Source organism: Canis lupus, chromosome 17 (assembly GCF_011100685.1).
Source record: "Canis lupus familiaris isolate Mischka breed German Shepherd chromosome 17, alternate assembly UU_Cfam_GSD_1.0, whole genome shotgun sequence".
Taxonomy (NCBI): Eukaryota; Metazoa; Chordata; class Mammalia; order Carnivora; family Canidae; genus Canis; species Canis lupus.
Window position 1 is genome coordinate 30,299,789 of NC_049238.1, and position 127,582 is coordinate 30,427,370.

Consider the following 127,582-nt stretch of genomic DNA (forward strand, 5'->3'; position numbering starts at 1 on the left):
ATTTGTTTGCGAAGGAGGGCCGTGTTTTAAAAACTGTGCACATACTGGAAACAGAAAAACTTGCATATATGTACAATTATTTGAACTTAACTGTAGATGAACATATTCTTGTACATCCTAACAACCAAACAGAATAGTGTTTTGGGAGGAAGAAAAAATAGTGTTCTATGATAAGAAATGTCTATTAACTCCTCAAAAAATGATAAAAGTTTATCTGTCTTCTATCTTGGGTAGCACAAAATAACTCAGCAAATGTTCATGGTTATGCTAACATTTACTTTAGCAAAGAGATAATTACAAAGGTTGAAAAGCCTATTGAACCCATCAGATTGTCCACACATCAGCTGGTTTCCATCCAGACCAGTTTATAATCTAAAACAGGGAAGTCTTTACATTAGATGTAACCAAGGTCATGACCTTTTGTTTTTTGTTCTTGTGAAGGTTCCATGGCCTGAGCGACCCCAACCAAGTTTCACTTGTCTCTGAACTTCTGAATGTGGCTCTACTGCTAATGTCAGCACGGCGAAGGTAAGAGGGGACCACTGGTCCTCGCTGCAATTTCCACCCATGGAAAATGTTTCTGGCCTCTAGTGGGTTACAGCCCAGATGAGTTGTAAACTACATTTTTATAACCAGTTAATAGGGTCCTGAAAGAGGAGTCTCCATTTTTGTATACTTTGTTTGAAAGTCCAAGTAACTCACAAAATAACCATTTTCTCGGAGATCTTAGTTGCAATTTGTTATTTGACATTGAAAATATAGATACATTGGATTGTTTGAAACTTCTTGCTGACTTCTGTGAAAAAGCAATAAATACCACTCAGATGCACTTCACTGTACACAAACATGTAAATAGCTGTGCGTCTAGTAATGACTTTTTCTCACTGGCACTCGGCTCTGGGGTGCTTTGTCTTCATTGCAGATACAACCTCACTGGGCAGTGGTCGCTACCACTGAGGTTTTGCCCTGCCCACACTTGGAATTATTAAATAAATAATTACCTATGGCAACTGGATGACTTCCTCTTAAAGAAGACATGGTGTTGTTGCTTTTTTAATTTAAATATTTTATTTATTTATTCATGAGAGACAAAGAGAGAGAGGCAAAGACATAGGCCTGATAGAAGCAGGATCCCACAAGGACTCGATCCCAGGACCCTGGGATCAAACCCTGAGATGAAGGCAGACGCTCAACCACTGAGTCACCCAGGTATCCCAAGAAAACATGGTTTTAAAACAATTCTTTTATGTGCCTAAAAATCCTTCATACTCACTCATTATGTAACTTTCAACTTCCTTCAAGCCTACCTAGAACACCTATATAGATTTGCTATGCAACCACGTGAAGTTTCAGGTTTGAACTTTCATGCTTTCGGCCAAATCTTACTTTCCAGAAAGGGCAGGAGGCGGTTCCAATCTTCTCCTTTTCATCATTGCTTCATTCATCTGTTAGCCTGACATTTATCAAGAGGCTTCTGTTTGCTGGATGCCACTTTGGGCTTTATCAACCTCAAAATGGAAAAGACTCTCCACAGAGAAAGTGACTTTGTAAGCAAGTCATTGCAACAGAATCACATCAGGTGCTCGAAGTAGGAACTGACCACCTTGCTTAAAGGATCAAAGAAGGTTCCACAAGGAGGTAATATTTGAGCTTGATTCTACAATAGTCTTCCAGGCAAAAGAGAAGAAGGGAAGGACTTTGAAGTCGAAAAAATATCAGCATAAAATCCAGGGGTATTATGGAGAGTATCTGGTGGTACAAGGTGGGGAGTGACACATACACACACATGTAATTCAATGCCTGCTATATACCAAGCACTGAGCCAATCTCATTTATATGCATTATCTCCTTTAATTACATGACAATGCTATGAGTTAGGAATTCTTAAATCACCATTTTACCAGTGAAGAAGGTTAGTTACTGTTGCTACATTACAGATGAGGCTCCACTTACCCAAGGTCCAAGAGCTCCTCAGATATCACTAGCACCAAAGGCTTTGCAGGTTCAGACAAGGTGATAAGGGTCCTTCTAAGCCATGTAAGGACTTTGGTCTTTATCCCGTTAGCAACAGGACATCATCAATGTATTTTGAATAGGTCAATGAAGTCCTGTGGTTAAGTTTCAGAATGATAATGACAAAGCAGCAATGTGGATGAGAAAGATGGAGAGGAAAGAGGCCAGAGACAAGGAAACCAATTAGGAAGGCATGAAAATGGTCTAGGTAAAGAATAGTGGAAACTGTAACTAAGGCAGGAGTGATAGAGCAGCAAAGGTGGAGCTGAGAGATAATCCAGAGACAAAAAGAAAGGACAAATGTAGAGTGATGGGTGGCCAGAGTTACCAGATTCTTTGTTGAAAGCCATGAAACTTATGTATTTGATCTGGTTTAAGAAGAAAATGAATTTGTTAAATGATAGAAGAATGATTATGAAGTTTTTAGGGGAGCCAGAGAATCAGATTTGCAAGTTTTACAGTAAGAGGAGCACTTGAATTGCATCGAACTGCTTTCATGTAACCCCCACTACCACCATAACTGGGCTGAAGACTTAGGCATCTAGGTATTGGCTTCCTATTGCTGCCATAACAAATTGCCATAAATTTAGTAGTTGAAGACACACAAATTTATTCTCTTATAGTTCTGAAAGTCAGAAGTCAGCTTTTGTCATCACATTGCTTTCCCTGACTCTGACCCTCCTGCCTCCCCCTTAGGACGACTCTACAGAGTACATCAGTCCACCCAAATAATCCAGGATAACTCCCATGTCATGGTCCTGAGCTTGATCACATCTGCCACATGAGTCTCATATTCATATTCAGGTTATAAAGATTTGGACATGGGCATCCAATATGGTAGCCATGTCTGTCTACCATAGTAGTTCATCATTGAATTTCTGGGCTCTACCAAAGGACCTCATAAGCCCTGTCTGTGAAATGTTGGATGTCACTACATCCAGTCTTACCAGAATGGCTTCAGTGCAGTCCTTCTTCACATTTGTAGTTCGAGAATCACAGTCTCATGTGATTATATGTAAACAGAGGGGTCTGGATCACATGGCCAAACCTTAGCTGCAGGGGAGGCTTACAAAGCAAGTTCTGACTACTTCGTTAGGGATAACCAGGCTCCTAAGAGAGGGATGTTCAAAACTGGCTGGGTGATCAAAAATATGTCAGATAGATACTAAGCCCAGTCAGACCTCAGGCTGTGGCATGGGTTTGGTTGCCAGTATTACACTGAAGAGGAGCATTTGCAAACTGGAACCAGGCAGTAGGGCTGGTGAGGGAACCTGACACCATGACTCAGGAGTATTTGTATATTTGGGGTCATACAGATAGTCTTGAAAGGCATGTGACTAGGGTTTCCTAATGGTGCAGGAAGGGATTGCACAGGAAAGAGAGATTGGACTTGTGTGTCCCCAAAAGGCAATGTCAGGACCACGGGGTGATACGGTAGCAGGGTGTTTTGCCTCTCAACTGGCACGCTCCAGAGACAGATAAGTTACCCCAACAGGCAATGGGTTTGCTGTCACTTAAAGTTTTGAGGCAGAAACAAGATGACAAGATGTTGGGGCACCAAGAGGGGATTCAAATATCAGATGAGAATTGCACTTGAGGACCTCTAAGTTTTCATCATTTTGTTCTTAACCAATAATGCATTTATTGGGGGTTCACAATGTTACATAGAAGTTGTATATTTTAAGAAGAAAATGCTTGATTTTTAAAATCTTGCCCTTAGGTTTAATTTTTCTGATTCCTGATTCCTTACTTTTTTTTTTTTTAACAGTAAGTAACATTTTAAAACGGTATAGCTTGTTTCCACTCTGACTCCAAAGTCTGGTTTTTATCTCAGGCCTGCTGCTGTGTTGGAGGACTTGACGTGCCTTTTGTGTTCTGTAATGTCTTCATCTGAACAACAGGCCTGGAAAGGTTGACTCCCCCCGGGCTGATGCCAAATGTTGACTGGATAGAAGTTGATGAATGTACATAGGAACCGAGTGATTCCAATCTGTTTTCTTTTTCTACGTATGCAATTCCCTGTCTGCATTCCAGCCTTGGTAGAGAAGCCCTGGTCCGCTGCCCCAGTTTATCGCCTCCATGGAGAGATGGTAGTGGCAGACATGGTTGAGAGTGAAGGCCATGCTTCTTTCCAAACTGCTCACAGGGCTATGCATGTACGCACACACCCACAAATTGTGTTTTGGAAAGTTACTTCACAAAACTGAATCTAAAGGAAGGAGCTGCACACGTTTCTAAGTTACAAGTCAAGATGCTTTGGCTTGGATTTAACTTAACCTTTTGTCCTAACCCAAATCCCAAATTGTTTAATATGTCACAGATTTCCTGAGTGGCCTAGGCACTATTAGTAGCAGGCACTTTTTTCTAAAATGGTAAAAGCAACTTCTGTCCATCTGCAAAACACCATAATGGAGAGGTTTGCAGATTACATGCTTCAGTTTCTGAATCTGTCATGGACCTAGTGTGCAAAGAGTGGGGTGTGTGTGTGTGTGTGTGTGTGTGTGATGGTGATGAGAATAAAGAATGGGGATATAGGAAGCTGAAAAAATAAAAACAAAATTCTTAGTGCTTTGTTGATCCTCTTCTACCAGCCATCACCCAAAATAATAAAAATTACGTGGTATATTTACAAGCATTTCCCCCCTATATTCTTAGAAAGCATTCCTTCTGGGTTGCTTTGTTTCAGTCCTGAGCAGGCAGCTATGCTGCACCAGAACAGAGGGAATCTTCACGAGCAGGTGTTGCAATCAAATAAAATTTACAACAAAAGACACCCTGGCAGATATTCACGATATAGATAATACTTGCCTGCACAGTGATTAGCTAGAAATGCTAAGCAGCGAGTCTCATAAATGACTGTAATTAGGAATCTTTTAACACAACTAAGCCAGCGCTCACTGTCTCTTCTTAGCAGGTCCCTAGAATCTATAAATAGAATATAGGAAGCGTTCCTTCGACATTCTGTGCAGCCAGATTCTCCCTCAGAGAGCCCCCTTCCTTGCCTCTTTCTCCCCTCCCCGCTTCTTTTCTTTCTCCTTCCTCCACGCATCCCTCTCTTGCAGACAGTCCAGCCCAGACACTATTTTCACTATCATTTTCTCTCCTTCTAGTTAAAAAAGAAAAATTTTGCATCTCATCCTCCCCTCCCCACCATGCTGGAGTTTCATATGTCAGTGTCTTTGTCAGGGAAAAAACTATTTTCCTCCTTCTATGTAGGGAAAAACCCAGTTCTTCCCTACTAGTGTTTCTTCCCTGTGTGTCTCCTTGACTTTAACACAGAGAACACTTCATTTCTGGTCACCAAATGTGTGAAGGTTTTCCCCCCACACCAAGCAATTTGCAGCATCAGCTGGGTGTCCTACAATGTAACTCAGTTCTGATACTTTCTACCTAGAAATGTGGTTTCTAGCCACATCAGGCCAGACTGGCTTGTTTTTGTTATAGGAACTAGGGGAGAAGTTACAGGCCAGAAGAGGGGGCCAGGAGCATCCACCACCCAAAAGAGGAATGGTAACAACTAGACTGTTTAATCTTTATGATTGAGAATGCTTTTAATAGAGTATCTGATATTCAGTCTATGCACATTCTTGGAAGGCCACCTCTGTGCAGTCACTGTTCTGGACTCTGGGGATATAGAGAGGAAGGGACGGAGTCCCTGACCTAGTGAGCCTTCTATTCTAGCAGAGGAGATAGGCAATAGACAAATATACATATAGTAGAAAACCAGATAATGCAATAGGTATTTGTCATCCTTTTTTGGCCACTCAGAATCTGAAACTCCATCTTATTTCTAGTGATTCTGTACCTTGTGGAATATTGGGATGCAGAGCCCATGGTCCACTACATAGAAAGAGAAATCTCCAGATAGTAGCTTGATTGCTTGCAGAATAAGCCAAGACCTATGGTCAAGGCTTGGTAAATCAAACACATGAGCCCATACTTTGGGTCAGGAGCCAGTGATTCAAGGGCATAGGGCCTGCAGAAAATCCTCGCTTGTGGTGGCAGCATCTGCAGGAGGATGAAGAGTGCAGTGGGTACAGCAGAGCTAGTGTCTGGAACAGTGGTACTGGTGACACACTTTTAGGCAGCAGGGCAACAGAGTTCTCACCAACTGGTGTGATTTACGCATTGCTCTTGGTCACGAACTCCTGAGCCTTCCTAACCATTCCTTGAGCTTCTTTCTATTAACAAACTCCTCTTCTACTTCAACTAGCCTTCACCTAAGGACAGGTAACTCCTAACACAGAGAGTCATAATACAGTGACAAAAAAGAAGGCAGATGAGGGCCTGGAGGGTGATGGGAAGCTATTTCACTTACATGATCAAATAAGCCTCTTTGTGTACTTTTAAGAGCAAAGCCATGCAAAGAACTGGGGAGAGGAAACCCCAGAGAGAGAACATGAGTGCAAATGTGAGACAGTAACAAGCCTGTGAGTCTGAGGAATACCAAGAAGGCCAGTGTGGCTAGAGCAGAGATATGAGCTGAAATCAGAAGGCCACACAGGGGCCAGAGCCAGCAAAGCTGGCTAGACAATTGCACAGGGTTTGAATTTTATTCCATGTGTGAGGGAAGCCCCTGATAGTTTCAAGCAGGAGGGGGGACATGTTCTGATAGTTAAAAAGTTCAGTCTGCCTGCCATATGGAGAATTGCCTATAGCACGACGAGAGTAGAAGTAAAAGAGAGAGACTGTGGAGGTGGTCCAGGAGCGAGGTGGTGTGGCTTGGTCTCCATCAAGCCTAGGGTGTTCGAGAGTGGTGGGAAGAGGTCAGATAAGGGATGCATTTTGAAGGTGGAGCTGACAGGCCTGTGGATTAGATGCAGACTATGAAGGAAAGAGCGGAGTCAAGGATGACTGCAAGGTTTTGGGACTGAGCCACTGACTGAGGTGGGGAAGATTAAGAGAAAGGCCAGCTGGAGCGTGGGGAGGGTGGGAACAAGAGTTCAGCTTTATGTTCCATAATGTCATGTGTAAGGCTGCATAGTCTCTTTAATTTTGGATGAACTGTAGTTCATTTCACCAGTCCCTTGTTCATCAATTGGGTTGTTCCCAGAATTTCCCCCATATCAAAAATCTCTGCAGCAAAGCTTTTTATAATGAGTATGGTTATATTTCTAGAAGTGAAATCTCTAGGTCAAAGGATGCCTTAAGGCTTTTGATACATATTGTCAAATTGTCCTCAAGAAAAGCACAGCTAGTTATATCCTACCAGCAACATATAATTATGCCAGTTTCTTCACATCTTATCAATGCTGACAATATTTTAGAAAAAGGTTATAATTTGACCAGGCATAAATAACATTTTACTGTTTTAATTTGTATATCTTTGATGGCTAACAAGGCCAAACTTTTTTCATAGATTTATTGATATTTCTTCTTTTGTGAATCCTTTGACCTTTGCAATTTTTTTAAAAGATTTTATTCATTTATTCATGAGAGACACAGAAAGAGAGAGAGGCAGAGACATGGGCAAAGGGAGAAGCAGGCCCCATGCAAGGAGCCTGACACAGGATCTGATCCCAGGAACCCAGGATCACACCCTGGGCCGAAGGCAGGTGCCAAACTGCTGACCCACCCAGGGATCCCCAACCTTTGCAATTCTTAACTGAAATTCTTCTTTTTTGTTCTTTATTTGTAAGAGTTACATATTAGGGATAGGGAAATTTGATTTGTCATTTACTTGGAAGTTGTTTTCCTGATTTGTCATTTGCTTTTAAATGTAGTTTAATTTTCAAAATGTACATGTTACACCTCTTTGAGAAGTTCATTCTGAGGTATTTTATTTTTAAAAAAATTATGCCATATATGGCACCTCTTTCATTATATTTTGAATTTGTTAGAACTAGTGCAAGGTATTAATATATGCACATTTATTTTCTAATTAACTCTTACTTGATGTGTCTTTTCATATTATTTTCTTTTAGATTCTCTTTGGTTTGCGGTTTTGAAATCATATCATCTACAAAGAATAATTTTCATCCTCCTTTCTTCTACCCTCTCCCCTCATTTTATTTAACTGGCTAGAGCCTCCTCATTATTGTTAAAATAGCATAAGATGGCTACCTCCTTCCATTCTTTCTGACCTGTAACATGAAGGCCCCTAATTTTTCACTATGGCTCATAGTATCAATTATTGGGTCTACATTAATGCTCTGTTACTCATTATAAGTGGTCTTCTAAAAAGAGAGAGAGAGAGTTCAGCTTTAGATCCAGTTCATGTGAAACACCTAGTAGACATCCCAGTGGAATGCAGAGTCAGCAAGTAGCTATAAGACTCTGGGGTCCAGGGACAAAGCAAGAGCTGGAATAAAACATGACAGATTCCTCAGGACACAGAATTTATGGCCATGATATTCAGTGTGCTCATCCCAAGGTGAGTGTGGGTGGAGAAGAGTCCTCAGGACAGGTCTGGGGGACCCGTGTGGAAGAGATTACAAAGAGGAAGTGGATCCAGCAAGGGGACTTTGAGAAAACAGGAAGAAATCCCAGCCTGCTGTATTCTGGAAGCTGAGAAAAGAAAAAGATTCACAACGACTTTAGGGGATCCGGGGGCAGGGAGGCTCATAACCAGCAGGTAAAGGGACCACGGTTCAGATAGCCTGGGCCACTCTGTTTTGGGGTTCGTTTCAGAGGCCCTGACTCCAGAATGTGCTTGCATCTGTACAGGGCAGGCAGCACTGTGGCCACACACCATGCCCGCCCCCTTTCCCTCTGAAAAGAGCCCTTTGTAACTTCTTTAAGAAGGAAACACCTCCATCAGGGGAGGAACATTATTTGCTTCCTGTTAGAACAGACTCTTACTTAGGATCAAGTTCCATGCCAACCCCGTGCCCACAGGGAGCAATGAAGGAAAGAGGAGGAAGGGGCCCTCTGGGGGGTGGGCGGTTTAGCAGGAAAGGTTCTGGAGAGCTCAGAGCATGGGGGGGTTGGAGGCCTGAAAACCCAGCCTCTCTCAACCAGAAGTTCTCCCCACTCTGTCGTCTTGAAAAGCCTGAGAAGTGCCATAAAGGCTGCCAGTCTGGGCACTTGGTGGGTTAGTTTGACCCTCAGATGCCTGCTAGCTGTTTCCAGGGAAGCTTAAAGCTCATCAGTCTTTGACTCATTCAGCAGCTCTTCATTGAGCACCTATTTTGTGCTGGGCCCTGTGGCAGGCATGAGGACACAGCAGGACAAAAGACAGATTTGCCTCATCATATCCCCCAGGAACTTCAAGTCTAGTGGGAGGAAATAAACAACCATAGAAACAGCTGTCTAATCACAAATGCTGGAATATTCCCCAGGGCCGGGAGCAAGACGGGAGCCAGGCAGGGAGTCCTGTCTGAGGGAGTGATGGAATCTGTAAAAGAGAGAAGAATTTGCCCCCTGTGCTTTTAGAAGCCAGCCAGACCCTGGCCTTGGTCAGGATGCTTTATGTCCCCAAAGCCCAGATCAAATCATAGAGGATGGAGACAGGGCACTTATTCCTGACAAGAATTGAGAAGCTGAATCTAGCTGCCTAGAGTTCCTGGTGTGGAAGATGTTTCTCTCTAGGGAGAGCAGCTTGAGGCCCAGGAACCAGTGCCATGAGATGCCCAGGGCTGCTGAAGCAGAAATGACAATACATCATCACAAATATTTGTGAACCTTTTGTTAAAAGAAGTACGGGGGGGGGGGGCAGGGGCAGGTGCCTGTTCGTGTGAAGCATCTGACTCTTGAGCATCTCTGACTCTTGATTTTGGCTCAGGTCATGATCTCAGGGTCATGAGATGGAGGCCCCCATCGTATGCACTCTCTTTCTTTCTCAAATAAATAAATATTAAAAAAAGAACAGAGGGCACTATGGTAATTTTATTTTTAACGTTTTGAGGAAACTCCATACTATTTTCCATAATGGCTACACTAATTTACATCCCTAACAGCTGTGCACGTGGGTTCCCTTTACTCCACATCCTTGACAACACTTGCTATCTTTTCTCTTTTTGATAATAGCTACCCTGACAGGTGTGAGGTGATATTTCCTTGTGGTTTTTATTTGCATTTCTCTGATGCTTAAAGATGCTGAGAACCTGTTAGCTATTTGATATTTCTTCTTTTGAGAAGTGTCTATTTTTTATATGTCAAAGATATTTCAATAAACTATTTTAAAAAAGAAGAAGAAGAAGAAGAGCAGAGGAAATGTCTATGCCTCTTGTGAAAGTCAGGGGAGAAATCCCACAGAGGCTTCTGTAGGGCTATGATCTTCTCTTGGAGCTAAAGTACACCCCTGCTGAGCTGTACCTCACAATCGTGGATCCAACAGACACACACACCCACTGCCTTCACACATGGGCACACGCACTCCTGCAGAGGAAAAGACAGTGAAAATGGAGAGGAAAGTACAGGCTACCTCAATGAACAGATATTCTTTGGATTCAGGGTTCTTTTATTTAATTTTCTGGATAGCTGAATATTAACCTAAACATTCTGCTTGTGGTTGAAAATACCTTAGTCCCCGGTTTTCCATGAATCTGATACATTAAAGGTTACTAAGTAGTTCATGGACCAATGAGAAAATTGACCATTCAAGTCTTTTATTCTGGATTTTAGTGTCACCATGTGAAGACTGGGCCCGTAGGAGATTGGGTTGAATGCGTGGAAAAGATCAATGAAAGCTTATTTGGATATAAGACATGATCATTCTCAAGGCGTTTGTTTACACTGGCTTCCATCCAGGCAACTGTCCTGTGACTTAGACAAGTTTTCAAGATGAGGAAACTTGTGTCCCAAGATGTTAACTTGCCCGAGGGTCATATAATTAAATTGTCTTGTTTTGTTGCTCATCGTGACCACTGTATTCCTCTGTACTCCTCTGTTCTGTCTTCAGTACTCTGCAAGTCATGTAAATACATGTATTTTTTAACTACAATGGTAGTTGTCTTAATATTCATCTCTTCCTAAAATTATGATGCAGAAAATAAAATCTGACAAGTAACTCTAAGTTTATTGTTTGCCTGGATAATTAAATTTTACTATATCTTGTTTTAATACCGTTAATGAAATTTTGCAAGTAGCTGTGGAGATTTCCCCTAGAGTCCCAAATTAAACACACATGGATCATATATACATCCAGCTCAGTTGCATGGCAGTTCCAAATTCTTAATTTCAACCTTTTTTCTTTTTACATATGTCTTTCAGTTTTTTGTTTGTTGTTTGTTTTGTTTTAATGGCTAAGGAAGGGAATGGGGGTGGGGGAAGAACGGCAGCATCTTGGTCTCTTTTGACAATCATCAGCGCCATCTACTGTCAAGAAATAAAATCACACACACACCACACCCTCACACGAAATAAAATCACAAAGCGTTGCAACAGCTTGCCCAGGAAAGACCATTTTGTACCCCTAGGGACTTAGCTAATATAAATTTGGGTACACACACTTTTATTTTAGATGGAATTCCTTAAGAAACTTACATAAATAACCAGATGAAATTAAAATATAATTATTTATGTGATGCTTAAGAGGACTAACTTTGGAAGAGGAAAAAACGGGCTCTCAGTTGAACCGTGTAGGAGATATGAATAATTATAAGGGCCTTCTGTTGATTAAATGATGTATGTAAAACTTGCCCCAGAGCTAGCAGAAGAAGGTAGCTTTGTTCTTTGACATTTACTAAGCACATGCTAAGTATCAGATTGTGCTAGGAAATCTTTACAGCAATTCTGTGAAAGGGAGAGTTTCTGAGATAGCAGGCACCACACCCAGTATTATCCAACTAAGTGAGAGCCAGGTTTAAACCCAATTTTTCATCTGGTTCCCAAGCTGTTCTCATCTTGTCAACTCACAAAACATGGCTCTGAATTCCCTTCTGATATATTTCTGTGGATGTTCACTTTGGAGGCCATCATGTACTGATACGGGCCCCATCCTTTGTGGTCTGACACATGTATCTCATATTGTGTAGATGTGCCAAGTTTGCCTGACCATGCTATACATACATATATTTAAGAAAGTAATTTTAGGAAGACTCTTAGAGAGTTTGACATGTAACCTTGACCATAACCAAGGAAGAAAAGAATGATAAGTGTGCAGGTCCACATGTCCTCTCAGCATTTTACACAGACCTCTCTGTTACTTTTATCTCACTGTGTTATCAAAGTTTTTTTTTTTTTTTTTTTTACAAAGCTTCTTTCTTCCTGGAATAGAATTCTTCAAGGACAGAACTCATGCTTATTAAATGAATGGATGGATGGATAAAAAATGGTTACATATTATTTCTCCCAGGACAAAGAGATGATGCCTCCATAAGGTCTTTGAGGACAAGGACTTTACATTCTATCCCCTCCAGCAACAGTGATCATTTAAGATTTATTGGCTTGAATTGAATCATCACTTACTGACAAACCACTGTAAAGTGCCATCCTTCCCCCTTTTGAGAACTAAGTCCAGAGAGAATTTCTTTTCATTCAAATGTCTTCTGTAGGGAACGTGAGAGGATTTTACCGAGATTCAAAAATACCAACAATTAGAAACTGATAAAATGCATATATGAATCATAAAATTGCATTACTAAAGTTGCTTTGAAACCTAAGGGTGTTCCACCACTCACGTGTTAGAAAAGAAGAAACTTAACCACCTGGAAATGCTTTGAGTACAGAGTGAGATAACACGTACAGAGCATCTGGGACAGTGCTCCCTCACTTCATCCTTTCGTCTCCAAGTACATTTCCTGAGCTCCTACTCTGTGCTGGGGAAACAGTGTTTGGGGTACTGATGGTAGACAGTAAACAAAACAGATAAAATCCTCCCCTCCTGAAGCTGACATGGGAGTTGGGGGAAAGGGGGTGGGGACGATGGCAAGCAGGGACTCTGACAAATAAACAAATAAATGGTGCTATGGAGCAAAGCAAAGTGCGGGGGTGGTGGGGAGAAATTAGTGTGCAGGGAAGTGCTGGTTCAGATAGGACAGTCATTGAGGGCCTCTGGGAGCTGTGACACTTGAGCAAAAAGCTGATGAAGTGAGAGAGTGTTCCATGACAATATCTGGGGAAAAGCATTTCAGAAAGTGCAGGAAAGATAAAAGCCCCCTTATGATGGAAGGATGCCTGGCTCAATGAATGCCAGGAGGTATTCCTTCACACCTTTGCTTCCACACCTGAGCCCTTTGGTTTTCCTGATGGGGCTCCCATGATCACATTGATTTAAGGTGTGTGAGTATTGGTCATGTCTGTGTAAGGCCACCATCAGCAAAGACCTGGCCCTTGCGGTGAGCCTCAAAGGCTTAAAAGAAAAGTAGCCAAGGCGAAGTTCTCTGTGGCAAGACCATTCCTGCTTTATGACTATGTGACGTTGTAAAGGATGACTGGGTTTCCAGGCTAGACCACAGGACCCCACTTAACGTCTAAAGTAGATGGAATGTGGGGCATTTGTAATAGGATACAGTGGAAAACAACTCTGTTAGCAGCATATAACACGATGTTCTAAATTCCATTTTAGCTCTGACATTCTGTAATTCTATGATATATATAAAAAGAGCAAAGGGAAAATTCATTACCTGTACTAGGGGTTGAATGAGTCTCTGTGGGTTGACCTGGATATCCACAAACATTTAAAACACCCTCTCTACAGAAAAATGAGTTCTGGGTTTCAAAGGCTATGGGCTTACAGACATTCCAAACACAGACCATTCATGACTTGGAGACTTCCTGGGGTGGGTGAGAGTGTCCCTGGTGACAATGGGCAGGAAGAGCTTCAAGAACAAAGCCCACTGAGGGGGGCACTTGATAGGATGAGCACTGGGTGTTATGCTATATGTTGGCAAATTGAACTCCAAAAACAAAACAAAAAAAAGAACAAAGAACAAAGCCCAGAAATCACCATAGCTATAGTGTTATGGGGAAACACTCTTTATGACAGAGAACCCAGATAGAGAGGCCTCGGAGAGCTGCCAGCTGCAGCATCACGTGGCCACTGGTGTCACAATGTAAGGCCAGCCAAACGAGCTCTGTAGGGTATACTGCAAAGCCTCTGTGGCCAGCTGACCAAGTCCTGTAAAGAAGTCTAAAAATGTCAATGTGCTTTTCTCTCTACATCTTGGGGGCATGTGTCCTTTTCCCTGGGCAGCCTGATGTATCTTCCATCTCCAGGATTAAGATTGTTATAGGAGGAATGCAAAGTGAGGGGAAAAATTGATATTTTGAATAACAGCTTTAGTTATTCAAAATAGGATTTTTGTAGCAACACACCTAAGCTTAAAACCTAGGCTTAATTCAGAGAGAGAGAAAGTTGTTCCACATGCTTTTATTTCTTTCTTTGACAGATAAAAACCATATAGCCATAAAAATCCACATAGGAAATAGAAAAGAGGTGATGGGAAAGTCTTTGTCTCTAGACCTAGGCATGAGTAGGAAAGGGAAAGTTGACAAGTTAGGTTAGACAAGCTTCTTCATACTTGCTTGGTACCAAGAAGCTTGCACCAGTGACTGTGAATCAGTCACCCCTTTATTTATCTAGAAAATCTTATTAAAAATCCCTGGTGGCTCAGTCGGTTAAGCGTCTGCCTTCAGCCCAGGTCAGGCTTCCTGCTCAGTGAGGCGTCTGCTTTTCCCTCTCTCCCTGCCCCTCCCTCCAGCTCATGCTCTCTCTCTCTTGAATAAATAAATAAAATCTTAAGAAAAAATAAAAATAATGAAAATTAAAATTCTTAAAAATTTGGCTGAACTACTTGATGTGTTTATTGGTATAATAAAAATGGAATCACATTGAGGTCGATATGTTCAGCCCAAATCATTCTCTTTATTATGTGCTAATATGGACACTGATCCATAACAAAAACAATTGTTTCTTGGTGAGGCATGATGGTTATCGAGGGAAAAAGTTCTATCGACTCCCGAATGTTTGAACTGTGACAAGAGCTCATAGTGTTTCTGCAAAGTAAAACCACCTTCACCCCAGCTTCTATGGATATGAACTAGATGGCCAGACTCACCTACTTATTTGATGTCTTCAATATGTCTATCAGTCATTGTACTTCCATGTAAAAATAAGGAAGGCAGCAAGTTCTTCAATGTTAGATAAGATCAAAGGGTACACACATGAGTTACAAGCTTAGAATCACAGTTTCTACATACTGTGGTGACAACAACTATAAGTGAGGTAGATAATGATCCTAATACGCCCACCGAAGAAAGGTGAGTGCACTTTATGTGTTTGGTAGAATGTTTTGAATTTTTCCACTGAAAAGAGGTTCACACATAGGAAATCCATGGACACTAAATCCATTTCTCTCATCAAAGAGCATTTAAATATTCCATAGTTACAAAGAAAGAAAATACTAGAATTTTTTTCATTTTTAATAAACGTATTCATATTTAATATTCAAAGTATCAGTAGACAGTACCCATAATTCATAAATAAACATACATATACTGGGGATATGGGCTCCAACAGTTTTTTCTAATTGAGATACACAATCCATAATATTTGAAGTCCACTGAATAACAAGATAGGAATATCAGGATATTTTAGCTGGATGCAATTAAAGATTTGATTTCTTTAGTTCCCCCTTGTACTGGTTTCTTCTGGTTATGTCCTGCCACGGATGCATGTCTATATGGAGGGAGAATGCCAAAGATCCAGACTGAATATGTCTAGACCAGTGACCATGATTGCTTATGCTGGGGTAGGTAGTAAAGTGCTTTCTGATTATGATTTAGTCTGCCACGTAGTTTAACGACAGGAAGAATATGTAAAGAGTCCAGTCCACTGAAAATCCAGTTGCTGACATCTTGCTGTTTATTCTAGTCTTCCAAAGTTAGTCTCCGATCCATGTTAATCTCTCAGGGTCGGGGGAATCTGAGGCCTTCCTTGTGGGGACGCTGGAATGAGGTGACCAGTGCACGAGCTATCCTCCTGTAAGATCTGCCAGCCACTAAGGGCCTTCTTTTAAACCAATGGTTTCCAAACTGTGCTCTGGGAGGCCTGCCCCTCCCTGGTGTTCTCCATCTGACCCCACCCCCACCTCACAGGTCTGCTTTAATCTCTTGTATATTTTCAGCTTTAGCATAAGATTTGCTCCCAAGAAAAGTTGGAGAACTACTGCCTAACCCATCTGCCACCATTTGTATCTGTTCTCAGTGCTTAGTTCCCTGTTTCGCCTCATTCCACCTATAAATCTACAGACGTGCCTTTTTTTCAATGAGTGCATCTTTACCAGACTCCATTTGCCTGTCTCCATTTCAGGCTGGGGCTCCCTGCTATGGGGCTCCTGACTGAACACTCCTCCCCCTCTCCGCTCAGCTCATTAGGAGTTCCTGGCCTCCCTCAGACAACACCTCTGTCTGCTTCTCCCTGCAGTCTCCTTAAAGCCAGAGGCTCTCTGGCCCTCTGAAGCTCCTGGACAATCTAGCCCATTCTACACAGTGGCTACTTAATAAAGTTGTGTTGATGTGAATTCCTGACGAAGGAACAGGAGGAAGCATTAGGAAATCAAATCAAAGGCACCAGTAACAAGACTTTAATTGATTAAATAAAGGGATGTCCCAGCATGGCATCTGTTTTCTGGTTGCCATGGCAACCAGGCACTCTGCAGTCCTCATGTTTTGAAGCCCAGAAGATTGAGGACAAATGGATGGAAAGAATGTAGCAAAGAGACCATTGCTGGAAAAGTGACCTGGCCCAGTTACTCACCTTGCTCATGGGTGAAGCCAAGGGGACAGACTAGATGGTGTCTCAATCTCTGGGCTGGTATTCAGTCTGTGTGTCCCTGTAAGAGTGTTCCAGGTCTTAATATTAAAACACTTTCCTCCTGGTGGGTAGATGGCTGCTGGCACACTTTCCTTAAGGGCTGCTCTGCAACCTCCCTACCCTCACTATCCAAACCATTCTGTACTTTCTCATTGCCCCGGCATCTCTCATGATCCAGCAACAAAGAGCTAAAGCCTGACTCAGCAGGGGGCTTCCAGACCCAAACCAGTCCTGTAGACTTGGTAAGTCACTGCCATGCCCACCCTAGTCAGGTCCCTGCCATATCCGGCAATCCAGCCTCCTTGAGTCCACAATAGAATATGAGGGTGGCCCTCCCAGAGGGTTTGGCTGGGTGGGGAGATGGAGATTTGCTCAGGCCCAAAATCACCCAGCCCGGCTGTCCGGATGGTGTCTCCGTCTCTGCACTGGTACACTGCTCAGGCAAGGCCCGGGAAAGCAGAAAAAGGCATGATCCACAGAGACAGGCTTGGAATCCACAGCTGTGGAAAGGCAAACACATCCACCCTGGGCAATTCATGGCTCAGTGGGACGTTCCTCTGTGAGGGCTGAGTGAAGCTGCTTGCTCAGATGTACTTAGCTGACCCAGGCTGAGGCCAATCCATTGCAAACTCAAGACTACTGTTGGAGATAAAGAAAAGGTTTGCATCAAAATTCAAGCTGCAGAAAAGGATTTGAAGCTCCAGTCCATAAAAATGTACCTGCAGACTCAGAGAATTAACTGCATCCACTTTTCCTTCCCTTTACCTCCTTTTTGGATATATGGCTTGTATTAATGGTGAGACCCTGGCTTAAGATCTCAATATTGTACAATGCTTTGCAGTCTGCACAGGACTTTCACAGGCACACTTGTATTCACTTCTCATGACAACCCCATGCTGGGCAGTGATGATTATTACTCACTTTACAAACAAGGAAACCAAAGAAACTCCCAGAGTTGCCATAACCTGCCTGCACTCCTTTTGAAGCCAGGTCCTCAGACTTTAAATCCAATGTTTCCTTTTGCATTATGTTGTTTCCTAAAGTCCTTTGAATAAAGATAGGGCCCTCTTTTGTCTGCCTTAGTGGGAAGCAGCCCCATCAAGCTTAGTGATGTCTGTTCATTTCTCAGGCAGCCAGAGGAGGGAGGCGGAGTTTACAAGGAAATGTAAGCCGGTATCAGGCACTTTCTGCCTTGTCGGTAAAAGGATACGTAGATGCATGAAACTCCTAATGAAAAATACAAAAACCTGTTCTTCTTTTATTGTAAGAACTTAACTGATTTCTTTGCTGATAAATACAGTTTGTCGCAACGTTCCGTTTTGACAAGTGAAAGAAACACAAAACCTAGCACTAGAAAGTTCTGGATGTGTACCCATAAGCAAGAAGAAAGAATAGGATGACAGATATAGTTCATGGCAAAGAAGATTTCCCAGGATTTGGAAAGAATGTTTAAGAAACAAAACAGAGGGTCATAGGGGAAGGGAGGGAAAAATAAAACAAGATGAAATCAGAGAGGGAGACAAACCATAGAAGACTCTTAACCATGGGAAACAAGCTGAGGGTCGCTGGAGGGAAGGTGGGTGGGGGGACAGGGTACTGGGTAATGAGCGTTAAGGGGGGCACGTGATGTAATGAGCACCAGGTATTACACTAGACTGATGAATCACTGATCTCTACCTCTGAAACTAACAATACGTTATATGTTCATTAATTGAATTTAAATTTTAAAAGAATAAGAAAAAAAACACAGAAGAAAGAACAGCGTATTCTGATTGAAGCTTTGGGAGAGGCAAAGATTCAGGTAACGCAAGTTTGCTAAGCCTACTAAGGGTAGGATTCAGAGCAGCTTCAGACATTCTCACTTCTGTCCTTGACTGTCTGGGCTTTCTGTGTGGAAGTTCTTCTGTGGAGAAAGAGACTGAATAACTTTTCATGTAGTTCCCTGGTTTTATGATCATTTTGCTTGCCATATGTGTAAAGAGGTGAAGACATTTCTGTTCTTTCAGTGGCTGGTAGGTGAACTTCTCTTCACAGGAAGCCCATCGTTGTTGGGGAAACACTCACCAGGGCCACTCATTGCAGATTAGTCCAGGCCAGGTTGGGAGGACTGGTGCCGAAGCCACACCTCCGTGGGAGGTGGAATTAGGAAAAGAGGAGGAGGAAGAGGAGGAGGGAAGATGTGAGGTGTGGCATCCCATGACCCCTTTGACATCTCTCTGATGCCATTAACTTCTAGAGATGATTGAGTGGAAGTACCAGTTACAGAAACTTCCAAGGGTCTGAGTTTCCAGGTTGAGGGGGAGACAAAACAGAAAAACATTGATGCATGCAGGAGCACAGCCTAAATCTCTAAAGGGTAGGTGATCCTAGCTGACATCTGGGTTCCATAGTTAATCCCTTTAAGACATTTTTAAAAATATATTTGTACCAGTACAAGTTGTGTGCTTTGCTAGTTTTCAAACTTGGGGTGAGCTTGTACCAGGTATCTTTTTGGTTCTCCTCAACTCAAGGCACCATGATTCTTTTTATGCTCTAAATTGTAGTTTCTGAAACTTGGTCTTTGAAGGCCCTCCAGGTGGTCTGTGGTAGCCCAAATGCAATGAGTAGGTTTTGTTCAAAGAGTACTTTCTGCAAGAGAGTTGAATTCTCCATAAAAAGTGTACAGAAATAGATATTTGATGATTATAACCACAATGAAGGTCACATGCTAAGTAGACACTTCAAATGGTGTGGTTGTGGTGGTGGTGGGGTGTGTATGTGTCTCTGTGTGTGTGTGTTCCGTGGTTGCAAGAAAACGTTTTGAGGTAGGTGGTCCAGGGGATTCTTTCAATGTGGCTCATAGTCTAAAATCTCACTTGGATTGAAGTGAAACCAAATACTTATAAGACACCAAGAAATCAAACCACTTTGTTTGAGAATCTTTAAAATAGGTATTTGAAACTGATACTTCAACTGAGAAAATATCATGACCCTAAACCTTTGCAAATTCATTTCTGACCATAATGGAGGGATATCTTGGCCACATAACCCTCATATCCAATTTTATTTCTAGTAGCATAAGTAGCTACTCAGCTTTGAAGTTTAGTGCTGAGCCATATTTAGGGGGATGGACTGAGAAGAGATTGGCTAAGAAATCCATCCTCAGAAAAGGTCTTTTCAAAACCTTCATTAATGTTTATTATCATACCCATCTTCTAACTTCACTTAAAAAAAATAGTAGTCTACACATGGGTTCAAAACCAATGCAAGAGTGCAGACCATTCAGGCAGCAAGAACTGGTGGCAGTAGAGTTTTATTTAATCCCTCAGATCATAAAAAACAGACATAGCTACAAGGATGATGAAAGAAAAATACAGAGGACACCTTCAACAAAACAAGGTAAAAAGGAATTCCCACATCTTCGGGATATGGCTGGGTATGTTAAAAAGTGGGATAGCAGCAAGGCTTGGAGAAGAAAGAAAGACTGGAAAGATCTATGAGCCAGAAGATCTATAAATTACCAGTCTAACTCATCCCTGAAAGAAGAGAGCCAGACTCTGTGGGAGAACCTAGGTGAGCAAATTGAAAATCATCCAGTAAAAAAGGCTCCAGTCGGTAAGAAGGCAGCTGAGCTGTGCTGCTGCGATGATCTGGATCACACACCCATGTTCTATTCCCTGGAACCTGTGAATGTGTTTCCTTATGTGGCAAGAGGGACTTAGTAGACATGATTAAGTTAAGGATCTTGAGATGGGGGTGGTTATCCCAGCTATCCAGGTGGGCACAATATAATCACAAGGGTCCTTACAGGAGGAAGGCAGGAGGATCACAGTCAGAAAGGAGATATGACAACAGAAACAGAGGTTGGAGTGGCACATTTTGAAGACGGAGGAAGGGACCGCAAACCAAGAATGCAGGTAGCCTCTGGAGGCTAGAAAAGATGAGGAAGTGGACTCTCCCTCAGAGTCTCCAGAGGGAGTGAGGCACCGTCAATACCTTGATTTTAACCAGGTGGAACATATTTTGGATTTCTGACCTCAGCAATTGTAAGCTACTAAGTTTGCATTTTTAGCTACCGAGTTTCTGGTGACCTGTTACAGCAGTAATAGGAAACGAATACAGTGGAAACCACATTTCCCAGAATCCCTTTGCCTATATGTCCCAGTTAGAGTTGGCCAAAAGCCAAACTTGGACAAGATTTGGGAAATGGGAGGAATTGAAGCAAAAGCCATTTCTCTCAACAGTCTTCATGATAAGGTGCCCTGGAGGGTCCATCAGATGCTTGTACGCTCCTCTCCTGTGTTACATGTCTAGCTCTTCCAGACTACAGGCCCTGCTGAGCCATGGCAGCCTGGGCCTCTCATCAGATGCTTGGCTGTGAACCCACAGAGGCCTTAGCTACACCAAGGCAAGAGCTTCCTAGAGATCCCCCCTACGAGTTCCCCTTCATAGCCCCACTTCAGCACTGGGCACCTGGCTTTTCAGATTCCACTGCATTCTCCAACCTGTGTTGTAAGACCACAGTCTTGAGAGGATTAGTTCAATAAGGGTATTTCTCCAAGTGATTATACCATTTACTCTGCAATGAGTGGATTTTTCTATTGTCCCATAACCTCAACAACACTTAATACGGGTTGATTCATTTTGAACAATCCATAAGCTATGTGCTGATATCTTCTTGTGGCTTTACTTTGCAATTTTCTGATAACTAATGAGGTCGGGCATCTTCTAGTATTTTTAGTGGCCCTCTGGATTTCCTTGTTTCTGAAGCACATATGACTATTGCCCATTTTTCTACCGGGTTGTCTCCCCTTTACTTACTGATTCGTGATTCTTTGTATACTCTGGATATTAGTGCTCTATCGGTATTTTGTATTGTTAACATCTTATCTCAGGATGTGGCTTGCCTTTCCATGATCTTTAAAGATTTATCAGGGTTTTTTTTTATTTTTTATGATTAATGCTTACTATGCATACTAAAACCCAGCAATTCTACTTCTGGATGTATATCCTAGAAAAACCCTTGCAAAATTCTCCAGGTACAGGAATATTCACAGAAATGTAAAGGGAGAAACCTAGATGCTCCATAATGTCTGTTGAGAGAGGAGATGGGAGCACCTGGCTGGCTCAGTCAGTAGGTCATGTGACTCTTGATTTGGGGGGTCATGAGTTTGAGCCCCACGCTAGGGGTAGAGTTTACTTGAAAATATTAAGAGAGAGAGAGAGAGAGAGAGAGAGAGAGGAGAGAAATCCAGCGGGGCATGTCCATACATGGTAATGAAATACAAACACATGTGTCTATATGGATTTGTCTCAAAAGCCTACTGTTAACTGAAAAAAATAATTCCTTTTACTAAAAATTCAGAATCAGCCCAAGTTAAATAATATGTAATTTAGGGATTAAAAAAATACCAAAAACCCAGAGGTGTTAAGCTCTAAAGAGAAGGAAGGGGGTGATTCTTCAAACCTCAGGATTATGGTTACCTCTGGAGGGAGGGAGAGGATGTGAGGTGAGACAGGCACACAGGAGCCTCTAAGGTGCTGCTGACATTCTACTTCTCAACTTAACAGGTGTTTGCACAGCTTTTCGTTCATTATTCTTCTTTGAAATGAGCATATGTTTTAGATATTCATTGTTATGTGATCTATTTTCTCAATAAAACATTTTAACAGGTATTATTCTCTGAACAATCGTCCTGGGTTAAGGGAGCTGAATAGAAGATTCAGAACACTTTAAAATGCCAGCTGTAGATTTGTCACATCAGAGTCGTAGTTTGTCACTACAGACTGCCAGCCACCCCTCACCTTCCCCAGCCCCCCCCCCCGCCCCCATCAGGCTACTGAATCAGAACGTCTAAGATGCAGCCTAGGAATCTGTGTCACTTTGCCCAAGGTTGAGAGCACCCAGTCCCCCACAGTACACAGCCTCAGGGATGGCTCCCTACTGCCCTCTCGTGGCCAGTTTTTTCATCCAAACGGAACAGAGTAAACCAGACAACATGAGCCAGGGTGCAGACTCTGCCTTGGGATCAGTGGTCTGTACAGGCTTGGTGCCAGCTCTGAGGACTTGTACAATTGAACTAGATGCCAAAACACAGTACCTAGGGCCCACTAGCTTGTCTACTTTTTCTCTTTGAAGTCCTAAGTGCTCTAGCCTGGCTTACTTGCTTATAACTTAAACCGAGCTCCTCCTGACAGGAGGACCCAAAAACCTCATGGACCCAAAAACCTCTCCTACCTGCTCCAGACCCTCTTGATGCTTGGTCCTCCCTGCCCACAGAGAGGGCTTGATTCTGTATCCTGCTTACCCACCTGGATGCACCATCTGCACACCCCTGCCCAAATTACCTGGTCTCCTTTTCTGCCTGAACAAGCATCTGGTCTAACTAGACCCTCCCTGGTCCTGGGCCCTCCTGCACTATTCTATCCTGCTCTTTGGCTTCCACAAGACCAGAGCTATTAAGAGGCTGAGAATCGAAAGCCACAGAGAAATGCAGCCCTGAGGCAGATGAATGCCCTGAGGCTGCGTTGAACACACTCGGTGCCTGCTGCTTCTTCACCCCCATCCTCCATCCTCCTCCCTTTCTCTTTCTTTTCCCCAATCAGTCAGGGTTTCTGATTCCTGACAGAGCTTGGAATGGGTGGGTTCATGCAGAAAAGTCATAGAATTGGTATAACTCAAAGGAAGAGCCTGGAACCAACCCCAGGGACAGAATCCAAGTGTGTAGGGTCCTTGCTCAGTTCGCCCAATCTCTGTCCCCAGATTAGACCCTGTCAGAATCCTGAGTTTGCTGTACGTGGTCATTGACCCCTCTTGAGTGAATAAATTCTTACTTTGCTCCCAGGAGCCAATAACTTGCCCAATGGAAGATAGTATAATGTAATGATGGAAAATAATTTTTTTATTTTTAAGATTTTATTTATTTATTCATGAAAGACACAGAGAGAGGAATAGAGACACAGGCAGAGAAAGAAGCAGGCTCACTGTGGGGAGCCCCATACCGGACTCAATCCCAGGACCCCTGATCATGACCTGAGTGGAAGGCAGACACTCAACCACTGAACCACCCAGGCATCCCCCAAAAGAATTTAGAATAAGAATTGGATTGGAATCTCTGCCTGCTTATATGCTTGATAGTCTTGGGACACTGTTTGAACATCTCTAAACCTCAGTCTCCTCCCCTGTATAACAAGGATAATAATATTTAACTTTTAAAGCTTGTTGTGATTATTGAATGAGACAGAGCATGAAAAAATGCTTACCACATTTCATACACATGGAAGTACTTAGCAAATATACTTATTATTTACTATGAAATCCAGGCCTATTAGGACTCCAAGGGCTGTATCTTCAGGGCAGAGTTGTTTGGAGACCTTAGAAGTATCTGTTGCCCAAAGGCTCCTTTTGGAACAACCTGGAAAATGCTCCAGTGTGACTCCATCCTGTCCGTTTCCTCCAAACTCCATCAGGGCCCCGGGCCAGCAGCTGGAACCTCAAGCCCAGGGATCACCAGCCCTTCCTGTCCATCAGATGGGCCACAACCCTGCTCCATCAGGAGAGGGGAGCCCCCTTTCTGTCTGCTCTCTGCTGGCTCCCTCCCTCCCCTTCCCACCGCTTTCTCCTCACTAACACTTTCAGCAGATAGTTTTCCATATATCCACACATCCTCTGTTGTCCCACAGAGTCTGGGGACTGAGGCTTCCATGTGCAGCTATCACTATGCTTCTGAATCCAGTGTCACTTCGGGGACATGCTTCAGATCTAACAGTTGAATCCCTCAAAGCAACTCTTCAAAGCAGCCCAGGAAAGCAAAACAAAACAAACAAGAAAGCAAAAAAAAAAAAAAAAAAGTGATGTTCTTGATAGGCTCAGGTGTGACACCCTCAGGGCCCACATTCAACACTCCTCCCCCCACCCCCCACCCCCCCAGGCCTCTGCTCCTACCCTCCCCCCTGCCTTGCTTACTCAGTTCTTTCTTCCTCCTGCCCTCCCAAGCCAAATCTCCGGGGTGAGGAGCAGGGAGCACTTAGGGTGAGGAGCCCGTGAAGGTGGCAGCGCCAGGCCTGTGAGATGGCCCATCCCTAGGGATGACAGCATTGATGGAACGCACCCCTGGAAGCAGCCTCTGCCTGGCTCACTGGGGATGCTTCCTCAAGTCATCCCTCTGATCTCTAGGACACAGAGCCTGGCGGGTTATTGAGAACACCGTGAGCACTCACGCCGTTTCTAGCATAAACTCTTGATTCATCATTAGACACAGAGGACACCGGGATCCTCACGGCAACCATGAGACCTGAGTTAGGGGTCCTGCTCCGCACTTCTCATCTCTGTGACCCTCCTAAGTTATTTTAACCTCTCTGGGTTCCTCATCTGTTAGGGGTGGGGTGGGGCTGGATGGCCGTAGAGGCCTCTTGCAGCTCTGATAGGTCACCATCAGGTTCATCAAGAAGGCACAAGATAGTCACACCTGCTCTTTCTGTAGCACCGCCCGCCCTTCGGAGAAGCTCCAGGCATTCGGACTAATGAGTCTGTCGGCTTTGGTCCTCCATTACAAGTTCAAGCCTAGGTCCTTGACTCATCTGTGACTGTCTTTTAAGGTGACTCGCTTGAAGTCACCAAGGAAATGGATTTCAGAAGCTGGAATAGCCACTCAGCTCTCCCTCCCAGCTTTGTTCCATCAAGCCAGCTCCCAAGACTATAAACAACCCCTGCCACCACCATCCCCATAAAAATTCCTCGGAGTTCAACACCAAAGCAAACCTGCTTTCTAACCTAAGTTTCAACCTTCCACATGGTGTATATTTAACATAGAGGGTCATCATTCAAAACCCTTTAGCCTGTAGGAAAGAACATTTGGAAACTGAAACTATCCATCAGCTTTTTCTTTCCATGCTTTATTTTTTAAAACACAAGAACTTCAGTTTCAGTACACAGCCCCACGTCACTGAGGTCCTGGCAACGTTGATTCCATGTGGAGGTACTTAGTATTCATTTAAGAAGCTGAATGCTTTAAATGCACAGATCACTGGCACCAAAACCCACAGTGATTCAGCGGAGTAGTGAGTCCCTGCAGACCAGTCAGGCTCCCAGGAGGAAAATCACTGAAAGCAAACATTTTTTCCCCCAAGGCAACATTATCTTATCTCTGACTTTGTTCCCTTATCTAAGAAGAGAGGATCAAATTCTTCCTACTTTCCCAGAGCAATGCTTGTGCTGTTGGAAACGAGGCTGATTTCTTGTTTTCCCTCAAGGATAACCACAACTGGCACACCAGTGTGTTAACGGAAGGTAGGGATTTGGAAAATCTGGTGTGGTCAGGAAGTCTCTCTTTAGATATCTGTGCTCTATTGTGTCACTATTATTTTTATGAGTAGACTGGTTTGTCTCAGAAAGTTCTGCTACCCCACCCAGGTAGGAAAGTGGGCAAGAGTTTCTAGAACCCCTAGGGATGAAGTGAGGAGGTAGGGAGCATAGTGCTGGGAAGGACAGAGAGCAGAAAAGCTTATGATTGGGACACAAAAGAAACCAAATGCTAGACCTTGAAACCAAAGGCCGGGGCACCAGCCGCTGCATCCAGAGCCTGAACCCAAGGCCAGGGTTCAGGGGCAGAAAACAAGCTCTCTGGCATGAGAAGTGAATGGGAATGGAGCATGGCTCCATTGGCCAGGTGCCAGGATGATACATGAGCCTCCCCAAGAGCCTCCCCTTAGCTCAGCCTCAGGGACAGAGAGAGAAGGTGCATCAGAGTGGAAGATTCCCAGACTCAAAATCTAGAAGTAACTGAATTACCTTGAATAATAGGCGATTTTGATCCCTCCCATTTCATTGCCAGCCAAGATGAAAAGATCCACAGTTGAGTTCAGTGACAGATGAAGAATGCAAGTGACATTTCTGCATATTTGAATCTTATGACTGCAAGTCTTATCTGCTGTACTAGCAGTATTTTGTTTGACTGAAGGATGTTGTAGTAGACCTGTCGAAGGATGCACTAATGCCCTAACTCCTACACTGTTGAAAGTGAAAGCCAGAATCTCTTTTTCTTTTTTTAAAGTGTCATTAGACATAGAGCACCTCCACAAATGTTTCATGTCCAATGGGAAATTTGTTTATATGTGTACAAAGGAAAAAACAGTAAAAGCTCTTTTTGTATGAATACAAATGTGATTTATACAAAACAAAACTCCTTCTTGACCTCCTCTATTATTAGACCTCTGCTAATTATGTTTCTGGCAACATGATATATTGGAACACATTCTCCTTTTTCATAACAGGCATTGCTCCTTCAAGTGCAAAAGCACATTAGCAGGAGAGCTAGCTCATGATCAGCACCCCGTTCTCTAAAGTCAGTTAATCAGAGAGAATTACTCTCAGGAGACAGGAAATATCTGGGCCTGAGCTATTATAATATAAAGTCAGGTTTAGAAATCTGACTCACTTGTATTGAAACATCTAAGGAGAGGCACCAGATCTGTTCATGAAGCAGTTTTGTTTGCTCACCCACAAGTTTCTTTGCACGGATAGCCTTCCTATTCTGGCTGTTTGACAGAGTTCATCTCCTACAACAGACATGCAAATGACACTTGTTTTTCTAAAACAGCTCCCTTTCAATGATAACATAGGTATGAGCAGTTATGGCCTTGAGACAAAATTTTCCTTAATCATAAAAAGAAAGAGATGCAGGAGGATAGCCTCTTCCCTCCTGCTTTTTGAAGCAGTTGTGAGATGCATGATTCCCGGAGCTGTGGCAGCCCTCTTGCAGCCATGAGCATGCAGGCCTAGGATGAAAGTCAGTGTGCCGTGAGTTGCAGCCTGGAAATATGGAAAATATCTGGCTTCTAATGATACTGTTGAGATGCTGAATCAATCAGATCTCCAGATTTTTTGAGACTTGAGAAAGAAAAACCCTAGATGTTTAAGGCATGTCAAGTTGGTTTTCTATTACTTGCAGCCAAGCAATACATTAAAAGTCATAAGAAAGATATCTAATTTCCATAAACTGTGAAAATGGAATAAAAATATTTTAATTTGTGTTCTAATTTTCCTGCTGTGATTCTCTAGAATTAGTGTTAGACACCTCTTCCTTTTCCCCTCCATCCCATTCTCCAGAGGTAAATGCTTCATTCTTTCTTGGGGTCCACACGCCTGACTCCCAGCTCCCTGTTCCACATCTCTCAGCGCCTTTCTTCCCATTCTGGATCTGTTCCTAATAGAGGTTTCTCTGGAACTCTGTTTGCAGTGCATTTAGATGGCTCTTGCATTGTACCACGACAGACCAAATAAATGACTTCCTTATTATCCTGGATATTTGGATGTTGCAAACTTACATGAGCACAAGGTGGTGAGCTTCTGTACTATTGTTTGTCACCCCGTTTCCACCTAGATTTTCATTCTTTATGGTTTTCTTCTTTCTTCCACAACTCTTAAGGATTGCCTGTGTATTACTTTCAATGATCTAATTGATGATCTCAAAAAGTTGAGTCTAATAAGTTCCTTAAACCGTATGGACAGGATAAACAAAAAGTACCAAGAGGCATATTCTCTTTGAGTTGGAATCTTGAGAATGGTTCCTCAGTGATTCCTGTAGCAAATGTGGTCCTTTTTTATCCTTCCTTATCTTTGTGCCCTCTCTCCCTCTCACTCACTCGCAGGAGAAATTGCAAGAAGAACCTCCTAATGAGGTGTTCAACTTCCCAAATCTGAATTTCATTTGGTTTCTTTCAATATTGTCTTTGAATTTCTTTTTGCATAAAACACCAAAAATGAATAAAGAACAGATTTAACAGTGTATCCTCCAGTATAAGGCTGCCTGACCTCATTTTTACTTTAGAAATTCAGCAGTAACTCATCATCCCTATTGCTACATGCAATGTTTCTCAAAGGGTGGTCCATGCAACATCAAGTCAGAATAATATTTTGAAATGCAAATTCCTGGGCTCCATCTCAGAGCTAAGAATCTGAAGGTTTGGTGGTCAGAGAATCTATAAAATAAGCAAGCAACCCAGCTGATGTACATGCACATAAATATCCCAATCTTTCAGTTTACCATTTTAATTACAAATGCTACCTAAAAGATTTAGTGGGCCTTGTAAAGCAGAAACCAGTAACACTAAATCTTGTTGAACTATACACATATTTAGAAAGAATTCCAAACACTGGATAGTATAATTCTGATGAGAAAAGTAGTTTGATAAACAGAGTTAGCTTTAGGCAAAATTTAGGTTTTTGAGGTGAAGCAAAAAATTCCCATTTAATTTTGGGAACTTGAGTTCTCCTTTCTTAGCCTTCCAACAGTTCCATAATCCATGACCAATGGGCCTTTCTCTTCTGTAACCCACTTTACCTGGGATTAACCAATTAAAAACAACAACAACAAAATTTAAAGCAATCGGTAGGCCAGTTACATATGTGTAAACTTGTCAAAACTTCAGGTTGAAAAGTAAGGAATTCAGATGCAGAAGCATTTTAATTTATCCATCCATCTATTTCATTCAAGGTGTATATTACTGAATGTCAAGAATTGAAGGTAGAAAATGAATAAGACATGGCTGATGTTTTTAAGAAAAAATGACCTAAACTTAGAAATTAAGAACTCACATCACATTCTTTCCATGTCAGGGCATTGCTTAACAAGACTGCCCACGGAGTATTTAATTCTTTAGGAAAATGTACCTGTGTTTGACTGGGTTACTCATTGTAGATCCACCAGCACCCGCTGGGTGAAGGCCATGAATATGCTAAACAACCTACAACACATAATTCTCAAGTGCCAAAAGTCTATACCACTGAGGTTGAAAGTCCTGTTTCAAAGAGTCAAAAGCCACTAATTTGGGAAATCAGGAAAACTTTGTCTTGTCCCCTTTGTAAGAGCAGTTTTTGTGGTTTCTGCACTGGGCTGATAAATGGTAGGGGAATCAGGAAGACAAGTCTGTGAATGGAAAGTTTTCTTTTACAGTCTTTGGTAGTGCCAGGTGTGAGATAGAGTAGAAACACCAGAGGGGAGGCAGGGTTAAGAAGATTTTTAAGGAAGGATAATTGGTGGTACTAAAGTATTTAGATCAACTATAATTTTCATTTTTCCTTTAGATGTTTGATGCTGCTGAAGCCCTAACCTAAGCTATAGTGGCAATTATATTGTCTTGCTGAAAGATCTTTACAGTGTTTACACCTTAAAAAGGGGAGAAAAGGGATCCCTGGGTGGCGCAGCGGTTTGGCGCCTGCCTTTGGCCCAGGGCGCGATCCTGGAGACCCGGGATCGAATCCCACGTCGGGCTCCTGGTGCATGGAGCCTGCTTCTCCCTCTGCCTGTGTCTCTGCCTCTCTCTCTTTCTCTCTGTGTGACTATCATAAATAAATAAAAATTTAAAAAAAAAAGGGGAGAAAATAATGCTACTTATTTTTGGTCATGTCTTCATAATCGTAAATATTGGGGCATCTGGGTGGTTCAGTGGTTGAGCGTCTGCCTTTGGCTCAGGTGGTGATCCCGGGGTCTTGGGATCGCGTCCCACATGGGGCTTCCCACAGGGAGCCTGCTTCTCCCTCTGCTTATGTCTGCCTCTCTCTCTGTGTCTCTCATGAATAAATAAATGAAATCTTTAAGAAAAAATAATAATTGTAGATACTTAGTAAAGGAAAAGCATAAAAATGCCTTTATGTTGAAAGTTGGCATCTCGCAATTATTTTTTTTGAAATTACTGTCACTCTATAAAGTTGTATTACATTTTTCTATGTGAATATCTAAATGATTAAAATTAGTTTAACAGTCTTTCATTTATTAAATACAGACACCCCTTGGGGTGTCTTCCTAGACCATGAGTGACTAACCTGTCATTATGTCTAGAAGAAAAGTTTCTCCCAGTGCCCTTCTGTTTGAGAAATGGGAGGTTCCCATTACAGAGAGAGAGAGTAAATGTCACTACTATTGGAATTGTCTTTTATTTATTTATTTATTTATTTTTTTTTTTAAAGGAGCAGGGAAGAATTGTTTTGCCACAGGTGATAAATCAAAGAGCCCTGTGGCTGGATGGATAGTACACCCAGCGATCCCAGTTCTTTTCTTGCTAGAAAACTCATCAAAGGCTGTGGTTGGAGGTAGGAAGGTGTTTTTTTTTTTTTTTAAGTAGCTGCTAAGCAGATGCCATACCTGGAAGATGGGGGTCTCTTTTTTCATTGGAAAGTTATTAGCTACTGCAGCTGGCAGGGATAAGCCCCCCTTTTTTTTCCTAAGTGGAAACAGCTAAGGCCATGGCTACAGATTGGTGATATCCTGTCATCAACAGTTCTAAGTGAGAATTCAGCTAAAACTGTATAGTATGTTTTCATATAGATTATGAAGGATTTTGTGGGGTTACTTGGAAAACAAACCACAATTTATAGCGTGGTTTTCATAAGATATGTTCCAAGCTCCAAACTAACTACAATTATTTTGGGTCATAATAACTATGGATTAGTCACTTGCCTTTATAAGGCAAGCTTTCTTCTAAAATCATAACAGTGGTGAATTTCAATTTTCATCTTTTCCTAGATTCACTTTTTTCACTTTTCTATGTGTCTTAATTATAATGATGGAATTACAATCTTTATAAAATGGATAAACTTTTAACAATGGTTGATGAATTAATGTCTCTATTGTGGGGGATCCCTGGGTGGCTCAGCAGTTTGGCACCTGCCTTTGGCCCAGGGCGCAATCCTGGAGTCCTGGGATCGAGTCCTGCGTCAGGTTCCCAGCATGGAGCCTGCTTCTCCTGTTGTCTCTGCCTCTCTCTCTATGTCTAACATAAATAAATAAATCATTTTTTAAAAAGGTCTCTATTGAGCCATAAGAGTGAACTCTTGTATAGATTTATTTGCATACCAAGAAGCTGCCTCTCCTGAACAATTTTTTGAGAGAGATTTGCTTCTAAGGAGAAAATAACTTGTCTTTATATAGTCTGAGAACAGTGGGTCTGGGAAACTGCTAACCTAAATTTTCTCCAGCAGAACCTTGAACAAAATTGACTTACCACCCAAATTCTAAATGGAATCTTTTTTCTACTTATGTATAATTAAAACTATCCAGTTATTTTAACTAATTTTTATATATATATGTATATATATATAGTAACAATATTTTGCCTAACTGATGAACATTTGACTTTATTTTGAACCTGCCCTGAGGAAACTGACCTTGGCTTCTGAAGTTGACACACAAATCATCAAGAATGTCCCTGAACATTATCTCTCAAGATGAAGAAAAAATGCAGAAGGGAGGGGCAAGACTCCTCTTTGCTCTGAATCTGTTGAGTTCCATTTTCAAGTGTATGCAAGACCGTGCTTTGAACAGGCTGACTACAGGAAATTGGTGTAAGAATGTGACTTAGAAAGCTTTCTGCAATTTCTGAAGAAATTTCATTCTTATCTTCAAGTGCCCCAGGAAAACTGCTGATCATTGAGCAAGGTTGGTATCAATCAGGCAAAGTATACACCTTTCTGAAAATGTTCCTTCATTGAACAAAAACTTAATTTTTCTAGCCAAATCAACAGTTTCTAATAAGAATTCCATATTTCAATGAGGTCATCATATTTTTAATAAATGGTTTCAACACTGGATTGCTAAGTAGTGTTACATAAATATTGTTGCTAATTTTTCTTTTGTACATATTTTTCTTAAATACCATTTAAGTTTTATTCAGCACAGGAATATTGGGCCAACTATTTTATTATATTTAAATGATTAATAGTTTATCACACTCATTACTTAGTCTTGTGGAAACAGTTAATAAACTTACTTTTGTGCCTTTTTCTTATTTATTTATTTATTTATTTATTTATTTAAGATTTTATTTATTCATGAGAAACACAGAGAGAGAGAGAGGCAGAGACACAGGCAGAGAGAGAAGCAGGCTCCATGCAGGGAGCCTGATGTGGGACTCCATCCTGGGTCTCCAGGATCAGGCCCTGGGCCGAAGGCGGTGCTAAACCACTGAGCCACCTGGGCTGCCCTTTTTATTTATTTATTTATTTTCTTTTTAAGATTTTATTTAACTTTTGTGCCTTTTTCAAAGACAGCATTTTTCCCTTGGAAGTTTCAAGTTGGCCATAGTAATCTCATACTACTTTTATAATTGGGGGGGGGGGTAATTTTCTTGTATTTTAGGTGTCCTCTAAAAGGAAAAATGCCCTCCAAAACACTCCCACTTGCATTAGACACGGTATTATTTTTCCTCTTGTCCCCAAGTCTATTCCTACACCAACCTGAACATCTAGACCCACCATAATTCTGTATGTACCCTGTGGCTTAGAGATAATGGTTAACCCCTACTGAGAAGCTCCCATGGGTAAGATGCTCTGATCTGGAGATTCAGGCCCTCCTGTAAATGGAGCAGTGAAGGCTCCATTGATAACTGATATGGAAGATGCAGACAGGACAATATCATGTGCGAATTTCTGTGCTGTGTTTATGAAAGGTGGACAATATCATGTGCGAATTTCTGTGCTGTGTTTATGAAAGGTGTTCTCATGAACCTCCTTCGAATGTTCTTCAGGCATCGAGGCCAGCCATCCAGTCTGGACTCACAGGATGTGGTTGAGAGGAAAGGCTCTCAGACAATGCTAAGTTGGGTTATTGCCTCTAAAAATGACTGTGACTGGGGCCAAGTTTCTTCACCTCTGCAAGCCTCTGTTTCCTTACCTGTAATGTTATTGATCTCACTGGATTGCTGAGGAGATGGAGTAAGACAATCCATATGAAGAAGGAAGCAGGAACTGGATGTAAGACCCAATCACTATTTATGCTGTGGTTGTTGCTGTTATTGGTTCTCCTCTGGTCTCCAGATCTGATTTGGGAAACTTGGAGTTTGAGTTGTGTCTGGCTGGCTTCTCCACTGCTGCTCTTTGCACAGCCAGCCATAGATCTCTGCATGCATGCTCTCTCTCTCTCTTCGTGGTTAGTGTGTTCTTAATTTTAAAATAATTTCTTCAATTATTTAGCAACAAAATACTTCTCTGACCCAAGCCTGGAGAAGAAGGTAGATTTTGCTCTTTTGAGATAGGAGTTGAGGGTGACAGTAGTACTTAACGTTTATAGCTCAATCTGCAGTTCACAGAAATTCAGGTGGTAAATTAACTTGAAGAGCAACAATATAATGTATTGGAATGTAAATGGTAATACCTGACCATCACCAGTTCCTGAGCCTTAAAATAAAATCTAGATCAAATTTCTAGAACAAAAGGAGAGTATATCTTCTCAAGGAAATGCAAGCAAAACCCTTGATTGCCTTCCAACTAAATAGTTCCTTTGCCCTTAATGGTCCGTTCCCTGAGTAAGCTGATAGGTGATACAAAAAAAAAAAAAAAAAAAAAAAAAAGGAAATGATTACATAAGGAAATATAAGAATAATTAACTACAGACTAGATTAATTATTGTTATAGGGCTAAGATCAACTTGGTCATTCAATTGCTCCAGGAATAAAAACACAGATAAAACCCGAGAAGTAAAAATAAAACAAAAAAACCTGATAAACCCATAACACACCCTTTACTACAGGAAGGACTACACATTTCTTAATGCTTTTCTTTTCACTATACATATTACTTTAAAAATTTTTTTTCAAAATATTTATTTAACATTGGGTATGTGCACTGTGCCAGGCACTGGGGTATCAAGATAGATGCATCCTTGCCTTGAAAAGATTCTCAATCTCAAGGACCCAACAGTCACTGACCAAGCAGTAATAATTCAGTGTATGAGAGAGACGTGTATGAAAGGAGGCAGAGAAGGGTTTCGGGTTTGTTGAAATCCTTATCCTTCTACGAAAGTTTTGATGGGGGCATGGATGGATACATCTTTTGGGGAGGAGGAAAATGTACAGAGTAGCCTCTCAATGGAAGCAGATTAAAATTAATCTGCTGGATGAGTTGGTTTTTGACAAGCGGTAAACAGCAGGGTATTCGAGGCACAGAGTGCATCTGAAAAGGACACAGAGACTGGAAAATCTGTGGCTTACGGAAAGAGGATATGGCAGTTTGGCTATAGCTAAAGCATAGGATGATGCCTGGTAGGGAAGAGCTGGAAAAGCCAGTGAGGACAAATTGTGAAGGGCCAGATAATTGTAGCACTGTGCTAGTTGTGATGGAGAAAAGGGTCTTAATTAGGTCCAGCTACTATAACAAATTACCATAGGCTGAGTGGCTTAAGTGACGTTTATTTCTCACCGTCCTGGGGGCTGGAAATCCAAGATCCTGGTGCCAGTATGGCTAGGTTCTGGTAAGACTCCTTTTTCCAGGTTGCAGACACTGTACTCTCACATGGTAGAAAAGAGACCTCTGGCCTCTTAGTTTTCTTATAAGAGTAGTAATCCTATTCACGAGGGCTCCAACCCTGTAACCCAATTATCTGCCAAAGGCTCCGCCTCCAAATTGCATCACTTTGGGAATTAGGGTTTAAATATATGAACTTTGGGGGAGTACAAACATGTGTCCATGATGATCAGCAACTTGGAAAGTCCTAGCAGTTGTTTCCTGCAGCCTCCCCTAGCTGTTGCAGTTCCTTTTATGCTATTCTGCGAATAAGGGTGCAGCAGTCATTTCTTGTTTTTAGTTAGCCTGGCAAGGGTAGGTCCTCTCTATGCTATTTAGTTTGAACTTTACCAAAGATCAACGGCTACCACTATCTCTGTTTCTACCTCTCATGTAATTTTTACAGAGCCAGGATCAGAATCAAAGATACCGGTGCCAGGCGAAGGAACAGGTGTCATGTACACACACAGGAGTCCACAGTTATCTTCCCCTGCTTCCTGAACCTGACTAACCAGTCAGCACCAGCTGCCATCCTCCTCTAGGAGCAGAGAGGGGTAAGGCCTTGTTCTCAGCCTATACTCCATATTTTTATTTTGGACCTCTTCTGTGCTGTGTGCTGAGGCCGCAGCAGTAGACCGCTCAGAGGGCTGCTTCTGGAAAAGCTTAAATTGATAGGTACTTTAAGTACTACAGAAGAGACAGTATAGTTTTTTTCTTTTTAGGATTTTATTTGTTTATTCATGATAGACATAGAGAGGCAGAGACACAGGAAGAGGGGGAAGCAGGCTCCATGCAGGGAGCCCAACGTGGGACTGGATCTCAGGACTCCAGGATGGGGCCCTGGGCCAAAGGCAGGCGCTAAACCGCTGAGCCACCCAGAGATCCCCGACAGTATAGTTTCTTTTGCATTTGACTCTAACTAAAAAAAAAAAACAAAACAAAACAAAAAAACACTTATTATCATCCTGCATAACAGGATAAATACAATACATATTACAATAATATGTTTTGTATTTATGTATAATCGCATCACTGTATTTATGTATAATACATTTATTGTATTATATGTATAATACATAAATACAATAATATTTTATTGTATTCTGGTTAAATAAAGCAAATATTAGGATTATATTGTAATACATCCTCGCAAACCATAAATGAGATGAAAGTGGTTTTTGGAATGGAGGGCTATTCTAGTTTCAAATCTTAAAAGTATTAGCCTGCTGTATTCCAAAATACAACTTTATTTCAACAAAATGACCGTGGCTATGTCTAGGCTTACTGAATTCTTTAATGCGGCCTGCTTGAATCTCCAAACACCTTAGAGTCTCGGGAATCCTATAGAATCCCCGTCGGTAAACAGCATTGTATAGATTATAAAATGAGCCTTTTTATTGTTCAGAGAGCAGGATTTTTTTTTTCTTCGATAAATAGGAATGTTCCGGTTTTAATTCCACTTAGTACACATTGGTGGGGGATTTGGAATCCAAACTAAGTTCTCCGCAAGCCTACGTTTAAAACTCAAGGTGAGGGCAATACGGAAAGGAGTGCGTTGTTTCTGTTTGTCAAGAGTTTGCCTTCATCGTACCAACCACAGCCCATGCAGCTGGGTAGGTCTGGTAAGGTCGCAGACGTTACGGATCCGAGGGGGCCTTGAGCTAACAGCAGCTCAGAAGGGCGGGGGCAGGGGATGCCGGAGTGGCTCAGCCTTTCGGCGCCTGCCGTTGGCCCAGGGCGCGATCCTGGAGTCCCGGGATCGAGTCCCGCGTCGGGCTCCCGGCATGGAGCCTGCTTGTGTCTCTGCCTCTCTCTCTCTCTCTGTCATGAATGAATAAATAAAATAAAAAATCTTAAAAAAAAAAAAAAAAGGAGTAGCGGTTGGGGATTTCAGTCATTAAACTGGAACGTGAGCTAAAGCGAAGAAACCGTGGTCGCGGCCCCGCCCGCTGACGGTAGCGATCTCGGCGCTGCCCAGAACCGCGGGTCGAACGTCAAGGTCGTGCCCGGGAGGGGGTCGGAGAGGGGGACCCGGGGGGCGGGGGCCGCGGCCGCGGCTGTGCGGGGCTGCGGCGACCGGACGGAAGGCGGCGGGCCGGCGCGGGGCCCCGGGGAGGCGGCGTCCGGCCACGGGGTGCGGTGCGCGCAGACGCGCCGGCGGAGCGGTCTCTCCCGGGCAGGGTGCGCTGGGAGCCCGCCCGGGTAAGTCGAACCCCCCGCGGGAGGAGGCGGGAGCCGCGGGGCGAGCGGCCGCGGGCTCCTCCCCCGGCGCCTCCGCTATCTGGGTCAGGACGGGGCGGGCCGCGGGGACCCGCGGGCTCGGGGCTGCTGTCCGCCCGCCGCTCGGCTCCCGGCCGCAGGTCCCCGGTGCCCGACGGCGGAGAGGCCCGCGCGGCGAGCTCAGGTGCGTGCGGGGGTGGGCCCTGGGCGGCTCGGCGGCGGGCCGGGCCGGGCCGCGGCGGGGCTGCGGAGGGCTGAGGCGGCACTTCCGGCGGCGCGGCGGCGGCACTTCCGGGTCCCGGGGGCATCCTCGCTGCGGCGGCTGCGGCGGCTGCGGCGGCGACACTGCGCGGGGCACGGCGGCTGCGGGGGCTTCCCGCGCCCGCGCTGCCCTGTCGGCCGGCGTCTGAGAGCGTCGGCCTTGGGACTGGCCGGTGTGTCCACGCCGGACGCCGGACGCGGGACGCCGGCCTTGGGGGGACGCCGCCGGCCTGGGTGCGCGGGAGCGGGCGGGTGCTGCGTGGCGGCCGGACGGGCCCGCAAGCCCCAGGAGCCCCCGCTCCCGCCCGCTGCGCCCCCGCTGGCCTCCGCTGGCCTCCGCGCCGCCGCCCTCCCTCCCTCCCTCCCTCCCTCCCAGCCGCGCGCAAACACCCCGCGGCGGCGGCTTCTGCCCTCCGTCCGGTTCTCCACCCGCCCTCCACGGGAGGAGGGCTGGGTAGTGCCACCAACGTTTGCAAATGCGCCAGACATCAGCAAGCCCTTGAGTTTAAAAGAAGTTATTAAACTAGGAAAAGTAGTGAGAACCTGATGAAACAGAGTCACGAGTTCACTTAGGAAGTGTTAGATCATCCAGGTCGCCGTGGGGAATCTGATGGCCACTTCAGGTCTCAGGTATAACCCTCTGGGAAACAAGCCTCACACTCGAGTGTAACCCATGATGTGCCTTTATCGTTCTTACAAGACCTTTCGTACGTCTTCCAAGTACCAGAGTTAAATATTTCATGTACTTCCCGCTGAGAGTCTGCTGATGCATTAAATGAATATATGTCCTAGACATTGCTGAAAACACAGTAACTACCTTGGTGTAAAGCACAATTTCCTTTTCTAAAATTTTATTTTTTAAAGACTTTATCTATTTGACAAAGAGAGCATAAGCAAGGGGGGCAGCAGAGGGAGGAGACTCCCCACTGAGCAGGGAGCCCAACAGGGCCCCATCCCAAGACCCTGTGTCATGACCTCAGTCAGCTGGAGGCAGCCAAATAGTCAAGTGGGCCACCAGACGCTCCCCAAAATTATTTTTAATGTAGACATTTCTTTAGCGTTAAAATTTTGATTTATTCAGTAGGATTCTTGTTCTCATCTGCTAGTAACTTAATTATATATTACCCATTAATTTTAGGTGCCAATAATTTTTGTTAATGTTTCATTTTCTATCAATATTACTAGCACCTTACAAATCAACACATGTAATGGGAATAATACTTAGCATTTGATCATCTAGTCAATACATCTTTTGATTACTGTGTTTTTATACAAAAGTATAGGTGTGTACTAATTTGACAATTACACATAGAAAAGTTACTTAATGTAATATAACCTTTGAAATTATACCGCAGCTAAGCAAGTGTTCTGATTTATTACCTTGCTAACTACTGTTTCTTTTAAAAGATTTATTTTGAGAGAGAGAGTGTGTGGGGTGGAGGGGCAGAGGGAAAGGGAGAGAGAGAGAGAGAGAGAGAGAGAGAGAGAATATTTTAAGCAGACTCTGCTCTGAGCTGCAGGAGGGGCTTGATCTCAAACCTGAGATCATGACCTGAGTGGAAACCAAGAGTCTGGCACTTAACAGGCTGTACCACTGAAGTGCCCCCACTAGTTACTATTTTTAATGAGTGGCATTTTTCAAATTGGTGGCTTAGAAGCACATTTATTTTGATAATAGCTTGTACTATTAGTCTCTAACTGTGGTTATTTAAAAGCAATACCTGCTCTATTGATTGATTGTAGTTGATTTTTATAGTTCTAAAATCCTATTTCACCTCTGAGCATCTCTGCCTAGTCAGCATTCTCCTTCATGTCCTTATTGATTCTGAATCTTCGTCATGCAGCAGTACATCTAAGAGTTATCAGGGTAACAGTTTTCCTGTCCTAGTCAGATGGCCCCTGGGTAAATGACAACTGTATGCCTCAGTTTGCTTATCTGCAAAATAGAGATAATAATAGGACCTGCCTCCAAGAGATAATTTGGAATTGGTATAATTCCTAAACAAAAGGTGAAAGAAAAATTAATGCTCCTGGCCACCTATTTAAACCTGGTATGGTCTCAGGGATAAGATCGCCTTCCTACATAGACTTTGACTTCCTATTTATTTACTTTATCAAATGAAAAGAATTTCAAACTAGGCTATATTTTTTAATGTAAAATTCAAGGAAGGCCCAGCAGGAATGAACCAAGAAAGCAATCACAATAAGAAGATTTCTTTTAATAGACCTCCAGATTAGCATATGAACATGCTGCATTAATCTTTTTATTGACAAGAAGCCAAGATCAAGCTTGATGCATGGTTATTAGATGTGATGCTAATGGGAATCCTGGGCATGTAACAGCTTTTCTTATTATCTGTTGCATTTTTGTAATAATCTTTCAAAATTTAGTTTTATTTTTTTGTGTGTGGAAATAAAAGTGTAAAGCCAATAATAAGTATTATTCAGCTGAAGTTACAAACTGATCCTAATCTACTGCTGGCATGTCTCCTGCATTTGATAGGGGAGGACAAATGGTTAGACTTATAGTTCTGTTCTACCAATTAGGTAAAAATGCTTTTTTTTTTTTTTTAAATCAATTCCAGGCAAACTTCCCTGAGGTCAGGCAGGCAAGATTAAGCACATGGCCTTGCTATTAGAATCTTTGGCTTTAGAAAGGAGTCTTAATTCTTTTGGATATTATATTCACCAACATCTGAGGTAATTTCTGGAAAATTATCATTTTAAAATCATTAATCCTTCTCTCTTACACTGACACCTATAATGAAGTGGAGCATCGAAATAGGATACTCCCTGCATTCAGTGCGTATCATCTACTGTAAGATTTCGGAATCTAATGAGACATTCTTTTAGGGAGACTTCTTGGAAATATTATTCCCTCTCCCATAGGGCATCATTTGAAACGTCACATTTAGTTGGTCATTTAGAGTATAAGAAACAATGCCTTGCTTAAGTATATGAGATCATGGGATATAGACCATAGGAAGGCACATTTCACGTACACAGCTGAATTCAGAATCTGCATCTTTGCAGTGAGCCTTACCCTGTTCTCACTCCCAGCTGTTTATTTTGTTTCCTAGTTCACTTAGAACAATGAAGCAACTACAGAGAACTTCCATCAGCTTCCACTGTCACATCTACCCACCTTCCTGAATCTGCTCACATAATCTGCCTTTTCTTTTGTTTCTATGAATGAATGGCCTGTGTTTCCATCAAAGGTCAACGTCAGTACTTGTACACTGCAGACCACCCATCCCTCTGCCTTCTCAAGTTTACTGCCACAGTGATTCTCTGATTCTTTACTTCATCATTTTATCTTCCTTTGAAAAAAAATTGGATCTTGTCCATTCCCATAACAGAAATGCTGTTATTTCTCCATCTTTTTGGCACCATTTTCCAATATAGTCACGACATCATTTCTTCTCTCCTTACTTGCTTTCTGTATGCCCGTTTGTTCTTTTTCCTCTTTTCCTGACTAATTTTGGACTAATTGAATATCTTTAGTATTACATTTTTATCTCCACTCTTGGCTTATTATTTATACCTTAGTGGGTTTTTTTTTTTTTTTGCTGTTATTGTTGTTTGTTTATTTAATGTTTGCCCTTGGATTTATGACTGTACATCTTTAGTTTATTATTATGATACTGCATTATAATCTAAGACCCTTACAACAGTGTATCTATTTTGTCCCCTCCCATACTTTGGACTATTATTCTAACCTTTTACTTCTACATAAGTTATAAACCCCATAATAGGTTAAATATCATTTTTACTATAATAAGCAAAGATTTTATAAAGAAATCTTAAAGTGAGGAAAATGACTTTTATATTTACCCTATTTGCCACTACTGTTTTAATTCATCTATTGCCATTTCCTTCTGCCTAAAGGACCTCTTTTAGCATTTCTTGTAGTCCTTGTCTGATGGCAATGAATTCTCTCAACTTTTCTTTGTCTAGAAAAATCTTTGTTTTACCCTCGTTTTTGGAAAATATTTCACTGCACATGGAAATGTAGGTTGACAGTTTCTTCCAGTACTTTAAAGGTGTCACTCCATTGTATTTTTACATGAATAGTTTCTAAGGTGATGTCTCTGAGACCATCACTGCTGTAATCTTATCCGTTTTTCTCTGTACATGATATGTCACTTTTTTCCCACTGACTACTTTTAGCACTTCTTCTTTATCACTGGTTGTCAGCATTTTTGTCTAATTTGGAAATTTTTTGGCCATCTTTCCTTCAAATATATTTTTTAAAGATTTTATTTATTCATGAGAGACACAGAGAGAGAGGCAGAGATATAGGCAGAGGGAGAAAAGCAGTCTCCCTGCAGAGAGGCTGACTTGATCCCGGGACCCCAGGATCATGACCTTAGCCAAAGGCAGATGCTCAACCAGTGAATCACCCAGGTGCCCTCCTTCAAATATTTTTTTACACTTTTCTTCCCTGTAACTTTAACTGTATATGTTTTAGACTGCTTGATATTGCTATAAGCTGTGCTTAATATATTAATATGTATATATACATATTAAGATGCTCACTGGTTCATAAATGGCACTGTCTCCTTGTAACTTTACATGGTAGAAGAGTGGGGGGATATCTCTGGGTTCTCTTTTATGAGGGCCCGAATCTCACTTACGAAGGCTCTGCCTCCTGAAGGCCCCACCTCCTAATACTATTACATTGGTGATTAGGATTTCAACATACGAATTTAGAGGGGACACAAACATTTAGTCTGTAGTAGATGGTATCTGTTGTTTTGTCTTCAGATTTGCTCACTTTTTCTCCCACCATGGTTTTTCTTCTGTTAATCCCATTTAATACAATTTTATTTCAGATATTTTACTTTTCATCTCCAGAAATTCTGTTTGGTTCTGCTTAATAACTTCTGTTGCTCTCCTCATCATGATTATGTTTTTCTTTAACATATTTTTAATATTTATATTAAATAGGGATGTCTGGGTGGCTCAGCAGTTGAGCATCTGCCTTCGACTCAGGGTGTGATCCTTGGGTGCTGCGGTTGAGTCCCGCATCAAACTCCCTGCAGGAAGTCTGCTTCTCTCTGCCTATGTCTCTGCCTCTCTCTGTATCTCTCATGAATAAATAAATAAAATCTTTTAAAAATATATTTATATTAAATAGTGAGCATATTTGTAATAGTTGTTTTAACATCCTGTCTGCTAATTCCATCATCTCTGTCATTTTCCTGCTTCTTTACATATCTAGTAATTTTTGATTGGATGATCAACATTGTGATTTTATGTTATTGAATTTTTCATTTCCTTTAAAGAGTTGGACTTTCTCTTGAAGGCAGTTAAATTATTTGTGAATTAGTTTGATCCTTTGGAGGCCCATTTTTAATCTGTTTTAGAACAACTCTAAATAGATCTTAACTCTGGGTTAATTAGGCCTCATTTCTAAGGCATTACCCTTTTGAGATCTCTACTGAAAGCTTCAGATATTTGATAAATACTCTCTACTCTGGTGGCAATTTGTGTAGTCTTTAGGAATAGTTCCATTTACAGCTTCCTGGTATTTGTTCTATTCCTGGAAATTGTTCTTTTGCCTGGCCTAATGGGGTTTTCCTCTGTACATGTTCAGACTGATATTCAGTTAAAGATTTAAGAAGACTCCTATGCATATTTCTAGGGCTCTTTCTCTACGTACTTTCCTCACAGTACCGTGCCACACAAATTCTAGGTTGCTTCAGTTTCTCTGAGCTCTATTCTCTGTTCAACTCGGAAGACTACTAGGCTTTGTTTGGTTTTCCCCTTCCAGCGCCATAGTCCAGAAATTGCCTCTAAGTAAACATCTGGGGAGGTCATAGGATTTACCTCATGTGTTTCCTTTATCTTGGGGATCAAAGATGGCAGTGCTGCATTAGTATGCTCCTTGAAGAGGTGTCAAGAAAAACAAAAAAATTTTGTGAATTTAAATTCCTGTAATGGATAGTATACCATTACTTGTAACGTTTGTCTCAAATTGCTAACAAAATTTAATACAGATGTTTACCTGTTTACAATGTAGTGGATATTGGTGAGAAAATAATTTTTGGAACCTCAAAGTCTGTAAAAAAAGCCTCACTATATTTTGCTCTAACCACAGAAGTTTATTGTACTGCTAATATACTTACTGCTATCTTAAAATCTTGGAAGAAAAGGGGGCTTTATGTTATTGTTTCTTGTTAATGGCCTTCTGATTTTAAGAACAGAGATAAACAATAAAACTAGTGAAGATGGGATATACCAAAGAAAGATTATGGTGCGTTTCAAAGTAGCTGAGTTTATGTGGAATTAGGCAGGCTAAAGCTTGAGCCTTGAGTGCAAAACAGTGAAAGTTCAGAGAAAAGAATTAAGAAGAGGACATTTTTGTTATTTTTTTAAAAAAGGATCATTTGAAAAAAAATAACATGAAGACCTCAGACAGAAATAGAAATGTAAGGAGCAGAGGCATTCTGGGTCAAAAGGAGAAAGGAGATGAAGCCTGCATGTGTCAGCATTTTTGTTCCCCATGCTGAGTAAAACAGAGATGAGGTGAGCTCCAAACTTGACAGAGCTCTCTAATATAGTTTACATTCCAAATCCTTGAGCTTTTAAAATGTTTATTACTCTAAGTATACGTGTGAATTAGGTGCTAAGAAAAAGTTCCTTGGACTTCCTTAAAGAGTAGGTAAGACTCAGAAGTCAGCATACTGATTTTATATCGATAAGGGGCTCAAACACAGTTAAGCACAATTTGAATTCTTAAATAGTTTTCTTTTCCCAGAAATGTATGATGATGCTTTTACCATTATTTATCATACTCTTTAAAAATATATGATAAAGAGTAAATTTCAGGCCAGTCATATAGAATACAAATTCTGAATTAAAACTGATACTTTATAATGGTCTTTGGTAATATTCTTAAAGTAAATATTTCTATTAGCCACATACATTTTAGAGGTAAATGTATTTTGCTTATAATACATTTTAGTTTATGATTTATCGTGTGTGTTTAGGTGGGTGTGTCTATGATGTAGACTTGGCTTTTGTTGATTGAGAAAGCTTTAATATTTTTGTCTTGGGCAAAGACAGAAACAACACTCATTTACATTTGTGCTTTCAATTTTAGAAACAAAACCCAAGAAATGCCTCATTCCACAAACAAAGAGCTGATACTTGGCATCATGGTGGGAACTACTGGAATCAGCTTGCTTCTTTTGTGGTACCACAAAGTTCGTAAATCCAGGAAAACATTGAATTTACCTAAATTTCTTTCCCTGGGTAGTAAGTTTGATTCAATGACTTTTCAAGATGAAATGTATAATGGCCAAGGAACAGCAGCAATCTTTCAAGGAAGGCAGCTTCAGATATTGGAGAAGTTAAATGAATTACTGACAAATATGGAAGAACTCAAAGAGGAAATCAGAGTTCTTAAAGAAACCATTCCAAAGCTGGAGGAATATATACAAGGTGAACTTGGAGGGAAGATAACTGTTCATAAGATAAGTCCTCAGCACAGAGCTAGAAAAAGAAGGCTTACCACAGTTCAAAGCTCTGCAACAAGTAATAGTTCCGAGGAAGCAGAAAGTGAAGGAGGGTAAGTTTCTTGACGATGTTTCCCATGTCGAATTATTTATTTCATTATTGCTATTATTTTAGGTTCTTTCATTATGTACTTCCAGGTATATATACTGCTACTAATAAGATAAAAAAAGAAATGATTGTATGGCTTACATCATAATTAAAACTATTCAGTAGTGGTCTATATTTAAGATAGTTTATATTGACAAAAAGAATATAAGTAAATGACTAGTACCTCGTGACCTCATATGAGTTAATGAAAAAGTCAGTAATTTTTACCAGAATATGTAGCCTATTTTTATATGTGGCTACCATGTGACCCCTTATGTAAGATCTGTCCAACAAATCTATGCTGCCAATTATCATTAGCTACATTAGCCATTAAGCACCTGAAATGTAGTTAGTGCAACTGAGAAACTGAATTTTTAATCTCATTTAATTATAATTAATTTAAATAGCCATGGAACTAGTGGCTTACTGAATTGAGCAATGCAGACCTAAAATAGATTTGATAATGTACAAGTGATTCAGTTTCATCCTCACCATCCTCAATGGTAATCCTTTGAATTCTAAAACCAAGAACATAAATAATATTCTTTTAGAAGAAAAACATGATTTATAAGTAAAAACAAAACAAAACAAAAAAACAAAAAACCCCAAACAAAACCCAAAAAACAAACCCATGCTCAACTAGTGTTTTTGAAGAATAAAAAAGGCAAGCATATAATCACTAGATGTTCTTTAGGGCAAGGACACTATGTTTTCTTTGTTATATTCTTAACACATTGTTCTTGTACCTAGCACAGAGTAGACACCAATGAATATTTCACGAATGAATGAATGTTCTGCTAAGTCACCATGGAATTGGGAGAAGGGATCTGAAGGGAGAAGGAAGGAGAGGGAAGAAGAGAGGAAACAAAGGGTAGGGATAAAAGTGTGATTTCATAGATAAAGAAATGTAAATGGTTGATCAAGTCTTTGACATCATGCGAGGACTGGAATTACTTAGTATTTTTATGTATGAACTGGAGACATAACTGTATGAAAAATCTTTCAGATAGAGAAAAGTCACAAACGATAGATCTAGATAACAGGAAGGTCTTAAACATTTGTGTTCCTGAACAACAAGTCATAGACTGATTTTAAAACTGGCAGTGGGATGTTTAAAAGGAATTCACAATATTTCTAAATACTCCAGGACTGTAACTTGAAAAAGGCACTATTAATTATTAAGGGTATAGAGAATAGCAACCTAGTACTCTAATGAGGAACAAAGATCCCAACACAACATAGGACATCAGGGAGAGTTCTTGAAGATCACCAATGGTTATACCTTTATGTAAATCTATGGCATTTCCTCCTAAGGAATCCTGTGTTCAACTTTGGCAATCTCATCTTCAAAAGGACATAATGGAGCTAAGGACTAGCCAGAGAAGATCCCCTAGACCGAGAGAAGAAACGGCAGTCCTGGTAAAGGAGTGGAGGCCAAAAGGCTGAGTGGACCTTAGTCTAAAAAGACCTGGGTTAGGGTGAGCACAGGCTTGTTCAAGAAATTCTAAAATTCTAGGAAGAGAGGCAACCTTTGACAAGTTTAAGATGTTTGGGACAAATGAAAAGAAGATAACTGTGGGACTTAATTAACTTCAAGTAATAGTATAGGCATAAATTGTTTATGTGAGTTCAGGAAGGATTTGTGAAATTTGTGAATAATAGTCACAGACAGCTAATAAGAAAAACTTTAAGATTGATGTAGGTTGTTGCCTACATCATTGCCCCTTCTTGCTCAATCCTGGTGCCTTTGTTAGCAATAGAATACTAGAATTGAGGCAAGGGAGCCCTCATGACTTGGACTAGATTATAGTAAATGGCTCTTAATAGAGGGAAACTTTCCTATTTAGCTATACTTCAATAAAATAAGCAAAACAAGCAAACCAACACCTACTGTGGATTTTTTTTTTGAGAGAGGAATAAGACACAAATAATACCCTCTTTCTAAATAAAAACCTAGAGACAAACTTTTAAAATAAATAATGTACTTTTTAAAAACAAGGTCTTTATAAAGTATATTTGTGTAAATTTTGCATTGCCCGTCCTGATAAACCTCCCACAGTACAAAGTGACTGGTCATGGTAAGATACAGTCTTAGCCCCATTAGCATATTTAACGTAAGATGTATCCTTGATACAACAGTGTCCTTGCAGCAAAATTAAAACATCAAACGATAATTGCATGTTCCATACATTAGATTTAACTTTTGCCAAAGGTTTCTGGAGCTTTTGACTTCTCTTAGTAAAGAAGATGACAGTCACAATTTGCCGACACTGTTCTATATAAGAAAAGGGGAGAAAATGAATTATGTCCTTAGGTAGTGTCAAAAACTTGAGTGGATAGATCAGTAGAATGCATTTTCTGCAAACAGTATCTTCTGCATGCCTGTCTTAGTACACAGTATCATTAGGGACAAAGGGGTTTATGCCTTTTTAGACCTAGCTAATTTTATCTTGGTTGTGGGGGTGATGGTGCCTGAGGCTTAGATTCCTATACTGTGGCCATCAGAGGGCCTTTTTTTTTCTTAGCGCTAGTGTGAATGTCTTGGAAAGCATCTGTGCTTCTTGATAATATTATGTTTCAACTGATTTTTTTCTCCCCTGCTCCATGACTTGGAGACAGTCACTGCGTTGGCAGCGTTGGTTCCTTTCAGTGACAAATAGTACTAGACAGCAGCATCTTGGTGTGTAGACATGGCAGGGTGATACGAGAGCTTGTTTGGGCCCATTTTAGGTCAGGGTAAAGAAAAATTGTTCTAAATATTTTCAAGGTTATAAGTTCACATCAGTGTTTTCAGCTTAAAAGGAAGCCCTTCCTTATTTCTGAAAACTTTTTTAGCTCATTTTCTTTCTCAAGCTGCTCACTGCTTTTTCTCTGTCAGCCTTTATCTGTACTGTTCTATCAAACCACGAGTTTAAAAAGTTATTATATGACAATGTTATGTAAAGCTTTAGAAACCTCTCTTTCAAAAGTTCCATCTTATTCCATTTTAGATTAAAATCATATCCCATGATAAACTCATAGTTCTTCATTCTAAGTGAGCTTTACAAAGAATAGATGTGTTTCAAAATGAGACATTTCTATTAGGAAAATCAGGGTTGTATAGTGACCCTACGGGCCTTCTGTTTCTTTTTTTTTTGCGCCTGTTGACACTAGGCACAATTAGGATTATTTGAAAAGAAAAACCCCGTAAATCTACCACCAAAAGAGCACCAAGCTGTAATACAAGCCACAATACCTAGAACCTTAGATATTACTCTACAAATAATAGAGGATGGTGATGCCAGCAAGACCATAGACAGAAACAGGCTTTTGAGATTTTATTTAAAACTACTTAAATTCCTAGGGTGCCGGTGGCTCAGTTGGTTAAGTGTCCAACTCTTGACTTCAGCTCAGTTCATGATCTTGGGGTTGTGAGACCAAGCCCCACATTGGGCTCCATGATCAACAGGGAGTCTGCCTGGGATTCTCTCTTTCCCTCTGCCCCTTCCCTTGGTCACTTACACACCCACACGCTCTCTCTCTCTCTTAAATAAATAAATCTTAAAAAAGAAAAAACTTAAATTTTCATTTCATGAGCCAAATATAGTCTTTGCTTTTTATTCATTTACATTTTTTTTATTCTATTACTTCTGCCAAGTCAGTTTTACTGTTGGACTTCAATTTCTCAAGGCCTTGAGAGAAAGACAAATTCAGATATTCATGATGTGGTGCTTTGGTATTCTTTCATGTTGTAGAAGAGCACATTTGTATACAAAAAATTGTTTTTTGTTTAGAATTTTCAAAAATGAAACATTACCACATAATTGAAATCCTTTTTTGTAGTCCTTTCTCTCAGAGGTAGCCATTATCTTAAAGTTGGTACAGAGTCTTCCTTTGAAAGTTTGGATTTTTCTCCTATATGTGTATGTTTACATCAGAAATGAATAAATCATGTTTGGTTCTTAAAATTTACATAAATGGTGATATATGGCATATAACATTTTGTAACTCATTTTTGCATCAAATGTTTCTTTGAGGTTTTTCCAGATTGATGTAAGTAAATTTATCTCATTCTTTTCAGTTGCTATGCTGCATTCCATTGTATGAATATGCCTTAATTTATTTCCCTATGGATGGATGTTTATTTAGGTCACCATTTTTTGGTTCTTCTAAACAATGCTTTATTGAATGCCTTCCTTTTTCCTTAGGCACGTGTGGAATAATTTTAAAGTATTTACTTAGAAGTGGAGGCAGAATTATCGGCCAAATATAGTGTTATTTTGTATTACTAAACTACTCTTCGGGGTGTACTAGTATTTGAGAATTCTTATTTTCCATACAAATTCTTATAGTTAGACTTTTTAATTTTAGGCAACTTGATGGAGATGAAGTAGTAACTAATTATTATTTCAGTTTGCATTTCCCCAAGCACTAGTAAGATTGGGCATCTCTTCATAGTTCATTTGCATTTTGGTCTCCTCATCTATAAATTTCTTTTAAAAATGAAACAATAGAGGAAGGTAACACTAATAGTTGGGTCCTCTTTATTCATTCAATGAGAGTGTTCACTCTGTGCCAGGCACTGTGTAGGCTCTCCATGTACATTAGGAAACAAAGTCTTTCAAGTCAAACAGATTTAAAAAAAAAAAAAAAAAAACTAACAAAATGTTAAAGAGAGATGTTGTGTTCTAGCTTTAACCAGAGCCCCAAAAGCCAAGAACAGATCAGTTAAGGGCCAAGTCCTCTTGCATTCTAAACCTTCCTAGGCAGGACTTGCCAAAAGATGGAAGCCATGGCCAGCATGAGCATGCACTCACTGGTAGCCTGTGAAAGGAAGCCGATGAAGGGCAAAAGAAGCATTTCTTCAGGGGAAGTTGTTCCTTTGCTGGGCATCCCACCAGTATGTGTATGATGCAGAGTGCTATAGAAATGGATAGCATTACTTAGGTAGAATATGTTGCATGAGAAGAGTGAAATGGCGGAGTGCAGAGCCTTTTGGAACCAGTACTAAGGGAGAGGGCAGAGGTGGGTGAGCCTTTAAGGAAAGACAGAAGACTGATGATCAAGGAAGTGGGAGCAGGCCTTCAGTGTTCTATTTAAGAAGTCATTGCCAGACCCAAATTTATCTAAGTTTTCTCCTGCGTGATCTTCTAGCAGTTTTATAGTTTTGCATTTTATATGTAAGTCTTTGTTCCATTTTGAGTTCATGTTTGTGAAGGGTGTAAGGTCTGCATGACCAACCTCCCTTTGTCTAGGCCATATGACAGGATTGTGGGGAGAAACCATGAGGAATGATGTGATGGTCCCCTCCAGACCCAAAAGCACATTTAGCAAATTTTCTTACTGCTTGGGGTAAAAGTAGTGGGTTCCCTAAGTTCAGCATTCTTTTCTTTGTAACACAAGTCAGTGTAAATGCAAGAGTCTCTGGGGCCCTCTGCATTGCCCTTGTGGGACCTGGGGTCTGGGAAAACCAGCTCAAATATGCCAGCGATCTTACTGCTGGATTTGTTGTGCATAATAAACTCCTCTCCCTCTGACCTAAGAACTGTGTGTGAGACATTAACCGATTAATGTATTAGCTTATATGTAGGGTGAAATCAGATTACCAAATTGACAATTATATAATGAAAAAGAGAGAGCGTTAGGCCTTTGAAGAATAATTTGTCCAAAGGTTTCCCAAAGCAGATTGTTAGGAAGGGAACAAAATCACAAGGTGGTAGTGGGTATTCAGGACATTGAGAAGTAAAAAAGTTTATATTCGAGGCAGTGTTTTATGTCATCAGTGACTTGACACACATACCTATTATATGGATAGTGCTCCAAGTTGGTTTGGAAAAGGAGAGAGCAATATTTCTTTCCTGATAACTCTGTTACCCTTGTCTTTAAATGAGTAGGAGTTGTTTTAAGGGGTGAGGTTAGAAACAGTAGTATAGCCGATCTCCATAATCTGTGCATGTGGCCCACACGATCAGATGGCATGCTTTATTGCCGATGAAGATGAAGCTTACTTCATTCTGGGGGCAGTGATGTTGATCAGGTATGATTTTGTTTTGTTTTCCTTCTCCATATATTTTTGGACCAAAGTTTGTATTGGTGACTTTTTCATATCACTGAAGGGTATAAAAAACTGGGGTGAATAGTGTTCGTGTGAAGGTAGAATGAATTAGTAGGCCAGGGGTGTGTAGGGCGGCTAGTGAGAGAGACAGTCCCAAGCAAAGGATCATGTAGATACTATATATGTTACTGCCTTCATCCTGTTTTCTTGTTCCTTGATTTATTGGCTGACTCCTTGAACATGGTGAGGTTAGAATATACATTCCCCCATCATGTGACTCGCACTTCTCAGAAAGGCAAGCCACAGAACAATTTTATCTAAACCTGATGTCATGAGATTCTAGAGTCTGCTGTCATCACATTCTGTGCTGTTGCCGTGTTAATTACACATGCAACTTAAGTGTTCAGTCTTCTGACCTGTTCCACCTACACAGGGCATTTTATGGCTTAAGGATGATGGCTTAGGAAGGAAAGGAGAGATTTAATTTGGATTAAATTCAATATGGGAAAATGCTTAAGGTAAGCCTTTAAAAAGAAAAGAAAAAACACCCCACTCTTCCCATGTTTCATGTGCTAATAGCGAGAACATGGACATGTTCAGAAATCAAGCTTTAATGCTTTCTTTAGTTTCCCACAGTAACTGAATATCTGGACTATGGATATTTATCTGAAGTATTCTCTCCAGAGAGGTCTGCTTTATCCATGGTTAATATTTTAAAATGTATTAGTCAACAGGGCATAGATTTATTCTACTTCACTCCTTTAAATATAGTAGTTCCCTGAATCTTTAAATGGTCTTCCTAAGGTTTAATTGTTTGGGCAGGTACTACGTAGGTAGAGATAATCTTTTAGATTAGGGCATTTTGGGGGGATACATCTGTGTGACCATCAATTCAGCTGTCATAATTTTCTCATTCCCTATTGTTTCCATATTGATAAAGTGCATATTACTCTTCAGGAGTCTTGGCAGGTCTCCACCTCTGCTCCCTATTTTTTCCTCATTTGACACTTTTTTCACTCTAGCCACTACAAAGAGGATGAGAACTACCAACTAAATTATCCTGCAGATCAAGTTCCTTCAGACTCCCTGCACCATGGAACCTCTTTTACTCATCGAACTCTATCTCTTGATCCTAAAAGAGCTCATCTATCTGCAATATTTAATGTCAGTTCACGTAGAGAAAGTAAAAATTTATGTTCTCCATCAAATGCATCTTTCTTTGGAAGAAGACATTCTTTATTTGCCAAATTACAGAAAAGCAATATTTTCCCTGACCATCAACAAGGTAGAGCTAACTTTGACTTTCAAGAAAAAAGAAACTCCAGTGATTCGAAATCGTCCTCAAACCATCGTGGCCTTAGATCCCAAAGACTTTTCTCTGCCCCTAAACTAAGTATAATCTCCTGTTATGATATTGCTGGTTTTTTTGATCTTCAATCAAGTGGGCATAACATCTTTAATCCAGATGAAATAGTTTCTAAAAACCCAAGTATTAGTGGTGCTGAAAAATACCTAAGCTCTCGTTCTTCTGGATATAATATTACACATTTTATGAGTTTGGGAGCAAAAGCTAATCCTTCAACCTTTCCGAACACCATTGGTGGAAACACCTGTCAACACAGCACAGCAACCATCCTTTCTCTTCCAGCTATTATTTCCTATTCCTGTCAACAAAATGAAACTGCCACCAACATTGAAGAAAGAGGCCAATTAAGGAAAGTTTCCCTTCATCCTGGTTCTCAAAGTCACCGTACAGATCATTCTCTACCTGTGATTCAGCAGCATCCCTCTCAAAGAGTAACTTCCCCTGTTTTGTGTAATGTTGGATTTTCTTCACTTTATAAAAATGCTACTCGCTTTATTCCACCTCAGAATGATGTTGCTTCAGATTCCTTTGAAGATGAAAACATTGCTATTTCATCTCAAGATGAAGACAGATCTTCATCTATTGCAATTCCTAAAATAAGGTCACCTCAGACTTTCCCCTCTCTTAGAAAGGTAGCTCAAATCAGAAATTTTTCCACCAGACACACTGTAGAAGTCACAGCTCAGCCCTCCTAGAAGTCTCCTATCTCACTAAGTTTTACTGCCTTTTCGAAAAAAAAAGACTTCCACTTTGCAGTCTAAATTTAATTTTAATTGCTGTATTTTTTTTTTGAAAGATAGCTTATTGACATCACTGGAATTTGGAAGTCACAGATTATTAATCTGTTTCAGGCTTTTAACAGATTGACTGCTGACAGGTTGACCTGTCTCAAATTTCTGGATGACTATTGTAATATTTTGGTGGTCTGAAAATAACATCAAGCACTGATATAGAAGTCTTCTACATGTGTGACATTCTCTGAGAGTTTTTGCATCTTCTTTTATCCTACTCTAGTCATTACAGACAGTATTCCTATGTCATCTATAGAGCTATATTAAGTAATTCACAAATTTTCATTTATATTGGCCTTGTTGGTACATTTCTCATGCCAGATAGCCCACTGACAGATATTTTTACTAATACAGGGATCAAATTATAAATAAAAAAATATTATAGTTGAAATATGTAGAATATATTGTAGAATATATGAAATTTAATATAGTTAAAATTGGTATTTTAACTAAAAAATTTTAATGCACATTTGTATGTGCACGTCTGAGACTTCAGAGAACTCTGAGATCAGAGGTAATAAATTCATATATTAGTTGTTATTTTTCAGAGTGAATATTTTTCAGTTTTTCTCCAAAATTTTTACTTTAAAAAACTTTTAAATAAAATTTTTATTTTAAAAAGTATCTCCCAAAATTTTATTTTTGCATAAATATCTTTCAATTTTTTCCATTATATTAAAGTTTACACATATATTTCTCAGAACAAATAATGAAGGAAAAATGCATATGAACAATTAAAAGTACTTATATTAGTATATAGTTGGTCCTTGTAGAAGGAAGAAATTGGCATTATTTTCAATTATTTATCATGATAAAATGCCCCCTAAACCTGTATCATTGGGCTAAGATGTTACTTTTACTTTTGTGCTTTTTCCACCTTTTAGCATGTGTCTTAAAATTTTTTTTCTACTTCAGTGTTTTAAATTGTAGTGAAATACAGATCACATAAAATTTACTATCTTAACCATTTTTAAGTTTAGTTGCGTTAATTACATTCATATTGTTATGCAACCATTATCATTATTTGTCTCTAGAACTTTTTTCATCTTCCAAACTGAATTCTGGACCCATTAAACAATCACTCCCCTTCCTCCATCCCCCGAGCCTCTGGCCACCCCTTTTCTACTTTCTATGTGAATTTGATTCCTCTAGGTACTTTAAAAGAAATGGAATTATGTGTATTTGTCTTTTCGTAATGGCTATTTCACTTAGCATAATGTCCTCAACGTTCATCCATGTTGTAGTTTATGTCAGAGTTTCCTTCTTTTTCGAGGTTAAATAGTATTACTTTGTATGTATATATCCCATTGTACTTATTTATTCATCTGTTGATGGACACTTTTGTTGCTTCTACCTTTTAGCTATTGTGAATAATGCTGCTAGTGGGTGTACAAATATCTCTTTAAGACCCTGCTTTCAATTCTTTCGCTTGTATATTCAGAAATGGAATTACTGGATCATATGGTAATTCTATTTTTAATTTTTTTGAGGTACTGCCATTTTTTTCAGGAGCAGCTGCACCATTTTATGTTCCCCCAAGAGTTCACAGGGATTCCAGTTTTTCCACATGAATGCCTACACTTGTTCTTTTCTGTTTTTTTGACAGTAACCATCCTAATTGGTACAAGGTGGTATCCCGTTGTGGTTTGCATTTCCCTAATAATTAGTGACATTGAATATTGTGCTTATTGGCCTTTTGTATATCTTCTTTGGAAAAATGTCTACTCAAGTTCTTTACCCATTTTTTTAATTGGGTTGCTTGCTTTTTGTTGTCAAGTTACAGGAGTTCTTAACATATCCTGGATGTTAGCTCTTTATCAGATATATGATTTACAAATCTGTTCTCCCACCATGTGGGCTGTCGTTCACTCTGTGATTATGTCCTTTGATGCATAAGCTTTCATTTTAATTTTGATGTCTAAATTCTCTATTTTAATTTTGGTGCCTAGTTTATCTATTTTGTTTCTATTGCCTATGCTTTTGTTGTCACATCCAAGAAATCATTACCAGAAACAATGTCATGAAGCTTTTCCTCTATGCTTTCTTCTAAGAGTTTTATAATTTTAGATTTTACATTTAGTAAATGATCCATTTTGAGTTAATTTTTAATTTTTGTATAGAGGGGGTCCAGTGTCATTCTTTTGAATGTAAATATCCAGTTTTCCCAGCACCACTTGTTGAAGAGACTACCCTTTCTCCATTGAATGGTCTTAGCACCCCTGTCAATAATTATTTGACCATATATGTGAGAGTACTTCTGGGCTTTCTATTCTATTCCATTGATGAATATATCTGATTTTATGTCAGTCCACATTGTTTTGATGTAGCTTTGTGATAAGTTTTAAAATCAGGAAGTGTGAGACTTTTACCTTTATTCTTCTTCAAGGTTGTATAGGCTATTCAGGGTCCTTTTAGCTTCCACATGAATTTTAGAATGGATTTTTCTCATAACACAAAACATTGTTGAGATTTTGAGAAGGATTATACTGAATCTATCAATTGCTTTGGGTAGTATTGACATCTTCACAATATTTGTCTCCAAATCCATGGTATGGGATTTCTAATTGTGTCTTTAATTTTTTTCATCAATGTTTTATAGTTTTAAGTATACAAATCTTTCATCTCCTTTGTTAAGTTTACTCCTAGGTATTTTATTCCTTTTGATGCTATTATAGAGTCATTTTCTTTGTTTTTAAGATTGCTTCTCGTTAATGTATAGAAACAAAACAACTGAGTTTACAAGTTGATTTATAATCTGAAACTTTGCTGACTTTATTAATTCTTACAGTTTGTGTGTGTGTGTGTGTATGTGTGTGAGAGAGAGAGAAATCTTTAGGATTTTCTACATAAAAGATCATGTCATTTGCTAAGACATTTTATTTCCTCCTTTTGATTTAGATGTCTTTTATTTCTTCTTTTTGTCCAATTTCTCTGGCTAGGACTCTTAGTACTGTACTGAATAGTAGTGGCAAAGGCAGGCACTCTTGTCTTATTACTGATGTTAAAGGAAAAGCTTTCAGTCTTTCACCATTGAGTATGATGTTAGCTATGGGCTTCTCACATATGGCCTCTATTTAATGTTGAGGTTGTTTCTTTCTATTGCTGGTTTGTTACACATTTTTGTTTTTGTTTTTAAGTAGGCTCCACACCTAGCATGGAGCCCAGTTTGTTACACATTTTCATCATGAAAGAGTGTTGAATATTGCCAAGTGGGTTTTTTTTTCTGTGCCAGTTAAGATGGTCATGTGTTTTTTTTGCCCTAATTCTGTTAATGTGGTGTATCACATTGATTTTCATATGTTGAGCCATCCTTGCATTTCCACTTGGTCATGGTGTATAATCATTTTAATTGTTTTCAAATTCTGTTTGCTAACATTTTTTTTGAGGATTTTTGCATCAATAGCCATCAAAGATTTTGGTCTAGTTTTCTTATTCTGTATTTATACAGGTTTAGGATCAGGGTAATAATGACCTAATAAATTGAGTTAGGAAATATTCCCTTCTCTTCAATTTTTTAGGGAATTTGAGGAATACTGGTTAATTCCTTAACTGTTTGGTAGAACTTAACGGTGAAGCCATGTGGTCATGGGTTCTGTCATCTTTTGTTAGATTTTTGATTACTAACTCAGTCTCTTTACTAGTTATAGATCTGTTCAGATTTTCTGTTTCTTAATTCAGTCTTGGTAGGTTGTATGTTTCTAAGAATTTGTCCATTTTATCTAGGTTATCCAATTTGTTGGCATATTATCTTTCATTATACTCTCCTATAACTTTTTTATTTCTGTAAAATTGATAGTGATAGTTCTCATTTCTGATTTTAGTTATTTGATTTTCTGTTCTTTTTTCATAGTCTAGCTAAAGGTTTGTCAATTTTGTTGATCTTTTTGAAGAACTGTTAGTTTCATTGATTTTCTTTTTTAAAAAAAATTCTGTATTATGTTCATTTCTGCTTTAATCTTTTAATTTCCTTTCTTTTGCTAGCTTTGGGTTTAGTTTGCTCTTTTCTTAGTTTCTTAAGCTATAAATTTAGGTTGTTGATTTGATATATTTCTTTTTAATGAAAGCATTTATAACTATGAATTCCCCCCTTACTACTTCTTTCACTGAATCCACATACATTTTGGTATGCTGTGTTTCACTTTCTTTTCACTCAAGATATTTTCTAATTTCCCTTGTGATTTCTTCTTTGACTCATTTGTTGTTTAAGTGTATTGTTTAATTTCCACATATTTGTAGATTTTCTGGTTTTCCTTCTGCCATTGATGTCTTCTTTCATTTCATTGCAATGAGAAAAGATGCTTTGTATGATTTTAATCTTTTAAAATTCATGAAGGCTTCTTTTGTGGTTTAATATATGATGTATGCTGGAGAATGTTCCATGTTTACTTGAGAAGAATGTGTATTCTTCTATTGTTGAGTGGAGTATTCCATATATGTCTATTAGGTCAAATTGATCAATAATGATATTCAAGACCTCTGTTTGCTTATTGATTTTTTTTTATGGAGTTGTTCTATCCATCATTAAAAGAGAGAGATTGAGAGTCTACTGTTACTATGTTACTGTCGATTTCTTCCTTCAATTCTGTCAGTGTTTGCTTCACATATTTAGAATGGCTAGTATTTAGTGCATATATGTTTATTATCATTACATACTCTTGGCAGATTGAGTCTTTTATATTATGTAATCTCCTTTGTCTTGTGTAAGTTTCTGACTTAAAGTCATTTTGTTTGATGTTAGTATAGCCAACCCTATTTTATTTTGTTTATTATTTACATGAATCATCTTTTTCATCTTTTTATGCCCAACTCATATGTGTCTTCAGTTCTAAAGTGAGTCTCTTATAGACAACATGTAGTTGATCCTGATTTTTAAAAATCTATTCTACCAACCTGTGTATTTTTATTGGGGAATTTAATCCATTTATTAAATTAATTACAAATTAGTTAATTGGTAATTTAAATGAATTACTAAATAGTTATTAATTTATTTTGTTTTTTTTTAAAGATTTGTTTATTTGAGAGAGAGAGAGAGAGAAGTATGAGTGGAGGGAAAGAGTCTCAAGCATACTTCCCACTGAATGCAGAGTCCAATGTGGGGCTGAATTTCAGTACCTTGAGATCATGATCTGAGCTGAAATGAAGAGTCAGATGCTTAACCAACTGAGCCATCCATGTTCACCCCCAAAATTATTAATTTAAATTGATTAATAGAGAATAACTTGGGGCACCTGCGTGACTCAGTGGTTGAACATCTGCCTTTGGCTCAGGGCATGATTCTGGAGTCCCTAGATTGAGTCTCACATTGGGCTCCCTGCAGGGAGCCTGCTTCCCCCTCTGCCTCTGTCGCTGCCTCTCTCTCTCTCTCTCTCTCTCTCTCTCTCTCTCTCTATGTGTGTCTCTCATGAATAAGTAAAATCTTTTTAAAAAAGAATAATTCACTTTTGCTATTTTACTATTTTCTGTATGTCTTCTATGCTTTTGGCCTTCATTTCCTGTTACTGCCTTTCTTGGTATTTACTTGATTTTTTTGAAATGACACATTTTGATTCCCTTCTCATTTCCTTTTATGTGTCTTCTGTAGATATTTTCCATGTGTTTACCATGGGCATTGCATGTAGCATCCTAAAGTTATAACAATCTATTTTAAACAGCTACCAACATAACTTCAATTGCATAGAAAAACTTCTCATTTAACAGCTCTACTCATTTAGTTATTGATGTCAGAAATTATATCTTTATATATTAAATATATATATAATGATAAATTTATCATTATTTTATGGTTTTCTATTTTAAATACGGTAAGAGAATAAAAAATGGAGTTCTGAACCAAAATTATAATACTGGTATTTATATTTATCCATGTATTTAGCTACAGCAAAAAACTTCATATTTTTTCATATGACTTCAAGTTGCTGCCAATATCCTTTCATTTCAACACGAAGGACTCTCTTTATCATTTCTTGGAGAACAGATCTAAAGATAAAGAACTGCCACAGCTTTGTTTAACTGGCATTGTCTTAATTTTTCTCTTATTCTTGAAAGACAGTTTTGCTGGATATAGAATTCTTGGTTGACTGTTTTTTTTTTCCTTTCAGCACTTTAAATATATTATCCCACTGCCTTCATGCCAGAAGTTTTTTTTTGCTAAGAATTATATTGATAATCTTACTGGAGATCCCTTATATGAAATGAGTAGTTTTTCTTTTGATGCTTTCAAGATTTTTAAGATTTGTCTTTAACTTTCTACAGTTTGAAGGTGTGTCTTTGTTGTAGATTTCTTTGAATTTATCCTACGTGGAATTCACTGAGCTTCTTACATTTGTATATCCATATTTTTCTCAAATTTGGGGGAGTTTTTAGGTATTATCCCCAAAATAAGCTCTCAACCCCTTCCTCTCTTCTTCTTCTTTTGGTATTCTAATAATATGTATGTTGGTCGTTTATGTTATTCCAGAGTTTCTTAGGCTCTGTTCACTTTTCTTCATTTCTTTCTTTTCTTTTTTTCTTGGCTTTTCAAATTCAAGAACTTAAAATCTGTCTCCAAGTTTGCCAATTCTTAATAATGCTTGTTTGAGTATGTTAATTCCCTCTAGTGAATTTTTCAACTTATTTTATTTTTTATGCTCCAGAGTTTCTGTTTGATTCTAAAAAATAATTTCTAGTTCTTTGTTGGTATTCTCATTTTGTTCATATATTGTTTTTCTGATTTCTTTTTGCTCCCTTTCCATGTTTTCCTTTAGCTCTTTGAGTACACTTACAAGTATTATTTTAAAATTATTGTCTTAATAAGTCTAAAACCTGTATTTCTTTAGAGTCAGTTTCTGGAAATTTATTTTATTCATTTAAATTGTCCCTCCTATCCTATTTCTTTGTATGGTTTGTGATCTTTTGTTCAAAATTGCACATTTTGGAGTGCCTGCATGGCTCAGTTGGTTAAGCGTCCAACTCTTGATGTTAGTTCAGGTTTTGATTTTGGGGTCATGAGTTCAAACTCCACAGTGGGGCTTCAGCATGGAGCCTACTTTAAGAAAGAAAAGAAAATTGCACATTTGGAAAAACAGCCATATATCCTAGCCTTTGTTGATTGGCTCCATGCAGCAGAAGAACCTTGCTAATTAGCCCAGTGTTCTCAGGTGTTTTCTAGGCACTAGTTTTCCCTGGACCTGTGTGTGTGTGGTTTTTCCCCTCTCTAATTATCCCATATACATGACTGTTTTAAAATATCTTAATTTCAGTGAGTCTTACCCCGTTCTTAGATGTCTCATTGTATTTCTCTCCGTATAATCTCTTGTATTCTTCTCCCCATAATGTCTTGTATGGAGTCACCCATGAGTTTGTAGGACCCTTTGTAGTTCTCATATGCCACAGTACCTGCTACTGCTTTCAACCACCTCCAATCTGATATTGAAATGATGCCTTCATTTCTGTCTGAGCTCTGAGGCAAGCAAAACAGAAAACAGTCTTTCAGGAAGCAGTTAGACATGCTAAAACATTGCAAACAAGTTCCACTCTTTTCCTTCTGTCCCAGGGGAGGAGCTGGGAATTGGAAACTTTCCATCTATGCAATATGACGCCAGAGGTGAGGCAAGGATGAACAAAAATACTATGAAGTTTCCTACCATTTTGAGTATGGCTTTTTCTTGATTTGGCATTCTCTTGGTTGCTGCAAATCCTTGACTGGCTTCTAAATCTCCCACAAAGCTGTTTCAATCTGTCTATTGTTCATCTAGTGTTTCCATGTAGAAATGAGGGCCTAGAGATTCCTCTGTGCTATCTTGCTGACTTCAGTCTCCCTTGGCATCTATATTTTTTAAAAATTGGGAAATGAGGTATTGGGTAAAGCTGAGCAAAAGATACTAGATCAGGGTGCCTGATATAGAGAGATGGCACAGTACTGTAGGTAGGCCTATTCTGATGCAACGCAGATTGATTTTGTAAATACATCACCTTATTTTCATAGAAAATAATGTCATCTTCCCTTTAAATTGTGCAGTGATACCTTCAGAGATGCTGTTGTTGCCATTGAAGTAAGCAATTGATTATGCAGAAGAAATGAAAGGATAAGGGAAATGGCATAGTACTTATTCAAATTGGGAGCAGAAAATAGGGCCAGAAAAGTATACGAAATTCCAAATGCTTGTAAGTAATTTTAACATTTAAGGATGAATCTCTCCAGACCTGCTTAAACACTGTGGGAAAATTCTGTTTTCCCACAGATAGGCTATGAACTGCCTTTTTTTTTTTTTTTCCCTACTACAAATCTAAGCTCTAACCCCAAATTAATACATATGTTTGAATTTTCCCAAGCCTATTTAGATATGCCCTATTTTTAAAATTTGCTTTAAAACTTTCTTATAATTTTTGATAAATGCTCAGTAATAGGTAGAAGATTCTTGTGCAAAGGAGGAAAACACTTGAGTGTTTCTAAATGTGGAGAAAAGACTAACTTAATGTTCTCTTTTGTTTTATTGGTCAGTTTGTCTATTGTTAATACCAATACCATGTTGAATTCTTACAGCTTTATCTTTTATATACTGTAGTCCTGATAGCTATTTTTTAAAAGTGTCTTTGCTCTTCTTGCACTTGCCCTTCCATATTAATTTTAGAATCAGGTAAGTTCCATAGGAAAAACCATTTTGGTGTTTTTTTTGTTTTTTTTTTTTTAGATTTTATTTTTTTATTCATGACAGACACACACAAAGAGAGAGGCAGAAACACAGGCAGAGGGAGAAGCAGGCTCCATGCAAGGAGCCTGATGTGGGACTCAATCCCGGGTCTCCAGGATTACACCCTGGGCTGAAGGCAGCGCTAAACTGCTGGGTCACTGGAGCTGCCCCCATTGTGGTTTTGATTAGAATTGCATTAAAGTATAGTTAAATTTGGGGCCATATGAAATTGGTTTAATGTTAACTTCTCTTATCCATGGATATGGTATCTTTGTCCATTTACTTAGATATTCTTTATTGCCCTCAGATAATATTTTTGTAATTTTATATAGAAAAGTGAAAAAAGAAAAAACCTATGTGGAATTTTTTTCTTAGGTACTTTATATTTTTCCTGTAAATGTTTTATGAAATTAGATTCTCTAACTTGTTTTATAGATATAGGGACATAATTGATTTTCAAAAATTGATCATAAATGTTGATTAGTTTTATTTACTTATCTGTAAATTCTGATGGGTTTTGTATTCTATTCCATAAACTCCGAATAATAATAGTTCTGTTTCTTCTCTCTCAATTCTTATAATTTTTGTTTTCTTCTAATATTGTGCTAACAGGACCTGTATTACATTGTTGAATAGAAGCAATATTAAACATTCTTCTTTATTTCTTATTTTAAGAAGAATGCTTCTAATGTTTCACCATTAAGTGTGAAATGTATTATAGTTTTGGCATATAACTTTTTGTTCAGAAGTCCCCTTCTACTCCGTTTATGGCTTTGGTATTTCTTTGTCCTAAAATAGAACAGAATTTGTTGAAAAAAAAATTGGTAACCACTGAAATGATCATGCAATTTTTCACATCCTATCTATTGTGCTAAAGAAATGTTCTAGGGTTAAACTGTGCTTGTAATTCCTGGGAGAAATCCATTTTGGTTATGATGCATTCTTTCATGTTTGTTACAGTTTTTTGATATTTTTGATGTCTTTGATATTTTTACATCTATATTTATATATGAAATTGGTCTATAATTTTCATTTCTGCTCTTGTCCGGGTTGGATTTTGGTGTTAGGTTTACCAGCTTCAAAAAATAAGCTAAGTGGTGTTCCTTCCCTCTTTTTGAATTCCTTAGAAGAATTTGAGTAAATCTAATTCTTTGGATATTTGGTAAAATTCCCCATGAAAAAAACTGACCCTCTCTCTTTATCTCTCAATCTCTGTCTCTGTCTCCCTCTTTCCATGTGTGTGTGTGTGTGTGTGTGTGTGTGTCTGTTGAAATAATATATAGAATCTGGCTTAATTTATTTAATGGCTACAGGAATACTCACACTTTTTGGGATTTTTTTCTTATAAAAATAAAATTTTTATTGAGATATATTCATATACTTTAGAATTCACCTCTTTAAAGTATACAATTTGGTGGGGGGTTAGTTTATTCATAGAGTTGTAAGGCCATCCTGACTAATATCCAAACACTTTCATCAGTTAAAAAAAAAAAAAAAAAGGCTATGTACCCTGTATCCACACATTGTCTATTTCCCCTCATCCCCAGGCCCTGTCAACCATTATTCTTACTCTCTGTTTCCATGGCTTTGCTTAATCTGTACATTTCATGAAGTGGAATCTTACCATATGTGGCAGGCCTTTCACTAGGCATAATGTGTTCAAAGTCCATTCATGTTGTATCATGCACTAGTACTTCATTCCTTTATATTACCAAATAATATTCCATTGTTTACTCATTTTGTTTACCCATTTGTCCGATGATGGGCATTTGGATTGTTTTCATTTTTTGGCTATTAGGAATAAAGTTTCTATGTACATTCCTATACAGGTTTTTGTGTGGACATATGCTTTGAGTTCATTTGGGTGTGTACTTAGAAGTGTAATTGCTGAGTCATATGATAACTCATGTTAAACATTTTAAGGAACTACTGAATTGTTTTCCAAACTTGATGTACCATTTTACAATCCCATGAGAAATATAGGAGGATTCCAGTTTTTCTACATCTTTGTCAACAGTCATTGACCTAGGAGGTTTGAAGTGATATTTCACTGTGCTTTTGATTTGCATTTCCCTAATGACTAATGATATTGAGCATCTCTTCATGTGTTCTTTGGCCATTTGTTATCATCTTTTGATGAAATATCTATTAAGTCCTTTTTCCACTTTTAAATTGAATTATTTGTTTCTTATTATTGAGTTGTAAAGGTTCTTTATATATTCTATATCAAATATATGATTTTGTATTTTCTTCCATTTTGTGAATTATCCTTTCATTTTCTTGATGAAGAAAATTTCCTTTGAAGCACATTAGTTTTAAATTTTGTAAAATCTCTTTTGTCTATGTTTTCTTTTGTCACTTGTGCTAGATGATTGCCTAGTGCCTGGTCACAAATATTTGTTTCCTTCTAAGAGTTTTATAATTTTAGCTCTTACATTTAGGTTTTTGATACATTTTGAGTCAATACTTACATATGGTGTGGGGTAAAGTGTCAACTTCGTTCTTCTACATGTGGGTATATATTTGTCCTAGTACCATTTGTTGAAAATAAAATTGTATACTCCACTAAGTTGTCTTAATGCTTTTGTCAAAACAAATTGACCATAATCATAAAGGTTTATTTCTGGACTCTTAATTTTTAATAGACCCTTCCTTAATCTCTATTCCATATGTCTATCATCCTTATGCCAGTACTGTCTTGACTACTGTGGCTTTCTAGTAAATTTTGAAACCCGGAAGTGTGAATTCTCTAACTTAATTCTTCTTTTACAGCATTACTTTGGCTATATTGGGTCCCTTGGATTTCCATATGGAATTTAGGATCAGCTTGTCAGCTTTGGGGGGAAAATATTGTCAGCTGAGATTTAATAGAAGTTACTTTGAATCTGTAGATGAATTTGGGAAATGCTGTCATCCTAACAAAATCTTCTGGTTCATGAGCATTATATTTCTTTTCATGTACTTAGATCCTATTCTTTAATTTCAACAATTGTTTGATAGTTTACAGTATACAAGTCTTGCACATAGTTTGTTAAATTCAATCCTAAGAACTTTATCCATTTTTTAAAAAAAGGTTATTTATTTATTTGGGGGCAGGCAGAGGGAGAGAATCTCAAGCAGAATCCCTATTAAGTGCAGAACCCAGTGTGGGGCTCAGTCTACCACCCATAAGATCATGAACTGAGCTGAAATCACGAGTCAGACACTCAACTGACTGAGCTACCCAGGTGCCCCAGAATTTTATTCTTTTTAATAATGTTGTAAGTGAAATTGTTTTCTTCATTTCCTTTTTGGATTGTTCATTGCTAGATGTATAGGAATACAATTGACTTTTATAAGTTGATCTTGTATTTTGCAACCTGTTGAACTTGTTATTAGTTCTGATAACTTTTTATGGATTCATTAGGATTCTATATGAACAAGATGATATCATCTGTGATTAGAGATTACTTCTTTTCAATGTGAGCACCTTTTATTTCTGAACAAATTGATTGTTTCTTTTTCTTGAACAGTTTTAGCCAGTTACATTTTTCTAGATGATTGCCTTTCATTTCAAAGTTTAAATTTATTAGCATAAAATTGTTCATGGTAGTCTGCTATGTAAATCCATACTCTATTTGTAGTAACAATGGTTCTTTGTTTCATTCCTGATGGTGTTTATAATGACTTCTGCTTTTTTTCTTTTTTTTTTTTTTTTACATTCTCTTACATGGGAGGTGTATTTTTTTAAATTCTTTTAAAACTTTATGAAATACAGAGTACATGTGGATAAGCATACAAACAACAAGTACACAGGTAGATTTTCAAACTGAATACAATGGTAAAGTCAGAACCCATATTTAGAGACTAAATTAATGGATTTTCAAACTGAATACAATGGTAAAGTCAGAACCCATATTTAGAGACTAGAGATAATATTTAGAATATTATCAGTACCTCACATATTCCCATCATTCTTTCATTCAGTCACTCCCTGGCACCAACAGTATAATCCACCTTGATTTCTAAATGCATACATTAGTTAAAATTATGTTTCTACTAATATAAATAACACACTACATACTTATTTGTGTTTAGCGTCTTTCAGTTGACGTTATCTTGTGATATTCATCCATTTTGTTATGTGTGGTTGTAGTCCATTTATTCTCACTACTAAATGCTCTTCCATTGTGTTACTTTACCACAATATATAAGCTTCCTATTCCTAACAGGCATTTGGTACTTTCCAGTTATGGACTATTATGATTGGATAAACATATGTACACATTTCTTCCCTCACCTGAAGGTAACTATTATCCTGAATGTATAATCTATATTGTTTGTTGCTTCCTTTTTTAATATACCATTTTATTGCATGTATATGTATATGCCTTAAGATGCACATTTAATTTTGATTTTTTTTGAAAGAGGATTGTGTTGTGTATAGTTTTAAGAGCTTATTTTTCCACTTAATAATAAATTTGTTAATATTCCTCCATATTTTGCACATCAGTGTATTTCTTTCATTTTGATTTTTGTATAGTATTCATCCACTCTTTGATGGGCATATAGGTTGTTTCCTGGTGTTTGCTATTTGAAAGTACTACTGTCTCTATTATACATACCTTTTTTTTTTTCCACATCTGCAAGAGACTAGGTTACTAGGTCCTAGGGTATGTGAAAGTTCAATATTAGAAGATAACTCCAAAGTGCTTTCTCAACTGGCTTCACCAGTTTGCATTCAAATCAGATCCTGTGGATTGACAGTCCCCAGCATTTGCTATTGTCAGACTTTTTACATTTTGTCAATATTTCTTTGTGGTCTTTATTTGTATTTCTCTAATTGCTAGTGAACATTGAACATCTTCTCTTAGCTTATTAACTGTATGTATTTTCTCATTTGGGAAACCAATATATTTATATCTCTCAAGCAAATTTCTGTTGAGTTCACTGTGTTTATTTTAGGAAAGAATTTATGTGTTCTTTGTATCAATGTTTTCTAGTTGTGTGTGTTTCAAAACATCAATTCCTGGTTTTCAATTTGTGTTCTTATATTTTTGAGTGTCTTTTGATTAGCAGCAGTTTTTCATTTTAATATAGCCAAACTTCTTAATCATTCATAATTAATAATCTTTTATAATTAATGTTTTCATATATTGGTTAAGAAAATTTTTTTACTCCAAAGACTAAGGTATTCACCTATAGTTTCTATTTAGGGTTTAGAAAATTTTAACACTTAATTCCTTCCACACTTATTTTTATATTATATGGTAGAGATTCAATTTCATTGTTTTCCATAGGAATTTTTTTTTCGGGCCCATTCCCTTACTTTTCCAGTGATATGACATGCCAACTCCATCATACACATTTCCATATATGTTTGGATCTGCCTCTGGCCTCTTTTATTTCATCAGTCACTCATCTGTTCTTATAGATATTGGCTTATATTTTAAAAGAATTACTCTGGTTATTATATAACTTTCAAGAGATTTGATCATTATTATTTCTGCAATTTTAGGTATATTACAGCTAATACTGACACAGAAGAACAGAGTTTTCCAGTCTCTAAGGCATTTAATACACACATAGAGGAATTAAATTTAGATGTCCTTCTTCAAAAGGCTGATAATTTACGTATGAATGAATGTGGCAAGATGGAGAGTTTTGAACTACTTTGTGATCACAAAGAAAAGGTAAGAGATATGAGACAATAATGTTTATATAGTTTTAATTTTTAATCTGCTATCCCATTCACGGTATGACTGTTAACAACTGTGTTACAGTTTACACAAGCTAAATAGTTGATGCAAAATATTTCTATAATCTGACTGAAATCTTTAAAAAATAAATTATAGGAATTTATTAGGCCCTAAGATCATGAAAATGAGACCCAGATGTATGATTATACACATCTATCTTTATTTGATTCTTATTAATTTGCCGTATTTAATACATACTTTATAACATAAAGAGTAAGACCTACTGCTTCTGTTGGGACAGGAAAAGCTACATATTAAATTTTCTGCCTTAAAAACAAACAAAAATAAATAAATAAATTTTCTGCCTTATAGTTATAGTGTAACTAATAAGCCATCAGTATTTCAGTGTATTTCTACTAATGATCATTTTTTAGCATTTATCGTTGGACTGAATTGGGAAAGCCCATCCCTCCCACTACTACCACCAAAAAGAAAGGGAGTGAGAGAGAGAAGGAGGGAAGGAGTGAAGGAGTGAAGGAGTGAAGGAAGGAAGGAAGGAAGGAAGGAAGGAAGGAAGGAAGGAAGGAAGGAAGTTCTCAGTATCCCACTGAGCAATGAATCTTTCCTTCCTATGAGCAATTTAAGTCTTAAACCCTTTGCGTGAGGATTTAGCAACTCTAAATACAAAGATTATGATTATAGGTAATTTAGGTTAGAAATGTGACTGCTCTTTTGACTATATGTGATCTATAATGCTCACTGGGGCATTATATTGAAGGTAGTAATTTAGAAAGGAAAATAAGAAGAGACTACAACCCAGGAAAAACTTAAAGATTCTGGCACCTATCAATTCTCTTCTATGTTGTAGAGCTAGTATCTGGATAACATTCATTAGTTTTAAGATCCAAATGTAACTCTATATTAAATCATATTTTGTAGTCATGAATATTTGAATTTAAAATGTTATATGCACATGAGTAGATTCAGTCATCTATAAATTCCAGTTCACCAGCCTAAATTTTTTAGAAGTTGTACTGCAAAACATTCATATAGCCTGGCCAAGTTACTGAGTTAATCTAATATACAGTTCTATCTTTTCTTTTCAGTTTAGAGATGAAATAGAGTTTACTTGGCGATTAACTCGTGCTTATGGAGACATGTATGAGCTATCTACTAATGCACAAGAAAAGAAACATTTTGCCAATATTGGTAAGTATTTTGTAAAGATTGATTATCCTCAAATGACAATCATTATCTATAATAACCTATTAATGAATTTTAATTAAATTTAAATTATCTTAGCTAAAACCAATATGTTTTATCTATTTTAATATATCCTAGTACTGAAAAATATACAAAGCCTAAGGACAGAAAGGTTTTTTTAGGACTAAGATATATATATATTCTTTTCTTTAAAAAAAGATTTTATTTATTTATTTGAGAGGAAGAGACAGAGAGAGAATACACAGAGACAGAGGGAGAGGGAGCAGACTCCCCACTAAGCAGGGAGCCCAAGCAGGGCTTGATCCCAGGACGCTGGGACCATGACCTGAGCCAAAGGCAGATGCTTAAACAACTGAGCCACTCAAGCACCCCAGAAGTATATATTCTTTAAAAATGTTTGAGCATATTAGAATAGGCAACTGTAAAACTCAAATTTCAGATATTAAAGTTTATAAAATCACAGAAAGGCAAAACATTTAAGAGGTAATATATGAGGAGCAATAAGAGGCAGAGGATAGCTGTCTTCAGCGGAATTAAAATAACCCTCCTTGGGATGCCTGGGTGGCTCAGTGGTTGAGGGATGCCTGGGTGGCTCAGTGGCTGAACAGCTGCCTTCAGCCCAGGGCATGATCCCGGAGTCCTGGGATTGAGTCCCACATTAGGCTCCCTGCATGGAGCCTGTTTCTCCCTCTGCCTGTGTCTCTGTTTCTCTCTCTCTGTCGCTCATGAATAATAAAATATTTTAAAGAAATAAAAATAACCCTCCTTGATTCCATAAGGTAGAACTTTATTTGCTGCAGAGAAATAACTACTCAGACTTCAGTGCTTTTTTTTTTCTAAATTTATCTTGATAAAACAAAATTAGCCTTGAGTTGATCATCAGTTAAACTAAGGGGTACAGTACATGGTATTTCATTATACTATCCTTTATACTTTTTTGTGTATTTTTGAAATTCTCCATAGTAACAACAAAAGAAAAACACCCAGAACGTCAAATCTCTTATGCATATATGTCTCACCTTGACTCTCACCTAATATCAAAACTCTTTCTTGCAAAAATCCCCTTAGCTGCCGTTTCTCTGAGTTTTAGCAGAGTAATCTGACATCAAAACTTATTTAATTCTTATTTTATTCCAAACTTCCCCTTTTCCAAGCTTACTTTCTCTAAGGTAGCACAAGGAAGAAACAGCAAAACATGATGATACTACAGACTTCATTCCAATCTCATTCCCTGTCATTTTTATTTCCAAGAAGGAAGGTAGTATCTTCAAACTCCTTGTAATTATATTCCTTCTACTTGTAGATTCTCTTTTTTTGCACAAAGAGAAAAAACTGGCTTATGTTCGTATCTACTGAGAAAATCACAGTATCAGTATTAAGTTCTTTTTATTTCCCATAAGCACCTCTCCTACCCCGGGCATCAGGGCTCCTCCTATGTGTGATAGGAGGTAGAAATGATAGCAAAATCACACGTTCTCAGACTCTGGATGAACTGATAGCTCTGTGAGGGGAGCACTATTATAGAAGTAACCATACACTTAAAGAAGCGGATGGAAACCCACCATGAGTAAAAGAGAATGCAGGATGCTAAGAGTAATAACAGAAAGAATGTGATGGCAGGGGCCAGGAGTCTTTCCTGGGGAAGTAAGAGTTTCACATAGGTGATATTACTTGGGATCTCTATTTTTAAATGGAATAGAAGTTTGATTGAGTTAATGTATGAGGTGATAAAAATGAAAAAAGAAATGAGCTGGAAGGAATCAAGGGACAAAATGGAGCATAGATTGGAATATGATATATTTTGAAGAGAGAAACATTTAAAATATCAAGAAAAAAGAGTGAAAGCCTCAAATGCATTTGTTCAGATATTAAAATATATTAAAAATATTTTTTGTACATTTAAGAAATATTTATGTGAAATTAGTGTGTCCAGGAACAATGTTAAAATGAGGAGGTGGAGGGAAAGAGAAGGGAGAGAGGAGGGAGGTGAATATGATTAAGAGGATGCTGTGCTAAGGAACTTACTAGATAGATCTGCATGGAGACAGCCCATCATACTTAAGGGTTCAGGTCATAAGTTCTTGGGAAAGGTGATGACAGAGTGCACTGAGCTGAGACCAGTGTTAGAGGACACTGGAACTCAGCGTGAGGGAGGACGAAGTGCTAAATGTTATTCCTCATAATAGCATATTTAAAATTGTTATACTAAGGGCAGATGTGATCACTGGGGAGTGCAGAATTCTTTCAGAGTCCTCAAGCTGGGTTGTAGCTGCGGTGCAGTACATCTTTTGAAGTACTCTGATCATGATTTGTATTCCAAATAAAATATGAATATTATATCTAAAGGAATATTATTATAATTTCCAGAATTAAATAATCAATACAAGTGCCTCAAATAGATCACAAAGTATAATTTTGTACAGAAAACAGCTTTCCTTTCAGACTTCAGCTGCAAAAATGAGACTACCAAACCAGTCTATATACTACCCAGCTTCCTTTTATATTCTCAGGGTAGTGGACTCTCCTCTATGTTAGGCTTGTGGTAGTGCACTAAAAGCTATTTTTGTTCCTTTGGCAAAGCAGCTAAAATGTTGGTTATGTTTTTAATATTTAAATGTACATTTTAAACTATGTTTTTCAGTCATTTACTTAAAAGATACCCTTTTAATATATGTCTACAATGTAATATCAGTATTAAAACACTTCACTTTTTAATTTTTTCCAGTTTAGATAGATTTCTACACAGAATGGTTCTCTTAATGGATAGAGCTATAAAATACAGAGTGTACCACCTTAACAAATTAACAAATAATATGGTTTAGAATAAAAGATCTTTATTTATAAAGATTGTCTCAACCACTTATTTAGAAGAACATTTTTGCAGATCACTGGATGTTCTCTTCAAGGCAACAACAGAAAAATGGAACAAGGTAAAAGGAGATAGCATAAAACAAAGCAGCCCCTTTTTGAGAAGGATTTTCAGAATGTTCAGTTTTGTTGCAAGAATTTTGACTTTTCAGGAAAATAGACAAACCTCTATCCAAAGTAATTATGACATTATGAAAGTTATCCTAAAACTAAGTGAAATGATTTGGGAAGATTATTTATGTACAGAGCCTGTTCATTATTAATAGTGCATGATTAGGTAAGCACTTCTCTGGGAAGCCTTCCCTTTAGATTGAGTTAGTCACTCTCTTCTCTGCCATGCTTTCTCTTTTTTCATCTTGCTTTTAATTTTTGCATGTGTTTTATTTGCTTATATACCTACTTTCTACTAAAACGTGAACGTTGGAAGTCAAAAACTGTGTCTTAATTTGACTTTTTATTCCCAGAGGTTATATGGCACGTACAAAGCACGCAGTAGATGTTGGTTGGGTTAATTACAAAACAATCTCTTAAATTAATACTTTTAAATAATGACTGAATGACTTTTCTTGCACTTGGTTACATCACTTAGTCCAGTGAGCTTAAAACTTGAGCATACAGCAGAATCTCTAGAGGCTAGTTAAAACAGATTGCCGAGACCAAACCTTGTTATGGAATGAGTCTCCCTTGGAGCCCAAAATTTGCTTTTCTAACAAGTTCCCAGATGATGCTTCTGGTCTTGGGACCATATTTTGGGAGCCACTGACTTAATTCAATAATCCACCTCCTCCCCCACCAACTCACATGAAAGTACTAAACATAAGTACATTTGTCTTTTCAGGAAAGACATTAGGAGAAAGAGCTATTACTAGAGCACCCACGAATGGACATTGTCACTTGTGGTAAGTACAAAGAACTTATCCAGTCTTTTAAATTCTCATAGGCCTCAACCTAAGTTACAATTGATTTTTAAGATATTATTGACCCATTTAACCTGTCACGTTCACTGAAAAGTATATTTAATAGATAGCACAGTAACTATTCTTATTCTCATGTGTTTTGCAGTATGCATATTCTAAATATATCCAAAGTAAACTTTCATTGAAGATTTCATAAGTGAATCTAGCAAGCGCAGTGCCTTTGAACATGTTAAATTCTAATTAAATATAATTTAACTTCTTGTTTGAAAACATACTGAAGTGATGTCCTGTTTCTAAATGAAATATAGGAAGAATGCTTCAAAGAATAAAAGCACGTCACTCATTTCTTATACCTTAATGAGTCCATGTGTACAAATTCTATAGGTCAAAGAGAAGCCATTTTTAATATAAGAAATATAATAGAATATAAGAAAGCTCAAACAAAGGGAATTCATTTGGTAGGTGAAGATCCTTGGGGAAACAAATTTATTCTTGAATATGTTTTGTTTTGGATCCTTTTTATGTTTAGAATTATAAAACACAAATAAAAAGAAATATATCATTTTAAATTAACATCCTGTGGCTGCGTTTTTACAACATCTTTTAGTTCCTTACAGCAATACAGGTACGTTAGGTGCTAGGAAGATAATGATAAGTTAATTTATGACCCTTCTCTCAGACCTAGGTTTCTGGAAATCCACCCCTTCTCAGGATTCTTGTTATTCTTCTGAAGCACTTTTAGGCACAGTCTCTCTCAGAATGGCTCCCATTCTGCTGGTCCACATTTGCCCCACAGGAAATTCATTTTCATTCCACCAGCTGACTCTGAAATGCAAACCAATTTTCCCAAAGCAGACCAGTTTCTTTACTGTACCACCAGCAGGGGGAGCTCCACTCACACTCTTATCTGAAAGCTTTTCTGCTTACGAGTCAAGTAACCTATTTTCTGTCCCCTAAGGGACACAAGCCAAAATAAAAACAGATCTTTTGATCTGCCCTCGTTTTGGCTTAAGATGAGGCGCAAGCCTTCCTTCTGCCCCCTCCCCTGAGAAGGTGGGAGGTGGAACCCACAGTCCCCTAACAATTTTATCTACAGGAATCCTTCTTTACCTTCTTCTTCTGTAGCCTGGAGAAGGGTAAAGGGCTAATAGCCTGGCAAGACCTGTGGATCATTTCCTTAGCATATCATACAAGAGCATGCAAGAGCATCTTGCTTTAGGAATTGGAGCACCTAATAGAGTATTCTTCTATGCCCTTGGTGCTTCTACCACAACTTTAGGAGAAAGGTAGTTTTGTAGTTAACATCCTAGTACATATCTTTAAGATCATTTTCCCAGTATGTAACAGTCTTGGCTGTTATTTCTACAGCCAAATATACCTTCTCATCTACTTTGCACATTAGTATTAATAAATTAATATATGTATGCATTCAGGTACTTCTGTTGTACTACTTTTAGTTGTAACTGCGATGAATTTGTACTGATCAAACCACACACTCCTCATCTCCTTTGATATTGGAGGTGTTTGGGAGCTGGTTGGTCAGATTTACATGCAGAATAAATTCCCAAGCCCTACTTTTAACTCTGAGCTGCTCCTCCTCACCCTCCCGCTGCATTGCTCTTCCTCTGTCGCTCTCTTCCTTCTCCCATACATACATCTGCATCCATGAAGAATCACATTTAAAACGTACAATTGATTTTAATCCTCAATCTGGGGGCATTTGTCTGTGTAAACTTCAAATTTTCATAGAGGAACAATGTTAAGTCTTCTTTGGAGGCTTCACAAGTACCTTAAAATCCATTTTTTAAGAAGAAAGTATATGTAACTCTGCCCTAGTAGGTAACCCAGTTGGCCTGCACTAATCTGGCTACTTTTCTTTTATCTTCTTTCACTTTTTGTTTTGAATGGATTTGCCTTGTTTATAACTATGTTATTTAACTCCAAGTTTAAATCTTATGGACACCCACACACCCCCACACACACCCATACATACCCACACACACACAGAGTAATGATTAGTTGTGTTACACATGATTTCTTATTCAGTATCAGTTTTTAATTTAAAGAATATTAAAATTAATCAGTTGATAAAATTTAATAAATCCAAATGGCAATATTATCTTTGTTCTTAGAATGTATTATATGTAATAAATACAAGAGTTCTCATTCATTTAAATAGTAGAAGTTTCGCATAATGAAAAAAGAGAAATTAAAACTGACTAGAGGAGCCATGGTTAAAATTTAGGTTAACTGATTCCATAATTAATTGTAAGAAAATATCATCAAAAAGTCTTTTTCAGTATTTAAGACATTTTCTCATTCATTCAGCATAAATGACAATCTATGGCTCTGGGCCAACTGCCTATTTTCATAAATAGTTTTATTTATTATTGGTGCACAGCCACTCCCCTGGATTTGTGCCTAGCAATGATGTTGAATAGTTGCAACCTTGACTATCTGACCTCAAAGCTGAAAATGTTTGCTACAAATTCTGTTGTTTTTGTTATACTCAGCCTCAAATACTTCCAGAATCAAAAGAGTAAAGTCACTGTGGATTTGCAGTTTGTTAGCTGAATAGGCCTGACCTTAATTACAAATAATGTCTTACATATTTGTTGAGCTCTACTGTTCACAAATTATATCCATATGCCTTGCAGCACATGATTCACAGAACAACCTGTTTCCATTTTATAGATAAGGATGAGCAAGGTAGTATGCCTAGGGTGTGTGTGGTGAGGGTGGGGGAGTCATGCTGAATAGTAAGCAAGAGTCACACAATAAATAGAAAAACAAAAACCAGGTTTTTTATTCTTAGATACTCAGTAATTCTTCTATTACATTATTTTTCTACTGCTTTCTCATAGTATAAATAATAAACTAATGGAGTTATTTTGGTAGTTGTGGAAACAGGAGTGTTGGTCATTTATTAAAGATATATTCAATATCAATGCAAAGAAAACACAGAATTTTTGTCAAAGCATGTATGATGAGAATGACCTCTAGATGGAGTTAATAGACCATATTGTGAAATAACATACTTTAGCGTTCCCATCCACTTGAGATGGTTTATGAAATAAAATTTTAAATTACGTTTTAAAAGATGAACAGCATAAAAGAACACACACACATGCACACACACACACAGAGAGACATAAGTGGAACTAATTGCCAGAAAAGAAGCGATGATCCTTTGAGAAAAACTGATTAGGTGAACTTTGAACTAGGGTATGTAGGAAGATAAATAATATTTTAAACTTTATTATTATTATTTTTTTATATTTTAAACTTTAAAGAAACAGACTTCAAGTGGTGCCTGGGTGGCTCAGTTAAACATCCAACTCTTGATCTTAGCTCAAAAAACATAAAAAAACAAAAACAGACTTCAAAAAAATTATGAAAAGCATAAAACTGTATGACATTATTTACAAGGAAAATGTACATATTTCATATAATGGAATTCATAAGTCATAGGGTTTTTTTTTCCTTTTTTTTTCCTCACTCAGAATAGCTTGAAGAGAGTGTGCTGAGAGAGCACTGTATATACCTAGTGGTGTGCACTAAGTCGTTCTGGTGCTAATGTTTGGGAAATAGATGATTGATCCCACCATTCTAGATTGGCAAACATAGATTCCTTTCTTTTGATTCCAGCACAAATATTTGGGTTGCTCCATAAGTCTCTGGAGGAGGAAGTTCAAAAAGATCCAACAAATTTTTCTAAAAATGTGGCGTGATTTGTTTTTTATTTCTTTGTCAGCATATAGAATAGGGCAAGTGAGCTAGTATATCTGGATTTAAACAAGGCATTAAGGTAAGTTTATGTCTAACATTCCTGTGGACAAGATGTAGAAATGTGGGCAAGTCTCTGGGTTACCCGTATAGAGAGGAGGGTTCAAGCCTCAGCTATTCAACAGAGTAACTGTTGGCAACATCTTTGTCAATCTGGAGGTGATTCTAGGGCTCCAGGTCTTCATTATAAACACTGATATGTTGTGTAAAATTGTCAGTTGGTAAAGATATAACACATATGTTTATGAAAGTTGCAAGTAACATAAAATTAGGAGGAACAGAGTGTATGACCTGGTGCCTGACCAGATTCCCCCCAGTGCTGCTGCTAACCCCGTACTACCCAGGCCTCTGCCTTCCCACTCCCAGACCAGCCATTCCCTAGCCCTGGAAATACACCACATGTGAGAAGTCCCAGCCTGCTGGTAGGGGACAGGAGGGAGTGAGGAGATGGGAGCCTTACAAGAACTGAGGCACCTGTAGGTCCTGCTCATCCCCCAGGTTCCCAGGGCAGAACTGGAACTAGGGCCCAGGTACAGCCACCGAGGCTGGGCCTGGGTCTCTCAGCCATTTGGCTTTGTTTCCCTGCCCCTCTGTTTACTTGTAAGTCTGTCAGTCTATTCCTGGGAAGCTCATTACTATGGGCCCTGGTATCTTCCCGGTCTGTCCCATACCGTTAACCATAAACTGATCTCTTACTAAAAAAAAAAAAAAAAATGACAATAGTAATTCCAAAGATCTTCACATGTGTGATTTAATAGGGATAAATGTGGAAGGAGGGATAGAGAGAAAAGCATCAAAATTTAAGTTAGGGAAAAATAGATGAAAATTTGAATAAAGCATGGAGTTTAGTTAATAATATATTAATATTGGTACATTGTAAAAATTAGGTATCAGTATTGTTTGATAGTATCAGTACACTTGTGATAAATGTACTCTAGTAATGTAAGGTGAAAACAGTAGAGAAAACTGAATATGCGTATGTAGGAACCATCTGTGCCATCTTTGCAACTATTCTATAAATCTCAAGCTATTTTAAAATAAAAGCTTATTAAAAAAAAAAGATGACCTAAGGCTTTAAGTCTGAATAAGTCAGAAAATGATAATGCCCATAACAGAAATGGGGGAATGTGGGGATGTAGTTGTATGGAATTTTGTTCTATTTTCTGGAACTCCCTAGGAGGAATGATGGAACAAAATGACAGCATGTCAAGAGAACATGGTGACCATAGCATTTCTACAAGGGAATTCACAAGTGTTTTTCCAGTAATCCTTTCCTACATGCTCAATCTCTGATGGGTGTAGAGATGTGTGTGTAAAGTAGTCTGATCATAGAATTTGTGATATCTCCTACTCTAGTTATGTTCTCAGACCACTTTTGATAGGTTGATTTGGTCTTCACTCTTGTTTCTACTGTAGCAGATTTGGTTGATTATATAGAAACTGAAAATTCAGAGGTCACACAAGTCAGCACTGAAAACTGACTGTTTTATTGGTTGTCCTAAGTTGTGTGAATTATGTGATCTTTTGTGTTCAGGAATGGTCTTACTGTTCTAAATAAAATCGTTCACTTCATTTTTGTACTTGAAAGTTATGCTTATCCACAGAAATGATGAGATAAATACCCAAAATTACATCTTCCATTTCAGCTATGACAATGAAAGTAATAATTAATACTTACTCTTAAAATATTTAGGTAAATGAATATTTTGCCTCAGACAGAAACACTCTGAAATACTCTGGAGACTTGGCACAGACAGAAACATTCTGGATATAAAAATAACATATCCCCCGATTTTGGAGTGAGCAAATTGCTGAACAAATATTGCACAGAATGTATGTCAAAGAATTATTAATGTAACTTTTAGTATTCTCAGTGGGAAAAAAAAAAAGTAAACAGTTCATGGGATGCCCTGTTCTAGTATGCAGTGCTAACAAGGCAGGATTAAAGGAATTGAAGGGAATTTTTCAGAAAAGTGTGTTCTGAAGTCACCTTTGACTTTGTTTTAGTCATGATATTTATTTTTGTTTTCAGATGACGTTAAGGGAGGCTGTGAAATTTTTATTTTTATTAAGGAGGAATAGGGATATGATGATGCAATATATTTTTCAATTTATTACTTGTGTGACTAGGCTTTTTCAGAGAGCCTCTTTGTGACGTTGATGTCAATATTGGTGTTAGCAGCAGCTCATATTTCTTGGAATTCACTCTGTGCCAGGTAGTACTCTAAGCAATTTTGTGTGTTTGAAGTGTTTTGCCCTTACAGCATACATGTGAGATGGATGGTGTCAGTATCCCCAGTTACAGATGAGGAAACTGGCCTCATGTAGTGTCAGGTATTTTTTATTTTTAGGGCCCTTGCCTCTATATGAATACTTCTGTCAAGTGTTAATGAATGATTTAGAGATATTTTTTTTTAATGTTACATTTGGTGGTATTTGATTAGAAGTTCATAGACTATCCACTGTCTTTATCCTTTTCAGGTATGCAGTTTTGTGTGGCTATGTATCTGAGTTTGAGGGCTTACAAAACAAAATCAACTATGGACATCGCTTCAAGGTATTCCTTAAAATTAAAAATATTTTAATATAGCTGTATGTTCCCCTTAAAGATATAAATCAAGTTATTCAACAATTTAATCTCAAGGAATTTATCTTTTTTATTTAAATGAAGTGACAGTCTTTACATAGTACTGTGCAAAAAGAATAAAACTATTTGGGAGATTGAAGATAATTATTCTGGATCTTGAAAGAAGTCACATAGTAGATGAGTATTACTTTTTCAAAGATGGGGGATTAGTCTTTTGGTCATTAGCTCACCAACATCATAAACATGACTAGGACTAATTAGTTAACATTTCTTGCATATTGATTTGGTGGAAGGAATAGAATCCAATCTAAGGCTTAAACTTAACATGATAAGTGAATAAAATAAGTAATGTATGTGTACATCATTTATAATGTGCCTTTAGCTTTGATAACTCAATATAAATGGTCAGAATCTGTTTTCCAGCTCTCTAAAACCATTTAATAATGTCAGGGGAGTAGATTCCTCCACCACCTAGTTCTGCTATTCTTTCCTCCATTATATCCTAATCATTTGATATTTGCAAGCATGCTTCCATTACTAATAAGTATTAGCTAAGCAAGGCATGGGCAGACAAAAATGTCAGCCAGATATTTTCTATTTTCATAGACACATTTGGCTTTAAATTATCCATAGCTTAATTAAATCATAGTCAAAGTCTGGTTCTATTTGTGAGCAATCATTTTTGATAATTGAATTACTGGTAAGACTTACTTGTATTAATGATAGGGATTGAGGAGGAGGACCAAACAACACGTAAAGCCCCTTGAACTTACTAGGCACACTTCCATTCAACACTGCTTGAAATCTGAGAGATGATATTTATTTTGAATTTTCTTTCAGGAACATCTAGATAAAGCAATCCAATTTTTACCTGAAGAACCCTTTTTGTATTACCTCAAAGGAAGATACTGTTATACTGTGAGTTGAGTATTTTTATCTATAAGTCTTATTTAAATACACTATGATTATGTGATATATTTTCAGTGCCTTATTCTTTAAGTGTTTTACTTAGTGCCTACTATAAGGAAAATGGTAAAATCCATACATATTTTATGAGTTTATGATTGATTTCTTTCTGTACTGTGTTACTGTGTTTTCTGTATTGTGTTACATACAGTATATAATTTTTTCCCTTTACCATCTCTCTATTTCCCCTTGCAGCAATCACTTGTCTCCTTCGTGCTCTCAGGTGGTGACCAATCATCTACTTGCATGTGTCCTATATTGGCACATTACTGTTTGTTTTGTGAGAGGACTTTTTCATTTATCAGAGTATACTGAGCATAAATTACATGCCCACTGTTCTTGTCTTCAAAGAACTGAATTTAGAAAGGCACACGAAACCTATAGAAATAAATCAAGGCAGCTGGCAAGTGTAAAATCTGGTGTCTTAAATGATGTTAGTTTATAGAAAATTAACAGAATGTGAAAATCTATCTTAAGAGATGCATGAAAAAATTATGCTGAAGAGAAATGCTATTTCTGAATGCGAAAATTAGCATAAGCAAAAGAGGAAGTTTTTAATTGAGGTTTGAGGATTAGGAATGGAGAAGGAAGCTTTTTTACTAAACACCTGCTATGTAACAAATGTGCAGTTTATACTTTTTATTTCTTATGTCCTTTAACCCTTGAAACAGCTCTGTAAGCAATTTTTATTATGCCAGTTTTAAATATTAAGAATATGAATCTTCATTAAGGTAGGAAAATCCTCAGGCTTAAAAACCATTGACCCAACATCACATGAGTCTGGGGCTTGGATGTACATTATATTTGTTTAGATTTCTTTCTTAAAAAATGAAATCTGGAAAGACCACAACTACATGGAGGTTAAATAACATGCTACTAAACAATGAATGGATCAACCAAGAAATCAAAGAAGAAATAAAAAAAATACACAGGAACAAGTGAAAATGAAAACACAATGATCCAAAATCTTTGAGATGCAGCAAAAGTGATTCTAAGAGGGAAGTATATAGCGACTGAGGCCTACCTCAAGGAGCAAGAAAAATCTCAAACAACTTAATATTACACCTAAAGAACTAGAAAAAGAAGAACAAACAAAACCCACATCCAGGAGAAGGAAAGAAATAATAGAGATTAGAGCAGAAATAAATGATATAAAAACTAAACTAAAAAAAAAGAAAAAAATAGAACAGATCAGTGAAACCAGAAATGGTTCTTTGAACAGATCAATAAAATTGATAAACCTCAAACTCATCAAAAAAAAAAAAAAAAGAGGACTCAAATAAACAAAATCAGAAACAAAAGAGGAGAAATAACAACTGACACCACAGAAATACAAAGGATTATAAGAGAATATTATAAAAAAGTATATGCCAACAAACTGGACAATTTAGAAGAGATGGATAAATGCCTAGAAACATATAAACTACCCAAACTGAAAAAAGAAAAAATAGAAAATTTGGACAGACCAATTACCAGCAATGAAATTGAATCAGTAATCCAGAAACTTCTAACAAAAAAAAGTTTAGATGTATTCACAGGTGAATTCCATCATATATTTTTAAAAAGATTTTATTTATTTATTCATGAGATACACAGAGAAAGGGAGAGAGAGGCAGAGACACAGGCAGAGGGAGAAGCAGGCTCCGTGGAGGGAGCCCAACGCGGAACTCGATCCTGGGACTCCAGGACCACGCCCTGGGCCGAAGGCAGGCGCCAAACTGCTGAGCCACCCAGGGATCCCCTCCACCATATATTTAAAGAAGAGTTAATACCTATTCTTCTCAAACTTTTCTAAAAAGTAAAATAGGAAGGAAAACTTCCAAATTCATTCTAATAGGTCAGCATTATCCTGATTCCAAAACCAGTTATAGACAAGACAATAAAAAAGAGCTACAGACTAGTATCTCTGATGAACATAGATGCAAAAATCCTTGACAAAATATTAGCAAAACAAATCCAACAATACATTCAAAAAATCTTTGACCATGATCAATGGGATTTATTCCTGGAATGCAAGGTTGGTTCAGTATTTGCAAATCAATCAGCGTGGTACATCCTGTTATTAAGAGAAAAGATAAAAACCATATTATCAACTCAATAGATCCAGTAAAAGCATTTGAAAGAGTACATATACATTCTTTTTTTATATATAAAAGTATGAACACTTCACGAATTTGCATGTCATCCTTGCGCAGGGGGCTTGCTTACCTTCTCTGTATCATTCCAGTTTTAGTATATGTGCTGCCGAAGCAGGCACCATATCCATTCTTGATAAAACCCTCAACAAAGTTAGTTTAGAGAGAACATACATCAACATAACAAAGGCCTTATATGAAAAATCCACAGCTAATGTTATACTCAGTGGTGAAAAACTGAGAGATTTTTCCCCTAAGATCAAGAACAGGACAAGGATGTCCACTGTCATTACTTTTATTCAACTGGAAGTCCTAGCCACAGCAGTCAGACGAGAGAAGGAAATAAAAGGCTTCCAAATTGGTAAGGAAGAAGCAAAACTTTCACTATTCACAGATGAGATGATGTTATATACAGAAAACTCTAAGGACTCTGCCAAAAAATTACTAGAACTGATGAATGAATTCAGTAAGGTCACAGGATACAAAATCCTGTTGCATTTCTAAAATCCATTGTATCTCTAAAAAGAAGAGAGAGAAAGTAAGAAAACAATCCCATTTATAATTACAAAAATAATAAAATATCTAGGAATAAACTTAACCAAAGTGGTAAAAGACCTGTACTCTGAAAACTATAAAAAGTTGATGAAAGAAATTAAAGATGACCCAAAGAAATGAGAAGACATTCCATGCTTATGGATTGAAAGAACAAATATTGTCAAACTGTCTATACTACTTAAAGCATTCTATAGACTTAATTCAATTTCTATCAAAATACCAATAGCATTTTTCACAGAACTAGAATAAACAATCATAAAATTTGTATAGAACCACCTGAGTAGCCAAAGCATTCTTGAAAAATAAAAACAAAACTGGCAGTATCACAATTCCAGGTTTCAAGTTATATTACAAAGCTGTAGTGATCAAAACAGTATGATACTGGCACAAAAATAGACACAGATCAATAGAATAGAAATCCCAGAAGTAAACCCACAATTGCATAGTTAATTAATCTTTGACAAAGGAGAGAAGAATTTGCAATGGGAAAAAGTCTCTTCAACAAACAGTGTTGGGAAAACTGGACAGTTAAGTGCAGAAGAATGAAACTGGACCACATTCTTACATCATACACCAAAAAACAAAACAAAACAAAACCCTCAAAATGGACTAAAGACCTAAATGTGAGGCCTGAAACCATAAAAATTCCAGAAGGGAGTACAGACAGTAATTTCTCTGACATTGGCCATAACAACATCTTTCTAGATATATCTCCTGAGGCAAAGGAAACAGAAGCAAAAATAAACTATTGTATATACATTAAAATAAAAAGTGCACAGCAATGGAAACAGCCAACAAAACTAAAAAACAATCTCCTGAATGGGGAAGATATTTGCAAATGACATATCAGTAGTGCCCAAAAAACATAAAGAACTGATACAACTCAACACTCAAAAACAAATAATCCAGTTTAAAAATGGACAGAATGCATAAAGAGAAAATCTTCTTCCAAAGAAGAAGTACACAGGACCAACAGATACATTTGAAAAGATGCTCAGCATCACCAGGGAAACACAAATCAAAACCACATTGAAATATCACTTCTGATATTCTATCAGAATGGCTAACATCAAAAACACAAAAAATAACAAGTGTTGGTGAGGATGTAGAAAAATAGGTACCCTCATACACTATTGGTTGGAATGCAAATTAGTGCAGACACTGTGGAAGATAATGTGGAGGTTCCTCAAAAAATTAAAAAATAGAATCACCCTATGATCCAGTAATCACACTGCTGAGTACCCAAGGAATACAGAAACTTTAATTCAAAGGGATACATGTGCCCCATTGTTTATTTTAGCATTATTTTCAATAGCCAAATTATGAAAGCAACCAAAGTGTCCATCAATAAATGAATAGATAAAGAAGAAGTGGTATATTATACCATACAATGGAATATTATTCAGCCATAAAAAATGAAATCGTGCCATTTGCAGCAACATGAATGGATCTAGACTATAGTGCTAGGTGAAATAAGTCAGTCAGAGAAAGGCAGATACCATATGATTTCACTCATATGTGGAATTTAGAAAACAAAATAAATGAACAAGAGAACTAAAAAAGAGACAACCCAAAAAACAGAATCTTATCTATAGAGAACAAACAGATGGTTATCAGAGGTGAGGTGGGTGGGGGATTAAGGGGATAGATGAAGGGGATTATGAGTCCACTTATCTTGTAGAGCACTGAGTAATATATGGAATTGTTGAAGCACTATATTGTATCCCTGAAACAAATATAACTCTGTATGTTAATTATACTGGAATTAAAATGGGGGAGGGGAAGGAAGCAAAAAATAAATGATAATATGAAATTTAATTTTGGTGGTTATTGGTTAAAAAAATTTTCTTCTGGATTGTAAATATGTATACTGGGCCCTCACTCTATACTCCTTCTGGGTTGAGGATCCTTGTTCTATGTACATTTCTGAGATGCTGTGTTCTGGGTCAGGTTGATAACACAGAGTAATCAGGAAGGAACAAAGATGGGGTCTAGTAGCTCCTACATTTTGTGCAAAGAAATACTGGGTGGTTATCCCAGAATCTTGAATCACTTGAATAAACAGGATCAGCTTTATTTCCCATCCCTTTCTCTGATTGAACACAAATCTTATCATGAGTGTTTCAAATTGGTTTGGTAACCAGTGCTTTTAGAGCTCATATTTTGTTAGAACTATAAAAAAAAAAAAAGGTAGAATATTAATGCCATAAAGGTGATCTCTATCATATATGTTATTTAAGGATATTTATATATATACATATACGTACATACATCAAACATCTAACTGAGGAGAGATTATTTATTCAAAATGTACACAAATTCCTAAGAATGATGTTGCCTCTGTGTTTGCAGGTCTCCAAACTGAGCTGGATTGAGAAAAAAATGGCTGCTACTCTGTTTGGAAAAATACCATCCTCAACAGTGGAAGAAGCTTTGCAAAATTTCCTTAAGGTATACTTTGTCTATCCATTATTTTAGTATCAAACAGGCTGCTGCCTGTACCAGTCCCTCCTACCCCTCTCCGTGAATAGCTCTCTAATGGGAGCTGTGGTTGAACCCTAGTCTTAGCATATCCAAACTGCTTCCCAGAGCAGTAGCTATGCCCTGGGTCCTAGCTGCATGGCCCTTACTACCAAATCCAAGAGCAGCTCTCCAGGTCATGTGAGTATACGCAAAAGCATTTGTGATTATTAGACTTGTTCCCAAATACTACTAATTAGCCTACTAGAGAGCCAGTTTAATCTTGAAGAACTAGGGACACCTGGGTGGCTCAGCAGTTGAGCGTCTGCCTTCCGCTCACCAAGGTGTAATCCCGGAGTTCCGGGATCCAGTCCCACACTGGGCTCCCTGCAGGGAGCCTGCTCTCCCTCTGCCTATGTCTCTGCCTTCTCATGAATAAATAAGTAAAATCTTTTTAAAAAAATCTTGAAGAACTAAAAGGTGCCAGAAGGAAGAGTTATTATTTTAAAAGCCATCACATAAGTTGCAGATAGTCTTATGGAATATTCTTGGAGAATCAGACAAAACCAGTATTTTCATTCCTATCTTAAAATGTATAATTGCTATGCTAATAAAACTCTGAAGAGTTACATGTGTGTGTGCACATAATCAGCTTCCTCATGGGCTAATCCCTGTGTCTTTCTCAGGAAGCAATTATAGAATCTTATAGACCCTAAGATGTTTTTTTCTTTCCTGATCTACCTATTTCAGATTTGTAACAACAGACAGACAAAATCAGGCTCTAGACTGTGTTATCCAACATACTGTACATGCTCATATTTTTCTGTTGTATGTTAGGGATTGATCTTATAGAACTGAAAGGGAATTTAAAGAATATGTATTCTCAGATCGCAAATAGGTTTCATTTATACTTTCCATTACTGAGTGAATGGTTCGTGCCTACCTCCAGTGCTCTGTGGTAAAAATAAGTGTTCTGAGATCAAGTACGAGCCCAATGGAAAAGAATGCAGGGTATAAAAGCACAAGGGGTAGACATGTCTTAGTTTTTATTTAACGTGATCTTTTTTGTTTTATAAAAGGAAATCAGTACCTCAGGAACTTAATTTTTTTAGTGTTACACAGTGGCAGACCAAAGATATGAATGTAGTCTAAGATTATATCATTCCAATTTCTTCACCTTTTTTCCTACCCCTGAGAATTTGTTCTTTTATTTTACATTTTATAAGAATTTAAGATCATGGTATATTTAAGATAAATAGTTCAATAGAAGACGCTAAGCTAATTAGGAAAAATATCATTTGGACTTGAAACTCATTTATTCATATTATAAAGTTATAAGCAGGGGCTCAGGTTTTTAGGACATTGCACAGAAATTCTTAAGTTGCTAGTGTACCTGAAATACTACCCAGATAAATAAAAAATGATCAAAGGCCCAATAATGTAGAGGTAAGGATTACAACCTCTAGAACCAGACCACCTGGTTAAATCTCAGTTCTGCCCCTTTCCAGTTCATTGAACAAGTTTCTTAGCCCCCTCTCAATTTAATCAATAATATGGAGATAACAGTACCTGAGTCATATAGTGTGTTGTGAAGATTAAATAAGTAAACGCAAGGAAATTGCTTAGTACTCCACACCTAGTAAGAATTTTAACTCCATGAAATTGTCAACACCGTGGCAAACCATCTTGGGGACCTGACAATTCAGTCATGACTTAGATTCCATCTGAAAATGTGCTTCACGGTGTTTGCTAAGGAGTGAGAAGGCATCAGGAAAGCTTCTTCCTGCATCAGCTGCCACAGCTGAGGGTGCTGAGGAGTCCAGAGTGCTAAGGGTAAAGGCTGAAAGGATGTAAGAAAACTGGGAGGTGGAAGGTGAGAAAGAAACTTGTATCCCACACCCAAGGGGAGTCTGAAACCTGTGGTCCCAGCAGGAGGTCATGTTTTTGGAACCCAGACTGTAGGACTCCTGTCCCCAACTCAGTCCCTCCAAAGAGGGTTCACAGGGGCCAGGAATGTGTCCCCAGACCATCCAGCTCCGTTTTGTAGAGATCTGGAGCACTGGCTTTAGAAATCAGACAGTCTGAGACCTGAACCTTTTCCTATCTGTATGACCTGGCCATGTTTCTTTATTTCTCCTAGTCTTAAATTCTTCATCGATAAAGCAGACATAATAATACCTACTTTATATGGTTTTTGTGAAGATAAATAAATTAATACATAAAATTTTCTTAGCTCAGGGTCTAGCACATTAAGTACTCTAACTAAAAATAAATGTTAGCTGCTGTTATTATATAGCTCCTCCAACTGATGAAATCTGATCCTCCACAGCATCACAGCCACTAGGGAGGTGGTTTTTGGCCAAGAGTCATCTATGAATCCTCTGTGGGAATTTTCTCAAACTATAGCATGCTTTCCACCTCATCCAAAATTCTGGCATGATTCCCTCAGGCAGTGGTTCTCAAATTTGGCTATACACAAGAATCATCTGGAGAGCTTTAAAAAAGGCCAGTCCAGGCCACAACCCAGACTAATTATTTCAGAATCTTTGAATATATTAAGGTATAGTTTATATACAATAAAATGCACCCATTTGAAGTCTACAGATCATTGTAGTTTGACAAATTTATATACTTGAGTAACCACCACCATTTTAAGATATAGAACATTTCCATCACCCTTAAGAGTTATCTTTGCCCCTTTACTGTCAATTTCCCTCACTCCCCACCCCAGGCAACCACTGATCTGCTTTCTGTCACTATAGATTAGTTTAGCCTATTCTGAAATTTTATATAAATGGAATCATAGAGCTTGTACTTTGTGTATATCAGCTTCCTTTGTTCAACATGTTTTGAGATTCATTCATTTTATCAATGTATCAGTAGTTCCTTTTTACTGCCTAGTAATACTGCATTTTGTGTACATACCATGGTCTGCTTATGCATTTACGTTGGTAGGTAGGGTAAACATGTCAGTTGTGTCCAGTTTGGGGCTACCATGAATATAGCTCCTATGAACATTCATATACAAGCTTTTATGTAGATATGTTTTGAATTTTCTTTGGTAAGTGCCTGGGAATGGACTTGTTGGGTCATAAGGGAAGTATTTTTAAAACTTGATCTGTGTTTTTAAAGCTCTTCTTGTACAGTCTATGGCATGATTGACAGCCCAGGACCAGTACCTGAGTGTGTGTAGTAGGTAACAGGTGTGGCAATGTTGGGGGATTGGTGGCCCTGGTCTCCCCCACTCTTTGTAACATATGATCCCTGGATCTCCCTTAGTGGTTTTACCACCTGCAGAACCATCATCTGTGTCCTGATACAATGGAGGGCTGCTGCTTGAGGTTATGAGATCTTAAAATAATGCTAGTTTATTCAGTAATCTTTTTAAGCACATACTTAGTACCAGCGTGTCAAATGTAGGGGATACAGAAATGATCAACACAGCTCCTGCCTCCAGGGACTTGTATAGCCAAGACCAAGTAAACAACCACAATATTCTCTGCCCGGTGTTATTATAGAGTGTTCGAAGAGCCTAGCTAGAAACTGCTCCTTAACTAGAACATTCTACTGAGCAACACTACCTTCCTTGTTATTCGGGTAAGCCATTTGGTAAAAACTCAGACTCTGCTCCATTTTAGGAAGTTGGTATTGTTAGTAGCTTGTATATATTCCTTTGACTTTTTTTAAAAATCATGAGCACATAAGAGATGTTCTAATTTATAGTCCTTACAGATAATTAAACATAAGTGCTAAGGTATGTATCAGAATTAAAATGCCAACATTAAAAAAAATAAGCTGCTTATGCTCATATGTTGGAGCACATTTTCCAGACAGGATTTGGACAGAGCTGGACAACTATTAGACATAGAAGGTACAACTGAACAAAGTTTAATTGAGGTATTTCTTATTAGAGTGACTCAAGAAATGCACTTATTAGACTCAAAGAGTTGAGATGAAAGTAATGGGACAGGAGTGGAGCAGCAGAACCAGAATCCATCAGCACCATGGATGACTCTCCAGGCTTTTCAAAGCTCTGGCTAGGACTGGGCTTGACAATGTCTTTCATCTGTTGGCAGCCTTGTGATCTCACTAGCAAGTTCTTGGCCAGATCCATACACTGTTCATCTACTTGGTCCTAAAGAGTTATACCCAATGTGGTTCCCTAGTCCAAAAGACTTTGTCCTCCACCTCCTCTAGAATCCTTGCCTTTTGAATTTTATAGCCAGTAAATGTTCTTTACTAAAGATGTGCATTCCTTAGCACAGGAATGCCTAGTTCTTAGCTTCCCCTCCATCTTTAAGATGTATGTATCCTTTGACTCAGTGATTCAACTTCCAGAAATCTGTCCTACAGACATGATCACACATGTGCACAAGCATATAGGAACAAGTATGTTCATTGATCCTTATTAGTAACAGTAAAAAAAAAAATTCTAATAGAGAATGCTCAGTTTAATTATGGCATATGTGTAGTATGAAATGCAGCTCTTAGGAACAATGAGGTAGATTTGTGTATGCTAACAAAAAAATGTGTCTGTGATATGTTGTGGGAAAAAAGTTTTGGACCAATATGTAGAAATGTTCCCTTATTAATTTTTTTCAAAAGTGAATTTTTAAAAAATTTGTGTTTACTTGATAAAAGGTCTGGTAGGATGCATGTCAAACTGTTGCTACTGGTTACCCCTGGGGAATGAGATTGAAATTGAAGATGAAATTAGTACAAAGAAACTTCCACTTTTTAATTTTAAAAATGTCCATATTATTTGTATCTTGTAAAACAAGCCCATCTTTGTAAGTTTTTTAAAGAAACCTTCTCTTGGGTTCTGCATCTCTCTGGATTGAGTTCCAGGGTCAGATTGGGAGCTTATTTGCATAGGCCTTTACAACAGCAGAAGCTGACTCTGACCGAAGATTGACTTAGGTTAAGAAGTGCTTTCTAGTAGCAGTGCCAGATGCCTGAAAAAAAGTTCTTATTCACCAGAGATATAGAAAGGGAACTGGTGCATAAAAGTTTAGTAGATGAGGAGTAAAGTGCCAACATAATACCCACTTATTAAAATCTGCAAGTAGGTCTGCTACTTTGACTGGTTGTTTCACAAGTCTGTCTCTTCTTTCAAAATACTTGATGTGATGGACTTCAAATATGATTCAACTCATGAGATGTGTTGAAATCCTAAGAAATCAAGTACTAATGCAGTGGAGTGGAGGATGCTAGCCATGGGATACCAGTTATCCTCTACTCATTTCCTAAATAGATTGTGAATTGTATAGGACTTGTCCTGGGAGAGTGTATCACCAATTGTTTTTGTTTTTGAGAGGAATAGAAGAGAAAGGATAGGTTATACAAAGGAATCTCAAAATCTTAATGTATTGTGTCTCATTGTTTCATGAGCCCTATGAGCTGTATAACCTCAAAAGCTGTATTTCTATCTAAAAGATATTGAACTGATAAAATGATGCTAATGTAATCAACCTAAATTTTTAGGACAATTTGGTTAATATTTGATTTATTAAGATATATCATCTTTGCTGGTTGTTTCAATATTGGCTCGTTATTCTCTTTTCTGTTTTCTCTTAAAATCAGGTTGAAGAACTACACCCTGGTTTTTCTAAGTCCAATTACTTGTACTTGGCCAAGGTAAGAAAGACTACTGTTTTGGGTGCTTGGGTTTTTTTTTTTTTTTAAAAGATTTTATTTATTTAGAGAGTACGAGTAGGATGTAGGGCAGAGGGAGAGGGAGAGAGAGAATTTGAAGCAGACCCTTTACTGAGAAAGAAGCCCTATATGGGGCTCAATCCCACAACGCCAAGATCATGACCCAAACCAAAATCAAGAGTCCGAGGGCTTACCTACTGAGCCACCCAGGCGCCCCAGGAAGCCTGCTGTTTTGAGATCACTTTGAGTCCATTACATAAAGATGTGATTGTGTTTCATATTGACTATTTTTCATTTCTAGTGTTACATTGATCTTGAACAAGCAGATAACGCTGTGAAGTTTTGTAATTTGGCAGTGTTGCTTCCTTGTGTTACCAAAGAGGTAAGTCCCAACAGTGACAATGAGGGCTGTTATATTATTAGTACTTTTCTGGCTTCAAACATGAACAACTGGCTTAGATAAATCTGGATTTTCTTCCACACTAAAACGTGTTGTATTTAACACATCCTATGAGGTTCTTAAAGTTGCTGTAGGTAACCCTTTACCAGAAGACTCCCTGTATCTTTAAGGGACACACACATCATGGCCTAGCAGTTAAAACATCCTGATGTCTGTTTAATGTTAGACAGCAGGGAATAGGCCAACCCCACTGAGAACGAAGGAGGAAAGCCTAATTCTGGGAAGCCAATGATTAAACTGTGAGAGGCAACGGACAAGTAGGCTGCCCACCTTGGAGCAAGAGGACTGTCCACATGGCTGCCATCTTCAATCCCCAACTTCAACCCCACAGCAGAGTGTGACTATCTTCTACCATGAAGAAGATTTAAAATAATATATTAACATTGTGTTGGTCTTTGAAAACCTACCACTAATGAAGAAGAAACTATCATATTGCTTCTTGTCCTTTTGTTCACAAATTCAGGATTCTGGATGTGCTCTGTTTTAGGAATTTCAGAGTAAACACTCAGTGTTTACTCAGTGTTCCTATGAGCCATATATTGGTGGTGTGGGAACAAAAGAAAAATAGATGAATGTTTTCCTGCTCCCTTCTCATACCACCAAACGTTATCATCCTCTGAATCACATCTAAAAGAAATGCCCCAAGGGACACCTGGGTGGCTCAGTTGTTAAGTGTCTGACTCTTAATTTCAAAAGTATGTCTTGATCTCAGGGTTATGAGTTCAAGCCCCATGTTGGGCTCTGCACTGGGTGTGGAGCCTATGTTTAAAAAAAAAAAAAAAAAAGGAAAAAATGCCTCAGAAATAAGCATCCTTCTTCTTCTCTGTTGGAGCAACGGTGGCTTCACTATTTGTTGTGATCTTGAATATAAACATATAAGACATACCCACAGCCCTCTAGGAACTTACAGCCTAGAATATAAATTATATATCCAAATAACTATAGCTCAGGGTGGAAAGCCTAAAGTGCTAAGAGAGGTACAAGTAATTGGTTATGTAAATAGTGAATATGGAAATTATTTTCACCTAGAAAAGATCAAGTAGCATCAGAGGTGGGTTTTGAAGATATATGTGGAGCTGTGCGTGAAGCACATCTCAGGTCATGAACAAAGGCATAGAGGTGGAAAAGCAAAGATTTGTTCGCCTGGAGGGGAGGGGGTTTTCAGGACGGTCATGGGAAATAAGGATGACGGTGGTGGTGGGGGAGTGGAACAAGACCTGCCAGGAGCCTCAGGGTTCAGGAGTGCCCACGTCTGTACACAGGACTTATTAGGCGTCCATGGACCTTTCCAGCAACCACCTGTACAATGTCTTAGATGACTTCTGTGTTTGGGATTTCCTACAAGGTCGATCATCCTTCCAACTCAGATCCCTGAGTTGGTTTTGTTGGTCAGTACTGAGCACAACAGTGCAGGATCAGTAGTGGCACTTCTCCAGAAGATGCTTTATAGATTTGGGGGGCAGAAAATAGATTTTGTTCCTCTGGTTGCTTGCTTCATATGAGTGATGGGGACCCTACCATCTTTTCCACCTCTCCTGGAATGTCAGTTTAGGTTACATAAAGTCATTTTAAACTGAGTGCCTATGCGTTCTTATTAGAATTTGAGATTAGCGGATGAGCAGTGGGTGTTATACTATATGTTGGAAAATTGAATTTAAATTTTAAAAATGTAAAAAAAAGAATTTGAGATTAGAACACAGTATGATAATGAGGCATAACACCTGGTTTGACATGCAAATATTTGTGCATAAAATTTAGAGTGCTCACACAAGAGCTAAATATCAATGACCCCCAAGGTTTGGTCCTTGGTCCCTAAGTCTCTTCTCTCCTCTCACTCTTTCTCCTCCCTACCTCACAAGCCTGTTTTCTATGACTTCAAATGCTATCTACCTGCCAGGAGTCTTCATATTTGTATCTCTAGACCTCTCTTCTGAGCTCTGGACCTATTTATCCCACTTCCTATGTAACATCTCTACTTGGAGGTTTTGCAGACATCTCAAACTTAACTCATCATCAGGCCTTTAGATCTGCTTTTCTCCATCTTCCCATCTACTAATTGGCACATTCATTCATCAGTTGGGAATGCTGGGAATCATCCTAGATACTTCCTTTTCCCTCAGCCCTCAACCCAGACATCCACCCAGTCCCCAAGTTCTCAGAATTCCTCTTCTAAAACATGCCATGAGTCATCCAACTGCCCTCTTGCTCTACTCCACCACTCCAAGCAGGATACACCCAAGTTCACCCAAACTACATTGCCTCCCACTGGTCTCACAGCTTTCTTCCTCCCTCCTGGTCATCTTGGCTCTCAATAGCAGCCAAAGCAACAGATGAAACAAACCTCAGTATGTCGCTTTGCTGCTTCAGAGTCCGAAGTGTTTAGCATGTCCATCATGGCTCTGATGTATGTTCCCCGCTCTCCCCACCTCTGCACCCTGCTCTTCCCTGCCTTACACCTGTTGTTGCCTCCTCCTGTAATACCCTCCGCCCCCGCCCTGAGCCCTCCACTCCCTTTACTACCTTTATTGCTACTCACCCTTCTAGCCTCACCACAAATGTCATTTCTTTAGGAAAGACTTCCTTGACACTCCCAGGCAAGAAAGTACCTCGTACTTTTCTTTCATATTTTTTAGCAGGGTTGTGGTTGCATAGTCATTTGTCTGATTGTTCCATGAGAGTCACAGCTAGATGTGTTTCATTCACTCCTCTGTTCCCAGCACCAGTTGCCATGCCTGGCAGATCATAAGCATTCATTCATGGCAGGAAGAATCAGAAGACTAATACCCTGCAAATAAAAATATTAGTGCCAGTAGTGCTAATAAATAAGACTGATTATGAATGTAGCTAAGAGACCTGGGCACTGTGGAAATATTTATGTAATAAAACAGCAGTAGTGAATATTTTCCATGTTACTTTTTTTTTCCAGTGATGTTTCCATTTGTATATTCTAGGAGATTTTGTTTTGTTTTGTTTTAAGTAGTAAATGTCCTATCAGGAATATCTCAATTTCTTTTTTAATTAGAAACTAGGCTGAGGAGAGTTATCTGTAGTACCCCTTCTCTCTGTAAGCTTTTCCTGACTGAAATATATCCCGCTAGTGATTCTGCTGACCAGTCTATTCATACCCAAAATGCTTAGCAGAGCCACAAATTACGGTTGAACACCCCTTCTTGGCCCGGCCATCAGTGCTCTCTCCCTCAGGTGACCTCGCAGGACCTATAGGCTGCTTTCTCATGGCACTTGTAACCTCTTCCTGGCATTGGAGTCACTGGTAACATGTCCTCCATCCCTTCCAGGGAACTCTCATCACACTGCCCTTGATACTGGGAACATCAGCCCTTGGGCTCTAGGGCCCAGACTCATGCATGTGAGCAGCTCTGGATTCCCAGAACTTGAAATTGCGGTATTTTATTATTCATGTGGACTTTTCTTGACCCTAGGAAGGTAATCTCAGGTCCTGAGAAACATCCCGTTTTTAAAATAAAAGGGATCCTGTGTCTAAGGCAGTGTAAGAATGCTTGATGAGTGAAGTCATGACCACACCAGCAGCTTGGGAGTTGTTTTGCCTGGAGGAATGGTCCAAGTCATACTGACCTGGAGTATGCTGCAAAAGCTCCGCTCAAAAAGTACTATGTCATATCATGTTTTATGACAAGGGAGGTGCTAATCTGGTAAAGAAACAAACTGTTCTTAAATTTCTGTAATATTTGAAAGTGACATTAATTGCTCTTTTAAGGACTCTGAGAGTGCTCACAGTAAGGAATACTTCATCCTGCCTAGCAAGTTCTTGGAAGTTAATGTGTTGTTTAAAATCCTGGGCTGTATCTCCATGCTGTTACATAGATTAAGAATCATCCCTCTGAGTAGTAACCACTCTTAGTAATACAATTCCTGGTACATTTTAAAATAAATTAATAAGGCCACTAGAGGATGGACAGAGTTTTCCCACTCTCTGAACAGACATTTTCATGAGTTGCAGGCGGAGAGTGCTACTGTGTCTATACTCCTCTATTTCTACTCTTTGGGCTCTTATCTTTTACTGATTGACATTCTAAAATATTCATTGAGCTTTCTCCATATATAATGGCCTTGGTTGTATATTTTAAGTTGATCTTAAAAACACCTGAAAGCAGTTTCTTAGACCTCCTTTTAATAATTTTCTTAAAATAACTGATGACACAGCATCGGTTTGGAATCAGCCATTCTTAACATGTACCCTGTCTAATCAAATTGATGTTGATAATCATTCTCCAAATGCCAGGAGTATAACAACATAATATAAGTAAGTCTTTCTCTCTCCTACTTATCTGAAGTTTTTGGCAGAGAGTATTGACATATTTTCCCATATGTGCTTCTTTCCTGTGGTGTTTATAAATCTCTTTCTGGCACGATAGTTATTTGTGACATGTCTTCTGTCCCTTTCAGGGAGCTCTAAGCTCATCACACTGCACTTGATATTGAAAATGTCAGCCCGTGGGCTCTAGGGCCTAGATTCATGCATGTGAACAACTTTGTATTCCCAGAATCTGAAACTGCAGTGTTTTATGGAGAGAACGTGTGCTGTCTCAACAGAATGGTTTGGGTAGTTTGAATCTGGGGAAGAAAGGATAACCTGAACTCAAAACCATAACCCAAATCCTTAGAAGATGACATTTGCACAAAAATGGCCAATATACCGAGTGCTTGAAACATAATGAAGACCTCAGAATTAATCACATAGCTGTGCAGTTGACATGTTATGAAGGAAAAAACTTACATGCAGGAGAGTATCGCACCATATGGCTGTAACCAATGTGGCAAAAACTTTAATTGGAGATTATCACTCAAGGATCAGCATAGAATTCATATGCAGAAAAATGAATAGATGAATGGATATAGGCAGTTCTCTAGCAGGCTCTACTTTCCCTCAGATTTCACACTGGAGAGGAGGTCTTTGAATATAATGAGGTTGGGGAAAGAGCCATAGCTCCACTGACTTAGCCTGTGTTACTGGAGAGAAGCCTTACAAATGTAATGAATGTGGCAAACCCTTCAGCTGAAGAACTAACTTTTGTTTACATGAGAGAACTCACACAGGAGAAGAACCCTTGGCCTGTCATCAGTGTGGAAATGCCTCCAGGAACAACTCATCTGTTAAACAGCATGAGTGAATTCACACTGCAGAAAAACTATCCTAATGTCATCTGTGTGGTGAAGCCCTTAGCTGATGCTCTAACCTTAGCCATCATGAAAAATCCTATAAATGTAATGAGTGTAGAAGAGCCTTCAGCCTCAGCTTTAACCTTTATAGACACAAGAGTTTCCACAGGGGAGACACCCTACAGCCTTTAGCCAAACCTCAAACTTTGGAAGCAAAACAAGATGGGGAACAGCAAGTCTTTACGAGGAGGAGGAAGCCATTTGAGAAATACCAGATATGGGATCCCTGGGTGGCGCAGCGGTTTAGCGCCTGCCTTTGGCCCAGGGCATGATCCTGGAGACCCGGGATCGAATCCCACGTCGGGCTCCCGGTGCATGGAGCCTGCTTCTCCCTCTGCCTGTGTCTCTGCCTCTCTCTCTCTGTGTCTCTCATGAATAAATAAATAAAATCTTTAAAAAAAAAAAAAAAAAAAAAGAGAAATACCAGATAATTTATGTTAGAGCAGCAATTCAATGAAATAAACATGAGAAACTGTTTCCTCATAGAGCAACATTCCAGGACATGTAAGGATTCTTACTGAATAAAACACTCTTGGTATCACAAATGAAGGAAAGTCTTCAATGATCACACATACCTTCAAGTTCTCACACTGGGGAGTCCTTCAGGCTTCTAGTCAAAGTAGGAATGCCTTTATCTGCCATTTATGTAAGAAAACTCCTACTGGAGAACAAAATGATCAAGAACCCTTTAGAACACAATTTAGCAATTCAACCTATAATTTAGACTTTTGGCAAAGGGTGTGGCACTGAAGATCATGTCATGTAAAAAGGTAGAACTGTAATGCATTCTTGGAAATGTTGAATGCAGAATAGGTAAAATGTAATGGGCAGTAAGATAGTCCCTCCTCAGTAGATTAATAAAAGTTGTTGATAGAAAATCTAATACATTGGCATTTGTCTTCAATCATGAAATGTTATGCTGAGTAATCAGGCCATTTTCTCTTTGTTTCATCACTATTGAAAGTTGATTAGTTTCTATTTTTTATGCAGCTCTAAACAAATTTACAAAGACTTTGTTCAAACAGAAAACAACTTTTAATGTAATTGAAAAATGTAGAATACAAAATAATGTGTTCTAATGATTATATTAGTGTTGAAATATGTATCTACATGGCAAGGGTGAATGGAAACATGAACACATAAACACACGCTATGTGATTCAGATATTTCAGGATACTGATGTGGGTGGTGTACATGCCCTACTTATTTTTTTAAAATTTTTTTTACAGGCCCTACTTTATAAGACACTAAAAGCAAAGGCTTGGAATTGAGAAATATGCCTAAAAGCATTGAACCAAATGTACAATATGGCTGAAACATTGAGTACTAGAGGGAGAGAAGAGATGAGAGCCTTGTGTACCTTTTTCCTAAAGGCAGGGGAAAAGACCAAGGGGTATTTTTTTTTTTGAAAAATTCTAAAGATTATTTATTTGAGGGGGAGGAGGGAGCGAGAGAGAGAGGGAGAGCACACAATCAAGGGAGAGGAGCAGAGGGGGAGAGAGAAGCAGACTCCCGCTGAGCAGGGAGCCTGATGTGGGGTTCAATCCCAGGACCCCAAGATCATGACCTGAGCTGAAGGCAGATGTTTAACCTACTGACACAGGCGCCTCTCAATAAATGTCAAATGCAAAAGTGTAGAGGAGTTCCCTGTCATCTGAATTTATCGCCACTGTTTCCAACCTCCACTCTTGTTTTAAAGGAATAACAATACATGTGGAGTACTATAAAATATACTTGGTTTCTCATCTTAAATATAAACTACTTGATAAAGTCAGTAATGAAATGCGTATTTGCTAGTCTGGATCTTGCAGTGGAATCTCACATTTCTTCAAGCTCTCCTAGTAGGGTTAGGACTTCTTGCACATGATACAGTTGAAGAAGAAAATAGTGTTACCATTAACACACTAGTAAGATCCAGCATGTCAGCCTACAGGGAAGGCTCTCTTTTTCCTGTATCCCACCACTCCAAACCTGGTAGAGGAAGAGCCTAGAAATAGCTCTCCACATTATATGTGTTCTCAGAGATCTGAATCATGCCTGGTTCTAAGAAATATGTAATTTCTTTTTAATGGTCCTTTAGAATGTATCACCTCACTCCACCAAAAATTGTTTCCAAGTACCCAGAGTAGCAGGATTAATGTGTGAAATTTCATTATGTATTTGTATTTTTTTATAGGATAAAGATGCACAGAAAGAAGTGAAAAAAATAAGCACTTCCTTGAAGAGGTAAATAAAAGAACTTACTCTTCAACAAATCAGATGTGGTCTACTAAAATTCAAACTAATCCAAGTTGTGTTTTTTTATTATCCTTTTTTCTTTTTTGATGTAAGGATGATGTGCTCAGATTTGAAGGTAAAATCACATTTCTTCAGAATGCATTCCACAAGTAGACAAAACTAATCATGTTATTTGAAGAAATCAACTTCCCGTAATGTCAGTAGAAAATTATCTTTAAACATGTATGATTATATTTTTCCTATCAATAAACATAGTCTTCAGAATATTTCTTTAAATAAAATATTTAAATCAATTCAATAAAATGACCCCTAGCGATTCTTTTATTTCTGCTTCAGTGGAGACTTTTTAAAACAAAATTTCATTACTACGTATGAAAAATGGGAAAAATAGGCAAAGGTCATGAACAAGTCATTGATAGAAGAAGAAAAACAAAAGAGTAAATATATTGTAACTAGTACTCAGAAATGAGAATAAAATTACAGTAGGATACTGATTTGTCATCAAATTAGCAAGAATTTTTTTTTCTTTCAAGAAATGTTCAGTGCTAATAATGATGCCATGACTTGAAACATTCTCCACCACAGCTGGCAGAAGGGTATTTTGACACAAATATTTGGTAAAATGTATCCTGAGCCTTAAAAATGTATTAACTCTTTAATCTTGTAAGGTGATTTCAATGAAATAGCTCTAAAGAGAAAGAGTATAATTATTTATGCACAAATGTTTATAACAGCATTATTTATTTTAGCAAAACACTATGTGGAACAATAGAAAAGCAGTTTACCATATTAAAATATAAATAATTACAACAGGGTATTATTTTGACATTGAAAAAATTCCAAAAATTGTGAAATGCACAAAGCATGTTAAGTGCAAGTACAAGGCAAAATAGTGTATACAAAACATCTCAACTATATGAAAATATTTGCAGAAAAACATCTATTGGAAAGATACTAATCTGGTAGCAGTTCATATTTCTGTGGAGTTAGGTTTTATTTCTTGTATCTCCCATTTTTTTCACTACCAAAATAACACTTTAATTATCCATTGTAATGGATAATTAAATTTTTTAAAATTTTATTTGAATTCAATTAATGAACATATAATGTATTATTGGTTTCAGAGGTAGAGATCAATGACTCATCAGTCTTATAATACCCAGTGCTCCTTACATCACGTGCCCTCCTTAACAGCTATCACCCAGTTATCCCATCCCCCCACCTCTCTCTCCCCAGCAACCCTCAGTTTGTTTCCTATGATGGTTTGTCTCACTCTCTGATTAATAAACTAAAAGGATTTTTTCATTGAACTTAACTAGCAATGATCTATAAAGATTCCTCACTACACTTTAACCAACCTCATCCTGGAAATCAGATCAAAACTTGAATTTCCTGTTTTCTATCCCAAATACAGGGGCACACACATACATTGATACACTCAAAATTTCAAGCCCTGACCTAGAGATGGCATTTAATCAAACTAAGCTAATTCCTCCCTCTGGTCGTTTACAATGACCCATCAAGGTACCCGAATCAGTTTAACTGCTTCTGGCCCAAACTCTTGACAACAGGTCTAATGTTGACCCTACTGGCTAGAAGGACAGGAGTCTGGCAGGTCTTTGCACAGATACATAGTGTCCACAAGGCTATAGATGCCTCTGGTTTTCTCTAAACAGCTAAAAGAATGGGCCAGTTGAGGCAGGTGATTGTCACTACCAGCAAAAGACAAAATCAGCCATGTTGTGGGAGCAGCTCATCCCAGCAAAGAGCAATGCAAAGACTTCTGCCGGGAATTATGAGGACCATCTAATCCATCTCTGTTTAAACAAAATTCCTGTTTGGTCCCTGTAGTCAATATGTCTTCAGCAGACAGACTGATGTCCCTGGGTTGAGTGATCCAGTTTTTGGATAAGGACATGCCCCATTGGGAGTGTAACATTCCTGAAAGTTACTTGACTCTTTAAAGCATTAGGAATTCCTGACACACTTGACAATTTCTTCAGTAGGATGTTAGCAGAGGAAATCTCCCTCCTCCTCATGGTTATACTGGATCCCCCTTCAAATTAACATTAAAGCCCTGCTGGCGAGGTCACAACTGAAGACAGCCTCCACATTAAATCTGCCCCCTTTTAAAAGCAGAGTGGTTTTCTCAGATGGCAGCACTATATGTGGATTGTTACACTTACTCCAGTGAATTTCTCATGAAGTGAGTCCTATGAACTGACTGTAGCTTTCTTTCTATGGTTACTCCACTCGCCACTCCCGCTGCTGACCTGGGAGAAGCCAATGGCTACAGAACACTTCTGAAATGATTTGGGGGGTGGGAGAGGTCACTGAAGCCAACCTAGTGGTGTGCCATCTACTGCAAAGTACATAAACTCCTAAACTTTCAAGAGACTTCATGCTCAGCTTTGAAAAGGAGAAGATCTGATCCAGAATTTCGAATATATTTGATTTTGGAAGATAATAAACTGTGTGTTAAAATTTCTCATAACACATTAAAGAAGTCAGTGTTCTGCTAAAACTTTAGCAACTGTCCTGTCCATTTAATTTGCAAGGTTAGTTACCTTTCTTACTAAATAATGAATGACCTTCACTGGAACATGAAAAAGACCCCATTGTGCCTTACAGTGGTCAAAAGGCTTTTCGTTTGATAATATTTGTGTAATTTTGAATTCTAAGGAGCAGTGTTAACAGCTGGATGGAACCACAGAGACAGTCTTCTAGACCAGCCTTCTCACTTCCCTTGTAAATAAGTCTAAGCTCTGGTGCAAAATTAACAGGGAAGGGGTCAGGGACCTTGTGCCCTCCTCCGTCTTCTCTGAGCCCAGGGTTTTTTATATTTAACTGATTGGAGCCCAACGTGTCTGTTGTAGATTAGGGGCTCTGAGAATGGTAACGCTTGCATGGGGTTAACCCGTGGTTCTACCTTTTTAAGTGCTTTCCCTACATTAGCTCATTTAATCCTCACAGTGGCCCAATAAAAAGGAACCTTCAGTGTTACCCTATTAACAGATAGGGCATCTAATTAGATTTGAACTTGGGTAGTCTGCTCCAGTCCACGCTGTAGTCTGAACTGTGCAATCCTGCCTGCAAACGGGGCCAGGGTAGTGGGGGGCAGAGGGAGCATGGGGGTAGAGAGAGATGGTAAGGAAAGAAGGAAAAGAAGAGAGCAAAAAAATTTTTTTCCTTGTATTTATTTTTTGGATACTGATACTCATTTTCTAATGTCGCATAAATTTCCAACAACCTATTGTGTATCTTGCCTTATATTATTTTCGTATTCCCATCATCTCCTTTCCCAAGATAAGGAAGGAGGGAGAGAGGAGATGGTGAAACCTGCTTTCAATGACTTGTTCCATTCGATTTGTGTGGAGGGAGAACCTCCGTAGAGCCTTTATGGCCTATTGTTGGGCAGTTAACAGGAATATTTTATTTTACAGTTAAAGACGTTACATGTTAGAACCAAGTATACTTAATGTCTTGAGGTTCTGTGACTTGCAGCTCCCAAACCAGGATTTTGCTCTCAGTGGCTAAAGTCAAGTGATAACTTTTCAAAATAGCTTTATTGAAGTATAATTGGCATACCAAATGCACATACTTAAGGTGTATAACTTGATGTTTTGATATACATGTTTCCCTGAGACCATTACCCCCAGACATTTCCATCATCCCCAAAAGATTCTTCAGACCCTTTTGCAACCTCTCCCTCCTGCCTCTTCCTGCACCTCCTATCCCCAAACAACCACTGACCTGCTTTCTGTCACCAGAGATGGCATTTTCTAGACTTTTATATAATTGGAATTATACATTATGTTCTCTCTTTTTTTGTCTGATTTCTTTCACTCAACAAAATTATTTTGAGATTTGTTCATCTCATAGTGTATACTGAGTTCATTCTTTTTTATTGCTGGGGATATTTTATTGCATAGATATACCACAGTTGTTTCTCTCCATTCATCTGTTGATGAACATTTGGGGAGTTCCCAGTATTTGATTATTACAAACAAATCTATGAATATTCACATAAATTCTTCAAATGAACACATGCTTTCATTTCTCTTGGATAAATACATGAAGAGTAGAATGGCTGGATCATGTGATAGATCTATGGTTAAATTTTTTAAAAAGTGGTCAAACTGTTTTCCAAAGTGATTATCCCTTTTTTTATTCCCACCAGCAATGAATGAGCGTTCCACTTCCTCCACCTTCTTAACAATACTTGGTATGGTCATTCTCCATAATTTTAGCTATGGCTCTACATGTGTAGGAATATCTAATTTGCATTTTTTTAATTTGGTTTTAATTCTCATTTCCCTAATGGCAAATTACAATGAGCATTTTTTCATGTGCTTATTTGCCATTTGTATTATCTCTCGTGAAGTATCTATTCAAATTTTTTATCCATTATTTTAATTGAGATACTGGTTTTCTTTTTTATTGAATTTTGAGAGTTCTGTATATATCCGGTATGAGAAAAGTCCTTTATTAGATATGCAGTTTGCCAATGTTTTCTCTTTGTGGCTTGTCTTTTAATTTCCTTAACAGTGTCTTTGACAGAACAAAAGTTTTTTATTTCGATGCATCAATTTATACTTTCATGTATGTTGTTTTGGTGTTATATCTAAACACTCTTGCCTAATTCAAGATTATAAAAATTTTCTCCTATATTTTCTTCTAAAAATTTTTTATTTGAGGTTTTACATTTAAATGTGGGATCCATTCTGGGTTAATTTTTGCATATGGTGTGAGGTATGGATCAAAGTTCATTCATTGTGAATACGGATATACAATTTTCTAGTACCATCTGTTGTAGACTATAGTTCCTCCACAGAATTGCCTTTTCACCTTTGTCAAAAATCATTTTCCATATATGTATGTACTTTCTATTTTTTCCATCAATCTATTTATCAATATTAATGCCAATATGACAGTATTGATTACTGTAGTTTTATATTCTCTTGAAGTCAGATATTGTTATTCTTCCAGCTTTATTTCTTCTCAAATTTGTTTTGTCCATTCTAGATTCTTTGCATTTCCATATGAATTTTAGAATCAGTTTTTAAAATTTCAAAAAAAAAATCTAGCAAGGATTTTGATTGGGACTTTGTTGATCAATTTGGCTCCTTAAGGAGATTGTGAGACTCCTTTCAGGCTCTGCTTTTTTCACTGTTGCCTGGCAAGTCTCTCAAGGCAGGGATCCCAAGCAATTGTAGGGCTTATCTTGTTTGTTATAATCTCTCAGGGACTGATTACTGTCCTTCTTTCTTACTGTCCAATAACTTGAAAACTATTGGGTCTGGGATGCCTAGTGGCTCAGTGGTTGAGCATCTGCCTTTGACTCAGGGTGTGATCCCGGATCCCAGGATCAAGTCCTACATCAGACTCTCCGTGGGGAGCCTGCTTCTCCTTCTGCCTATGTCTCTGCCTCTCTCTCTCTCTCTGTGTCTCTCATGAATAAATAAATAAAATCTTTTAAAAAAAAATTAGGTCATTTTGTTCATGTTCATGTTCTGTTTCAAACAGAAATTGTAACTTCAAGGAGTTGTAATTCTGGAGCACTTTCCAGTCCTCTAAACCATTATTTTGTATACCACAAATGCAAACATATTAAATTGCTTTTAAAACAAGTTTCTATGATGTTCAGATGTACCCATTCCATTCTATAATATAAAACAAGTTGAGCAATTGTACTATGAAATTATTTAATTAGACTTTGGTTACAACTCAGATAATTTGTGTTTGTTTTTAAATAGCATTATTAAGCTTTGGCAAAGTTTGCATATGAAGAATTAAATTATACCTTTCTTCCTTCTTGAATACTTTATATTTACCCAACTCAACTAATTTAAAATTGAGAAACCTGACTGGGAAAAGAATCTGCTATAAATTGCAAGTAGAAACAGCATTAGGAATTATTAATGTCACTTAACTGTGCTGTTAGCAGAGCCCTGGTTGGCCAGCCACTTCCAGTGAGGTAGACTAGTCCCACCATAGTGTGTATGGAATTCATCTGGAACCCAACATTGGCTGTTCTCATTTTTAAAAAGTCCCAGTCAGGGGAGCCAGGGTGGTTCAGTCGGTTGAGTATCCAACTCTTGATTTCAGCTCAGGTCATGTTCTCAGGGTCCTGCCATCTAGCCTCACATTGTGCACATCTCCCCCCCGCCCACCCCCCCAGGCCTGGCTCAAGTGATGGAAGCTCTACCATAAAACCTTCCCAATGCACATAACTCAATATGCTCTCTCCTTCCTCAAAATAGCAAGGCACTTCCTGTGTCTTCCATCAGATCTCCTGCAAGGCAAGGGCAAGGACCATGGATTACTCACTTGCCTGTCTAGCAGTATATACTGAGTTAACATGTGTTCACCTAAACCAACGCAAGAAATACAAAAGCGCTTCACAGTTCCTAGGGTTCCTAAAAGAGAAAATGTAGGGTCATTTCTGCCCTCGGAGATGATGGGACAGGGAGCAAGCAGAGGGCAGGAGGCAGAGCAGGGCAGGAAATGGAGCAGCCCTGCAGCTCAGGGACTGGCCAGAGGCCGTAAGCTTGAGGCAATGCCAAGACCAGCCCTTGACTTCAAATTCCTAGTACTCTCTTACTCCCCCCAAAACAACACAGATCCTGGACATTCCATTTTATTTTTTACTAGACCTGCATTAAATGGAATATGGATCATATATTAGTCTTATCATTATGGCGTTTCTATGACCCAATCGCTTTCTTTTTCTTTTTCAAGTTTTAATTCATATTCCATTTCTAGACTTCACTTTGCAGTCTATTGGCTTAGTAATAAAATAACTCCTGCAATACCCCAGTGTTGAACTTAAACTGATTTAGAGCAGCGACAGAGGACTGTTCCTAACAACCCAGTGAGAGTGAGCACTGCTCGTGGAGAACACTTAGCCCTTATGCTTGTTGCTAACAGATTGGAAAATTTGAAAACAAGATTTTTATTGCTTTGGGGATTGATCCTATAACACGTACATATAGTGATGGCACATATGTTTATAACATTTTAAAAGTTGTCTTTTAAATGCAAAAAAATCTCTGCTTTATATTCATATCAGACTTCCACTTTTTCAGAGTATTAGCACTAGATGTAACATTTCCTTGCAAACTCTTTAATTGCTGAGATTGGTAGGACATGGTGGCATCTTGACCAAGAAGAAACCGGAACAAGGTTAGACATGCTGGAGATCATGGACCCAGCTAATGAGAGAGTGGAGACGGGCCCCAGGTCCCCTGACTCCCAGCCCTGCCATGTGCAGTGAGGGAAGAAATCATATTCAGATCCACATAATCAGCTTTAAACCATTTTATATTCAATGTGTTTAGGAACTCTTTCATTTTCCCTTGTTTTTGTTTTTATTTTTGTTTTTTTACTGAAAAGTGCTTATGGTAGTCTATCTTACAAAGATAGACTTCTGGAAATTCGTGTAATTGTTAATTTAGCAAGGACACACACATATCTCCCACAGTGGGAGAAATGGTTCATTGGAAAGGAAAATAGTAATTAAGATGGGCTTTGGGTAGGGAGCTCAGTGTCCATATAACAGAAATTCATGGGAATGTCCTGGAGAGATGCCTTATTCTACTCAGGGAACAATTTACATACATCTGGTTGTGGTAATTTTTCTGCAAGATGCTGCTCATACTTTGTTTCCCTTTTAATTCTGATGTAATTATGTGAATCTTCACTTTCCATAACTATAATTTACATTTCAAAATGTACTTAGTGGAGATTATGATCAATCTCACAGTTGCAAATCTCCCCTCCCCACATCTAGACTGTTCCAATGTGACTCACTGAGTTGGCCAAAAAAATTCAAGGGTGAAGAAGTTTATTTGGATTTTCCCAAACTCAGCAATGTCCTGTTAACACCCAGTTTTCTTTACAGAGAGGATAACTTGTGAGGGGCACAGATGCAAAAGCTGCCTGTCTCCTTCTGATCTCTCACCTTGTTTCCGACTGGAAATGCTCTGGGCAGGGACCCTCTGCAGAATGCACAGGGCCCAGGGGAAATGCTTTTTTTAACCACAGTTAGCTAGACCCCAACTTAAGTTTCTTGTTCAAGATTCAAGAGAGGAGCCAATTAATTGAGTTGGGTCTCAAAAGACATATCCAACCAAGGAGATTGTGTGCCGTGGCTGCCAGCCTACCACTCAGTCTCAATCCTTGTACAGCCCCGTAGCAGATGTGGGGGTGAGATGTTCACTGTCCCATTACCCCCCAGGCATTTCTCAGAAGTGAATGCTATCTCTCACTGGGGTTCACCTGTCCCGCAAGCCCATTCATCAGAGGAGGGGTCCTTTTCTTCTTACATCAGCTTTATTGAGGTATACGTTACATACAACCAAATGCATTCATTTTAAGTGTACAGTGTGATGAGGTGGGGCAAATTTATACACCAGTTTAAGCCTTACCACAATCAAGATATAAAATATGCACATCACTCCAGAAGGTTCCCTTGTTGTCCCTTCCCACTCAATCTCCGGCCCCCACCCCATCCTCAGGCAACCATAAATCTGCTGTCTAGCACTACAGGTTAATTGTTTTTTAGAATATCACATAAATGGAATCATTCTTACTCTGAGCATACTTTCGAGATTCATCCATGGTATTGCGTATATCAATAGTTCATTCTATTTTATAGCTGTGTAATATCATATAACTGGAGTGTCATAAATAGCTTATCAGGGACACCTGGGTAGCTCAGCAGTTGAGCGTCTGCCTTTGGCCCAAAGGCATTGATACTGGAGTCCCTGGTTTGAGTCCCACATTGAGCTCCCTGCATGGAGCCTGCTTCTCCCTCTGCTTATGTCTCTGCCTCTCTCTGTGTCTCTCATGAAAAAATAAATAAAATCTTTTTAAAAAAATAGCTTATCAATTCACATATTTGAGGTTGTTGGCAGTTGGGGGTTATTATGAATGAAGCTGATGTGAACATTCATATACTAGTCTTTCAAGGACACGTTTTTATTTGGAAGGTGGAGACCAAAGCCTAGGTATGGAATTGTCAGTACCTGGTAAGCATATGTTAGCTTTACAAGAAACTGTCATACTGCTTTTCCAATGGCAGCATCCTTTTGCATTCCCATCAGAAATGCATGAGAGTTCCATATCCTCACCAATACTTGGCACTGTTAGCCTGTTTTTAATTTTAGCCATTCTAATGGATGTAAGGCGGCATTGCATTGTGGATTTAATTTGCACTTCCCTAATGGCTGAGCATCTTTTCATGTGCTCATTGGGCATTTTCTTCCTTGACTCAATTGTTCTGACCAGCAGATGGCACTAAATTCAATAATCAGCCAAAAAGCATCCTGACAGCCAAAAGCATCCTTGTCACTTGCTGGTAGGTTGTTACTTTTTCCTTCTTGCCTTAACACTGGCAGCACATAAGAAAGCTGACAGGAGCTCTGATTTGCCCCCTCATCGCAAGATGAGGTCATCAAAACAGATCTTCAGAAGCCCCATGTATAGAAACTTTAGCAGGTAGATTGAGCCTGTGACATTGGAACAATACTGGGAGAAGGAAGATAAATCATATGTCCCTCTTCCCCTGCTTGCTCTGCTATACTTTCTGCTATACTTACAGGAACCCCCACTGGTACAATCCCATCAGCCAGTCATGAGTTTTCTGACCTCTTGCAACACAGTCCATGCTTCTTATTCTGCTATTCAAATCTGTATTTCTTTGAATTGTTATCACCCCTATACGCACATGTATTCCCCTCCTTAAGTAGATTAAAAGGCACTCCATCTTATCTTGCTTCTGTGTTCCCATGGTGCTCAATGAGTACTTGTAAAGTTAAATTAAATTTGCAATGTTCAACATATATGCTTGTTACATAGAGAGAGGTGGGGGAAGGGAAGGAGTGAGAGAGAAAATTGGGGAGGGAGAAAGGGAGGGAGGAACATGAAGGGAAGGAAGGAGGCTGAGGTTGAACTTACTCTAGATTATAGAGTAGTCATTCCATGTGGACCCAAACTTTTCATCTCCAGGACTTTACAAGATTCCTCCCCCAATTCCCTACTCTTGTTGACAATGTAAAACAAACCACAGTTAGCCTGGGAATTATCTTTATGGAATAAATCAGCATATTGTTTTGAGTTTTTGCACTGCATGTATTAATTTAAAAAGAACACATGTCTTGGTTCAGTAAAAATTTGCAGAAAGCCAGACATCCCATAAAAAGAATTTGTTGGTTGAGATGTTTATCCCTCTAGCCATTTTTTCCTTTTTTATGACTACAGAGAATACTTGTGTTTCTTTACTTGTCAGAATCTTCTACTCAAAAAAACTTCTGGCAGTGGCCCCAACAGGAAGTCCCACTGTGCTGAAGCAATGAGTCTTTATGAGGTCTGGTTCATTCCCATTCTTTGAGTGGTCTGCCCATAGGTGTGTCACCACCTTGCCTCTGCCAGAAAGAGCATCTTTCCACCAGGACACTCTATTTATCCAAGGCATGCTTCAGAGAGGCAGGCCCACCCTTTATCTCTCCTCTGTCATATTATGGTGCCTCTACAACGGCAGTGTGGCTGGGGAAACCAAGCATATTGCTGCTTCACTGAAACCATCTTATGTAGAAGAGGACATTCAGAGGGCCACAGAAATTAGACTTTTTCAGAGGTGAACTAAGGCCTTCTAATGACTGATGCTTGATTAGCCAATCCTCTATCAACTGATAAGATAACCAATATCCAAAATGATGAGCCTACAGCATTCAAGATCCTCAAGGGCCTTCTGTATTTAAAAACAAAAAGCTAAATTGTATATGGTAAATGTTAATATTTTAATGTAAGTAATTTTATACAATCTTGTAAGCCCATTGATCTTCAAGCTTTTTCAATTGCGTTCTTGATTCAGTTTTTAAAAGTTGGCATCCTCCAACGTATTTATATTCATTTATTTATAAATTATAAATATTGAAACTCTTAAAATATTCATGATAAAATATACACATATATAGAACTTTTCAAAGTTTAGGATTGCCTCCTTTCTTGGGTATAAAAGAAATTCCTAACAAAATAGAAATAAGAAGATACTTTCTTAAAATGATAAAAGATATTTATCTGAGTTCATCATGCTGCTAACACAGAGTTGAGAGACATTTGTTCTGAAGTCAGGGACAAGACAAAGATGACATTATCACTACTATTATTTAATATTGTTCTAGAGATACTAGCTTGAATTTTTTAAAGATTGATATTTATTTATTTATTTATTTATTTATTTATTTATTTATTTATTTCTAGAGCATGAGCAGGGGGAGAGGCAGAAGGAGGAAGGAGAGAGAATCTCAAGCAGACTCCAGGCTGAGTGCAGAGCCCGATGCAGGACTCAATCTTACAACCCCAAGATCATGACCAGAGGCAGAAATCAAGAGTTGGACACTTAACCAACTGAATATGCCCTGGTGCTAGCTCTAATTTAAAAAGACAAATTTTTAAATTACAGAGTCCATTTGGAAGTAATATATTAACAGAGTATAATAAATATCATTACTTAGGTAAGTCAGCCTGTATACACAAAAGACCTGAGAGGAGTAACTGAAAAACTACTTTCAAACAGAGAGAGTTTGCTAAGACTCATGCAATAACAAGCCAATGTGTAGAGATCAACAACCATCACAAATACAAGTAGCTGGTTCAAGGATGTAATGGCAGGTCAGGCCTTATGTACAATAACCACAAGACAGACTCAAATCTCTAGGAATAAATGTAGGAACCGTGCTTGATGGACAAGCAGAAATCGAAGGACCTCAAAGGTTTGAACAAGTAGAAAGACTTGCTGTATTTTGACTACAAGGACGGCATCCTAAAGTTACCAAAGCTTCCTCAGTTAATCTACAAATTTAGCAATTCCCATTAAAATTCCCAACAAGATCTTTTTGTGTCTTAAGATTCAAATGGAAAAACAACAGCAAGAGGAGCTGTGGAGACTCTGAAAGGTTGAGAAAGGAAGGGCAAGCATACCTACAAGATAGGAAAAAATGTGTTATTAAGCTCCACACATTAAAGCAGTATTTTGAATGAATACAGGAACTGATCAGTGAAACAGAAAGGCTGTAAATACACCCAGATACACATGCAAATTTAATATACAATAAAGGGGGCACATAAAATGGATTTTATAGTAAATGAGCCCTTGGGAGAAAAAGGGAGTGGGAAAGATGGAGAAGAAAGATGGGTGGAAAAGACAGTAAACTTGTTTCCCAGCTGGAAGCAGCAGCATCCTGAAATCCGTCCTCCCGTGGCACAGTTGTTCACAGCTGCACTTTGGGCATCGCAGGTGTCACAGGGATCATCACATTCCAGGCTTGCACCACTGCGTCTGGAGTGACACGCAATAACCGGTCAGTGAAGTTCAGACACTCGTTCGCCCTGAATACCACAGCAGGGAAAAGTATACCAACCAGGAAGGAATTCAAGATTCAGAGGGAATGAGGACAAGTGGGAAAAGAGCCTCACTGGGCACACACCCAGAGGACCCTTGTTGATAGGCCCAACTTGAGGATAAGGAAAGAGGTGCCGGTGATGGAGAACCATGGAGATCTCATCACAGAGTAATCTGAGGTGTCACCCAGGAACATTCATCACCTGCAGGACACTCTTACCAGGGGCCCAGAGGCATGGCTCAGGGTGATTAGCAAGCCAAGTACACATTGTTGGGGATACTTCTTCCTGCTATGACCAGCTATAGGGTTCCCCTAAGAAGGGCATGGAAATGACAAATGTGAGTACACGTTGCAAATTCTGGTCAGAGGCAGGTGTTCACTTTGAGTTGAGCCTTGCTTGGAACATGCACTCTTCTCACTGTTGTCACCTTTTATTTCTAAAGGAGCCATGGGCTATGTAGACCCAGCAAGAATTCAGATACTCTCCCCCAAAGGAAGTTAAGGTTGGGAGCCATGGAATAATCAGCACCCCGTCCAAAGGCAGGTCCCAGGGAGGAGCGTTCACCCTGTGAGCGTCCTGCTTCATTTGCCTTCGTCTTGGCAGGCAGCGAGGCGTCTTGCGGAACTTGATGAAAGACGCAGAGCTCAAGCCAGAGCAGGGGAGCAGTGAGGCTTTCCTGGACGCGGAGCCAACATCAAAGCTCTCTTTTTCTGCGCTGACATGTGTAACTCTTTAGCTGGTCTGATAACACATACAGAGACAGACTCTCGGGTTCCTGTGGGGAAACATCAGAGCCAGAGATGATGTGCTGTACGGACCTGGCAGATATGCAAAAGTCTGATGAGAAGCAACTAGGCCCCAAATCCACTGTGCTGTTGGCCACGGCTACCTTGGGGGTCCTGGTGGCTTCATTATCTATTTCCAGAGAAAGAGTAGAAAGGGTTGCAGAGCAAAGAACATGCTGCTTTATCCCTAGAGTTCATTTATTTCCCCTAAACTTAGGCTTCCAGGGAAAGGTGGCATGATATAAAAAAGAAACAAGCACTGTGTTCAGAATCAGACTCAGATCCCGACCTGGCTCTTGATCCGTGCACAAAGTTGCATGAGTGACTTAAGCTCTGTGAGCTTTAGTTTCCTCATTCATAAAATGGTGCTAAAAATCCGTATGATGCAAGATTTTGTGAGAAAGATCGAATAAACGCAAGTAAAATAATTGACATACTGAAATGGAGAGGATTTCTCAGCTTCCTTCCTGTGGAGACAGAGCCTCTGCCGGTTATTCACATCTCTCCTAGATGTTTCCATGTTGCTTTTAATCCTTAGAATCCTGTCATGTAACTAAAGTGGCCCCCACGTACGTAAGAATGTGGTCAATGGGGCAGCCTGGGTGGCTCAGCGGTTTAGCGCCGCCTGGAGACCCAGGATCGAGTCCCATGTCAGGCTCCCTGCATGGAGCCTACTTCTCCTTCTGCCTGTGTCTCTGCCCTCCGCCCCCCCCACCCCCCCGCTCTGTGTTGCTCATGAATAAATAAATAAATTCTTGAAAAAACAAAAAGAATGTGGTAAGTGCTTGTTGACTACTCCTCTAGATACTGGCTGTTGAGTGAGTATCTACAGAGACAGGCCGGGCAACGAGCTCACTGCCCAGCAGCCCAGGAGAAGGGCCTGGCAACATCCAAGGAGTCTGCAAATCCTGGAGGAGGACCTTGGTGGTACTACCAATACCATGCTGCACACATAGCTGGGGAATCTGTGTCGGTTTTCTTGACTTAATTGGATCTCGAAAATAGTTCAGAATCCTGGTGAGTCTTTCCTGAATTCATATATTTTGTTCGATAGCATTTTCAGTTTCCCATTGGCTACTGAGAGCTTGAAAGAAACTCAAGGCAGGAAACTCACCAGTTGCTCACCGAAGATACTGGGTGAAATGCTTTACACACTTTGGCCCTTTAATTCTCCCCTACGAGGTCCTTATGCCCATTTTACAGGTGAGAAAGCACCAGCTCCCTGAGGCTAAGTCACTCCCGCTGTGGGACAGACCTCGCGGCCTGAGCGGGGAGTCAGGCCAGCGCATCCAGAAAGAGCTGTTAGGGAAAGAGAACTCGAACGGGAGATGAAATGCAATCCTTTGCAGTGTTTTGTGAGCCTGTAGAGCTCTGGAGCCTGGTAGTTCTGACCTCGCTTGTGAGTCTGGCACCCGGGACGCTGGCTACCTTCCCTCTCTGTCTCATCTCTGTTCTGCGTCGTTCCTCTCCTTTTTTTCCATTTCTTCCCGCCGTTAGAACATGGAAGGCGCTTACTGGCTCCTTTTAGCCAGCAGAAGTCTCCCAAGCCCAGAAGGAGGCCTTCTGGGACTTTCCGCTGGAGGGCCTCAGCCTGGCCTTGTTGGGGGGAGCCTTGCAGGGAGGCAGGCCTCGTCCCCAGGCGGGCAGGGAGCCTCTGAGCAAGGCCACCACTAGCTGCCAGTCTCTGCACAAGCCACTTTGGCCTGCCTTCCCTTGGGGTGTTTTCGGTTTTTCCCAACAATCAAATAAACTGAGTGTTCTGTGTAACTGGTTCGGTTATCTCGGTACAGAGGGGAAGGAGCCAAGGAGAAAACTGATACTCCGTGTTGTGTAAGCTGTTTTCTGGGAAGTTCAGAACTGTCTCCTGCGTGGCTCAGGGCTACAGCCCGCTGTCTGCTCCCCGCACGCGGGGCCGTCTGGGTCTGCAGGGCAAGGGCCTCCACATTTGGGGCATGGTCGGTGGCTTCCTTCCACCTTCCTGAGCTGTGGTGCAAGCACACAGAAACCACACATCTTTAGTCTCTGTACCCACAGCATCTAGAATAAAACCTGCCACATAGTAGGCACCTGGTAAAAGTCTTTTGGGGGGCACTGGGAGCTTCTTGGACCCCTACAGGGTTGAGAGTACCAGGCTGACCTTGGACAGGTAGAGGCAGACACTTCGGTCTCACCAGACCCGATTCTGGAGTCCATATCAGAGGACCGGGCATCATTTCTTGGCATTCCCCTTGCCAGCCCTGCCCTGAGAGGTTCTACTCCCCTCAGCACTAGAAGGGTTTAGAAGGGTTAGGCCCGTGTTTCGGGTTCGGGTATGTCCCCTAGAAGCCAAACAGGGAGCGCAGTTTTTTTGCACCCAAACTTGATTTGAAATTTTTAAGTAGTGACAAAAATACAGTAACGATTTTTTAAAGCAACAATTAAAAACCAGATGCTATTATATATACATATATATATATATATATAATTTTAATGCATACAATTGTCCTGGAGAAGTCAATCTTCATTTTAGGATCATCCTTTAGGGTTTTAGTCATTTGGGAGTGTTCCCATTCTAAAGTGCTGGAACTATTGTCCAGAGAGGCTAACAAACTTTTCTAAGGCCATAGAACTAGTGAGTCACAAAAATGTGATTCTAACTCAAAACTGTCTGATTCCTAAATCCATAGATCGGCCATGGCTGGCAGGTGACACGCAGTCTGTAAAGTTTTCCCTGAGCATCCTCAGGCACTCCTGTTTTTTCACTTCTTCCTCCGAAGCCATGACTTCCTTTACTTAAAGGGCACAGACCCTCCTAAGTCACCCCCTGCTCCTCTGATCATCATTTTTGTGTTGATGGAAACATTCACCATCCCTTTCACTCCCATTGTTAACCAGAAGGCCCTGCCTCCACTCACAAAGGAATCAGGTTTGCAGACAGACAAGGAAGACCCCTCTTCCTGCCTCGCTACAAACTCGTCCATTGGCTGAGGCTGAACCGTGTTTGCTTCCCAAGGGGTTAGGACAGATGCGGGGTTGGCCCTGCCCTCCTAAGGCCCTAATGGGTCCTGTTTCACCACCTGCCCCCGGACACCAGGGATCGGGCCTTGCTGTGAGGATTAAATGAGATGAGGAATGTGAACATGCCCAGCGCAGTGTCGGACAAACACACAGCGAGCCCCACTTACCCCCTCCCCACTTCCCCACCTGCCCTCCTCTCCTCGGGCTGTCCTGCCACGGCCTTCTCCCAGCCAGGCTCTCTGCTTTTCCAGCACAATCGTGTCCCAGGCAGGTGAGGACTCTGGCCCTCTGGCGCCCAGTGGGCCAGTAGCAATGAGAGGTTTCAAGTGGGGGGAAGGCCAATGTGGGATGGGAGGACAGAGAATACCAGAAGGCGAGTTGTGGAAAGATTGAGGATGTCATTTTTCATCACAGATGAGTGATTTGTGCGCATGCATGCATGACTCAGGGGTAGGAACTTGAATTTGAGATCTTACTCCCTCCATTCTACACATGAAGAGAATGGCCACTTCTAGAGGTTAATTCGCACAAATTCACACATTTCTACACTGACAGAGACCAGATTTGAATCCAAGATTTGATGAAAGCTCTTAGCCCCACCTTATATGAACTCCTTGTCCCTGGCCCAGTGTTCCCCTGTGCTGGGCACCCCGTGTTCTGCTGCCTTCCCAGGGACTTCTCTCCTACAACCAGCTCCATTCTGTCCTGCCTCATTCCTCTCCTCTTCCTGTAGGACTGCTGTCGCCAGCACACACACCTGCCTAAGTATTACCTATTTTGACAAAACACATCCCTTGATCATACATCTCCTTCCGCACATCCCCACATACAGCCCCAATTTCTCTGATTCTCCTCTATGTTTCCTGAAAAAGCAAGCAATACAACCAGTCCATTACATTGTTTTCAGATCTCAGATGTTCTCGTGGAGTCTTAAAAACTCCATAGGACCTCTGCCCTGATCAATGGGGTTGCAATCTAGTCTCTAAATTGGGCAGAAGGGCCCTGGATATCGCCCCATGGTTCAATTATTTCTAATAGAGCTCCTGGTCACCTCATTATGAACTTGGAACCAAGAGAAAATATGACTCTGCAAGAATACCACATGTATTTCCTAAAGAAAGATCAGAGGACCATTCACTACCTTATCTACTGTATTGGTATAACTTATCATTCTATTGGATTACTGTGATTTGTGTTGTTATCTATAGGATCTACATAAACAAAAAAACAGTCGATCCAAAAAGACCTTAAAAAGTTAGAACCACTCTCGAAATCAATCTGCTTCTTAAAAGATCTGAGTTTAACAAACTGAAACGAGTTCTTATTTCGGGAGATTAGGCCTAGGATCGTTATTTATGGTTTCTTCCCAACATGCTTAGTAGAAGCATCATATTTTGAAATTGAATAGCAGTTCTTAATCTGAGTCTAGCTTCTTGGCTGTGAGATATTCGTCCAACTTTAAACTCAAGTTAGACAACCATCCCCCACCCCACCATGGCTGATGTCTACGTATCAGAAGGAAATGAGAGGAGAAGCAGCATCCAAAGAAGGCTCATGGGTAATCCCTTCCTTTTGTGAATCTTCCACCTGGAAGAATTACCTGGAAAGTATCACAAAGGCCCCTTAAGGGCCAGAATCGGATATGCAGAGGGAGGGCAAGTTAGAACGTGACTTCAGGAGGCTGGCTGTGCCCTGGGGAGTCAGCCTCTTCAGGAAAGACATCCCCAAGCCCAGTGACAAGGATTAAGACTTCCTTCAGGGCATGAAACCTCATTAGCTCAGGCTTCATCAACCTGGAATTTATGCAATTAGACCAAGTCTGGTTTGATGTTATCTTTGATTTGCCAACCCTTTTCTTCAGGGTCATGCAGATTCATAACAAAACCAAATTGCTGGGGAGTGTTGAAGATAGAGCTGACCCCTCGCGGTCAGGTGGGATGTGTCTGGAGGGGTTTGTGAATGGCAGCAGAGTTTTACATGCCCTCTGTACCATGCAGTCAAGTGGAAATGGAAATTCTGAGTGACCTTCATATTCTTAATGATTCTCCACAAGCACTGACGAACCCACCTGAGGTTCCTTCTTTGTCTCATGACTTCTCTTTTTATTGTCATCACCAGCAATTGTTTGTTCTGGGGACGTTTCTACAAACTTTTTTTCTTAATTAGTTCCCAAGAATTACAGGACTCTAAAGTCAAGTAGAAAATGTTAATACTATTTTGACATGAGCAGGTGGGCTGTGGGCTGGGTTCACTAGCTAATGGATTCATTTCCATCCTCCAGTCTCGCTAGCCATGGGATTCAAATTTGTGCCTCAGAAAAATCACTATATCGAATGGATCCTCTGTCACTAACTCCACGACTGCCAAATCTATAAATGTCAAGGCTCTTTGTAATACAAAGCACTGGTTCTCAATCTGTTACTACATCCCAATTCACCAAAAGACTGAAAGAACTTTGTTCATATAAAATAAAGTACCAACAAATACAAATAATAATGTCCCTTAAAAATAAATGAGTGAGGGGCACTTGTGTAGCTCATTAGGTTAAACCACTGACTCTTGATTTCAGCTCAAGTCATGATCTCAGGGCCTTAAGATCAAACCCCACATTGGAGCCTGCTTGGGATTCTCTCTCTCTCCCTCTGCCCCCTCCTTGGCATGCTATAAATAATTAATTGATTGATTGATTGGTTGATTAATTGAGAGCAGTTGATTTAAGATTATTGCTATAATAAAAACTTTCTCATTTGAATCATGATAGGTTTTTTGAGTGAGAGAAAGAACAATGCCTTCCAAATACAATTGCCAGAGATGCACAGCCGGTCTTACCTAAGACCAAACAGCCCACAGGTAGCTGTTACTGGCCAACTGTTAACATTTGGGTATCTCAGTACTATTAGCTGAAGTGTCCTGAGCAGCTGGGGAGGTTTCACAGGAATGTCAGATGCATACACAATGTCTACCACATGTGCCAGAACAGAAGAAAGCTTCAAAAATGCTCCTGAAGAGAGAGTACAAGCTGTTTCCAGGGGCTGCAAGATGAGTGATTTGACACATGAAAGTCACATACAAAGTCAAATTAAAAGTCAGTCTTGGGGCACCTGGGTAGCTCAGCGTTTAAGCGTCTGCCTTCAGCTCAGATTGTGATCCCGAGGTCCTGGGATCAAGTTCCACATCAGACTCCCCACAGAAAGTCTGCTTCTCCCTCTGCCTATGTCTCTGCCTCTGTGTGTGTCTTTCATGAATAAATTTTAAATATCTTAAAAAAAAAAAAAGTCTCATCAGGTCTCTGCAATGGTTTCCAAATAGCATATTATGAAGCATACAAACAACCCCTCACTCCATCTGGGTTGTCACTACCCCCAAGCACATCATATTCATTCAGCCGGCGGGTATGTACTGAGCACGTGCGAGGCGCCAGCACCATCACAAGCACTGAAGGCCCAGCAGGAACAAGACAGACCACCGGGCCCTTCCTCACCTCAGCGCCAATCCAGGACCTTTTCATCCTCCCTCTCCCAGTATTGTGTCTCTCTGGTCTACCCTAAGCATCTTTCTAGGCCCAGCTCACATGGAGCCTCCTCTGCAGAGCCATTCCCAACCCTCATCCCCTCACATTCCTTAAGAGAATTGGGTATTTTCTAACTTTGATTCCCACTGCACTTCAGAAGAAATTGTTGCCGCATCCATCCCACGGTATTTGGGGTGCTTGAGTGTGTCTCCTCAGACAGAGAATAACGATCACCAAATCAGGAAATGTGTTTTTATAGTAGTTTTCTCTTATAACAAAAGCTAACAGTGCTTAACAATGGCTAGAAGCATACATTGGGTGCGAATAAATTATCTGAATTCAAATAAGATTATACTTGATTTACTATGCTCTGCATGGGGACGCCTGGGTGGGTCAGTGGTTGAGTGTCGGCCTTTGGCTCAGGGCGTGATCCTGGGATCTGGGATCAAGTCCCGCGTCAGGCTCCCTGCATGGAGCCTGCTTCTCCCTCTGCTTGTGTTTCTGCTTCTCTCTGTGTCTCTCATGAATAAATAAATAAAATCTTTTTAAAAAATACTATGCTCTGCATGAAGACAACAGGAGAATTCCTAAAAAACGCTCTTCAGAGTGTCCCCTGTGACCATATAAGAGGAAGAATTTTGTTTGACTGCATTATCTCAGGGTATGCATTAAAACTGTGAAGGGCAACCTTTCAAATTATGTAAACTTACAGAAACCAAATAGTTTGGGGAGAGGAAAATAATCGAGAAAGATCTTCAAGTCCTGAAGCCACAATCTATTTTTTTTTTTAATGAACTCATCTGTGTATTTTTCATTTTGTTTTAGTGATGTCACTACACTGCATAGGTCTGAACGTTGCCTGAATGTAACTGCTTGTGTTCTCTCATCTGTGATTAAATGCCTACATTTTCAGACAATCTGGAATATTGCCTTGGTAAAAAAAAAAAAAAAAAAAAAAAAAAAATGCCTGTCACCTGTTTCTGCTCCCTAATGAGCTCCCCTGGGGTGTTGGCTTTGTGGGTTCATGTCTGTCTGTGAGACAGGCAGCAGCAGCCCAGGAAGCCAGAGCCCAAGACAATTGATGAAAAAAATGAAAATGGTACATGGGGAAGTGTTTTGTCAGCCATAGAGCATTTGAGGAACAGGAGGAAGTTATGATCAATATCTGCTGGTGCCTGGAGAGGTTGATGGTAAAGACCCCGATTGGCAACCTTTTTCTGTAAAGGGTTTGACAGTAAAGATTTTAGGCTCTGTAGGCCTCATGGTCTCTGTCACAGCTTCTCAACTCTGCCTCTGTGGAAGGAAAGCAGTCACAGACAAAAAGCAAACAAATGAAATGAGTGTTGTTGGTTCCAGCATAACTTTATTTATAGATACGGAATTCCAAGGTTCATAAAATGTTCATGTGTCTCTAAATACTATACTTCTTTTGATATTTACCAACCATTTAAAAACATAGAAGCCAGTCACAGCTCAAAAGGTGGGAAAAAATAAGCCATGGGCCAGATTTGGTCCATGGGTTGTGGTTTGCTGACTTCTGGTGTAAACTACACAAGATGGTATCTGTCTAGATGACTGGTGGCCAGTGGAGTCCACTATCTGAGCCATGTCAGAATAAGCACTCTGAGAAGTATTCAAATCGTACTAATGGCATTAGAGAGCTATACCAGCTCTTAGAAATTTATTTTCTGTAGAAATAATTGTGCTCCTCATATGCCTTTTTCCTTTGCGCTGAGTTCATTTTCTACCAGGAGTATGGGATTCTCCACCTGTGAGTGAAGGCCAGGCTAACAGGACCAGTACCTGTGGGCTCAGGGGAGGGGGTCAATGAGCCCAGGTGGAAAATCTCAGATATCTGAAAAATTACATTCAATCATTCATCATCCTACAATGTAGCTCTTTAGGTCAAGACTTCAAGCTTTGTTCAGCAAGGGGAAGCAGCCTTAGGAGAAAATTCTCCCTGCATTGCAACTCCCAGTCAGAGGGAAGAATCAGGGAAGCAACCATTCAAGTGTTAGTTTTCACCTGCTTTTCCCAGCTCTGTGGGAGCAGAGGACATCCAGACCAGACGCCTTTGTTTCTGGGGGATTCGTTGTCCCGAGGCAAAGGTTAGAGAGAAGTAAAAGTAGAATTCGAGACCATGGGAACTATCACTGTTAACCTCCTTGTGGGCAGCCCTGGTCGCTCAGCGATTTAGCGTCACCTTCAGCCCAAGGCCTGATCTTGGAGGCCCGGGATCGAGTCCCGCATTGGCTCCCTGCATGGAGCCTGCTTCTCCCTCTGCTTCTCCCTCTACCTCTCTCTCTGTGTCTCTCATGAATAAATAAATAAAATCTTTAAAAGAAAAATAACCTCCTTGTTTGGAGTTAACATTCCCATCAGATTATTACTATATACAGGTCCTCTCCTCCAATTATCCCAAGGTGTTGAGTGTTCTGTGCTTTCGAATGGAAATAATGGGCAGTTTTCTGTTTCAGACTCCCCTCCTCCAAGAAGTCTTCCTTGATTTCCTACCCTGACCTGGAAAATATAAACTCTCCTTCCTTTGAATTCCTGCAGTACTTTATTTGTATCTACCTCAAGGCTTTTGATACACATCTCTTTTCATATTATATTTATCTTCAGACTCACTTGCTGAAAGAAGCAAGTTCTCTGAATTCTTCCTGAGTGACATGTATTTCTTATCATGGTACCTTACTCCAGGTAGACACTAAATAGATATCTACCATTCAAATAAAAGAAAAAAATCCAATGGATCGACAAACTGATTCATCTCTAGCAGTGCTGTCCAATAGAACTTTCTGCTATGACGGAACCATTTTATATCTGTGCTGTCCACAACAGCAGCCACTAGCCACACATGGATAACAGAGCACCTGAAATATGGCTAGTATGACTGAGGAGCTGAATTTTAATTTTTTTCAACCTTAATTACTTTAAATTTAAATAGCCACACGTGACTAGTGGCTAACTTATTGGACAGCACAGATCTATATGACATCCATTAACTATTTTTGTGTGTGCGTGAATGGATTGTTTATTTAGGGCAGTGATCAGATCATACAGGTGTTGTGTAGAAAACCTAGCAAGATGGTTGGATGTTACTTTCCAAGCAACATAAAGACACCCATCCTTACATTCTGTGGAGTGAGGTCTTTTAGAGACAGACAATAAACCATAATAAAAGGAAAGTTAAATTTATGTTACATTAGCAGGAGATATGTGCTATAAAAAAAGAAAAACAGAAACACAGGAGAAGTAGAGTAAGATAAGGTGAGCTGAGAGTGTCTGGTGGGTGGTCAAAGTAGGCTTCTTCAAGCAGCTGAGGGCTGAGCTCACTGGAGAGAGGGGCAAGGGAGCAGGTTGGGCAGAGAAAGTGCCCAAGGAGCTGACACTGCAGAGCCAAGTAGCAGCTCTGGATCATGGACTGAACCCCCAGCCACACAGTCACAAAGAAAAGGAGCCTGGTAGGGCCCTGTGAAGGGAAGACAGCTTTCGTTGGGTTTTGTTAACAAAGCCTTGATATGTATTTTCCAGAACCATCTCCTGAAGTTAAAAATTAAAACTAAGTAGCAAGCAGGCTCGCTCAGCTTTTTGCCGCAGTGAGTTTCTGGAAACCACGTTGGAAAACACAACAGTAAAAAAATCTTGTTCTTCCACCTCTTTGTCCAGCATGTTTTCCCCCGTTTTTTCCCCTCAACGTCAATGCCAAGTGCTAGGAAAGCAGAGGGCCAACAGGATTTGCTCGGAGGCTGTGGAAATTGCAGAAGCAGAGTCTTAAATTAAAATGTGGATTGCTGGGGCGCCTGGGTGGCTCAGATGGTTAAGCGTCTTCTGCCTTCGGCTCAGGTCATGATCCCGGGGTCCGGGATCGAACCTTGAGTCAGGCTCCCTGCTCATTAGGGAGTCTGCTTCCCCCCCCCCGCCCCCCCCCCCCCCGCCTGCCTCTCCCCCTGCTTGTGCTCTCTGTCCCTCTCTCAAAAGAATAAAACAAACCTTTAAAAAAATAAAAATAAATAAAATGATGATTGCAGAGGAAGGCAGTAGGAGAACCGAGGCGCCCCCGTGGCTCCCTGAAGTGGGGCAACAGTGAAATGTGGGGGATGAGCACCCGAGGAGGCGTCAGAAGGACCAGCACAGAGCCTGCCAGCCAGACGGGACTCCAGCAACTTTGTCCAAGCGTGGGCGATGGAGCTGTGCAAACTCTCAAGCTGGGTGTGACCCGCGCTCTGGTGTCCCAGGGCCTCGACGACAGCCAGAACTGCGGGATACAACAGCAAAGCAAGGCACACAAAGAAAGCTCTGCCAGATGTGCGGCACCATACCGGGGATGCAAGATCCTGGGCACAGACTCCTTGCTCTTCTCAGCAAGCCCACGGAAATTAGGGTGGAAACCCTTTTCAATCAGATAAAATAAAAGTTTCCTTCAAGGGCCAGAGGTAGCGTCTGTGAAATATTCCAGAAGACCCATTAGTGCTCCAAAGAATCCATTTGAAATCCTTCACTGCTTGTAAAGTTAAAGAATCCGCAGGCCATGTTAACTTGTGTTTTTCAAAGCATCGTTGTCAAGCATGTCAGCGCCTATATATTTACATACATAGAGAGCCTACTCGCTGGGGATGCTCCAGGACTTGTTTCAATGCTCCCAGAGGACTAGGATCTGGAATGAGCTTGGGAGTCAAAGGCAGGAAACGGTCTGGACCAGAGGGATGCCATGTGGCGAAACCAAAAGCCAAAACTGACTAAGGGCCAGCCTACCACATCTGTCATTGGGTGTGCTGAAATTATTTTATTTCTGACTGTGGCCTGTGACTCATTAGTGACCATAGAATCAATTTAATGAGTTGTAACTAGTTTTTTTTTTTTTTTTTTTTTTTAAGGTAACTAATTTATGTCTGAAAGCTCAGTGCCGGTTACTTCCTTCACATAGGGTGGGAGGAAGAGGATACTTGTCTTTAATTCTACTTCTTCTTGCCACCTCCTTTGGAAGGGCTTCCCTGACTACTTATTCTCGAGTCCCCCAACACACACACACACACACACACACACACACACACACACACACCCTACACTGTTTAATTGTCTTTACCACACCAGGGCACTTACTCCTAACTTAAATCTTCTTTCTTTCATTTCTCTCCATGCCCCCTCCACCAGAAGATCAGCTTCAAGGACTCAGAGCCAAGTATCTTCCTCGCTGTTATATCTGCAGTGCCCAGAACGGTGCCTGCCATACAGTAGGTGCTCCATGAACACTTAAACGATATTGAATTTAAATTGTACCCAGTGGCAGCTTCCAACTCATGGCTTTTAGCTGCTGTTGTTCATCACAAACACTAGCGTCCTTCTTTCCGATTATGCTCTGAGAGCCTGCCATCACCCTTTCCCCCCAGTCTACAAGGACTTAACACAGGCCATGACCCTGGTTTGCACACCTGGACTTGACCTTCTTTGTTGGTGCTACTCTGTCTGCCAGCACCTGCTGTGCTATCCACCAACCCACACTTCACCACTCTCCCTTGCACCAACTCTCCCTCAAAAATATTTTTCAGTCTATTTTAAAGTATAATTTTAGAAATTATAGAAGATAAGATCACTTGCACCAACTCTCCCTCAAAAATATTTTTCAGTCTATTTTAAAGTATAATTTTAGAAATTTTAACACACGTATAGCTCTGTGTAACTATATTGCCACAATCAGAAAATACCCCCAAACTCCACCATATTCTGTAGAATATGCCTGCCCCTAACCCTTGGCAACCTGTGATCCACTCTCCATCACTTTACTTTTGTCTTTTTAAGACTGTTACAAAACTGGATTCACAAAGTATATAACCATTTGAGGATGGCTTCTTTTATTCAGTGGTATTCCCTCCAAATTCATCCAAGCTATTGTGTTGCTCAGTTGAGTTCATTGCTTTTTATTGCTGAGTGTCACTCCTTTGTATGGATAAACCAAGGTTGGTTGAGCCAGTCCCCTGTGGAAGCACACTTAGGTTGTTTCCGGTTTGGGGTGTTATGAATAAAGCTGCTATAAATATTAATGTAAAGCCTTTATGCGAATGAATTTTCATTTCTCTAGGATAAAATCTAGGAGTAGGATTGCTGGTTCACACTGTACCAGTATGTACTCCCCACCAGTAATGTTTGAAAGCTCTAGGAGCTTCACATTGTCTCTAGCATTTTGTCATGATCATTTGGCCTCAATCAAAGGTTTGTGGTGGTATCTCATTACAGCATATTTTTAATGAAAAATAATAAAGTAGATCTGAAAACAGATCACATCACAGAAAACAATGGTAAAGACTATTCTGATATAAGTATGTGAGTACATAGTCACACACAATAGGTACGTACTAATTCATAATACAAAACATAGCTCATGCTGTGGATTATGGTAAAACATGTTTGAAAGCCACTGTTCATACCACAGGAGGAAGACCCAGGGAAGACCCAGGGTTGCTTAGAGTGAGTCAGAGAGAACCTCGAGAAGAACCTTCAGAAGAACCTAACCTCAGCCCTACAGCAGGGAAGGGAACCTGGTCAGACTTAAGGGCACGGATTGAGAATGGAGGCAGGGCAAAGATGGTGTCATTAGTGTTGAGAAGCAGGTTTAATAGAACTCACTCCTTTGTTCATTCATAATTTTACATGCAAACTATCATTCAATAGCAAATATTTGGCACCCGGTGGCTTTTAATAAACGTACCATGGATGAGAAGAGAGGTGATAGAACTACAAATACATCTACAAGATGTATTGACATATGACGGTAGATGTCTCTTTAAAAAAAATCAATTTAATGCATGATACCTTCCTAAATGGTATATTTCATGTAAAAAAAAAATAAGGTCATTCCACATATTGATAGGGGCATACATATAGTAGAGGTACCGTCACACGGCTGACAGGAGTGTGGCTGGGTGGCATCCTGGAGAACATGCTTACAGTCCCTAAATCACACAGACCCAGACTTGCTGGCCTGACCGTGCTGATCGTGGTTATGGTGAATATATTACAGACTTCTCACAGGTCCACAAGGGAACATGTACAAAAGTGTTCCTTGCAGCATTATTTGGGGATACATGAAGTCAGAGGCCACTTGGTTGCCCATTTCTGAGACTTGGATAGAGAAAATGTGGTGGATGAATGCCTGGAAGCAATAGGCAGTGGGGAGAAGCCATGGGATTAGACAATATTGAAAGTATCGTACTAGTAGAAGACGAAGCAACAGGATGAGATAGAGTACTTGCATAAATTAAAACCACATGTATACAAAACAATAATACGAAATTTGCTGGAACACATGCAAACAAAAAGTACCCATTTAGCACCAAAAGAGGGAGAGAAACAAAAATAGGCAGGTAGGAAGAAAAAACAGAATTAAAAATTTTTTAAAGAGCCTAGAAGATTTTTCAGGCTGGTGGAGTGACCCTTAGCTCTGATCTAAGGGCATCTCCGTGGCTGTTGGGTTTGTGCTGTTATATTGTGCAATTTGTGCAATATTGTGTTGTTTATTTAGTATAATACTTATTTAGCTAGTTAGTTTATTTAGCCTATCGCTCAAAGGGATCTCAAGTAGTCCCATACCAGTTCCAGTAGCTCCAGGAAACTGTTTTCAAAGGCAGGCTTCCCGTCAACACACCTGTCTGATTCATTCCTCGGTTTTGTACTTTCTCTGGCGGTTCTGTTTACCCTACTCAAGTTCGCTGAGAGCCCGAAAGGTTCTGATTGGTCACATGAGCTAACATCCAGTGTGGTGCACCCCTATCAGAGAGAATTCTTCAATCAGGCCACTTCACAGGCAACTGTTCCTTCCTATGGATGGCCTTTGGCTCAGGCAAGGATCCCTGGCCCAAAAAGAGTTTTATAGGATAGGGGTTTTAAGATTACAAAACAAAGTGTGATCTTTTTCTTTTTCTTTCTTTCTTTCTTTCTTTCTTTCTTTCTTTCTTTCTTTCTTTCTTTCCTTTCTTTCTTTCTTTCTTTCTTTCCTTTCTTTCTTTCTTTCTTTCTTTCTTTCTTTCTTTCTTTCTTTCTTTCTTTCTTTCTTTCTTTCTTTTTCTTTCCTTCTCTCTTTTTTTTCTTCCTTTTCTTTCTTCCTCTGTCCCTCCTTCCTTTTCTTTCTTTTTAGTAAGAACAGTGTGAGGACGCTTTCCTCAGGAAAGAGGAATGTTGTGAGTCTTTCTGGCACTTCACAATGTCAGTTACACCCTGATTATAGTGTGGAATGTGCCCTAGACAAAGGAAATGCATTGCTGTGAAACCCAAGGATCATGGGGATTGAAAATAGACAGACTAGACTATCCACCCAAACACAGCCAGGTCGGAAGGTGACACTACAGCACGAGGACAATGGGCTTTGGAGTCAGTTCATCTCTGGGAGCGTCCAGACACTGCCACGTCTAACTGTGACATGTTATATATTACATTACTGCCTCCTGCACAGAATTGCGGTGCGATTCTGCTTAGCGTGGTGATTCAAACCTAAGAAGTGCTCAACATATTCTAGTTGCATTTCTTCCCCCCATACCTGACACATGTTGGGAAGTGTCAGTGGAGACCACACAGCTTGTATTGTAAGTGGATTAGGAGCTACAGGCATAAGCTGTTGTTTGCCTATAGCTTGCCCATAGCTATTTAAACTGGATTTTCTCCAGTCTTTCCCATTAAAAATAAATGCTTCTGAATGTATTCTTTTCTTTCTTCCCTTCTCTAAGAATTAGAGCTAGAAGGTCAGAACTGGAAAGCAGAGAGCATGTGAGTCACTGAGGTAAAATAAGGGGGTGTTAATAGCCGAACTGCTGCAGAAAAATGGACTGGCTTTGAGGTTACAGAAATAACCCCTGCGCGTTTGCAGCAATCACGGCTGTCTTCTTTCTAAAGCTACAGTCATTTTCTGCCCTGCACTCCCGCCTTCTATTTTAGTGGATTGATTGTGTAGAATTCAACTCTGCTTGACGTTTTTTGCAAATGCCTGACCCTAATCATAATTTTGTTAAAATTTCTCCTGTGGAAAATTTATTTCACTCATCCTAAAATTTTACGGCCATTATGAAGATCTTATGTTAGCAGATTTGGAAAACAAGTGAGTATTCTCTTAAGCCAATTTATAGCCATACCTTTTAGTTGCTGAAGTGATGTTGTCAAGCCGAAGTATCAATGACACTGTGTGCAATTGTACTTCATGATTTCTTTTCCTGTTTTCACAGTAATGGGAGCTTAGGTCTGGAAGCA

At 39.3% G+C, this 127,582-nt stretch overlaps 1 protein-coding gene and 1 non-coding gene across 9 annotated transcripts; one reads left to right on the forward strand and one right to left on the reverse strand.

Annotated features, from left to right (window-relative positions):
- The first annotated feature begins 31,969 nt into the window (after window positions 1-31,969).
- RMDN2 (regulator of microtubule dynamics 2) lies at window positions 31,970-98,934 on the forward strand. 8 transcript variants are annotated; one of them, XM_038561294.1, is made up of 14 exons: window positions 31,981-32,124; window positions 33,212-33,437; window positions 35,371-35,518; window positions 44,554-45,021; window positions 67,414-67,588; window positions 68,701-68,803; window positions 72,525-72,585; window positions 78,871-78,946; window positions 79,817-79,894; window positions 84,985-85,083; window positions 90,676-90,729; window positions 91,049-91,129; window positions 98,583-98,632; window positions 98,738-98,908. In XM_038561294.1, the coding sequence occupies exons 4-14, from the start codon at window positions 44,570-44,572 to the stop codon at window positions 98,805-98,807; spliced, it is 1,299 nt and encodes a 432-aa protein (XP_038417222.1). In that variant the 5' UTR covers window positions 31,981-32,124; window positions 33,212-33,437; window positions 35,371-35,518; window positions 44,554-44,569; the 3' UTR covers window positions 98,808-98,908. The 8 variants fall into 8 exon arrangements, with proteins under 8 accessions (XP_038417221.1, XP_038417222.1, XP_038417223.1 ...); XM_038561293.1 differs by lacking the exons at window positions 33,212-33,437; window positions 35,371-35,518 and having other exon boundaries at window positions 31,970-32,124; XM_038561295.1 differs by lacking the exons at window positions 31,981-32,124; window positions 33,212-33,437; window positions 35,371-35,518 and adding an exon at window positions 37,045-37,166.
- Window positions 82,093-82,199, reverse strand: LOC119864059. Its single transcript, XR_005372847.1, has one exon. It is a non-coding gene; the product is annotated as a U6 spliceosomal RNA (small nuclear RNA).
- Window positions 98,935-127,582: the final 28,648 nt, after the last annotated feature.

Coding starts and splice junctions, on each gene's coding strand:
- RMDN2 (XM_038561288.1), top strand. Junction 67,589..68,700: donor TTTGTGATCACAAAGAAAAG/GTAAGAGATATG, acceptor TTTTCTTTTCAG/TTTAGAGATGAAATAGAGTT. Junction 79,895..84,984: donor AAGGAAGATACTGTTATACT/GTGAGTTGAGTA, acceptor CTGTGTTTGCAG/GTCTCCAAACTGAGCTGGAT.